The sequence below is a fragment of the Gymnoscopelus microlampas genome, assembly GCF_963454915.1.
Source record: "Gymnoscopelus microlampas genome assembly, chromosome: 11".
NCBI classification, from domain to species: Eukaryota; Metazoa; Chordata; class Actinopteri; order Myctophiformes; family Myctophidae; genus Gymnoscopelus; species Gymnoscopelus microlampas.
In genome coordinates this window covers 17,682,831-17,827,009 of record NC_139948.1, presented here as the reverse complement: position 1 = coordinate 17,827,009, position 144,179 = coordinate 17,682,831, and the positions used below count along the sequence as shown (strand labels likewise).

At 41.5% G+C, this 144,179-nt stretch overlaps 5 protein-coding genes and 1 long non-coding RNA gene across 13 annotated transcripts; 1 reads left to right on the top strand and 5 right to left on the bottom strand.

Moving 5' to 3' along the window:
- Positions 1-19,869: 19,869 nt before the first annotated feature.
- Positions 19,870-24,344, bottom strand: LOC311054636 (actin-like; the record flags this gene model as incomplete). Its single annotated transcript, XM_084070642.1, has 8 exons — positions 19,870-20,013; positions 21,374-21,555; positions 21,777-21,956; positions 22,292-22,432; positions 22,611-22,695; positions 23,144-23,254; positions 23,833-23,958; positions 24,222-24,344. The coding sequence occupies 8 exons, from the start codon at positions 24,342-24,344 to the stop codon at positions 19,870-19,872; spliced, it is 1,092 nt and encodes a 363-aa protein (XP_083926768.1).
- Positions 24,345-40,473: 16,129 nt separating this feature from the next.
- LOC311056204 (rho GTPase-activating protein 11A-like) lies at positions 40,474-45,559 on the bottom strand. The gene is made up of 8 exons (XM_084072653.1): positions 45,487-45,559; positions 45,233-45,338; positions 44,916-44,977; positions 44,723-44,819; positions 43,923-44,179; positions 43,405-43,568; positions 42,775-42,878; positions 40,474-40,977 (listed from the first exon to the last, which is right to left on the bottom strand). Exons 1-7 carry the CDS (start codon positions 45,522-45,524, stop codon positions 42,790-42,792), a joined length of 813 nt encoding a protein of 270 aa, XP_083928779.1. The 5' UTR covers positions 45,525-45,559; the 3' UTR covers positions 40,474-40,977; positions 42,775-42,789.
- Positions 45,560-68,764: 23,205 nt separating this feature from the next.
- On the top strand, positions 68,765-83,147 carry LOC311055232 (caspase-2-like). The gene is made up of 11 exons (XM_084071355.1): positions 68,765-68,887; positions 76,075-76,360; positions 77,224-77,280; positions 78,451-78,495; positions 78,696-78,953; positions 79,160-79,194; positions 79,399-79,507; positions 79,736-79,779; positions 80,015-80,120; positions 80,351-80,921; positions 81,749-83,147. The coding sequence occupies exons 2-11, from the start codon at positions 76,093-76,095 to the stop codon at positions 81,945-81,947; spliced, it is 1,692 nt and encodes a 563-aa protein (XP_083927481.1). The 5' UTR covers positions 68,765-68,887; positions 76,075-76,092; the 3' UTR covers positions 81,948-83,147.
- A 771-nt stretch (positions 83,148-83,918) lies between these two features.
- ccp110 (centriolar coiled-coil protein 110) lies at positions 83,919-97,345 on the bottom strand. Of its 2 annotated transcripts, none has more exons than XM_084071902.1 (14): positions 97,217-97,345; positions 96,059-96,233; positions 93,166-93,294; positions 90,139-91,336; positions 89,757-89,881; positions 89,349-89,502; positions 88,341-88,450; positions 88,092-88,208; positions 87,334-87,435; positions 87,021-87,137; positions 86,652-86,725; positions 85,114-85,179; positions 84,908-84,967; positions 83,919-84,772 (listed from the first exon to the last, which is right to left on the bottom strand). In XM_084071902.1, exons 2-14 carry the CDS (start codon positions 96,197-96,199, stop codon positions 84,697-84,699), a joined length of 2,469 nt encoding a protein of 822 aa, XP_083928028.1. In that variant the 5' UTR covers positions 96,200-96,233; positions 97,217-97,345; the 3' UTR covers positions 83,919-84,696. The 2 variants fall into 2 exon arrangements, with proteins under 2 accessions (XP_083928028.1, XP_083928029.1); XM_084071903.1 differs by having other exon boundaries at positions 89,757-89,878.
- A 1,256-nt stretch (positions 97,346-98,601) lies between these two features.
- On the bottom strand, positions 98,602-100,256 carry LOC311055615. Its single transcript, XR_014601807.1, has 5 exons — positions 100,084-100,256; positions 99,928-99,963; positions 99,487-99,645; positions 99,266-99,384; positions 98,602-99,173 (listed from the first exon to the last, which is right to left on the bottom strand). It is a non-coding gene; the product is annotated as an uncharacterized lncRNA (long non-coding RNA).
- Positions 100,257-102,704: 2,448 nt separating this feature from the next.
- Positions 102,705-140,593, bottom strand: sun1b (Sad1 and UNC84 domain containing 1b). 7 transcript variants are annotated; one of them, XM_084072549.1, is made up of 24 exons: positions 137,935-138,156; positions 135,217-135,314; positions 121,694-121,912; positions 120,307-120,545; positions 119,369-119,395; positions 118,431-118,736; positions 118,080-118,214; positions 117,016-117,144; positions 116,475-116,558; positions 115,448-115,564; positions 115,213-115,332; positions 114,964-115,057; positions 113,816-113,874; positions 112,600-112,796; positions 110,991-111,269; positions 110,366-110,458; positions 108,599-108,690; positions 108,085-108,229; positions 107,288-107,626; positions 107,079-107,163; positions 106,482-106,597; positions 105,938-106,105; positions 105,733-105,825; positions 102,705-105,054 (listed from the first exon to the last, which is right to left on the bottom strand). In XM_084072549.1, the coding sequence occupies exons 2-24, from the start codon at positions 135,297-135,299 to the stop codon at positions 104,938-104,940; spliced, it is 3,336 nt and encodes a 1,111-aa protein (XP_083928675.1). In that variant the 5' UTR covers positions 135,300-135,314; positions 137,935-138,156; the 3' UTR covers positions 102,705-104,937. The 7 variants fall into 7 exon arrangements, with proteins under 7 accessions (XP_083928675.1, XP_083928676.1, XP_083928673.1 ...); XM_084072550.1 differs by having other exon boundaries at positions 135,217-135,311; XM_084072547.1 differs by lacking the exon at positions 137,935-138,156 and adding an exon at positions 135,802-136,272 and having other exon boundaries at positions 135,217-135,311.
- Between the last annotated feature and the right edge of the window lie 3,586 nt (positions 140,594-144,179).

The following is a 144,179-nucleotide window of genomic DNA, read 5'->3' as shown; positions in this document are numbered from 1 at the left end:
ATCACGTTTGAGCAGCAGGGGCGAAATTATCACGGGGGAAACAGATTCCTTTTTAATGCTTCGTCTCGTCACATCCTGATGAAGACCGAAACAAGTTGGTGGCAGCATAGTCCAATGAATATTTCTAGGGCGAGAGGGAAGTTTGTGGTCGTCACATCTTTTATTCCATGCTGCAACTTGTGAACAGAAAGCCCAAAATTAGAAATGAGTGCTTCCTTTTCCTCTCTTTCTGATGATCAATGCCCAGACTTCTGGGACTATATAGGTTTCACCACTTAAACCCCATATGGTTGACTGGAGTCCCTCAGGGCTCTATACTAGTCTTTTCTGTTTTCTGTCGTTGTGGGGAAACCTCGCAACCTCACAACACGTCGCAGCGCGGCGCGTTGTGAGCTTGTCGATCTGCTATTTTCTGCGAAAGCCTTCCCCTCAATAAGGATGATGGGGTTCAAGTGGTTACGTAAGTAACTTTTCTTGTACAACACTTTTAAAAACACAGTTTCTGTCGCAGGACAGAAAAGTGAGATATTGTATAAAAGTACACATAAAGATAGGCTAAAAATGAGCATGTAAACAAACAAACATTACATCAAAGCCAAACATGCAGAGAAAGTGTACACGGCCAACATACCAACCAACAGCATTTATATAAAAAAAACTATTGGTGCGGTTTGAAGCAGTCGGCTGCTTCAGCAGATCTGACTGATTGCGGGAGAGGACACCAGAGTGAAGGGGCTAAAATGCCGAAAGCATGGATAAAGGTTTTAAGACGGATAAAATACTTTTTTCAGATGATATGTGGTCTTGCAGAAGTGTACACAGGTGTGTGGGGGTTGGGGTTGATTAGTGGCAGTGCTATGAATCCATGCCCATCCATCTCCATCTCTTTCTCATTCTTCTGTCCCTCTATGGCAGCCCTGCCATTTCCCTGATGGGCTCGGGTCCATCCCACCGAACAAACACACCATGTCCTGGAAAAGTTGTACGTCGGTGGGCATGTCGGAAGAAAACTATCCTGGGACTTGAGGCTAATCTATACATGGTCGAATGACATGTCATATGATACACAATGTCGATGCAATGCAATGCTTCTTTGCTGGCAAGACTGAGCCGCCGAAGTCAAGGGGAAAGGGAGCGTGGACACAGGGAGAGAGTAAGAGTACAAAATAATATGGAGGTAATATTATTAAAGTTTGAGGCTGGTTGAGTATAACACAAAGTGACTTCCATCATAATATAGTGCACATACCCGGAACACTCCCTATATCCTCTGGGGTTTCCTGTCAGAGTGTTCTTGAAGAGCTTCAAACCAGTAAAACTGAGAATGGAAAAATAATTCCTGCTGGCCTGAATGACTCCCATTCAGCCAGTCGGGAGATACCGCTGGTTAAGTGCCGCTTTGTGTATTGCTGCTGGAAATCACATTGCCGATTAGGTGATTTCCAGCACAATGTCCACCATGGCCTGGCAGGCAAGGCAGGCATGTAGGAAGATAAACCAGCAACACAACAACAAGGAGAGAGGAAATCGTTGCTGTCGGGTGAAAACCTTGCAAAACCATAACTTTTTTAGGAAATGGAAAGAATAAAATAATCAGTGCTTCAATGGATCAAATGTAGTTATTATTTAGTCAGAAGCTTGTTACTACTTTTGATTGATGTCAAAAGTAGTGAAAATAGCTGATCCTTTGCATTGTGAGCTTGTAGATCACTATTTACGCTACTTTTGCACAACACACTTGTACAAGACGTAGAAACATACATTTATGAATTATGGAGATGTTGAGGTTTCCGCCCGACAGCAACAGAAAATATTGTGATTGACCTATCCTTTTCGTGAGATTGAGCAGCAACCAGCAAGCATTGGGAGGGTGAGGATGTTGCATGTTGTTATGGTAACAGCTGATGTGGTTTCAGATACATTTGCCCCCAACTTTCACTCATCGATAGCCTACTCCAGGGCTGTCACATTTCATCTTCCGGTTGTCTCTCTCTCCCCTGACTCCGAAGTAAAGGGCAGCATAGCAGCTGAATTTGTGGGAGCCAAACCAAGGCGCAGCTAGAAGGGGAAAGAGGCACACCACCTACAGCTACTGTTAACATTAACAACACTGCAGAAATCAAGAAAGACCTAGGCAGGAGGGAGTGGAGGGCAGCAATAAAGGAGTCCTAAGTTGGTGCTGGCTTTCCTGCACTCTTACAACGCATGGCATCGTAGAAGCTGAATCAGTCACGGAACCAGGAGGACAGTCCCACTGAAGGCAACTATCCAGCCAGTCAGACAGACGTACCAGGTATCTTCATCTCTGCTAAGGACTGATTTAGTTGAGTGTGGGTGTCGCACAACGGAAATAGCCAGTCTACAAGCTCACAATGTGTCGCAGGGTGACATGTTGTGAGCTTGTCGATCTGCTCTTTTCAGTGCACGACACTGGCTTTTCATGTATTTGGCAATGCCTATGCTCTCTCTGTATCAATTCCATCCTTGCAAATATGGCAATTTTTCTGTCAGAACACACAATACAGATATGCTGGTGACATCAATAATGTGTGTGTGTGTGTGTGTGTGTGTGTGTGTGTGTGTGTGTGTGTGTGTGTGTGTGTGTGTGTGTGTGTGTGTGTGTGTGTGTGTGTGTGTGTGTGTGTGTGTGTGTGTGTGTGTGTGTGTGTGTGTGTGTGTGTGTGTGTGTGGCTATTACAGGACGGGAACAGGGTCAGTGTTTATCCTCATCGTGAGTCAACTTCCCCCACAGACGCTGTAATGGGTGCAACACACTTCCTGACTTCCACAATTGTACTGCAATGAACTGACACTGGGGTCCAAGGAATGGCGCATTCTCTGTCAAAGATTATGTCATTAGTCCAAAGACAACTTCAGTCCAGTGGCCGGGCTTCGACACCCACCCAGACACACACAGATGTGCGCACTGATGTGCTCACAAATAAATGCAGAGACAGACAGCAGTAGCAACAGTAGCAGCACAGACCAATTTTTGCACGAACAATACTTTAACACTGAGTATCTGGCGCCATCTGAAGGCCATAAAAAGATAAGTCAGGCACTATACTGAGTTGTAATAACAGTGGGCTTAAACCTACTCTCAACCAGTCTAAATCTGTAACGGAACTTATCACAGTCTTGAGTGAAATAAATGGACTCCTAGTTGGACACAGTCCACTGACTGTTGTCTGTGGCCGCACCAACAGTAGGCTAATTGAAGAAATGAATACACACACGCACATCTCACTCACACACACGTCACGCATGCACGCACAGACGCACACACACGGAAGGACCAGTTTCTTCGGCCGTCAATATTGTGTGAGTCACCCCATTCAGCATGGGTCTCCCTGCCCTTTGCACCAGTCCCTCCCTGTGTATAGTGAACAGCCTTGCAGCAAGCTTAAACTTTCCTAAAACATTTACACTGGCAATTGGAAAATTTTAAATGAACCCAAACACAGGTTTGCATTTAGAACAGGGTTGTCTCTGACAGGGTTGTCTTTTGTGTATTATATCCAAATGGCAAAGTTCCATGTGCCTGCATTTATGTTTTCTTACTATGAATAGGTTTGGATTCATTTTCAGTGGGGATGGAGCGACATGAGAGCGGGAGGAGAAAAGGTCAGTGGATTAATGGAGTCCTTAAATATTTTGATTTGAAAATATATTTCGGCCTGAAATGTTGCTTTTAACTACTTACGTCTTATTTTATACTTTATTTTTTTTAAATAGCAAAGGCGTGACATCGCAACAGAGGAGGAAAACTTTATAAGGCTGTTGCTTAGCTCTGGGAAGCTTTTCATGGTGAGCAGGGGGCCAGACTGCCCATAGCTCCTGGCTAATATGACCCAAGGGGAGGCTCTCGCTCGACTCCTACAAATGCTCAGGGAAGCTTTACCCTGGCGTACCTGATAAAATTTACAAAAATAACCGATCTACAAGCTCATTTCCGCTGTGCAACGACGAAATATACAGTAAAATTGGGCTAGGGCCAGATATAAAACACAAGAGACACAAGAACAAGAGTCCGATTGTTATTAATTATCACTAGTTCATGTAAAATAAGACTCACAAGAACAAGAGTCACATTGGTCCTTTGACCACAGACCGGGCAGGACGCCTGGTGGTGGAGCGATCATTGTACAGCTTCTTGGCTACCGGTACGAAGGGCTGACCCAGGCCATAGGTCGTGGAAGGATGAATATGCGTACACCTCTGGTACTCAGCTACCTTTCCTTCTGTAGGGGGTGGGTGAAGTGATGCTGTTGTTGCCTGCATTGTACAATCACATTCACTCATTTAGCCCCAATCCCCAAGACCTCTCAAGTTCAAGTTGATTCCCAACCCACCACAGCACCTTGACCACCCTCCTGTGTCAATAATCAATTTCACCCTTTTGACAGATGATGGACCACCTGACCTGTTCCAGGACTGGCCCTGTAACCAGAGCCTTAAACATTCGGCCATCAGCGCCCCCAACTAACCCTCTTTAAAGGGGGTGAAAAGAGGAGCAGTGTGCGTACTGTAGTCTCATTCTGGTACACAGCCTCTCCACCACAAAGACTCCTGCAGTTTGCAGTCCAAAGCTAAACTGTTCCCGATAGCAATGGGCCCCAGAGACAAGGTAAGCCCACCGGTATGTGGACACACCCTGGTGCCTTTCAACCACTGTCCCAGCTATGGGAAAATAGTATATGCAGATCCATGGGGCACAGCCTTGAATGGCAACCCATCTAGGAGAACTTTACGCTGACCCCCCCCCCCCAGGAGAGTTGTTGCGGTCACCCAGAGGACTCGTATTCTGTCTTGTGATTTTGCACACTACCCAGGTGGCCTCGGCATGAGGAAGAAGGCACCCTTAAAAAGTAAAATGATATCTATTGGATATATTGGACTCAGTTCTGACCCACTGACTTATTATCTAAAGATAAAGAGTCAGGGTGACACGAGGAGATGGGGATTTCTGAAAAGAGATGATGACTTTCAAGACTACACAGGTCTGATCTTGTTGAATCCACCAGCACTCACAACATAGAATGGAATCCATTGCATAAATCTAGTTTTTCTCTCACTTAACCTCCCTCTCTCTCTCAGAGTCAGGCAAGCAAGCAGACACACACATAAAATGTGTTAGGTTTGCATGTCATGTGTTCTAAAACGTCTCTCAAATTAAATAAAAAAGCGCAATCAATTGTGTTCTTTTCCATGGCTGGTGGTAGGGAACCCTATCCTCCCCAACTGCACCTGTTCCTCCCACCCTGCTTCCCGTCACACTCTCATGAGCACAGCTACAAATTAAAATTCCTCCTGGACAGATTTAGGGAAATCAAACACCAAGCGCCGGCACAAAAAAGGGGAAAATAGGAGGAGGAATTGGAGGCATGGAAGATGGGCCTTGCAGGATTAGACCCTTGCTTATTGGATGGTTGTAGATCACTGGTGTCAGCATGCATCTAGGAACAACTGAAGCACAGGAAGAGGAGGGTGCGAGGCCTCGTTTCTGCTACTATGAAAACAACGTTTTCTCCTGCAAGCCTCCACTGGCAGTAAATCGTGACGGAAGTGTGAGAAAGAATAAAAGGAAGATAAATCACAGGCATTTAATGCAATGTAGGATTAGAACTCATGCCCTGTCAAATACAACTATCTATTGTCGGAAACCTGGCTATAAATGTAATCCAGCGGAAATTCACATTTCCTTTTTCAGTGTGTGTGGGGCGAGATGGTGCTTGAGAGCCGGTGAGAAAATGTAGCAGGCGTACAGGGGTGCGTTAACAAGCTGTTCCAGAAGGCTTACAATTGAATGGCATGGTGGTGCAGAGCCACACACGTAGCCATGCTGGTAGGTGGAGATCACAGGTGTCAAAAGAGGAGATGGTAGTCATCTCAGCCGTGCTGGGTGGCATATAAATACTTTATTGTATGTCCATGTAGCTAGCCGGAAATAGCTAATAAAAAACAACCGTTATTTTAGACAACAACAGGGTTGAATGATGACCATAGAGGTGCCTGAATAATCAGTTTCATAGTCACATAGGAGGGACCTAAATGCATATCAGCAGTGGTGGAAAAAGTACTCAAATGCTTTACTTAAGTAAAAGTACCATACTGCAATATAGAAATACTCTGTTACAAGTAAAAGTCCATAATTCAAAATGTACTTGAGTAAAAGTACAAAAGCATTGGCATACAAAATTACTTAAAGTACCAAAAGTAAAAATGTTTGAAAATAGCAGATCCACAAGTTCACGTGTCGCGATGCGACGCGTTGTGAGCTTGTAGATCGGCTATTTTCAAATAGCCTGGGTACAAAATAGGGCTAAAGTGGTTAATGTATGTTTCATAATATAATAATTTATATCTGAAAAGTAACTAGTAGCTTAAGTTTTCATATAATTGTAGTGGAGTAAAAGTACAATATTTGGATCCGAAGTGTAGTGGAGTAGAAGTAAAAGTACTGGAAATTGGAAATGCTCAAGTAAAGTACAAAATTGTACTTTAGCACAGTACTTAAGTAAATGTACTTAGTTACTTTCCACCACTGCATATCAGAAATCAGTACTCTACTAATGGAAATGGTGAAAAGTTATCCGATTCCTCCATGTGTTCCCTCTGTGTGGCTCCTTTTCTGAGAAAGGATATTCTAGGCACTTAAATACTGTATATCACAACTGTGGCTGTCATCCTACGGAAAAGCAGGTAATGTATTTATGGTGAGGTATGTGTTTACAGTATGGTGAAGTACTGTATGTGTTTATGGTGAGGCAGGGGCAGCCAGTGGGTACCAGGATGTGGAATGTGGGCTGAGGGAGGGAAAGAGGGATTGATGTGGGGATGGAGAAGAGGGATGGAATGAATGAAGGCGTAAGAGAGAGGGAAAAGGGACTTTGTTCATTTCTTAGAATCCTGCGGAGTACGGGAGAGCCACTGTTTGTGTGTGCTAAAGTGTGTGTGCATTTTACTTGCCTTCACACGCTTTTCCAACAAGACAAATATGGGTTGTCAGCTGCGCGGCACTCAACTCCTGTAACCATGCCCAGTCAGATTCAACTGTATAGCAGAACATAAACAAAGGGGGTGGTTCAGTTCAGGTCAGTCAGGGTGGCAGTCTTTTGACATATCTTTAAAGGTTGTTAGTTACTGTCTGTCAGGCAGAGACCTTAAATCTCCATATTTCAACTTTTCATGTTTGTGAAACTGCCCTACTCTGTCATACAAGTGCTGCACATAAGTATTAAAAATAGCAGATCCACAAGCTCAGAACATGCACCCTCACATTCACCTCCTTAAGTGCAAGTGAGGATGAAATACTTTGATCTCACCAGCCAGTGGATCCTGTCCTCTCTTCTTTTAGTATTTTGGATTGTCCAGGCGTCCAGGGTTTGAATTCTTTGGCTCTTTGGCTAAGGGTAGGCCTACTTATACTCAAAGTAGGCTACTATGATTATTAATGTTGCATTTGGACTTTCATCCTGACAGTGAAGCTGTGGCTTAACTTAGTTGGTGAGGACATAATTCGTTTTTTATTCACCACAAAAACAGGCAAAGTAAAAGTAAAGTAAAGTAAGTAAAAGGTAAAGAATATTTACCTTGAGCTGCTAATTATGAAGTCTCAAACTACAGCTGCGCTAAATCCGTGAGTGTGTGTAGGCCAATGCAGATAATATCCTTCTGTCTCTGTGAGATATCTCTCTTATCATCATTTGACTTTTCATTCCATTCTCAAATAAAGTGTAAATGAAAAGACTACTCGCTGACTGCACACTCAAATCTGTGCAAAAATCTTAAAATACATTGGCTTTCCATCGAAAACCTTCAAGGGATGAACAGGTTGCAAGTGGTTCAATCGCACAGTATGAGTGGTGGGCTGAAAGAACATCCCTTAATTAGCCTTAATGCAGAACACCTTTGTCAATCAATTGAAACTGTGTGACTAAACATCAAGGGAGTTGTAATCTCTCAAGAACAGAAAAGACAGCAGAGGGCGCTGTTTTTCCCTCTTTTTTTTGACGATGGTTTACCAGATTGAAAGATTTACCTTTTCTTTGTTGTTGTCTTTGTTGTTTTATTCAACCTTCCTATATTCTCCAACCTTCCTAGCTGCTTCAGCAAACAGTATGGATTAAATTATCTTAATTGTCATTGATTGATTGATTGAAACCATTATTGCATTGAGGTTTACCCTCATTTGCAGGACTGGCACTGCAAAGATTTATTATATTTTTTCCACACACTTGTTATGTTATGTTATGTTGTTACACTTTATTAATCGTATGGGGCAATGTGCCCTAGCTGCCTTTGACACATCCTAACTACTTAGAAGTCAAGTTAATAGAACAGTGCAGCACCCATGGACCGACTCCAGATGTTATGCCTATCTTGGTCAAGTGCAATGGAAGGAGTATGTCTATGTAACATGTTTGTCTCTTCAACTACCCTCATCTTCATTGGACATTGCATAGAATCTGTGGCAAGTTGAGAGTGCTTTGACCTACTTGCACCGCACTGAGCTGCATCCATTTTGCCGGCTGCATTTACAGCTGCAACACCTTTTACACTGAAAGCAGCCATGGCACATACTGTGTATCCTTACTTGATAACTCTTTTTAGATGTTATCTGAAATGTATTCTTATCACATTGTATCCTAACAGTTATTTCTGACCATGCCCCAATAACAATTAAGACAGGTTACACTCTCATTATCGTCCATTTGAATACATTATTAATTGCCTTTTTCTCATGAGACCTCTTGGTTAGCTTTGCTCAAATGAAGTAAACAAGAACAATGATTTCAAAATAGATGTTAAAAACCTGTCAGTACATTAAATGTAGACAAATCAACATGCACACTCTTATATTATCCCAGTACAAATAATGGTCATGAATGAGCAACAGAAAGGGTGAGTTTGTTTTCCTAAATACCTGTTAAAAGCAGTATCCTTTGAATGCAATAGGCTCTATGCACAGCAGCCATGTTGGGAATGAATTGGGCCCCTTCCTTCCTTCCTTCACAGGTGTCACCAATAATACTAATTAAGGCTCTGTTCCATTTAGTGTGGCATAGTGGTTGTCTTATTTTAAAAGGCCCCCATAACTCTGAGAGTGTACAAATGGAACCAAATGGACCCTCACGGGTCCATTTGGTTCCATTTGTACACTCTCAGAGTTACACACCCACCATAAGGGGCCATTTGGGAACCAAAATGGAGTGTTTCTAGTGAGCCAACATGCACAATATCAGCACCCTGACCAGAATGGAACAGAGCCTTCATTAGCATCATTGGTAACACCTGTGAAGGAAGTAAGAAGAGGCCCAATTTCTTTCCAATATGGCTGCTGTGCATAGAGCCTATTGACCCTCACAGAGTTGGTGCAGGATCAATCCTAGCATAGCACAAGCACTAAACATACGCACTATACAAAAAAAAAAAAAAAAAAAAACAGTTGTGTTGCTTTCAATAGTTTTCTGTTGAAGCTGCACAGTGGCACCAACTTATATGTTCTTATTTACACATTTCACATTGCCTCTTTATTGTGGAAGTATCTCTCTTCCTGTGCAACCCTCTAGTGGCACCCTAAATGTTTCTTAAAAGTCTATTAATTCTCCCATTAATAAGGTCAAGCAGACCATAGAGGTTACCTCCTGTTTTTCTTTTTTTCCTCCTGGATTTTCTGCTGATCTTGACTTAAACTGTTAACAGGAAAACCCCCTCTACCACTCAGTTTTATCGTCTGACTACATTTAGAACGGAGCATTTGGGAAATGAGGTAAACTGAGGTAGGCTAAACAAGGGGTAAATAGTAGTGCTGTTGTGCTGCAGTGACCAGCGTTCGGTCACGCATGGGGCCGGGTTAAGGGTTTGTCTTTCTCAAAGCATCGTCTGTCTCTCTACATGTATCATGGTGAGACCAGGTCCTGAAAGCACTATGACTCATCTGACTGAAGCACTGGTCTCTTTCTTGGTGTCCCACAGGGGTTGGGTCTAGTAGTCATCACTGGGCACTGTGGGCAGGGTCATGGAAAGGTCTGGTCAGCTGGGCATGGGGTCAAATCTAGGTGAACGCAGGCTGCCTGGCCTGAAAGGTGTGCAGTACTGCAGGTTACACTACATCCTGACTGTGCTTTAGTTATGGCTGCTTTTCTATCCACAGTAGGGTCTCCAACTTATATTGTGGAATAATGTGTATGCATTTCCTTGGATTTCCTCAGCTCACAACTCTGCAAATGAGAAAATGCAGCATACATACTGTATATACGCGCGCACACACACACACACACACACACACACACACACACACACACACACACACACACACACACACACACACACCTATGTGCTCTTCTAACCTTTAGGCCAGCGCTGCCCCAATTAACTATGCATGGTTAAAAAAGGGGGAAAAGGGCATTGATCAGATAAAATAGCTACAGATATAGCAACTGAGAGATAAATACCATCTAATCTATAGATACAGTGTCAGAAAGACAGGCGAGACATTTTCATCCCTCTAGCCTTCATCAAAAGCTAAAAGCCATAATGTGAAGTATGGTGTTATAGCACCACCATGAGGCTGATTTAACATTTTTTAAATATTGTTTATTGAGTTCCTTGGCCTACTGACAGTGCTACTCCTGATCCTGAATCCATACATGTCTCATATGTTCAGATCAGATAATCCAATGAAAAGTTATAACAGTTTTTGCTTGGGGTGGTGGGGGGTTGGCAACTGCCAACACCCCCTAGGATATTTTTTGATCTGAGTGCTTGACACTTGGACCAAAATTGTTCTATAGACCCTTCATTTCAAATTAGAAATGAAACTTTCATATGAACTTGAAATGAAAACAAAAATTACACATAATTAAAACATATTAAAACAGTTAATTGTTGGGAGTTCCTCTCTCTCTTTTTTTTTTTTTTTACTTTCTTTTTATTCTTTTTTAGAGCAAGGTAGGTCATGTGGGGCATCACATTACATTAAATGAGTAAATTTCTGGTATAGTTAACACTCTTATGTTGTGGGCTATTCAGTCCAGATGAGATGAGAGGGATCTCTAGTTGAAGTAACTTTAGTCTTTTTGTTGAGAGATCTGTTTGTTTGTCTTTACTGTTAAAGTCCATGGTAGTTTGCCAGTAGATATTCCAATGTTTCACTCCTGATTTTTGGGGCAGAAAAAAAAAATAATTAAAAAAAAGAAAACATCCTCTGTAAATAACATGTCCTCATATGCTAAATAACAATTAATGATCAACCACATAAAATATTAGTGGAAACAATGGCCAGAATAAGATACAAAACATGTAAAAACATCCTTCACAATTCCACTGCAAAAGAGGGCTCTTCTCAATGTTCCTCAATCTGGCCAACTTACATAATATATTTAAGTACAAAAACGTAAGTGCATATTATTCAGAATGACATCAAAATGTAGGTAAGCTTCTTAGCTAACACTGTATAGCAACAAACTCACTGGATGGGCGTTTTTAACTCAGATATCTTACAGATTGTTCAGACAGTCATTAAACAGTGCTCACCTTTCCAACAGAAAGAAAACATAAACAAACATGGCGCCATCAGCTGCCTAGTCAACTGAACTACGGTGTCCAGTGAGGGACAAAAAGGTGATGCTTGGTGACACCACAGGTGAGGAAGCTTGGCAACAGCGACACCTGCTGACATAAAAAGGCTACTGCCTTACATACACAGAACTAAAAAGCAAGAAATAAAATGTACCAAAAAAAAGTATATAACATAAAAATATATAAATCAAGCAAGGTATCTCCACGCATAGTACAGATTCACATACTCGTACATACATACATACAGGGGAGTTCCTCTCTCAATGTAAATTCATTTGACCTTGTGTCCACACCAGACTTCAGCACATCACAGTACAGTGGGCTGCCCAAATACTAAAGCTCATAACAGAGAGCACATTGTGTTCTTGTAGCAACAAAACAGACAGATGCATACGTTCACATTCACTGTGAAATGGCCTGATCTGCTTTAAAGCACAGCATGTTTCTACCACCATCAGAGACTGTGTTACGCCCCGGCCTAGGGGAACCGAGACATAACATATGGTGTGGAAGACCGCCCTTCCCAACTCCCAAGAACCGCCGTCCAAACAGTTTGCTTTTTCGATCTTTTCTTTTTATTCTCCAAAAGGGTTTACAAACTCTATTCAGGGGCGGAGGAATGTACAACAAAACAAAACTAGAACACAAACTTCTTACCTACCCACGACAGAAAGCAAAATACAAAAATACTAACCTCCCTATCAGAAAACAAAGCTCAAACGAAATCATAATAATAATTCCCCCCCCCCTTCGTAGCTGAGAACACTAGATCACAAGATGATGACAGTAATCGGCCAAGGCCGAGTTAGGATCGAGCTGTAAGCATCTAGATCTATGGTGTAGATCAAGTGTTTGCAGAGATCAAGGATTACATATCTGTTCGGCTTCACAATGCACAAAATGGCTACTACAGAACACAGAAGGACGGACGGGTTGGAAGTTGAGAAGGAACGGGTTCGCTGTCGCCGGCCCGCTGACAGCCTTTTAAAGTTGAAGCCGCCCCCTGGCCACCAATCAGGAACGGATGCGTCTGCTGCTGGCACGCCCTTCTCCTACAATCATCCAATCACACCCGACACTCTCCCCACACACACACACACACACCGACACAGGAGAGAAACCTAACCTACACTCAGCCTCCTAATACCCTTCATAATCATAACACCCCCCTTCCCAAAAATCAAACATTTTCCCCCAAAAAAATGTTTGATCTCAGGATAGCCTCCTAATGAGCCCTAGACAGAGCATCGGCCATAATATTTTCACTTCCTTTCTTGTGTTGAATATCTATATAGAAATCTTGTAACAACAAGGACCACCGCATAAGGCGTTGGTTGTTGTTGCGCATCTGAGATAAAAATGTTAACGGGTTGTGATCTGTATACACTGCAATAGGTAGTGGGCTAGAACCTACGTAAACCTCAAAATGTTGTAACGCAAGCAGCATTGCGAGGGCCTCTTTCTCAATAGTGCTATAATTCACTTGATGACGCAGGAATTTTTTTGAAAAATAACAGACTGGATGATCAATACCATTATCGTCTTCTTGCACCAGCACTGCCCCTGCTCCCCGGTCACTCGCATCAACCTCAAGTTTGAATGATCGTGAAAAATCTGGTGCTGCAAGGACAGGCGCGCTGCACAGAAGAGCCTTAGCACCCTCAAATGCTATCTGACAAGAAGGTGACCAGTTAAACGGAACCTTAGGACTAACCATGCTTGTCAACGGCGTTACTACCTCCGCAAAATTTCTGCAGAATCCGCGGTAATACCCGGCCATTCCCAAATACCGGCGAAGTTCGCGTTTACTTTTGGGTACTGGAAAATCCAGAATCGCCTGCACTTTTGATGCAATCGTGCGCACATGCCCCTGACCCACCTCCTTGCCCAAATAGGTAACGGTAGCCTTTCCAAATTCACATTTTGCCAAATTAACTGTCAAATTAGCTTCACGCAGTCGGCCGAAAATTTCATACAGGGTTTGGATATGTTCCTCCCAAGTGGACGAGTATGCCACCACGTCATCCAAATACGCATCGCAGTTTTTAATACCAGCTAATGTTTTGTTCATTAGCCTTTGAAACGTTGCTGGAGCGTTTCTTAATCCAAACGGCATAACGGTATATTGCAAAAAATTATCGGGAGTGACAAAAGCGGAGATCTCTGACGCACGGGGTGTTAACGGTACTTGCCAGTAACCCTTCAAAAGGTCAAGTTTCGTAACATATTGTGCAGATCCTACTCGATCAACGCAATCCTCCATACGAGGCAGTGGAAAAGAATCTGGTTTTGTTACGGCATTTACTTTTCTGTAATCAGTGCAAAAGCGAGTGGTCTGATCAGGTTTGGGCACCAACAAACAGGGCGAACTCCACGAACTAGCACTAGGGACCGCATAACCATGTTCCAAAAGATATTCCACCTCCTGTTGCATTAAGGCCCTTTTTGTCGGATTAACTCTGTAGGCATGCTGTTTTATTGGGTTCCGCTCCCCCACGTCAACATCGTGTTGGAGTACATTAGTTTGAGTGGGGTGATCCCCGAATAGTTCCAAATGACTATAAATTAGCTCACTAATATCATTACGAGCCACCTCTGGTAAAGTAGACAACTGAGCATCTACATTTTTCAAAATCTCAGAATTCTTTAGTCTGGCGCATGGCACCGGCGCACTGCCTGTATGCAGTCCGTCCTCTTCAGGACTATATGGAACAGGCACCACATTAACACTCATCACCGGCATCACCACAGGTGGGCACGGGACATTATCCCCATCCCGATCTATGTACCTTTTTAACATGTTAATGTGACACAAACGAGATTTCTTTCTTCTATCGGGAGTGCTAACCACATAGTTGGTATCACTCACTTTACGTTGCACTAAATAAGGTCCGCAGAATTTTGCTTGCATACAGGAGCCCGGCATAGGCAACAACACGAGCACCTGCTCGCCTGTTTGGAAGGTTCTGGTTATTGCATTACTGTCATATTTTACTTTCATTTTTTCTTGAGCCCCTTCAAGGTTCTCACGAGCCTTTTCACAGGCATCATGCAACCGCTCTTTAAATGCACTAACATAGTCCAGAATGTTATGACTGGGACTAGGTTTGTCAGTACACCATTTCTCTTGCAACAGTCGCAAGGGACCCCGCACTGTGTGGCCAAAAACCAACTCGGCTGGGCTAAATCCCAAGGACTCCTGAGTAGTCTCCCTCACTGCAAACAATAATAAAGGTAATCCCTCATCCCATTCTCGTTTGTGTTCCAAACAATATTTACGCATCATTGATTTTAGGGTCTGGTGGAACCGTTCCAGCGCACCCTGTGACTCTGGATGATAAGCACTGGATACATTATGTGTGACAGACAACTCTACCATCACCTGAGCAAACACCTTAGACATGAAATTAGACCCACGGTCACTTTGGATGCGCTTGGGTAGGCCAAACGTGGAAAAAAACTTTACCAACGCTTTTATTATGGCCCGTGCATTGATTTTACGCATTGGGATAGCTTCAGGGAAACGAGTTGCGGCACACATAATGGTAAAAATAAATTCATGACCAGATTTCGTTTTTGGTAATGGTCCAACACAATCTATAATTACATGTTCAAACGGTTCTCCAATCACTGGAATGGGTTGTAGTGGAGCCGGGGGAATAATCTGATTGGGTTTGCCTACAACCTGACATGTGTGACATGACCGACAAAACTGAACTACGTCGGTTTTTAACCCAGGCCAAAAAAAATAACGGAGAATTCGATTATGGGTTTTTCTGATTCCTAAATGTCCAGAGAAAACATGATCATGAGCTAAACTCAGAACCTGACTACGGAATGGCTTAGGCACAACTATTTGATACACAGAATCAAAATCGTTTTTTGACCATCTACGAACAAGTACACCATCATCTAACAAGTATATTGCAGAGTGTGGGATTTCTTTTGATGCCCCAACACTAGATAAACATGTACTCAAGGTATCATCAGACTGTTGCGCTTGAATGAATTGTGGTTTATCCACTGACAAACTTAACTCAGCATCACTAGGCAACAAATTGACAATTGCGCCTGAGTGCTGAGTGGGTGATACATCATCTAACAAACCCATAAATGTGTTGGTGAGATCCACCGCCTCACCATTTCTTCGAGACTGCGCGCGCGTAATTGCGCACACAGGGAACACCGTTGACGAATCACACACCATTGGGGTAGGAGTGCATGGAACCTTCAAAAGGGTTCCAACGACCTCGAGGGGCGGAAAAACTTTTTCGCCAGCCAAATCATTTCCTAAAATTAGTGTTACTCCAGGCACGGGTAATTCGGCTCGCACCCCCACTTTAACGGGACCGGAAAAAAGAGCGCAATTTAGGTACATATGGTGCATGGGGATACGAAAAACACTCATTTCTATCCCCCAGACCAACGCGTCAAAACCACTGTAAGACTCATCAGAAAAAGGCAAAACACTGCCCAAAACGACAGATTGTTTTGCCCCCGTGTCGCGCAAAATACTGATAGGAATTTCATCATCCTTCCTGCCAGAGAGAGAGACAAACCCAGTGGACACAAAAGGTTCAAAATCTTTATCCACTACCGGCTCACCCTCAGGTAAAGCTATAGGTTGGGTATGGATTAAAGTAATCGTGGCTGGCACTCTGTTATCCTGTCTTGTCTCTCTCCTTCTAGGACACATGGCAATGAGGTGACCAAATTCATGACAGTAATAACACTCACGCGTCTCCCCCGGAGACTGATTAGTGTTAGCGCGCCACGGGTTGTTTGGTGGCCGTGTTCTATTTTCCGATGGCTGTCTGAAAGAATTATTTCCGCGGGGTGCAGATGAAAAAAACACCCCTTTGTGTGTTAAGACAAATTCATCAGCCAAAACCGCCGCGTCCGATACCGAACTGACTTTTTGTTCATTCAAATACACAACAATATTATCGGGTGTACGGTTTTTGAACTCTTCCAACAAAAATAATTGTCGCAATTCCTCCTGATTTTTCACTTTACTCGCCTGACACCACTTGTCAAACAATACCTCCTTCTCACGCGCAAACTCGACGTATGTCTGACTGGCAGTTTTCTCCCTATTCCTAAATTTTTGTCTATATGCTTCTGGAACCAATTCGTAGGCCCGTAACACAGTAGCTTTCACCACTTCATATTTTAAACCCTCTTCCATTGGTAAACTAGCATATACCTCCTGCGCCCTCCCCACCAATTTGCATTGTAATAATAATGCCCACATCTCTTTTGGCCAGTTTAAAGCAGTCGCTATGCGTTCAAACGCATTAAAATAAGAGTCTACCTCACTCTCTCTAAAGGGTGGTACTAGTGCAATGTGCTTGTTAATCTCGAATTTAGGCTTACTAGTAGAAGTGGATTGCTGGGATTGTGCATCACTGGTAACAACGGGTGGTGACCGTTCCACTTCCAACGCTTTCAACCGTAATTTCATCACCTCTATCTCTAGTTCTCTGCTGCGATTCTCTGTCTCTTTGATGCGCAACGTCAACAAGAGATCATCCCGTGATGTTTCAGGTGTTACCTGTATCATTTCACTGGGTGCATTTTGGTGCTCCGGTGACGCAATGTTGGGTGAAACAGAGGCAGGCGGTATGACATTACGCGGCGCCTCCGCTCCAGCGTATATCTCCCTATCCGTCTCTTTGGCCCCCCCAGTCCCAGTAAATACACCTCCCTCCTCCAACTTCTCACTTAGTAGTTGTTTCAGTTCATCTTTGTTAGCATTAATAGGCACCTCCACACCAAAGAATTTTACCAACAACAACAAATTGTCCTTTGTGCACCGTTCTAATTTCTCTCGTGAGGGACCCTTCTTAAACTCCTTTATAACTTCTTCGTCCATTCTAACCTTATCACAACTGCCAATCAGAAATACGAAAGTACAAAAAAAGAAAAAACGCACTTACCCAACAAAAGAAAATAGACGAGCCCCCATATATGTTACGCCCCGGCCTAGGGGAACCGAGACATAACATATGGTGTGGAAGACCGCCCTTCCCAACTCCCAAGAACCGCCGTCCAAACAGTTTGCTTTTTCGATCTTTTCTTTTTATTCTCCAAAAGGGTTTACAAACTCTATTCAGGGGCGGAGGAATGTACAACAAAACAAAACTAGAACACAAACTTCTTACCTACCCACGACAGAAAGCAAAATACAAAAATACTAACCTCCCTATCAGAAAACAAAGCTCAAACGAAATCATAATAATAATTCCCCCCCCCCTTCGTAGCTGAGAACACTAGATCACAAGATGATGACAGTAATCGGCCAAGGCCGAGTTAGGATCGAGCTGTAAGCATCTAGATCTATGGTGTAGATCAAGTGTTTGCAGAGATCAAGGATTACATATCTGTTCGGCTTCACAATGCACAAAATGGCTACTACAGAACACAGAAGGACGGACGGGTTGGAAGTTGAGAAGGAACGGGTTCGCTGTCGCCGGCCCGCTGACAGCCTTTTAAAGTTGAAGCCGCCCCCTGGCCACCAATCAGGAACGGATGCGTCTGCTGCTGGCACGCCCTTCTCCTACAATCATCCAATCACACCCGACACTCTCCCCACACACACACACACACACCGACACAGGAGAGAAACCTAACCTACACTCAGCCTCCTAATACCCTTCATAATCATAACAACTGTTTGTTTATTGCATACTTTCACTTTCAGTTGTGTGGGGATTGTTTCTGGGAAAGGGCCTGATCGATCTGAAGTATGAGGATTGCTCATCTGGATACCATGAAGACCCAACATCCTAAGAATATATTTGGCCTCAATCCCCCCAGCTCTCCAGCTACTCTGAAGCCTCACATTGCTGAAGCCTCCTTGCAAAAAAACAAACAAAACTGTTGAAACAGATGTATAATAGCACTTCCGAAGTGAATTGGCAAAGAGAGGAAGGTTCATCAGGGTGACTGACAGGGAATTGAAGTAGGACTGCTCAACTGCTCTGTAGCTCCTTAGACGAGTATTTGTTTGGGTCAATGTGTTGTAGCTTCCTCTCCCTCTCACTTTAAACCCTATTGCCCTCTTGGTTACCTTATCTTATCAGATTAAAGAAGTTCCTAGGTTCCTAATTAAAACCTACGTATAGGTGCCAACACAGCAAAACACGTTGTGCAAAAAATTAAATAAATAAATAAATGAAGCATTAAGTGAGTCCTGTCCATCGTCATTGTTGGAGTGTAGTTATTTATTTACATTCAAATGTTAGGCTACACAATACGTATATGGGAACACAGTGCTGTGGAGATGAAAGAATAAAGGAACATTTTTAGTGATTGCTGCATTGACGCAGAAGTTTTGTTCAGAGTGAGCACGTGGCGAAGCAGTGGGAGGATAAGGGCCTTACCAACTCCAATTTTGCAGTAGCAGTAGCTGGATAATCTGGACACAAGTAAAACGAAATGTGCAAAGTGGTTGTATTTATCCAAACAATAATGTAAATGTGTGCAGGATAAAAAAAATGAATAAATGAAAGAAAAGAGAGGATTATCTGCACCCCAATTTTGATGCTCCCAAAGTGTGATTTATTCGTACAACTCTTCCACCTGTGTGGAGGATAGGAGAGGGGAGGGGCGGGATTAAGGGACTATGACGTCAAAGTCAAGGGGCCAATCCCAGCACTTTTTTAGGCTAATAATTCAGAAAACCCCAGACCACAGAATGTTCAAAGTTCATTTTTTGGGTGTAATTGAGGTCATAAACCCCCCCCCCCCCCCAAAAAAAAAGAAAAACTAAGACCTTTAAAACACTATTTAAAACTTACAGTAAAACATCACGTGGAAATGAGAGGTGTACCTGTACCACATAGATGGATAGTAAAATACATGTGAATCAAGTTATACAATTTGGCAGTTGTATCTTCTGGGTTACAAAATAAAGTCCAATAAAAACGTCCATAGAAACAAGAGGTGCAACATGTATGTTACCCTCAGTGGCCATGCTGCTGGCATATTTAGAGTATGCAGTTCAGAATCAATTATTCCTCCTGTTATGTCTCCTCATTTATGTCCAAGAGACATCTGTGATATCTTGAATATGTTCATGCTCTTAGTAGCCTACATATTAAAGCATGACAGGGATGCTGCATGCTCCATGTGTCACAGCCCCATAATGGATACTAATGACCTGTGTGTTGCATACATAAAACCAGATGGGATTCATGGAATTCTCAAATCTTCATTATCTTCGGATATTTACTTTACGTTGGAAGGTAAGCTGTAAATGGGATGGGTGGAGAGCTTGTCTCTCTAGAAGCACACACGGTGGACAATAGAGGAACCAGACTCAAAATACTCCTTCCTGCTGATCCACATCTCCTTGAAGGTGGAGAGAGAAGCCAGGATGGAACCACCGATCCACACAGAGTCTTTCCTCTCAGGAGGATTAATGATCTGGAGTAGGGAGAGGAAGACATTTGAACAATACTTCCAGAAGGAATTAACCGGATGAACACAGAGAAACAAAGAATAATGCATTGTACATTAAGTAACATGTAAATGTGTAAATGTGTTAGTTACCTCTGGTGGAAGCATAAAAGCGCTACTCTAGGTAATATTATTTTGTTGTAGTCAAGTCCTGTGTGTGTGTGTGTGGGGGGGGGGGGGGGGGGGGGGGGGGGTCAAGCTTCTTTCTCAGGGACACTTCAACACTTCGACTGTGTCTATGGGGGCGACCTAGGGACCTTGATTACCAGACGGCGTCTCTACCCACTAAGCTACGGCCACCACTTTAGCTTAAGTAGGTTAAAAAGCTTATGTTTTCAATCCACTCAAAGCTACAGACATGTATATTGCAAATTAATAGACCTAAAGAGACATGCAAGCAAGTATGTGCATGTATGCAAGTGTGTAGTCTTGCATATTATAGAATGGGTTAGTACTGTTTTTACTGTCGTATTTATTGTCTACTGTGCACATTCTTTGTAATCTTGGTATTCTGCTGTGACACCCTGAATTTAATAAAGTTCTATCAATGTTTTTTTTTTAATTTTGCATTGGTTTAGTAATACAACTAGAACCAGGAGACCTGGTACTGCCAGACCCCTAGTGGTTGAAATCTGAATGGCCGGGCTTCGCATGACGTGTGTCCCTTCTATGTCCCTTCTATGACGAAAGGGGGACAGACTTTTTTGGCTGGGGCCGGGGGACAAAGTGACATACCATGTATGGAGAAAACAGATACAAAGCCTCATGTAAGCCCGACCCCTTGGGTCTGGCAAAAAAAATACTGAACATACCTGAATAATTCAATGTTGGCCAATAATTGCATGGTTGGTAAATCATGGACATAATAATTATTTTTGGCTTGAGTTTTCGAATGAATCTGTACCATATAATCCATTAAAACAGAATATCATAAGTTGACAAAAATTATTGAGTTATATTTAGCATATCATGTTAGATTACCCATCTCCAGCAAGTCCCTGCAAGTTGATTATCATATCGTACTGTACTGAAATATTGAGACTGTTTCCTTGAAAATCCAGAAAACTGGTACTGTGTGTTTTGGAAAACTGTTGGCAATAACGCAAACACAAAAACGCGAATAAACAGCTGACAGTTGGGGAAAGCGAAAAACGGGCTTCGCTGTTCCGTGCACATGGTAATGGTCAATGGCTGTGTGCAAATGCAGATCAATTGCTCCAGCCACTGAGGAGAACCGGGCAGAAGAGATTTTGGCCTCATCACCCTCACACCACCACCCTCACAGAGCTTTGTAGAATTATAGTAGGATGGCTGTCTGTCCATGTACCTTGGCCTTCATGGCGGGAGGAGCAAGAACAGTCATCTCCCTCTGCATGCGGTCAGCAAAGCCTCGGAACATGGTGGTGCCTCCGGACAGCACTATGTTGTTGTACAGAGTCTCACGGATATCCACGTCACACTTCATAATGCTGTTGTAGGTGGTTTCATGGATTCCCGCAGACATCATACCTGAGTAGGAGAGACGTTTGTCCTCCACGTGGGGGCTCCTCACTGGCAGGTGAGTCAGTAAGATACAACAGCAGTGACAACACAGAAATGTGTGGAAAATGGCTGCAGATGTAGAGGTTGTTACATTGTTATTTAATTCTTGTGAATAAGTGAATAAATGAACTACATTCCTGTCATTACTACCCAGATTCATACTGTACTATCATCGGCACTATACAAACCGTTGAGAAAGGGCTGGAAGAGGATCTCAGGGCAGCGGAACCTCTCGTTGCCAATGGTGATCTCCTGACCATCAGGCAGCTGGTAATTCTGCTTCAGTGAGGAAGAGGAGGCAGCAATCTCCTGTTCAAAGTCCAGTGCCACGTAACACAGTTCCTCCTTCATTCTGCACACATTCTCCACTGTACAAGAAGGAGGGGTTTTAGAAATATTTAGATTCTCGCAATCTACAATGAGGCAAGGCAAGTTTACTTTTATAGCCCATTTCAACAATGTTAGGGTTAAAAAAAACGTCTTCACACCTGATAGGGCTTAGTGACAGGTGTGTTGGTGGAGCAGCCGCAACATGTAAGGAGAAAGATAAACAACCACACACTGTCTTCACTTGCTCAACAAAGAAACACTTTTATTAAATGACTTGGCACGTTTCGGTCAAAGACCACCTTCAGGCATCTAGCGAGTAGAGGAAGGACTTTGCCGAAATGTTGCAAGTAATTTGCTTCAGAATGGTACATACATGTAGTGGGGAGTTCCTGCATCATATAATCTGTGACCTTCTTGCCTGCCAGTTCTATTCGAAGGATGGCATGAGGCAGAGCATAGCCCTCGTAGATGGGCACCGTGTGGCTCACACCATCACCAGAGTCCACCACAATACCTGGAGAAACAAGAAGTTCAATTAGTCACTGGGGCAATACAGATGCAGCAACCTATGGCACTGTCTATGACACAGGTCCAATACAAGTAAAATCCTCAGTATACACATATAACCAAATGGACATTTACAGGTCCATTTGGTTATATTTGTACACTTTCAGAAGTAAACTAACACTTACCAGTGGTCCGACAAGAGGCGTAGAGAGACAAAACTGCCTGGATGGCCACATACATGGCAGGGGAGTTGAAGTTCTCAAACATGATCTAGATGATGAAAAACGTACATTTTGATACACCTACATCTCTGACATGCAATGCTATGGAGGGCTGTGTGTATGCAGTATTTAATTCAGTTGATTTCCACAATGAGGACGTCTTCAGAGGGAGTTGAACCAATTAGTGAAATTCCCTGGTATCGTGGTTGGTTGGACTGAAAACACTTGCCCCTTACTCTTATTGTTTTACATTAAGACACATGGACAGTAATCTACAGCAGCCTACACATACTGTACAGTAAATAGAACCCAGGTCCCAGACTATAACAATGGACCCTTATATCCATTGTTGTGATCTCAGAGTTAAACTGAGACTTTGGATTTTGCAGTGTACTGTACATTGAGTGAGGAGGAATGAGTAGGGGTCAAGTTTCTAGCTCAAGGACATGTCAATAATAATTCAACAACCCTAACCCTAAGAGAGTGTTTGCCTCCACCTGTGTCATTTTCTCCCTGTTGGCCTTAGGGTTGAGAGGAGCATCAGTCAGCATAAGTGGATGATCTTCAGGGTCCACATGAAGCTCGTTATCGAAGGTGTGGTGCCAGATCTACACAGCAGAAAGAGGTTTCACACATTTCAAATCACATAACACACCACAACTTAAATGGCCGGCTGCTGCTTTAAAACATGTGATTTCATGGTACTGTAACTGATTGCACTTTTAATTGTAAGAGAGAGAGAGAGAGAGAGAGAGAGAGAGAGAGAGAGAGAGAGAGAGAGAGAGAGAGAGAGATGAGACACGTGTACAGGATATGTTGTACTTTCTTATGTCAATCAAGCGGCTAAGAATGCCATATTTGTGCTTCCAAAACATTTACATAAAAGTAAAATATACAGCTACAGCTAAAGTATTTATTGTTTCCGGTAATATCTTTGAATAAGAAATCCAAAAGACATGAGCTGATGTTTTGTTGCATGATGACTGAGCTGCCGATGACCTTCGGCCTGGTGCAGACAAATAATAATGAAAAAAACTTTTTATATCCATTTGGCAAGAAGAAAAATGACCCTCTAAGTAAAGCTTGTGCATAGTGTTGGAGGTATAGTCTGGCATTTGGGGCTCAGTGACCAGTGATTGGTTGTACTGGGTAGCCAGCACATGTGAAAGTATTCCTGTGTTCCTACCTCCTCCATGTCATCCCAGTTGGTTATGATGCCATTTTTGATGGGGTTAGTGAGGGTGAGGATCCCTCTCTTCGACTGGGCCTCATATCCTACATAACTGTCCTTCTGTTCGATCCCTACCACTCCCTGAGAAAAGAAACAAGATACATAAACACCACAACTCTAAATGCATAAATACATTATTCAAACGCAATTCACCTAGTGTCCTTGTCAGATCTGGAAAAATGGGTGTATGGTATAGAAAACCAGGTGTGTGTGTGTATGTGTGTGTGTGTGTGTGTGTGTGTGTGTGTGTGTGTGTGTGTGTGTGTGTGTGTGTGTGTGTGTGTGTGTGTGTGTGTGCGTGCGTGCGTGCGTGCGTGCGTGCGTGCGTGTGTTTGGTTATTAACCTGATATCTGGACCTTCCAACGATGGAGGGGAAGTACGCACGAGGTGCATCGTCCCCAGCAAACCCTGCTTTGCACATCCCAGAGCCATTGTCAACTACAAGTGCAGCAACATCGTCATCCATGGTTGATCTAAGGATAGGTTCTTCTATTCCACCTAAGGGATACATATACATGACACTCTTTTACGTATTATTGTAGATCAGTCATTTTCTTTTCTTTTTAGCCTATAATGCCCAAAAGTGGGATGTCAGGGTTAAAGTGGTTAGCTATACTTTCGAAAACCTGGAAACTGGGAAGTGGGAAGTTATCCACTGTATACTGGCAGGTGGCAGTCCTGAGACAGGCATTAAATGTGGCATGGTCCAAGTATATTCCATGTTTGGGATTTCAATAATTGGGTCTTATCAGTACAGACAGTGCTTCCATCTTACATTGCAGGAGCAAAATGGCCATACTTGAGGAAAGGAAGAGATTAAGTTCTACCTGCTAAACTATTTTTTTGTGTGTCAACTTTAATAGTTGTGGTTTCCATTAAGGTGAACAGGTAGGCCTACTAGCTATGTTGATGAGAAAGTCTAAGGTATGCCGAATGGAACAATGTAAATGACTTGAGAGTCAAAACAGATAATTATGTAAAGTACACGATGAGTGATTAATGAAGGGCATGACAGGATCTAAAGGAATGCAGTCACAATAGTTTGATGCAAAGGTGCCTAACTTTGTTTCTCAGAGTTGAGGTTTTCCCCTTTTCTGCAGTTTACATTGCTTACATTTGGTTCCATTTGTACACTCATTTGAATTAAATGAACACTAAGACTTTTACTGTGTATGAAGTACTTACAGACTAAATGAAAACCACACCTGGGCTCAAACTGATAATGAGACACAATCTTTGAACAACTTCTGTTGTTTATTAAAGCAGTTAAGCTCCAAACAAAGTGCAAGGCCATATGAGGCCAACATGTGCCAGTGCATTTCAATGCAATCCAAAAATATGCACATTAGCATAACAAGTTTGTCACAGTCAGTCACAATTTTACAAATAGCACTACAAAATTAACCTGTGTGACAGTAATGAGTTTAACAAAAATAATTTGTTAACTTATATATTATAGGCTAAAACATTCTGTATGGCTGGATATTTAGTGCATCATTATAAATCTGGTGTCCTATAACCACACCTGGGTCAGGCTTGACTCATGTAAATAATCCACAAGTTTTTATGAAGTGCTTCAGTTCAACTACAATAATTCTGGAAAAAGGCTCCCTCAGCAACACATGGTTTCTGACAGAATTTGGGAACCAAATAATTTAGGCTATAACAAAATGACATTTCAAATAGCCTATTAATATTGTTCAAAACAGTATACTGTATTTGACATTATATCCATTTGACCATTATATCAACGGACCAAAAACAACACAATCACAGAATGAAAATAAACAAAGTCTAGACACTCAAGCCCACAGTACCACCAAGGCTCGTGAAAATACTACTTTTGGAAAATAGTAACTGTAATATTTATTACTCAAAACGTGAAACTTTGGCGAGGGTAATACTTTATTATATTACTAGTTATTGGAAAAAGGTAATAATATATACTTTTTTCGTTAAGTTACTTTAGTTACTTTCCAACACTGATCACATACCGTTGACTTTAATTGTTTCATTGTCTGACACACCTCATACACTCCATTAATCTATTGTCTTAAAAAATAAAATACACAGCCCAGGACCTCCTCCATCTTAAAAGTTAGCTCACCTCTGATCAAAGTTAGGTGCCTTTGTATTAAACTATTTTGACACTGCATTAAATTAGAATCCTGGCATGCCCTATCATTAATCATAGGGCATGCCATGTCATTCATGTACATTACATATCTTTTTTGTCTGTAAGTAACATGTCATTATTACGTCTAATAAACCAAATCAAATCAAGTGTAGCTTGTAGTGTGTGTCTTTTGTTACATTTGCATACCTTGGATGTTCTCATCAACAGAGTATACCTGATACCTTGCCAAACCGAAGGAATGGTTTAGCTGGTAGAACTTGATCTCCTTCTGTCCTCAAGTAACACTGTCTTTTGAAAAGCCAGCAATCTCTATATTAGCCATATGATGTATAATACGAACCCACTCACCTTTGCAGCTAAGTGGCCCTTTTGTGATGGAAGCACTGTCTGTACCGATGAGACTCAATTATTATTGATATATATTATTATCCAAAATAATTAGGATTTTACTTTTTGGTCGTTAAGTGGCTCAGTAGTTAATGCAGACATACTATTGTTTTAAAATGTGCAGCACATTGGAATAGACAGGAGTCATCACCATGCCAGCTTGTGATGGACATTTTCATGAATATTTTATTTTTGCCACAGACAAAACAAGTGATCAATAATTTTACCAGAAATACATAATGAACTCCTAATATGCCATAGTGTCTATGCCAATGTGCTACACATTTTAAAACATTAGTATGTCTGCATTAACTACTGAGCCACAAATAAATATATATACATATATATTTTTTATAGAGATTGCTGGCTTTTCAGAGGACAGTGTTACCTGAGGTCAGGAGGAGATCATTCGATAGTTGTGGTTTCCATTACGGTTACATCTTGAGGAGTCAAAACCATCATACTGTATGCGACTATACATGTACGTACATGATGAGTGATTAGATAGGGCAGGACAGGATTTAAAGGAATGCAGTGTCACAACTAGGTTCATGAAAGGACTCCCAACTTTGATCAGAGGTGAGGAAACTTCTAAGCTGGAGGTCTGATGGTGATTGTGGACCCAGGCTCAAGGGTTTCCACAAATTATGATTATGGAGTGTTATTATAGTTATACATTGTTATTTTTGGACACTTTGAAACATTTTAAACGGTGAAAACCTTTTTCAACAAGCTTTACTTGTTGAAAAAGGTTCTGACCTCCTTTGCTTTTGTAGCAAATAGATCCTTCTGAACAGATATGTTTTTGATCTTTTTTTGTTGATGACCCCTGGGCCCTATGACACATTTGGAGTCCATTAGTATACATTTAGGGCTAGGCCACTGTGATTTTGGTAAGATGATCATTATCTTTTACATTTTGGACAAAATAGCCACTTTTACATCGAGGTGCCCAGATGTCCTTAGTGCCCACCTATCCTGTATCCAATGCAGGAGGCAGAGGAAAGGGTAATGGCAGTAATGACATGGGCCAAGTTATTGTGGAACATCTTGACTTTGAGCACCTACTTTTTTTACTATATATTTATTTCCATTGAGCACCTGGTTGATCTCTATTTCTCAATATATATATAGCATATTTTACTTTAAAAAAAATTGCAACATATTATATTAAGCTAGTATTAACCATCGCATTAATTTTCATCACAATATAAGTTGACAGGAGGTCAAAGTAAAATCTTAGTCCTAAAAAGACAAAAGAATTTTAGTTCTGTCAGGACAACACATAAATAGATAAAGACTACTCATAAAGGATAAGATATACTTATTGAATATAAAATTAGCAATATATTTATTATGGTTTGGCGATGAATTGGATCTGCTTTTAGGTACTCTGATAAAGCGCATTTCCCAACCAGGGACTCAGAATCCCCTGTACATAAACAGCAGATCCAAAACAACAGGTGGTAGCATGGGGTGGTGGAGGGTGAGCAGCAATTTTAGCAACAGCAATGAACAGCAGCGCAGCAGCAGCAACAGTGTGTGTGCAGCAAAACAACAGAATGAGAAGTGCAACCTTCCAGCTTAAATAGAGCGGTCTGAGGATGAAATGAGTGTGAGTGGATGAGTATGTGGAGCTGACGTGGTCCAATGGTAGGCCACCAACACTGCACTGTGTTCCCGGACAGAACTTGCTCTGTGCATGTCTGTGACAGTCGCGACGCTCATTTCTGGGAAAATAGCAGAATGTCATGTCGAACTAGAAAAAGGCGCTGCTCGGAGCACAGCTGCCCGCCAGGCCAGGTTGACTATCTGCACAACATTTGAACTAGCCTGCACATTTTGGAAGGCAGTCATATCCAATTGGAATAGAATTGGCTGAAAATTGGAGTGATACATCTTGATCACACGACTCAAGAGATAATCTGTACCGATTTGTGTGATGCATGTTTTGCTGGAAATGTAGTTTGGCACAAATGGCCAGGGCCAATCAAAATATTTTGATTGGACTTCCTAGGTTACAGGTCAAAGGTAAAGTTCATTTAAGAATACATTTTCCAACTGTGGTACAGTGGTTACAAGGACATCAGCATACACAATTTAGAGTTCTCTAAATGAAATACACACAACTCACTTTAGATATTCTGAATTCCTTACAAGGCCTAATCCACTGAGTCAAAAACATATTGAGCTCTGATATTAATCCTTTAAAGCAAAAAAGAAATACTTACTTTTGCCAGGTGCTGAAGGTAAGATCAATCTTCCTTGTTTGTGCTCTGGACCAAACCTGATGAAACAATCTTAAATGTCCCAAAGGCTTCACTCTGTTTGTTGCACAAATGTATACCCTGCATCTTCTTTTGTGCATACGTCATCATATATCCAGCCCAGTGTCATGCAGCCAACTTGTCTCTCTTGTCTCGTCTTGTCTCTGTGACAGGGAGTTGCATGCTACTGGGGAGTGGGGCCGCTGCCTGGCCCCACTTCTTTTAATTCAACTTAGCCGACCCAAGTCAGTCATCTATGTTAGTGACTAAGCACACCCCCAATGTAAATAATGTGCCAAAACACAAAGCCAAAACATTGTTGATATTATATTTTGTTGCCTTGCTCTAAATAAATTATATATTTTTTCACTTAAGTTTTCTTTTCTTTGCAAGTCTGCATTTCACACCTTTTTGGCAAGCAGTACTTCTTTGGAAATCCTTTTTTGTTCATTGTTGATACTATATTTTACATTTTTATAACTCACAATGGCTTCTTTCCTCCATGTACATAAAAACATTTAATTATAGAGCTAACACCACAGTCCATGTGTAAGCTGATACACATGGACTAGGTTACAGGTCAAAGGTAAAGTTCATTTAAGAATACATTTTCCAACATACTGTAACTACACACTAGGTTCGAGCGACTGGCACTGTCATATGGCACTGTGTGTGTGTGTGTGTGTGTGTGTGTGTGTGCGCCAGCGTGCGTGCGTGCGTGCGTGCGTACGTGCGTGCGCGCGTGCCAAAAGTAACTTGTTACTTATTACTTTACCTTTTCTTTTTCACGCCCCCCAGTATTTTGCCCTTCAACTTAGTTGTTTGTTTCCCTTTTCTGCAGCCGACATTGTAAAATCCTCATTGTTGATTTAACTCAGAAAAGTGTACTGTACACATGACATGATGGGTCCATTTGGTTTCATTTGTACACTCATTTGAATTAAATGAATATTAAGACTTTTACTGTGTATGAATTCATGACTTACAGACTAAATGAAAACCACATGGGCTCAAACTGATAATGAGAACAACTTCTGTTCTTTAATAAAGCAGTTAAGCTCCAAACAAAGTGCTAGGCCATATGAGGCCAACATGTGCCAGTGCATTTCAATGCAATCCAAAAATATGTAACAAGTTTGTCACAGTTACAGTAGTCACAATTTCACAAATAGCCTTACAATATTAACCTGAGTGACAGTAATGGGTTTAACAAAAATAATATGTTAATTTATATATTGTAGGCTAAAACATTCTGTATGGCTGGATATTTAGTGTATCATTATAAATCTGGTGTCCTATAACTTGCCAAACAAAACCTGGGTCAGGCTTGACACATGTAAATAATCCATACTGTAACAAGCCTACAAGATGTGTAGTTTTTATAAAGTTCTTCAGTTCAACTACCATAATTCTGGAAAAAGGCTCCCTCAGCAACACATGGTTTCTGACACAATGTGGGTACCAAAAAATGTAACAAAATGACATTTCAAATAGCCTATTAATATTTTTCAGTATACTGTATTTGAAATTTATATCCATCTGATAATTTTATCAATGGACCAAAACAACACACAATCACGGAATGAAAATAAACAAAGTCTAGACACTCAAACCCACAGTACCACCAAGGCTCGTGAAAATAGTAACTAGTTAATGATAATAATATTACTTTAAGTAATAAGTTACTTTAGTTACTTTCCAACACTCAAGAGTCAAGTGTCAAATCTGCAATAACGTTCAGTGGTGGAGAAAATTCATAAAATAATTGAATTGTAGGTTAAATGCGAATGCTAGGGGGTGGAACTTGCATCACTTGGGACCCAAAAGATGCCACTGCAAAGCACTGTAGTACTATTTTCAGTTTCCTTTTCTTTCTTTCTTTTCATGTGACGTGTCAGAAGAGGCCCAAAATGCGGGTTACCCGGCTGGTAGATGTTACAAAGAAGTAGAGAAGAGGAGAAGAGACATCACATCGCGGACCCAGAGTTTCCATCAGCATTTATTTCAGAGCAACAGCATCGCAACAACAGCAGAGAGCCAGGGCAGAGCCCTGATCTCCCAGCCTAACGGCCTGACGTCGTGTGAGACTGTCCTAGTCCTGAGTTACATTACATTCACCTTTTTATGCACACTTACAAACGGGTGGGTTGGGGGAGAATCCCCCAACAGCTGTTGTCCAAGTTCTTTGATCACTTTAGACTTCGTGTCTCCAAGATAACAAAAGGCAATGTAAATTAGACTTCACAGCTATCTGAGGCCCTTCATTACCTATGCGAACACCAGTCTGTGTCACTCATGATTCCGCTTACTTAGCTAGGTTACATTTATATCAGATGTTTTACTTGCATACCGTTCATAAAATATAGCAAATAAGGGCTAATATACGACACATCCCCCCACGAAAGACTTATAACGTCTTTCGCAAAAAGTATATTGAATAAAACAGTATGAAAGAAAAACATCAAAAATAACATTCTCACTTACGACCCCCCAAGACCATGGCTGGAACTCAAGCAGAGCAAAAAGAAATTCAGTAAGATTCAACTTCAAACAACAAATCAGACAGAACAACTTAGATACAGGCATCATAGTTACACAATAAAATCATACAGTGATTTACATTCAATTTCAAAATAAAATAGACAAACTGTTTCACAAAATCAAGAAAGAATATCAGTATCTAGAAACAATATCGGCTTACATCTGTTGCCTATGTCATGGGTCACATGACGCTGGACTGATTTCAGAAGGCAAAATACTGAACCTATTTAAAAATATAACAAGCTTAAAATATAAAACACTCAGAAAATCTTATTCAGAGAAAATACATAGGATGCTCTCTTTCGCATCAACCTATATTTCCCCTTCCCAATCAGTGTGTAGGTCCTCCCTGTTAACCTTAAACTCTGGAATAAAATGTTACACAGCAACCAAACTTTGGATGCTGACAGTCTACAGTTGAATCATACATTTCACCAAACGATAAAACTTCTCTTCCGACCGATGTCCCCTCGCGCCAAGCACCAGTTATACAACATTCAAGCTTTTCACTAAGCTAACATTGTCACATGATCACTTCAACGGAGATGCCCACATACGATACCTAGAAGGAGTGTACCTTTAATGAAATAATAACTCAGAAAATAAACTCACATTAGATACCAGTGACCAGAAAGTGTCACAACAAATCCTCTTTACACTGTTCACTCACGGCAACAAAAATAGACGCTCCGCGGTTTAATTCACTTTTACCACTTTTAAATATAACCTCTCGTCCTGTATTGTCAGTGTTCCCATCCGAAAATGCCGCTTTCGTAGTCTCTTTCTAAATGTCCATGCACCTCAGCAGAAAAAAGCTGAGCGCTGTTCCCAGATGGTATCTTGTCTTCCAGCCAAAAAGATAGCCTCTCCATTCTCACCTCTCCTCCCCCCACGGAGGACTTCTCCACAGCAAGTCCTCCGCAACGCCGTCCGCCACGCACCGACAGCCACCATGGAAAGAGTAGAGAAGAGTAGAGAAGTGTAGCCATCTAAGATGTGGTCCCGAGGCCGTCGCAGCCAGTCATCACAGCAGCCGCTGCGAGGTCACACCTTTTAGACACAGTAGAAACCCAGGTCGCGCCGACGTCTCCATGGCTTGCTCCGCCGCGTTCCCCTCGTCCTCGCCGTAGGAAGACTCCCGTGGATCCAAACCAAACGTCCTCCACACAGCCAGGCCCGCCCCCGCGGCCACCTCAAAACACACAGGTTCTTTAATCGATGCACACGCCGAAAAGCATGCACAACAATGGAGCTGGCTCGCCAAATGACGTGTCAGAAGAGGCCCAAAATGCGGGTTACCCGGCTGGTAGATGTTACAAAGAAGTAGAGAAGAGGAGAAGAGACATCACATCGCGGACCCAGAGTTTCCATCAGCATTTATTTCAGAGCAACAGCATCGCAACAACAGCAGAGAGCCAGGGCAGAGCCCTGATCTCCCAGCCTAACGGCCTGACGTCGTGTGAGACTGTCCTAGTCCTGAGTTACATTACATTCACCTTTTTATGCACACTTACAAACGGGTGGGTTGGGGGAGAATCCCCCAACAGCTGTTGTCCAAGTTCTTTGATCACTTTAGACTTCGTGTCTCCAAGATAACAAAAGGCAATGTAAATTAGACTTCACAGCTATCTGAGGCCCTTCATTACCTATGCGAACACCAGTCTGTGTCACTCATGATTCCGCTTACTTAGCTAGGTTACATTTATATCAGATGTTTTACTTGCATACCGTTCATAAAATATAGCAAATAAGGGCTAATATACGACACATGTTTTCCCTATTTTTTGGGACACTTTCATGCTTACAGTAAAGCTGTGGCCAAACTTATCTTTCAAGGTTTTAGTGTATTATACTTGGAGGGTATAGTCTTCTTCATTGCGCACACATGATTCACATTTTGCCTTCTGCTCGATTTAATTTTAAAATGTGGTGGCAGTGAGACCTCTGCAACACTGGTGCAGATCTTGGTTTTATTTACACAATAACAGGCAATGCAATATTTACCTTGAGCTGAAATTATCAAGTGTCTCAGTTAGTGGCAGTTGGGGCAAACCATAGAGGGGCAAACGCAGTCCCCACAACATCATTTACGATTCTGTGCCTATCGGAACATAACTCGGACGGCGCTTAGTCGACTAGGAGACCATCGGCCGGTCAGCGCGGGCACTCGCGCCTGGAGGCGCTCGGGCGCGCCTCCATGGCCTCAAGGTCTCCTGAGTCGGCGCGCCTCCGTCATGGTCCAAAACTATACTTTATCGGCGAAAAAAAGTAGTCCGCGGTTGTTTGAAAAAGTAATGTCCCAAGCGGAAGTCAAAGCCAGACTCCCAGTGGTAGTGGATAGGGAGTCCAATGATTATCGAAGTGCGCCACTGAAGCCGGTATGTATGTATATCCATGTTGTCGTCGCCGCCGTCCTCGCATCGCAGCCCCGCCCGAGCCTAAAAACAAGCGCTCCACTTCCAATCTCCCTGGAATGCCAATCTCCCTCTGACATATATATTGCAGCGGTAGTGCAAACCGTGCGGCAGTTACGGAGCGACAAACTTTTGTTGCGTGAAATAAATATGAATAAGTATGGCGGATCTCAATAAGTGTTTTGCCATTACATGGCAGGCACACTTAATTACCAGTTATCAAGCAAAAATAGATTAAGTTTTAATAATCAAGTAAAATCTAGTAGAACCTATGGAACCTAGTAATTGAGTCAATGTTACTGGTTATAAATAGAGTCCGATCAGGCCGATACTAATCACCGATCCAATCATGTGGGAGGGCATTTCTATTGTATTTTTTTTTATTATTATTATTTTTTATTTTATTTATTTATGCATGTAGTATTTTTATCATTTATTTTGTAGCAATAAAAGACAATATGTCTCAAAACACTGGCTTACAGTTGAATTATTGGCCACTAAAGAAATATGAATCAAAGAAATTAAGACAAATACTGACAATGCCTCTGAACATTGGCTTGCAGTTATTGCACATAGCCAAAATGCAATAATAATATCAGGCTTGTCGTTCAGGATGGGAAATGAAGTTGTCCTGTTGGGGAGAAGTGGAACTTAGAAGTCACTTTAAGTTCAACTTAAACTTGTTTTCAGCACTGTGCCTTGTATTCCACGGACGGCCTTGAAATCTGCGGTAATTTCTAAGGTCAGCTGTCCAGGGTCTATTGGTCATTCCTCGTACCAAGTTGGGCGGCCATAGTTATATGGTTAGGTTAGAGAGCCCGCTTGGGAAGCCTAAGGTCCGAAGTGTCCCTGAGCAAGACACTTAACCCCTAACTGCTCCTCTGTCGGCTGAAAACTGAAGTTCCCCCCGGGATGAAGAAAGGTCAAAAACTAAAATGTATGGAATGCCCTTCCACAGGTTTTGAGAGCTGGGATGAAAAAAGGTCAGCCTCTGTGGAAATGTTTAAGAACCACTTCTCTTTAAAACATTACTCTTTAAACAAGCATTTGTGGAATGTCTTAGATTTTTTGTTTTTGTTGTTTTTAAGCTGGGTGAGGCAGAAACCTGAAGTTCCCCCACGGAACAAAAAAGGTCATGGAATGCCCCTCCACAGGTCTTGAGAGATGCAGCCTCTGTGGACATTTTTAAGTTCCACTTGTGGAATGTCTTAGATTTTTGTGTGTGTGTTTTTGTTGTTTTAAATCATTTGAATGTTTCATGCTGTGTTTTTATTTATTTTGTATGTAAAGCACTTTGTGAGTTCTCTCTGTGAGAAGTGCTATATACAAATACAATGTACATACATACTTACTTACTTACTTACTTACTTACTTACTTACTTCACCACACCACACATTCATAAGAATTGTTGAACATGTTTCACCAGGCAGGTGATGTCATTTGTTAATGAGGTAATCAAATGTGGCATTGCACTGGCTATAGAGTACAGAAGTCCTGACGTCACTCGTTCATCCCCTGGTTCGTAAAGTAATTTCTCTATGGAGAATAACATTGGGTCATCTTAGAATCGTCTCATATAAGAATTGTGGTCCAAAAATAAACAAACTGTCTCTGCGATATTGTCAGGGAGGAGGTTCTGTATCGTTTATGATAGTCAGTCACTTATATTTCATACAGTCTGTTTCTGGCGAAAATGTAACTAATTCGGCGGAAGTAACATTATCGTTTTCTCACCGTCAGTTGATGCTTCATATCCATAAGAGTCAAACCGCCGGGGTCATTTGTTTATTTTTGGAACACAGTTCTTATTTGACGATATTAAAGAGGCCTATGGGAATTCAGAACGGGGGTGGAAAACCGCAAACCAGGTAGGATATGTAAATTACGTCAGACTTCGGTGCTTTATGACGACATTAGAGACTATGGATGATGATGGTGCTGTTGTTCCCCAAATGGAAGGAACGTTTTAAGCCTAGCCTGCTCTTAAACTTAGGATGTCTGCCTCCTGGACCAAACCTTGAAGATGGTTCCACAGGAGAGGAGCCTAATAGTTGAAAGTTCTCTCTAGGTCGAGATTCTAGGAGCCACAAAGTAAGACATCATAGCCTACTGGGAATGCAAAGACACACACACGCAAGCACGCACGCACATGCAACGCCCAGGATTCGAACCCAGGTCTCCCACGTGGAAAGCCAACATCTTTACCGCTAAGCCAAAGGGATATCCCTATCGCTCGGGGGAGATATTAGAGCTTCAGGGCATCAGGCTGAGGTTGTGAACCACTGTTCACACACACACACACACACACACACACACACACACACACACACACACACACACACACACACACACACACACACACACACACACACACACACACACACACACACACACACACACACACACACACACACACACACACACACACACACACACACACACACACACACACACACACACACACACACACACACAGTCGGCAAGAAAGCTTTCAACAAGTATTTAGTTAGTTCCTTGAGTCCAAATTGTATGGAATATGTGTTTGTTTGTTTGTTTGTTTGTTTGTATGTTGTATACTTCCAGAGATTTGCTATATTTCGCTTTTTGGGTGTAGCATAGTGTTCAAAATGAACCCTGTGGACATTATTTCAGTCTGGTACATGGCAGAATCTTGAAATATACACTATACACAATTAAGAAAATGCAGTTGGTAAGAACTATTTAGTAAAAACAGAAATATATATGTGATATAAACATTTTCAGATCAGTTTTTTTTGTGGTGTTTTTGCCCTGTAGCCTAATAAGATTCAAGATGTGCTTGAATCTTAATAATAACCACTTTATTCCTTGTTATTGTATGGAATTTATTTTATTTTGTTTGTCTCTGGTTGTTTCCTTCAAAAGTTATGCTCTTTTCTATTTCTCTATTTTCAGGTTTGGGTTCAGGATATGTGTAATAAAAGGTTAAAAAGTATCCCCATGGGACATCATTTCAGCCTGAAATACACACTTCAAGGATGAAGAAAAAACAGCTAGGTGGCGGGAAAAAATCCACCCTTTGCTTTCAATTCTAGACTAACAAATGTGACAAAATACAGTAAAATCCCAAAATGATGAGAGTCTTAATATCCAGCAAGCAATATAGAAATTCATTACTGGAAACAAATTCAAAGTTTATATTAGGCTATCATTCAATTAAGAGAGAAGCTGTAACCTTACCCCTCCGACGGACAAGAAGTAATAATCCTTTGGCAAAAAACACACATGTTCTGTTCCTTTTTACCAGGTTGCTAAACCTGGTCTATGTGTAGAGGTCCAACAAGTCATCATTTTCTCGTCACTTTTTCCTCATTGGCTGGCCTGGTTGGTGGGCCAGCCAATGAGGGCTCAATGTCCTCTCAGAATATCTAATGTTGCCATGTTTTGTGAGAGAAATAAGCAACCAGGTCTAGGAAAACAAGCCCAAAAGAAGCATCTATAGGCCACATGAGCACTTTAAACTATCTACAAGCTCACAACGTGTCGCGATGCCACGCGTTGTGAGCATTGTGAGCTAGATCTGCTACTTTCAAAAACTCTTGCAATACATTGTGGAATGTTTGGAATATTTTTTGATATTTACAAGCAACTTCACAGAAGTCACTTATAATAAGTGGACATGGCAACCCCAATAGAAAGAAGCTTTGGGGATGAACTATAGAGACACACGGCCGGAAGCGGAAGGCCTACAAATTCACGGCCACTTTTGACACAGCACCACTACTCGAGGTCCGGTAGAACGATGAACTGCAGCTCTCAATGCAATCTCTATGAGAGGCATTGTCAAATACCGTCATTTCACTGGTTAACTACTGAAGCTGTAGCGATTTTTTTGGTGTTCTAATAAACTGTCCCATTTGTTTAATTTGTCCTTTTTAATGTCCCATATCTGCCATCTCGATATACTACCCACAATATACTATAATATACTCCATCAGAATGCAAAACCGCTAGCATCGGAAATCTAGATTTTAAGTGATCGCATGGTACATACGTCACAGACGCATCCCTTGAGGTTTTCAATACCCAGAAAACTGGCGAAAGTGTCCGTTTTCAAGATGTTTTGGTCATTATCTCTGGAAAAGAAAGTCCAATCTGCTTAGTTCAAAGCTTGTTGGATGCGTGACTTTGAGGACATTAAGCACGCATTGACACCGTTTTGGGTTATTTGTTTTTTTTAGGGGAGGCGAGATACTGTCCTACAGTGTGGGTACGCGACTGGTCGGTGCTCGGCGCTCGTAAAGACAGTGATGTCACTGAAATGCGACAACTTGTCTGTCTGCCGTCTCGCCTCTGCTGTGTTAACATTGTGGGTAACTCGTTAAAGTGGCAAATTAAATGTGAAACCCATCAACTATTAAGAAAACAAGAAGATATGTTGACAAAGACACTCCATACATCTGGAAACATATTTTTATTTAAATCAATATCGTCTCCAGTTAATGTAGGAATATTTTAAAAGTAGGATAATTCTCATATCCTCTCATAGGGATTGCATTGTCTGTCATGTTCTTTCTCAGTTATTTTCCACTAGTTGGCAAGCATGCTTTCTGCAGCTGTTAAGGTCCTTACACACCGGGGCGATTTTTTTCATGCGAATAATACCTTTTTTCTTTAAAACCTTATAAAGTCAATGCAAGCTTCCACATCAGTTTCGCGAAGCGAAAAAAGCGTCTTTTAATTATTCGGAACGAGTCCAAATTTTGCGTATATTCGCATATTCGCCGGTGTGTAACCGCCTTAAAGCTCCTTACACACCGGGGGCTTCCAAGCTTCCATGGAGCGAAAAAGCGAAAAAGCGAAGCGAAAAAGCGTCTTTTAATTATTCGGAACAAGTCCGAATTTTGCGTATATTCTTTGGTCTGGCGGAGCGCTCTAGCTTTCAGATGCTGGTCGCCGACACTCACCGTCTGTCTGCCGGCCGACTCCACAACTCGAACTCACGGCTTGAGGCCTTCTCCTGGAAGTCCCGGCAGCGACTTGCTTTTTTGTTGAAAGTTACTTAACAACCAACTAGGCTGCAGTCAGAAACTGAAAACCAGGTTTACAATCATCAACATAATTTCGAACGACACTCTCATTAAAGACAAGCTGGATATGGCTAATCGCTTTAGAAAACTGCCCTCTCACTCTGGGCTTTATGGTGTAAAGCATTCTACCAAAATCTAGGTGTACGCAAGGATGATTTTAAATTCACCATGGTGACAACTGATGTACCCTCTGTACAAAAAAGGAAGCAAATTAGACCCTGGCAACATGAACATGCTTTTATTGCATGCAGTTTAGCTTTCTAGAATTCAGGGATTCCTGAATTCTATGGAGGAAACCAAATCATTTGATCAGTCCTACTCAAGGGCCCAGCATCCGCCTTTGAAATTGAGTCTATTTAAGAAGTGTCAGTTCACATGAATGGCCTGTAGTTTTGCTGTTTTACCCCTGCTGGTGTAAGAAGAAATAACTCAATGCAAGTGGGTGGGTTTTTCCCAAACTTTAGACTTGATTTTATTACCTTAATAAACATTGTCATAAATACTACATGCTTCCAGTCGCTAGTTTAAAGTCATCTTCACCATGATATGTGTTTTGGTAAATTATGGTCTCATTTATTTTAAAATTGATGATAAAGTAGGGTATGCTCTAGGAGGGGCGGGATGATTTGATTGACAAGCTACACAACCAATAGCATTCATTCCCCGCCCCCGCTCTTGATTGACAAGATACCAAACCAATGGCATTCATTTCCGGTTGCATAGGATATGACACGATATGACGCGATATAGAAATATGGCGTATTTTAAATAGCTGAAAAATAGGCTTCATTTATACTGTCTGTAGAGTCTATGGGCGTAACCTTAGCGCTAGGTATACTCTTGGTTGCTTGTTTTTACAGGAAATGCACTTAAGACCTCTGGTGATTAGTAGTTTCGTTCCCTACCTATGTTGAATGCACTTATTGTAAGTCGCTTTGGATAAAAGCGTCTGCTAAATGACTGTAATGTAATGTAATGTAATGTAATGTAACGCTGTCAATTATTTTTAAAGTCTATGGTCCTACTTCAATTCCCTGTCAGTCACCCCGATGAACCTTCCTCTCCTCGCTAATTCACTTCAGAAGTGCTATTATAGCTCTTTCAACAGTTTATTTAGCAAAGAGGTGCAATGTTCCTCACTAGAGGCTTCAGCGTAGCTGGAGAGCTGGGGGGATTGAAGCTTTAAAGCAGGTGTGTGTGTGTGTGTGCGTGTGTGCGTGCGTGCGTGCGTGCGTGTGTCAGTGTCTACTACAGGGTTCAGCATCAAATTTCTTGTGCACACCTTCAGTAGGCCAAGGAACTCAATAAACTAATATTTCTGGTGACAACTTTACGTTATGTATTTTGGTAAAAGATGTTCAAATGTCACACCTTTATCAACAACTGTCATAGCTTACACAAAAGCCTTACTTTGTGTTATTTTCAGAATGTGATATTCTCGCAAGTCATACACATCCATATAGATAGATGATTATTCGTATAGCATATTTCACACACACCATTCAAATTGCTTTACACGAAACATTAAGCATTAAAACACGATTAAGAATGAGTTTCTTCTAAATCATTTACTTTAAATCCATCAATCTTACAGACAACCATCCCACACAAGACATCTGTGACATGGATCCACAAAAGTGTAAATATAAATATGGCCACGTACATTTTTCTAATTTACAAGACTATAATGTATTTTTGTGGGTATGACTTTACACAACACAAAATAAAATAATATATACAGTATGTGTGGGTAGTAGCCTAAATACATCTGTCAATTTAGTTTCCTAAATACATCTGTCAATTTAGCACTTCTGAAGTGAAGTGAAAAAAAGATGATGGAAGAGACATCAGTGATATCTTGACTTATCAACTTAATAAAAACATGCTTATTCTATTTAGGTCCTTCAACTAAACCACCTATTAAAGCATGATGACATGCAGGGTTGCCATGTTCACTCCTTGCATCACACTCACAGCCCCGAAATGGATACTAATTACCAGTTAATGTATGCTGTACAAAGAAAAAGAAAACCAAATGGATATTCCATGTGGGTTCACAGAATATACAGTATATATTTGTATGCTTGCTTTTCCCTTGGTTGGTAAGCAGTGAATGGAATGGGTGGAGAGTTTGTATCTCTAGAAACACACGCGGTGGACGATAGAGGGACCAGACTCGTCATACTCCTGCCTGCTGATCCACATCTGCTGGAAGGTGGAGAGAGAAGCCAAGACGGAACCACCGATCCACACAGAGTATTTCCTCTCAGGAGGAGCAATGATCTGCAGAGTAGGGAGAGTTCATAAGATTAATGCTTGTTACTGTATTCTTGAAACAAATAATTATTATTTACTTTTGTTTGCCGTTTGTGATCAATAAGGAGACACAATTTGTGTTTGAAAGTTCCAATTGGATAAGGAGCTGCAGTCCCAAAAGAGGTTTTGCATTAGATAATAATAATAATATTCTTTATTTGTATAGCGCTTTTTAAAAACAAGTTTACAAAGTGCTTCGCAACACAACCCACAACAGACAGTGTGGGGAAAGCAAAACAAAAAACAGAAAACAAGACACAGACAGTTCATTTAACAAATACAACAGCAAAAACGCAGAAAACAACAATAGAGGCCATACAATGGAGTCCTCAGATGGGTATAGTGCTCTAGTTAAACGCCATTCTAAAAAAGTGGGTCTTTAGACGAGTTTTAAAAATGGCCAATGAGGTAGCTTAACTGGTAGTCTAACTTCCAGAGGAAGATTATTCCATAAAAGTGGAGCCCTAACAGAAAATGCTCTACCCCCTTCTGTGACCATATTAGATGTTTTTACATCAAGCAACAGTTGGTCTGATGATCTAAGGTTGCGGGAAGGGATGTAAGGGGGCAAAAGGTCTGAGATATAGGCAGGTGCAAGGCTGTTTCGTGATTTAAAAACAAACAATAATATTTTAAAATCAATTCTTAAAACCACAGGTAGCCAGTGTAGTGAGGCCAGAAGTATTAGATGTATTATTACAGTATAGTTTGTTGTTGTTGTACTGTATTTATTGTCATATTTATCTGTCTGTGAACATTCGACTTTGTAATCTTCTTATTCTGCTGTGACACATTGAATTTCCCCTTTGGGGGATAAATAAAGTCTTCTCAATCAGTTAAAAATGTTGTATACTTATACCTGAATAATTTATTTAATGTTGGCGAAACATAATATAATTGTGCAGTTACTAAATTATGGATGTTTGGCTTGAAAACACAACAATAACAACTTTTTCAAAGAATAGCTGCACTGTTATTTTGAGCATGTTGGATTGCCTATGTCAAGCAAGTCCTGTTTGCAATAATGTCAAGTATACAGTGATTTGTAGAGAATGGCCCTAAACATTAACCTGACACCGTCAAATGGAAGTAGCTTGCGACCATAGACTGTAAAAAAGAATGGACAAAGCCACTCCCCTGCTTTCTACAGAACGAAAATGAAGCCGATAGTTCAGAAACGTGCATTCCTCCATCGTTAATATATACAGTTGGCCACGCCGGAACTCAAACGCTATTGGTTGAGACCAGACACGTGACCAGCGAACCGGAAAACAACCCCCAAAAATGCTATTGGTTGGGTAGCTTGTCAATCAAGAGTAGGGCGGGGAATGAATGCTATTGGTTGTGTAGGTTGTCAATCAAATCATCCCGCCCCTCCTGGAGCATAGCCTACTTTATCGTCAATTTTAGAATAAATGGGACTATAATGTAGCAAAACGCATACCATGATGATTGAAAGGAGACTTTAAACTAGCGACTGGAAGCATATAGAATTTATGACAATTTGTATTACGGTAAGAAAATCTAGTCTAAAGTTTGTCAAAAACCCATTCACTTGAGTTCAAATAAATTCTTTCTGACACTGCAGGTCGGCGCAGGGTAAAACAGTGCCTCACTCTGGCCATTCATAAGCTTCCGTGTTGGCCTCATCGTAAATATCCAAGCCTTGCCCCTTGCTTGCGACACAACTTTGTTTCACAGTATTGAATTGATGACTCAATACCGCCCTCATCTGGCTAGTCAGGTTAACTAAACATTCCATACCACCAGTATGGTTCCTTATGGGTCTGTCTTGAGGAGGCGACAGAGCGCTGGCTTCACTGCCAGCATGGCTGGGACGTTCTCCGTGAGGAACTGTGGTAACACACCTATCACACAAACAAGTACAAAAAGTCATTGATTTGTTGATCGACAGATATTAACCGATCAAAATTTTAGTAATCAAATGAGTTAGTGATGTATCATGTAAACATTTGTAAGATGTATGGCAACTTTACCAAATGCTTATATTTCTTGTAAATTATAAAATAAAAAATATTTTTTGTGGGTCAACATATTCTAGTTTATTTTAAACAAATAACAGGTGATTAACATTAAATTACAACCATGGCCAATAAGCTGTCCTTGCCCTAATAGCATATACGTTCAATAATATTCAGCAGAAATAGCATCTAACTGTGAGCTTGTAGATCGGCTATTTTTAGTGACGAGATTTGATGTAGACTCTAGACTAGACTTTTTCTCCTCTACACTGTGTAGAGGGAAAAAAGAAGGGGGTCCAAGTACAGATCCCTGGGGGACCCCGGTCAAGGAAGTATATAGGGTGTGATAAAGTGTTTGTTGTCTAAATGAATGGCATAGATTAGAAATGAACTGTGATGTCTAGAGTCGTACCAAAGTCCTGAGCGTTCTCTATGAAGCAGCAGATGACTGCTCTCTGCAACTCGAGGAGTTTCTCTAAGCTGGCGTTCAACTTGTCAGTTCCCTTTCCAGAGTTAAGGAGGTTAGGAGTGAAGACCACAGACAGGCTTTTGCTGTCCATCTTATTCTCTGCTCTCCTAGGGCATTTTACAGATTACACAATTACAGAGTACAAGGGCAATGTTAATATACACAAGTCCTGTAAGACTGAGTCCGGTTCCATTTAAATTCATCTTTATTTGATCAAGTTTTGTCTGTCTGCCCTCCTTCAAGATCAGAAAACTGTCTGTTCTTGAAGGTCAGACGGATGAAACATTATCAAATAAAGATTAAAATGCATATTATGGAGCTGGGATGTGTGGATATATTTTTAATTTATAGTTTAATATTCTTTTTTCTTCATCAATTTGTTTTAATATATGATTAAGCCTTGTAAAATACTTAATTAATTAAAAAAGCTGGTGAACACGCTTTGATCAGTCTAATATTACCTCTGGGACACTTTGTGGAGGAATTCAAAAAGATAGCGCAGTACGCAGCGGTTTCTGTGAGGCAGAACGCGGGACAGCAGCAATGTGGCGGCGGTGCGGTCCAACTCATTGTTCAGCTGCTGGGCTTTCAGAAATGCTTCATGCAGCTCTGTGGGCAGGACAGGTTTTGGTAGCTCCCTGAAGAACTGCTTCACCAGTCCGGCCACGTCACAGGGATCAGCCGTAGACACACACTGCTCACCTGCATCCAGCTTGGCCTGAAGAAACAATGAAACATTGTGTTAGACTTCATTTATACACTGTGCAATTCATCGAAAATATATGGAAACCAGTAACAGACTTAATCTGGCTTGTGTAGGTTAATCAATTAATCAAGAAGCAGAGTTTTTATCATTCTTTTTTATATCAAAGAATCGACATGAAACTGATTTTTTTTATTATCGACTAAATAGATTTGTCTTATTAACCACTCAAACCCTGTATTACACACTACAGTATGTCGTTGTACAATGGTAGAATGCAAAAATTGTGAAAATAGCAGAGCTGGTAGATCTGCAAATGTCACTGTTTAAGAAAGTTTGAAATAATCATGATTTTGATTTAAAGTCATATCACCCAGTCCTGATTGGATAGCATGTCATTTAGACCTCTCCCTTGGTCAAGGTTGCCAAATGAAAGCAAGGTCAACTAGAGCCATGAAAAAGATGCACACACATCCATGTGATGCTCAGGTGCAGAACAAGCAGCAATACAAAAAGAATATCTACTAATACTAATACTAAAATGAACTAGAGCATCACCCTGAGTGCTTTTACACGAACAATGGATCCTGACTTCCTGAACAGGCCCTCTGTGTCTATGTGAAGCAGCAGCATCTCACAGGCATCAACCAGAAACCTGAGAAAGCACACACATGAAATTGAATTAGCAAAAAATGAACAGAAACATTAACTGACATTATTTGTGGCTTTTAAACAAGCTTTCTCCATTTACCTAGGTACGTCCCCAGTATCAAACTGTGGTAGGCTTTCCAGCTGTGCTCCAAAAACCTTCACCTGAGGAAAAATACATTAAACAGTACTTAAGATTTCATAAGACAAATGGTCAAAATATGCTCAATCAAGTTGATTGAATGTGCCTTTTAAGACTCAAGCACAAATATGTGATCTTTAACTTGGGATGGGATGAGTGAGTGTGCTCTCAAGATTCAATAGGTTTTATTCGTCACATGCTCATACAAGACTGAGAACATGACACATTCAAGTAATTGACAATGCATGTTAGTAAGGTTTGTTTATCCACAGACTCACCCTGTTGGTAGATGGTGACTTTGACGTTTGTTTGGTTTTGTTGTACCTCTTGTTTATCGTAATGCCGTACGTGGCTCTGAGCTGCTCCACATCCATCAACCGCTGCCTGTTGATATTCATGCATATAGATGACCATATATTATTTGTACATATCTGTCAAAAGCAGTGGTTGTCAAACATTTTAATTTCAAGGAGCCCACTTTGAGAACCACTGGTCAAAAGGATAAAACAGAAAAGCCGGAGGGCTTATTTACCTGTCATTCACGTCTATCACATCCTTCCTCAGGCCCATGGAGCCCTCAGAACACAGGTCAGCAGAACTGAAACACAGCATGGCCCTAGAAAGAGAGAGCAGCATGGCCCTAGAAAGAGAGAGCAGCATGAGAGAGAGAGAGAGCACAATTAACATGTAGTTGAAACAAGATGACAAAAACACAGTGTGTGTGCGTGTGTGTGTGCGTGTGCGTGTGCGTGTGTGTGTGTGTGTGTGTGTTGAACTCCTCTCCTCCACGGCCGTTGACGCACAAACCCTCTTTATATCAGTGCGTCGGTGTCGCAAGCCGAAATACAGATCTACAATCTAACAGCAAGCTAACGTTGTTAGATCTGTTGTTTTGATGACATGATGCAACATGGTGATTAAAGACAACCGCCTTCCATCACATTCACATGAAAACAACTCGCTAGCCAATAATTTAAAATAGCCACAATGACATTGTTACACACTAGTGGAAAGTACTTGTACTCAAGTACCGTACTTAAGTACAATGTTAAGGTACTTTTACTTTAGTGGACTTCTAATGTTCTTTTACTTCTACTCCACTACTAGCCTGGTAAAGCCCCTCCCTCCGGAAAATCTCATTTCCATTTCATTTCTGGAAGGAGTCTAGCATGAGGGCTTATTTGGCTTTTTTTAGTCGTCCACCAAGTGGACGAGCCTATCAGTGTTCTTAGCCTGGTAAAGCCCCTCCTCGCTCATCGTTCTGTGATTGACAGCTAAAGTTGGCCAATCAGGTGGCGAGTTCGAGTGAACCCGAATGGATCCGAGTGCAGCCAATCAAAATGAAACGGCAGCCATTGTTTTCTGTGCGCTGTTTTGGTTTCTATTTGAAAATAAAAATTCAGAGAACCGGCAGGGGCGGGCAGTGACACACATGTATCCGAATAAGGCAACCTATGGGCATGGCCCTTTCAAAAGTCCTGTTGCGTCACATTGGTCTGGTGGTGGTAAAAATGAAGTGCTTATTGGCTGAAGGGGTTGTCAGTCAACGGTATTAATCCCGCCCAACTCCAGCCCACAGACAGAAACACATACAGGTTCTCATGCCAGACTCCTTTCTGAAATCAAATGGAAATGAGATTTTCCGGAGGGAGGGCCTTTACCAGGCTACTCCACTACATCTCAGAGTCAAATATTGTACTTTTACTCCACTACAATTATTTGAAAACTTTAGTTTAAACTTTGGCTATTTGAAAATAGCCGATCTACAAGCTCGTTAGTGAGCTTGTAGATCTGCTATTTTCAAAAGATTTTTATACATTTTAGACATATGATAACGGGACATTATGCATAATGAGTACTTATACTTTTGGTACTGTAAGTACATTTTGATGCCAATAATGTTGTACTTTTAATCAAGTACATTTTGATTACTGGACTTTTACTTGTAACAGAGTTTGTCTGCATTGCAGTATTGCTACTTTTACTTAAGTAAAACATTTTAGTACTTTTCCCACCACTGTTGTTACTTCTAACTGTAATGTTCACCCTACTATCAGATATTGTAACAAATTAGCCTAATATGAACCAAACTGTGGATCAACCTGTGGAATTACACCAATAAACACAACAAAAATTATGCAAAATGTGTTTTGTTGATCGCTTCTAAAGTAATAATACATCAACTAATTTCACGTTACAATCAATATTGTAATCAAAAAGCATCAAAACATACCTTAGTCAGTCAGTGCGTTGAAGAAAAATGGATGATTTAAAAATCAACAAGACTCAACAAGACTCTCTCTCTCAAATTCCAACAATTAAACCTTTTGAAATTGAAGCGTGTTCATATGAATCGTCTGTCTCTCTGTAAAAAACAAAAACACAGCTGTGTGGAATGAAGAGTATGAGCATGTCAGCAACGATGTTAGGCCTACTAAAATAATTGAAATGAAGAAAACTCCTGTCTGCATTATTTATACCTGGTACATAAGAGTGGGTGAAATTATTTTTTGCAGGCTTCTCACAAATTGCAGTTACATTAGCCTAAATAATAGTGCATTGGATTTTAAAGACATAATCAATCTAATCATAATAATATTTGTTTTTAGACTAAAGTGTATTCTAATGGTGCAGGGTTAAAACAAATCTAGTGATATACAGTAAGATGTGTGTAGATGTGTTTTAATGTACACATATTCTTATAATGTCACTGTCCATGGTGCTGAATCACTGTGTTGTCGTGTCCAAATATTGCAGAGGCCTAAGGCCTCACAAGGTAAGCACACACACTGTGAGCTTGTAGATCTGCTATTTTCAGCGAAAATATACTTGGTGTGGAGGGGAAATAGGAGGGAGCCTAGTAGATCCCTGGGGGACTTGAGGTGGTTACCATTTCAATACGCATAGATAATTGTTAGAATAATTAAAATAAACCAAAGATTTATGCATTCAAGTTGAATATCCAGCTAGAGTAATCAATTGCTTCACTTTAAACACTTTTGCCAAACATTTCACTTTTTCAGTATTGTATTCATAATTTGGTGTCTCTGATGTGGCTACTAACAGAGAACAAGCTACATTTGACAACCCACTTTTTTTCTGGACTGGATACTTCAAAAAAGAAAAGGAAAATGGCAAGATCAGAGTAAATGGCATGAGCCCTAGTCAACAAACGACTGGGTAAATTGTGGATAATACAGTATGTAGCATATACTGTACATGTACGGTATGTGTGTGTGTATATATATATTATTGGGCAAGGTTAGAGGAGCGCCCTCGTTGCCGCAAGGTTGCCGGTTCGAATCCCCAGACCGGCAGGGAAAATCTGGGTGGGGAAGTGAATGTTCACCACTTCCCCAACACCGCTGAAGTGCCCTTGAGCAAGGCACTGAACCCCAACTGCTCCAGTGGAGCTGCTTAGTGGCCAACAGCATAAGACTGTGGTTGTACTAGTCAGCTCCCAGGTTTTAATGTGTCTGTTTGTCTGTGTGTTTCTATGTGCAGGGCGTTGCTGAAAATGAGCACTTGTGCTCAGCTACTACCCTGGGTAAATAAAGAACAAAAAAAACACACAAAAAAAATATATATATACTGTATACATACATACATACATACATACATACATACGTGCATACGTGCATACATGCATACGTGCATGCGTGCATGCGTGCATGCATACATACATACATACATACATACATACATATATATATATATATACATACATACATGAAATTGTATTTTACTTACGTTTTGTCTTTTGCCAGTTTCTGAAGGTGAAGCAAGTCAAACCTGAAGAGGCAATCTCAAATGTCTTTAACTCAATTTCTACATTACCTAGGCTGCACAGGTTTATATACCCTGCCAACCTCAAGGGAAGGTTGGCAGGTACTGAACCACACCTCCAACAAAAAAAACATGTCAAAATACAGAAGCCTTTGATAGATTGTTGGGCTTTATACATTTTGTACATGTTATACCACTGAATCACAATGGCTTCTTTCCTACATAAAAGAAGAAGAGACATCAAGTAAGACTGACAACGGTTCTATCTGATAGAACATCTGTTAACTCCAAAGGTCTTTACGGTACAGTACCTGTTATAGGACTATTTTGTTGCATCTATTGCATCCTCCTGACCTGGGCTGGAGAGCTCATAATTCCGACATCCCATTATTCCGACCATTAGGTTAGTGTGAGGTTAGGGTTAGGGTTAGGGATGGGGTTAGTTATAATGGGGCCCAGGGCCGGTGCGCCCATTAGGCAGAGTAGGCAGTTGCCTGGGGCACCACTAGGAGGGGGGGCAAAAAAAATATATATATATATATATGCATGAAATTGGGTGGGCGGCAGGAAAAATATTGCCTAGGGCGTCAAATTGCCCAGGACAGGCCCTGACGGGGCCAGTCCGACCAACGGCACGGGCCGTCGGAATAATGACATGGCACCGGCTGGAGATTCACCAACTCTGAACAAGTAATCTGGTAAAACACGCAGGCTCGCGCACGCACACACACACACATATATATACCATTTTAAGTATTTGTACTCAATTTATTGACTGTCTTTTAAGTACTTTTACTCAAAAGTGTGTGTGTGTGTGTGTGTGTGTGTGTGTGTGTGTGTGTGTGTGTGTGTGTGTGTGTGTGTGTGTGTGTGTGTGTGTGTGTGTGTCACCTGCACTGTCACCACTCTCACAATTTGGATGCTGAATACAAATATCTGCACTCTCAGTGTCAACTGATGTTACCATTTCAATCATCTCCTGAACTGTGATCCTTTTTGAGAATTAGCCATTTCTCATACACAGCACTTCTTCATCTGTGACAATGGCCAACTGCAACTGATAACTTAGGAAAAAACAGGAGAGTATGCTTTCAAAAAGGATTACCGTAAAAAGAAGTAACACTGGATTATTTGCACAGGAGAGACAAGGTGGTACAGCATCAAAAAATATTCTCTACTGGTAATACAAAATGTTCCCCATTAAGCTTTCATTAAGCCCACCCCACAATATAATATCAACATGAACAGGGGGGAAGGCTCATCTTGGTGGCAAGGTTGTCTGTGCAAAGGCATCATAAACTGTAGCCACAACTTTCATGGGTAAGAAAGAGTAGGCCAGGGAGCAAGGACATCTTATATCAGCAGTTACAGAACTGTCCCTTCTGAGCAAATACATCATACTTTATGCAATTATCCAAAATGATACAATACAATAATCATAATCTAATACACTAATGATTATAAATTATCTATCAGTTCCCTCAGCTGCCATATACACGCCTCCGTTAAAAACCTTGGTGTCATTTTTGACTCAGCATTTAAAATGGACAAACAGACTACTGGCTGAGATCAAACCATACCTCTCCCATAATGACCTTGAGAGGGTGATACATGCATTAATTTCCTCCAGATTGGATTATTGCAATTCATTAGATGTCGGTATCGATCTATCGCTTCTTAGGCGTTTACAGTTGATCCAGAATGCCACTGCCCGTCTCCTTACTGGCTTACTGGGACAAAAAAGCGGGACCACATTACACCAGCTTTGGCCTCTCTCCACTGGCTCCCTGTCCGCTTCCGCATTGATTTTAAAGGAGACACACCATGAATTTCACTTTTTTTTATTTTTTTGGTATTTTTTGGGCTCCCCAGTGTCTCTTGTACTCCAAAAAATATGTTTTTTTAACATTCAGTCATTCATTCTCATTTCAGAGATTTTCAGAATGGGCGTGTCTGAACAGGCCATCTCAGAATGGCATGTTTGCTTACATCACGAACCATTCTGCCCATGTATTTTGACAGACAGAATTGCTCAGTAGCACCCCTCTGCCCAACAGGACGTTTTGGTATTGCAGCTGAAAGTGCTTTATAAGCCTGAGAGAATTGACTTGGGATGAGTATATCCGAGTGTTGATTTAGGCTCAAACCTTTTGAAAATGGTTTGAGGGATATCCACCATATGATATTAAATATCATTTTTTTTTTTTTATTCATGGTGTGTCCCCTTTAAGATTTTAATGTTTGTTTTTAAAATCAAAAATGGTTTGGCTCCCCCGTCCCTCGCAGCGTTTCCGACCACTCCCCATCCAGAGCCCTGAGATCGGCTGACCAGCTGCTGCTGGAAGTGCCAACTGCACCCACTAAAGTTACCAGGGGTGACCGGGCCTTTGCCGTGGCTGCCCCCAGGCTCTGGAATGACTTACCTTTACGCATCAAAGCAGCCCAGTCATTAGCTATTTTTAAATCTTTACTAAAGACTCATTTTTTCTCCTTGGCATTCAGTAACAACTAAAGCAGCCTTACCTCCCTCTATTGGTGCTAATGTTTGTTTGTCTGTGCCTATTCATCGTTTACTATTGTCGGCTTGCATTGCATTGTTTGCTTCCTGTTTTATTTTTGTCTGTTTTTGTTTTGTTTTTGCCTTTTGTTTTTTTGCTTTGTTTTGCTTTTTACCTGTACAGCACTTTGGTTGAACTGGTCATGTTAAATGTGCTATATAAATAAACCTTGATTTGATTTGATTTGATCAATCCCTCATCTTGTTATCAGTTTGGATAGGGTCAAAGGGTGTCAAGTACGCAGTCAACTAAGCAAGGCTTCTTTACAGGTTTACCTTGAAGCGTCATCAAGTCATCGACCCTGAGACTCTATTCAGAAAAGACAACAAGGGGCAAGTCAAAATATGCAGACTTTATCTCCTAAGGAGTAAACAAAGTATATAGAGGTGAAGGAGATGGGGAAGGGGGAGAGAACATAGGGAGCACAAGATAGACACAAATTCAATATGCAATACCATTTTTTTTTCCTATTTCGATTTACTAAAGGACTGTATATGGACTGTATTATGGAATGGTAGAATGTTGATCTCGAAGTGGGTATAGCTCTGACCAATCTGGGTCAGAGATAGGCTCCGTCAAAAGAATGTCCCTTTCTCTAGAGAACAGGCGGTGCACAAACTGTTTGACCAGGGGGATGAGACAGCATTGTAAGGCTAAGAGACACAATACCAGAGGGATCAAAATGGGAAGTATCACTCCTGCAGTCCATGTGAGCCACCCCAGGCCAGGTTTCTGAGATACGAGGCGAAGTCATCAGCAGGGAGAGGCTCACGGACTGCATCTTGCATCCTTCCTATGGCAGAAGAGACATTATCATAATTATTCTGAATATAAAAACAACAATCTGGCCCAATTACTTTACATACGCCTCCTGCCTTCGCTTCCAGTGTATCTAGCTGAAATTGTTCCGAATTAAGGGCCGCCAGACTGGCGGTCGTTTCGTTGGTCAACGTGAGGAGCTCAACAGCAAGCTTGTTGATTTTCTGGAAAGCAGCTACCACTCCACCAAAGGGGAAAAGGCCCCATCCTACCGTCTCAGCACAATTCTGTTCTGGAGGACAGCCTCCCTAATCTTGATATGTAAACGGATTGGCCAGAATGTACCCTAAGTACTTGTTCCCAGATCTCTTCGATCGGTGGGTGTAGTCTACTCGAGGCCCGTGAGGCCGCTCCCCTGTCTCTGCAGCATACATCGTCACTGCAGGTTGTATTATGGCTGGAGATTAGCGAAGGCATGTTTACCACAGACCCAAAACAGGCCGGGCGTTGATGTCAATTTGGAAAATGGACAGGGGAATTTGTAACTAGTGGCGTTTTTCCAAGCAATAAGACAGGTTGAAGACAGGTTTCCGAAATGAGGGGGCCTACTGTATTACTTAGACCCCGAAACATATTTTGTCCATAGGGAATTGGTTGCAGCGGATCTTCCCCTGCTAGAATAAAGGATAAAACCAGTCCACCTCCTCCCATGACAACTGACGTTGGCCAAAAGGGCAGCCACCGAACAAAAAAGGTGTGCCACAGCATTGTTTCACTTTAAGGCGAAACACTGATAGGGGTGCCAGGGAGGGATTTATTATACTATCAGTCCGGCTATGATGTGTTATTGGGGTCCAAATCAAAACATTGATTTGATGGATTCCAAATTTAAGAAATAGAGAGAGAGAGAGAGAGAGAGAGAGAGAGAGAGAGAGAGAGAGAGAGAGGGAGGGGGGGAGAGAGAGAGAGAGAGAGGGAGGGGGGGAGAGAGAGAGAGAGAGAGAGTGAAATGAAAGTAAATTGTTTGCTACACTGCAATGAGTTGAACCACTGCCAAGTTTATGTTTACACTCATGAATGCGTGCCAGAGCACATGAATGCTTTCTTTATGTCTTTCTTAGAATAGAAAGCAAAAGAGTGTATGCGGGAGAGTAAAAGGACATGCAGGTTGACCAAGGTCTCTTCCTTTTGAACGGAGAAAGTATCACTTTCAATTCATCATTCAAGTAAAAGCTGTAACACTGCCAAGTTTAAGTTGACACACTCATACCTTTACAGATTACCGGTAATGTATGCCAGCGAAAATAAATCCAGTTTCCGTGTTTGTATGCTGGCCTTAGGCAAATTAATATAGAAACCGAAAATAAGAGGTGCTCCAATCTCATTATTTGTATGGTGGACTTAGCCAAACTATATAAAATAAAATTAATAAATACTCCTCGTTTCACTATTTTTATCACTATTTTGACCATCCTGTGAGAGGGAGATTAGCGAAGGCATGTTTACCACAGACCCAAAACAGGCCGGGCGTTGATGTCAATTTGGAAAATGGACAGGGGAATTTGTAACTAGTGGCGTTTTTCCAAGTAATAAGACAGGTTGAAGATGTCATATTCCTAACAATAATGTTAATGTCACACTGAGAATAACCAACATGGTGTCCCTCAATCCCACAAATGCACGTCTCAGCTTTCTTAACAGGAACTAGTAAGGTTTCATAGTGAGTCACAGTTTTACCGGTGTCCATGCAGAAAATGTTATGAGGAGGAAACAGAGAAAAGTCATCATTAGAATGAGCAAGAGATATCTGTAGTAACATTAGCATGGCATGTGACAGGGAACAATTAGAATCAGAACTTCCTCCCTGTCTGACGCAGTACGTCTGAATTGCTTAAGAGAGAGTATCCTTTCTATCTCTCGTTTGGCTGCTTTGGGCCCTTTCTTTTTTTCATACTTTATACAATTATCCAAAATGATACAATACAATAATCATAATCTAATACACTATTGATTATAAATGATCTATCAGCAACAAACCAGTATGGGAATAAAAATACAGCTCCAGCTGCATTTCAAAGGCAGAATATGTTTGTAAGTCTGATTTATTCTCTCCCTGTGTATGTGTATACTGTATGTGTCTATTTGTAAGTTAATGTACTGTATGCGAACCATAACAAGGCTTAAATCAAGCCTCTTAATCTTCAGTAGCCCCCACCCTCTTATTTTAACACACTGAACCACAGATGAAAGCCAGATCGGGAGCTGACAACATTGTTTTCTCATCTGTCCGTGTATCCCTCTGTGCGCAGCTAATCTCGGACACCCCTGAACTGATCTACGTCAGACTTTGCATCCCTGGGGGCACGGTGGCGCAGTCGGTAGCGCTGTCGCCTCACAGCTAGAAGGTCCTGGGTTCGATTCCCGCCAGGGACGCTGTGGGCGCTGGGGGCGTGTTCTCTCCTCCACGTCATCGGCGCCCATACCCTAGGTGGGGTTGGTGAAAGGGCCTACTCTGTGTGGAGTTTGCATGTTCTCCCCGTGTCTCCTAGGGTAGTTAATACCCTCACAAAAACATGTAGTAATCCTGGTCACTATACTGCCTCCCCCTGGTCAGCCGGGGCGCCTGATGGAGGGGAAGGGAACTGGTTGGAATAACGTGTTCCTTCCACGCGCTATGTCCAACCAGGGAATCTCCCCCCTGTCAGGTGATAAGAAGCGGCCTGCTTGCTCCTCATGCATTGAAGGAGGCATGAGCTTCAGCTTGGGCTCTCCCTAGGCTGGCAGAGGGTAGGTAGTGCCCAGGATTACATAGGCAATTGGCACTGGGTGAAAAAATGTGGGTTACAAAATCGTGGGATAAAAATTATAAAAGAAAAAAAAAAAGACTTTGCATCCCTAAAATTTGTCTAACAACTCATGGCCCATGGGGTCGACACAAGAGCTAATGATGTCACTGTTTGTGGCACAAATGGCACAAAAAATGATCTCAAGAGTGATGTGACAAAGAGCATCAAACAGTTTTTTGATATTCCATACTTTTGGCTCGTAACTGGTTTCCGAAATGAGTGGGCCTACTGTATTACTTAAATGGTAAATGGTGCATTTATATAGCGCTTCTATCCGAAGCGCTTTACATTGATTGTGCCATTAAGCCATTCACACACACATTCATACACCAATGACGGAGGAAACCATGCAAGGCACCAACCTGCTCATCGGGAGCAATTAGGGGTTCAGCGTCTTGCTCAAGGACACTTCGACACTAACTCTAAGGGAGCGCCCCAGCCCGGGATCGAACTGGGAACCTTGCGGTTTTCCAGTTTACTCTACCCGGCCACTCTACCCCTGAGCCACTGCCGCCCCTTTCTTTCTGTCTTTCTTAGAATAGAAAGCAAAAGAGTGTATGCGGGAGAGTAAAAGGACATGCAGGTTGACCAAGGTCTCTTCCTTTTGAACAGAGAAAGTATCACTTTCAACTCATCATTCAAGTAAAAGCTGTAACACTGCCAAGTTGCTTGTTTTTACGGGAAATGCACTTAAGACTTCTGGTGATTAGCAGTTTCGTTCCCTCCCTATGTTGAATGCACTTATTGTAAGTGCATTCTTTGGATAAAAGCGTCTGCTAAATGACTGTAATGTAATGTAATGTTGACACACTCATACCTTTACAGATTAATGAATGCCAGTGCAAAGAAATCCAGTTTCCGTGTTTGTATGCTGGCCTTAGGCAAATTAATATAGAAACCGAAAATAAGAGGTGCTCTAATCTCATTATTTGTATGGTGGACTTAGCCAAACTATATAAAATAAAATAAATAAATACTCCTCGTTTCACTATTTGTATGCTGGATTTAGCCAAACAAAAATGTATCATACCATAATAAAAAGTGAAATTTCATGTTAAAGGCCCTTTAAATGGGCTCTACGTGAAAAGAAAAAAGAAGACTAAATGTAATATGTTTAACAGCTAAAATGCAGGAAGCAGTTCACCCAACGTCAATCAAAAAATATTAATAATAATACAAATGCAGATCATTAATGGCACTCATTATGAGTCCTGAGAGAGAAAGGGAGAGAGAGAGAGAGAGAGAGAGAGAGAGAGAGAGAGAGAGAGAGAGAGAGAGAGAGAGAGAGAGAGAGAGAGAGAGATGGAAACGGAATAGATTGAAGAGAGAGAGAGAGAGAGCAAGAGAGCCATGGAAACGGAATAGATTAAAGAGAGAGAGAGAGATGGAAACCGAATGGATTGATTGGACATCTCAACCTATTGCCCTTAACATGAATCGAAATCTCAACCTTTGGACTGACAGGCTGCAACACTACCTATAGTGCTATAGCTTTGTCCAGGCTGATGTTGTCTGTTGAAGATAATAAACTCTTGCCTTCTGTCATGAACCAAGCCCCTGTTTCACTAACACTAAGATCACTCGTTCACAAACCATTTATCAATAGAGAAATTGTATATCTACTCGGAACCGAAACCAGTGAAAGCAGCCGATCTACAAGCTCAGAAACACGTTGCTATCTGAAAAGTTTTGAGATTGTTGATCGGCTATTTTCAGAATGAAGTATGTCACACATTGAAAAAACATACTCTCAAATAAGCATTTCAGGTTATCTTTAACGATTTAACAAACGAGAGAGAGAGAGAGAGAGAGAGAGAGAGAGAGAGAGAGAGAGAGAGAGAGAGAAAGGGGGGGGAGAGGGAGAGGGAGAGAGTAAAATGAAAGTAAATTGTTTGCTACACTGCAATGAGTTGAACCACTGCCAAGTTTAAGTTTAGACAGTCATGAATGCGTGCCAGAGCACATGAATAGAAACCGAAAGAATGTATGCTGGATTTAGGCAAACTAATTTTGAAACCAACATTATGAATCCTCCAATTTCATCATTTGTATTAGAAATAATTTGTAAAGAAATAAGCATTCTTTTCATTATTTGTATGCTTGATTTAGCCAAACTAATATAAATAGAAAACAAAATGAATGAATGATCCTCATTTCACTATTTGCATGATGGATTTAGGCAGTAATATATAAAGAAACCGAAATTAAGTAGTGCTCCAACTTTCACTATTTGTATGCTTAGACAAACTAAAATAAACCAAAATGAAGTCTGTATGCTGGATTTTAAGGCAAACAATAGAAACAATGTGGACCTGCGGCTGCGGACCACTCAATACCTTTTCCGTAAGTTAATGCCAAAGGAATTGCGCCCTGCAGAAAATGTCGACTCAACACAAATGTTCAGTAATCTATTTGAAAATTGCACATGGTCAGTTTCCACATGGTCCACATTCTGTTGTCGTCAACATGGTACAAGTCTGGATGTCTCTCTCCATCTCTCTCTCCCTGTTTCCTGTCTGTCTCTACTGAAAACTATAAATAAAGGCAAAAAACATGGTACAATAAAGGGAAAGGGTAGGCTCTGTGTTAGCATGTGGAGCCGAGGTTCCTGTACAAGTGCCAAAATTGTCTCAAAGCTTTTCATGTCAAGGACCCCAACATCAATATGTATTAAGGCAAAGACTTTCATCAGAAAACAGTTTGGGCAAGGTCACCCATAAAAGATTTGTGTTGTTAAAATGTTTAAAAATTATTCCAATCTTTCACATTTTGTTCAATTTTTTTCTAGAGGCTCAAGCTCAACTACAAAAAGGGCAATGGTGTCTGAATCACACCCATATTTTATAAACATCACAACAAAAAACTGGTTTCATAATTTTGCTGTCAAAACAAATCTGACACTTGTATTATACAAAATAAGTCATTCATCCTGATCCCTTCATTAATGAATTACAGACTACTGTGTATCAACACAAGTAAAACAACAATTTCACCAGGTTTTTCACCTTTTAAATTATGTTTAAATTAATATTTTTTAACACATGAGTGGTTACTTTTTGTCACAGGTGAGCATCAAACCAGTGACTTTAGGATATTTTTCTTCATGTTGAAGCATAACTTTTACAGTACTCTCATTGTTTTCCTTTTTACACAGATACGCAAACAAAGATGTAGCTGTGCATACACAAACATAAAAAAGAAGCAAACAACTTCATACACATAATGTATAGTATGTGTATACATGAATTGAGACAATGTATGAAGGTAGCATCAAGTGACCTATGTAAGATTTAACACAGTGTGTTGCCTCAAATTTCCATGGTAAACGAGAGACCATACTGTAGTTCCTAAACCTGCTACCTACGGTACATACTGTAGGAGGTATTCATGACAAAGACACAGCCAAAATAAGAATTTAAACTTTACCTAAGACTTAATGCAAGATAGCTGTCACTCACCCATTCTACTCATCTACTCAAGGGAGGCAGAGCAAAAATATCAGGCTCCTCAACTGTGGAACCTTCTTCCAGGTTTGGTCCATGAGGCAGACGCCCTCTCTATGTGTAAGACCACTAGACTAAAACATTTGCTTTTTGATCAAGCTTATTACAGTTAGGGCTGCTATAGCCATAGGAATTCCCCTCTCCTGGGGGAATTTATAGGCACCTCTCTCCTCTCCCCTCCCTCCCTCCCTCCCTCCCCACCTCCTCCTCCCTCTCCCTTGCCACACCACGCACGCACGCTCACACACACACACACACACACACACACACACACACACACACACACACACACACACACACACACACACACACACACACACACACACACACACACACAAAATGTCGAAATATTGGACCTGCTACACAAATATGAATGCCATAACCACTGTGCGATGCGATGCAGACTAGCCGACACCAACTCAGGACTCCTAAATCGCTGCCCTCCACATCTCCACATACCCTCCTGTCTAGCATCAAGGTCTTGAGCTGTTTTGTTAGTGTTGTTAGTGGCGCAGTCGCGCTGCAGTGTGTCTACATAGGTGGTGCAGCTCTCAAAACAATTGGAAAACTGCAAAAAGGCAAAGTTATAACTGTTTTGCGGTTTTCAAATATCGTTTGAGACATAATCAAATGTTCCATGGTCATGATTCACCAGGAGCCTGGATATCTTGGTTCCACGCTTAAAATAATGAATATAATTATTTTCGGAAATCTATATGGAAACTAGAAAAAGCGCTCCTCGGAGCACAGGTCTCCGCCAGGTCAGGTACTGTACGTTATTGTGGCCTCCTGGTGGTGCTATAATAGGCCAATGTGAAAAGGGTGCCATTTATTCTTAGGTCGTTCACGGCAATCGGACACTGCATTCATGATTTGTTGATCACATGACTATAGAGATACTTTGTACCGATTTGCATGACGTTTGGATAAAATCTGTAGGAGTAATGTAAAAAAAAATGTTTTGCACAAATCGACCTCCTGGTGGCGCTATAACAGGCCCATGTGAAATATTTGGGGCAGAGGTTCTGCTGTGGCATCGAGGGAGTGTGTGTGTGCAGTTTCACAGCGGCCGGGCCAACGGTGGTGGAGATTAGCTGTTAACAGACAGAAGGATGGACACACACACACACACACGGACGGACGGACGGAGGGTAAAACATACTCTCTCGCCATGCCTTTCGGCCTGGCGGAGACAAAAATGTATGGGCTTTCTACCTTTGAAACCACAAAATGGCCATCACTGCTATGCTCTAGCGGTCTAGCCTAGCTTCTTGGGTTGGCTCCCACAGTGTCAGTTTGCTCGCTGCCAGTTCTGTGTGCCTGAAGCAGTGCCCTGCCAGCCTCATCCTTCCCTCTCTGACCTTGTCCGTGACCTGTGGGAGGCCTCCGTAAAGGTCCACGTTATTGATTGCCCATGTGATATCAAGTGCCATTCATATGGCACTTGATATCACACATTCATATCACACATTCATTCTTGTGTAGACACCATCCAGAGCCTTTTCCTACTGTGTTGTGAGGGTTCATGTCTCAGCCCCATACAGGCTGTATGGGGCTGAGACATACCTGCCTGTTCAGTACTGACTCCATTGTAGCCACAAACAGGCGACTCTTGAGGTCATCTCCCATGTCAGATTTATAGACTTCTCCTTATCCCGTGGCATTCCAAGCATGACCACTGTACCAGCCAGTTGTAGGCCAATATATGTTGTTCCTTTGTGCATGTGACATAACCTACATAATCAATAGGATGATAACTTATCATCCTAACTTAGTTTCTATAAGGTGTCATGTCATACTCTGACCTGTCAGTAGCGCTGTTGTTCTTTCACAGCCAAGAGCAGAGACATCTGCAGGGCATGCACTTCGTCCAGTCTCCTCATACGCACGCACATGCACATGCATATGCACGCACACACACACTCGCACATGCCCACGCGCACACACACACTCACACGCACACACGATCATGTATAATTATGATTAGATTTATTATGAATGAATGTTTTACAGTGTGTCCGGACAATTACTTGACCCATCCCACATGGGATTATCATACCAGCAACTCATACCACATACAGCACATACATCCATATATATACCTGTACATAGAATACATAACGTTGATAAAAAATGAACCCTTCTCCTCCTATCCCACGCTTTACAAAGATGTTCTGAAAATGAAAAAAATATGATGAAAAAGAAATTCAATTAAAGCACCATTCTCATAATCTATCAGGTATAGATCAGGGGTGTGGACTTTTTTGAACAATGTTTCTCTCAGATCATTATACAAAGGACAAAATAAAATAAAATGGATTTCATTCTCCACCTCATTCAAATCACAGTATTCACATATTCCATCCTCCTCAACTACGCTCCTATATCTTCCTGTTTTTCGATATGTAATGGCAGAATGCCACATCTTATCTGCGCACAAAGTGACCTCTGACTTTTAGCCAAATTATACAAAACATATTTTTCACATTTATAAAAAAAATGTAAAAAGACAATACAGTATGTCCATAATTTTGGCTTTTGCCAAATTTCTACTAACCAACTTTGTATGCATTTTGCACGGATTCTGTTTTTAAACTTCACATACACAGTTGTTCTTTGGAAATAATCATCTTACAAACCACATTCCCGCAATACATCAAAGATTTCAGAGACCCATTCCACTTCACCAGACAGATCCCAATAAAAGATGTGACTAGCCACCCTGTTTCAACGTTTTGGTTTTGCCTATAAGGCCTCCCAATGCCCTGCCGGCAGAATCTGCTAGGGCAGATACGCCGTGAAAGAAATCACATATTTTCATCTAGACGCAAATCAAGGCACTTGTACTTATCTGTAAACTCCAGTTGTTTGTCACCAACACAAAACGTGAAACTATTTCTTTCTGTACCTGGATTTCTAAAATGCATTACTTGTGTTTTCTTTTGATTAATACACATTGTCCACTTCTTGCACCATTCATTAACAAAATCAACATTTTTTGTAAATATTCTTCACTTACTGAAAGTAAAATAATATCGTCCGCATAATCTACAAATACATGACCACATGGTACCCCTTTCCCCAGTTGTTCTACCTCTCTGGCCAAATCATTAATGAAAACAGCAAATAAAGTTGGTGACAAAACATCCCCTTGTTTAACACCAGAGGGAGTAGGAAACCATTCTGTGAAATAATCATTCACTTTCACACAGGCAACAGGTTGCCTGTATAGAGAGGAAATAGCTTGATAGAACTTTCCATTTACCCCAATTTGATGAAGCTTATACTTAAGGAGGTTGCGATCAATGCACATGATCCAAACATGCTCTTCCCTTCCTAAAAACATTTTGTTCTTCTTCCAATAAATTATTTCGTTCTAAGAAATCAACTAATCTATTATTTAGAACAGAAGAATACCGTTTATATACAGTGCTCAGTAGACTAATAACTTGATCATTTAATGCGATCTTAGGGTCATCCTTTGATGATTTTGAAATTGGGGTTATGATTGATTTAAACCAAGTAGATGGTATAATACCCTGATCAAAACACAAGTTCAACAAATACAATTATAAATCAAACAAATTGGGAGCTTTCAACACTTCGTATTGTAATTCATCTACACCAAAACCCTATTTAACCTTAGCAGACTCTATTGCCTTTAGCACTTCTTCTCTACTCAGACCTCTATTTAAAGTATCATCACTATTTGAATGTAAGCATTTCTCTGTCAAACAAGATATGTGGTGTTGAACATCTGGAAATGTATTAGAACGTAATTTATGTTGAACAGCTCACTTTAGGATATAGGCTTTAAATTATGTTATCTTGATTTGCCTAAAGAAAGAATATGATATTGACTGGTTGAAATGACTGCTGAGGTGCACTCGAAGGCTTGCCGCAGGCAGAGGCCTGCATTTCCTTTATGTGCATTTCCTGTATGTGAGCTGCACTCGCGGCGTATGTGACATACAGCTTGCAACTATGGCTGATCAGTGAGGTCAAAGAGTACCCAAGATCTGATAGTTTTAACCAAATGTTACATGCATTTGGATTTTCTGATTAATGATTTAATTTAATCATATATAATTGCTGATAATATGCAGTATAATTGCATTTTCTGAATTATGCTCAGGTATAAGACACATTTTAGGGGACATTTAACCCCTCAGTATGCCCATATATGGCAAGGCTGATAATGTTGTGCAAGGAGCAAAGTAAGCGTTTTTTGTGTGTGTGGGTAGCTGGTGGACAAGTCACACATACACCCACATACAGACACACTGACTTCTGAGAATCACCTATAGCGTCTGACTTCTAAGAATAGGCATGCATGCCTATGTGCACGCAAATACACACACACACTGACTTTCTTAACTTTCGAAAAGTCACCTATGTGCACACCTACGTGCACACACATACACACACTGATGTCTGGAGAGCTTCCTTTAGACCGTACTACCGTGTAAAGGGGCACTCAGGAGAGGCTGAGGGAGACTTGGGAGGTTTTGGACGGCTGTTGGGGGCCCTTTGGGCCCCTTGGGCTCTTAGGTTTTTGGGGCTTCTTCTCTTGCACCTTGCTCAGATGTTAAGCAGTCTTGGCTCCACATGGAGGAAGGTAAAAAATTACTTAAATTACGATGGTAAAATATTACTTTTAACAATTAATTAAATCAAAAAGGGTACATTTCTCTATTTTGAGATTAAACCTATTTAGTGCTACTTTAAGAACCTTTTTGGAATTACCAAATTTAGACTAGGCTGTATTTCAGGCTGAATGAGATCTAAATGGAACCTCCTCTTTTTAATCTATTATAAATTAGTTTAGGACAAGCCTAAATTAAGGCATTTGTAATCTGACCAGACAGACATGAAACATTACTAGATTAATTTCTATTGATATTTTGTATTGTTAAATACACATCTGTAATCCCACTATGAACTGAGCAAATAAAGGGAAGCTTTTAATCTTCCCAAAAGCCTCATTTTCTGAGTTAGTGTTATAAAGATAATTAGACTAGGGGTTTCTTCTGAAGGACACCACCAAGCCCTCGGTGAGTATGAGAATTCCACACTACGGCAACATACATACATTCAATTCACATCCCATACAGGTAGAGATTTGTAATTGAAGCTAAGGTTGATGCCAACGTTTGATGCAATGCTGGGCGGAGTGATGTATTGAGCAAATGTTTTTGGAGCACAATGTTTTGTATGCAATGAATTGTGAACATTTAGTTGTTTTGCAAGGACTGTATGCGATGATGATGTGCTGCGAGTTGGCATGGTGGCGTGAAGAGTGAGATGGTTTGCATGTGTTGGCTCATTATTCCCCATGTGTGACTGGACTCAAGAGAGAGTGAAGTTCTGGGTGGCAGGCCATGGGGAGGTAGTGGGTTGGTATAACGCATGAGCTTCAATGCATTTCTCTAGTCAGAGGAGTAGGATAGGTTGTTTCAGTAGAGCCACTTGAATCGAGTGAGTGAAGCTCATCAAGTGGAGTCTCTTGATTGAGTGAGTGAAGTTCATCAAGTTGACGTTTCTGTTGAAGCTGGCCAGTAAGTTTAGGGGGCCCCTCTGCCCCCTGCCTTTCTTATAACACAGTTATCCTCAGATCCATAGTTGTCTTAAGTCGGGGACTGGATATTGTGGAATTTTAGTGAAAAGTTTGGAGTTTCAAATAAACTAAACTAAAAATCCTCGGCTTCTTTTTCCCTTTGCTGCTGTCCTTTAATCTTTTGATCCTCTTCTCTCCTCCTCTCTCCATCTCTCCTCTTTCTCTCGTCTTGTCTTTTCTCCTCTCGTATTACTTATAAAAGCAATATTTACACATGTTATGTCTGTAGTATTCACCTCCATTGAACAACGTTTGGCCATTAACAACATTTTGAAAATAATCTGTGAAGGAGTTGCATGGAAAAAGTTGTTTGGCACACTTGTGGCATCTCAGGAAGTTGCCATGGTTGCCTGCACTTTCTGATGGAGCATTCCCCATTTTTGCAGAATTCTTCAGCAGCTGAAAAGTAAAATTAAAAATAAAATACACATTGTAACAGCTTTATGGTACAACAACAAACACAGGACAGGAACTGCTGCTACTGTTTTAATTGTTGCGCACAAAAACATAACGCAATATTTTGTATGTTTATGTTGTATATGCAGGAAGACTTCCTGCATGCCGGCCATGTCTCCACAGTTGAGTCTCCCTGACTTGTCTTACATCAGTGATCCTCAACCTGTTGGCCGGGGCCCACTGGTGGGCCTGAAACTAATTGGAAAAACATTTATTTATATAATATATAATATCATATTAATAATATATGATAATATAACATTAATTACAATGTTGTTATATTAACCGCTTAAAGGTAGGTTAAGTGATTTTCTTTGGTTAAAATAAGTGTTAAATAGCTCTATATTCTGATAGTACTCATTGCTATAGAGTGTTTGTTCTCTCCAGCTCTTTATAAAACAGAAAATGCATTTTCGTTTCAGTTTCAGTTTCATTTCCAATTTTATCAAATCAGGATAGAGAACTCAATCAGGATATAGATTAAACAATTGAAATTGGAAGTGATGACACTAAGAAATGAGGAGGCAAAATTGGAACTGGAACACTACAAAAATGAAGCTTAAAAATGGGTACTTTCTCCTGATTGGCTGAGATTTTGACACCTACCGGAAAATGTATTTTCTGTTTACTAAAGAGCTGGAGAGACGTGGAGACTCCTGTTACTGAACAAACACTCTATAGCAATGATTACTATCAGAATATAGTGCTTTAACCTTTTAACAAAATACTTTTTGTTTTAACCCAAAAATATCACTTACCCTACCTTTAACTATTAACCACCGCATCTGGCATCCGCAAATGGCAACAAACCACTCTGTTCCCATTGAAAAGCATTGGCAGAATCCACCCTCAGGTAAAATTCCAGTTCGGTGTGATCGCACCCTTAATTGAAAAATCCTTCAACAGCTCCCCCGGCATTTGGAACAGGTCATTAATCAATTCAGCTGAAAAAGTACATGCAGAGAGAAAGATAATCGAGACATTTAAAAGCATAAAATGTCCACTTTAAAGATGTAATCAAATAACGCACTCAGTAATTCCAATTAGTTTAACAAGGGTTGGCAGGTTGCCAAGACCATTGATATTCACTTGGGTGGAGTTAAAGCAACTTGTCCAAAGTTCAAACGTGCCTACATTCAGCTGTTGAAAGTTTAGTGTCATCCAATACTCAAGGTAGTTCATGATGCTGACTGGTTAGACAGGACTGTTTTGTTTTTTGTTTTTTAGAGGGAGATGAAACAATAATTCCTGCTATGCCCTTCGTTATCTAATCACTCATCAAGTACCTAACCTGTTTGACTCTCAGGTTTCTATTTCTTTTTCTAAGGTTCCACTGGCACACCTTTCTGACATCCTGTCCTCAAATACTCTAGTCTGCAAAGCTAGCAATCTGCAAAATAACCATATATAATGATATAACTAGAATGATGTGCTCAGTAGGGCAAAATTCTCCATCAGGATGCAATAGCGATGTATGCACTTCAATTTCTACCTATACTGGCATGAGTAGTAGCACAGATTTTATTAAAATATTACGGAGGTCCTTGTCCTGCTGCCAGCGACACACTGATCCAGCTAGTTATGGAAGCTTAGCTGTGCACACACAAATGCACGCACGCACACACACACACACACACACACACACACACACAGTGTTGGGGAAGCTACTTTGAAAGCGTGCAAGCAGAAATATGCCTCTCAACCAAGTTTATTTCAAAAAGATTGACAATTTCTTTAGTAAACATCTGTGTTCCTAAAGTAAAGAAAGACTAGAGACTTACACAAAAAAGAGGATCTGTTGAAGATACTGTTACATGACATTTGATCGTCAACCTTAACACACAGACAGTCCAGTCTTCTTTAAACATAAAACTGTAATGACACTTATTGTTTGCACTTATTATATAGTATAAAAAAATAAGACTGGTCTCTTGTATACATGTTGTATAATGATAGCTACACCTATACACATTAACTAAACAATGTTACATTCTCTTTGAAAGATTCCAGATACCTGGAATGTTGCATATTTTCTTTTCTTTTTATATGTCAGCCTTTTTATAACAATCAACGCTGTCTCAATAATTGGGCCTATACTTTTTAGATGCCAGGGTAGAATCTCAGTGGAAAAACAACAAAAACATGGCATGTCATCTGTTGAGAAGGAGCACCAAGGCAAAGGAGAGCAGAACTGGACAAGTAAAGCAAATTTTCGTCAGTTGAGAGAAAGTGTTTCAAAGTGTCCAATAATAACAATAACAACTAAATTATGGTAACACTCAACAAGCATAATCCATGGAAACCCTTGATCCACAGTCTCACCATCAGACTTCCTCCTCACCTCTGATCAAAGTTAGGCAACTTTGAATCAAACTATTGTGACACTGCATTCCTTTAGATCCTGCCATGCCCTTCATGAATCACTCATCACGTACATAATTATCTGCTTTGACTCTTAAGCATTTTTCTATTGTTCCATCGGCATTCTCTCTCATCAACATAGACCTGTTCACCTTAATGGAAACCACAGCAATTGAAGCTACGTTGATAAACAAAAAACTAGTTTAGCTAGTAGAACTTCCTGTCTCCTTCTGTCCTCAAGTCACACTGTCCTCTGAAAAGCCATCTGTTTATATTCTGTAATAACCATATGAAGTATAACACACTACCATTCAACTTTGCAGCTAAGTGGCCCTTTTGCTCCTGCAATGTAAGATGGAAGCACTGTCTGTACTGATAAGACCCAAACATGGAATATACTTGGACCATGCCACATGCCACACATACAGTGGCTAACTTCCCAGTCTCCAGGTTTTCTAAAGTATATCTAACCACTTTATCCCTGACATCCCAATTTTGGGCATGCCAATATAGGCTAAAAAGAAAAGAGAATCGCTGATCCACAAGCTCACAACATGCCGTGATATGTTGTGAGCTTGTAGATCGCCTTTCCCCAAAAAATAATTTAGATTTATTTGTATTCTTTTTTTGGTTGTGGCTCATTTTAAGATTTGTTACCCTGTGGAATACAGTAGACACTATGGCACATCAAGAGTCCATTAGTACTTTTAGTATACATTTGGGGCTAGGCCTATGTGTTTCTGGTAATATTATTGATCACTTGTGCATGTCCGTGGCAAAAACAAGATATTGATGGAAATGTCCATCAAAAACTGGCATGGTGATGACCCCTGAGCTTGAGTAGTTAAGCTACAAAAAATGACCAAAAATGTAATTGAACTACTTGACACGGTACACAAATATGAATGTAGCTCAACTCCCAGCAAGCTACAGCAAAAATGTAGTTACGCTACGTAACTCAGCTACATGTAGCTTAATGCTCCCCAACACTTCCAAGTGATTGTATGGCCATCAAAATCACTGCAGCCTCTCTGCCTCTGTTTAATTATGTCTCATGTCCAGAACACACCTGTGATATCTTGACAAACCAACTAATATTCACATTCTCAGTTGTCTATTAGGCCTATAAAAGCATCTCCCCTTTTCTTTATCTCTCCAAAAGCTTAGCAAGTGGGCACATCATTATGTTTCACTTATGTGCTCGCTAGTACTGCTGCCCAAAAATATCTGATCTCCAAGCAAAAAGACTGGCTGGCTGGGATGGTGGACGTCCCCAAATATCCGTTCAGCCTTGGCCACGCATCGCCTCTTTTCACCCTATAGCATTTGGTAGAGGGATAATCAATTCATAATTGATACACCAAATTAACATAGACACTTATATTATAAAGAACTTTGAATTATAACAATCACTTGAGAATTGGCCGAGCTATAGCTTCATTAAACTGCCAAACAAATCTTTTTCACTTAAGATGTGATCCTGAGATGTCTTAGCGCTATGCGGTGCATCTTAGTAAGTTAACTTAATTAACATATAAATACTCCCAGGCGCTAAATGCAGGTGAGTCTTCTTAAGTCGTAAGTGTTTGTGTTCAGTCCGGGTGGCAACATAGGGTTTCTGCATAAGATGATGGCGTTATTACTTAATTACAGACTAACACCTGGAAATAAGACGTGCCCTTAGTGCACATTTATTTTTTCTTTCAGAGAAATTCTGACTGTTCGATAGAGAGCAATACGTGTCGTGCATGCACAGTCACACACACACAGACCCGGGGTATAACGCTTACACTTTGACGAAGTGGGGTTGTTTGATGAACATTGAACATTTTGTCATAGTAAGGCAGACAACAGAATGCTTTCAGTTTCAGGTGTGTCAGTTGTTGTGTGTGTGTGTGCGTGTGTGTGTGTTTCCTGTATAGGAAATGGGGTGTAGCCTAGTTGGAAATCAAATATGAAACGCACATTTAAGATTGCTTCAGAAGGCTTGGTCAAGAGCACACACAAGGAAGAATTATTTTATCTTCAGTAACTGGCAAAAGACAACGTAAGTATTTTTTACTTTGATGGATTAATTTATAAGCTCAATACTGTTTAGTCTCTTCACATTATCATTGTAATGGTTCAAATGGTTGCTCAGAGAATATGCTCCCATGCATTATGTTATGTTATTTGCCCTGTCATGTATTGTTCTTAGTGAAGGCATTGGATGACTAGGTTCTCTATGATTTATGAGCTGGCTCTGATCCTTATTAGTTATGTAGATCACTTATCTCATCCAGTAAAGCTTTTATAAGTTCCATACAAACTAATACAGTAGCACCCCAATTTCATTATAGAGAGGGACAGTAAGAAAGCTGAGAAAGAGACAGTGTAGGAAAGACAATGGGAAAGCTGAGAGAGAGACAGTCTGTCTTTTAAATTGGCACCGAAATTAACAGCGAAAGTCAAAGCTCCAGCTGAAAAATCAACCCACCTCAAACTTTAACCTGCAGAAACCTTGTATCTCCATATTTTCTATTTTGCAAATTAATGCCCTACTTCATCATACAATAATGTCGCACAAAAGTAGTGAAAATAGAGCACAATTTTGATGATGCATTGTGTCTTCATAATTCGGTAATGAGCCAAACTGCAAGGGCAACGAAAGAATGGCTCGTAACTCAGTCTTGATGCTAGACGCAACTCCCCATATAGGCGCCCATTTCCGCCTCACAAGATCTTCCGCCATTTCGCGATTTTTACTATTCCTACTGATTTTGGCCAAAAAAGCCAATCGGTTAGGGTTAGGGTCTGTGAACACAGCATTCGATTGTTGTGAAATTTTGCACGCCCACTCCACCTCAAATATTTCGGTGGTGCTATAACCGCCTTCATGTTTTGGCCTATAACTCTTGAACAGTTTTTTCCCATGGATTTCCATTTTCCATTGGATCATGACCAAAGCTCACACAAATTGTTACACATCACCTCTGGAGTTATGTGATGAGGATGTATAAGTCAGATTTTTCAGATTCCATTCCAATTGGCTATGACTGCCTTCCAAAGTTTGCGGGCCTTGGGTAGGTAACCGTGCTTGACACTAACAGAGACCTGCACTCAGAGGAGCCCACTTTTCTAGTTGTATTGTGAAACGTTGTTGTGAAAATCCTGTCCGTCCGTCTGTCTGTCCGTCCGCATCACCGGAATGTTTAGAGATTTGAATATTTGTGTGTTGTAGGATGATGCTTTGAGATTTAAAGAGGGAAAGTCAGAGTATAATGCAGATAAGGCAGTGTGAAGTAGTGCCAAATTGGGTCGAGCGATTAGTACATGAAGTGAAGGGCGTGCAAAATGTGCCGAATTTTCACTTTTTTTGTGTTAACAATTGTGAAAAACTGTAATGGAAAGAAGCCCTGAGGGCTTATCTGGGTCATCCTTTTAGCATTCTTTTGTATAAATCTGTGCCATTGTGTCTTGTTTAAAATGGATGTCTCACTTTAAAACACTTCTTGGGTCATTCTGTCTACTCTGCCTGTTGTGTGCACCTCAGGCAGCTTTTAAGTAGTTTGATTCAATATTTAGATGTTTGATATTACAGTTTTTCACAATTGTTAACACACAAAAAGCGAAAATTCAGCACAATTTTCACAACCTTAACTTCATGTACTAATCGCTCCACCCAATTTGGCACTACTTCACACTCCCTTATCTGCATTAGACTCTGACTTTCCTTCTTTACACTCTGATTGTTGTCCAAACACTACACGTTGTTGCACACACTTCTCACGTAAAATCTCAAAGCATCAACCTACAACACACAAATAGTCAAATCTCTAATCCGATTTTTTCAAAACAAACGATTCTCGATTAGTAAAATATATTTTTTTCCAATTCAAAATCGAAAAATGTCATTATACAAAAATCGTGATAATCGATTGCAGCCCTAGTCACTGTTGAGGTCTGTCAGGGCTTCATGCGCCACTCGAGGCGTTTCTTCCAACGCTGCTTGGACAGGGAGAACATTGCCAATGATGTGGATGGCCCTCTGGCCAGACATGAACCGGAGGCATGATGCCTAAATCATGTAGAGAAATAAAACTCTTTTGGCTGCATATTTGTGTTTTGTTTTATGTTTGACTATGAAAAAAGTAGGCCTACACTGAGTCATTTTACAAAAGGAGAAATGGCTCATTCTCCAGAGTCATTGTCATTCATATGGTGTGTTCCATTTATATGATTGTGTTTTCAATTTTGCCCTGCAGTGTGCTGTAAATGTTTGGTAGTGTGCAGCACATGCTTAATTGTGTGTACTCAATGAATGGTATGTGTGTGTCATTTGAAAATATGGCTGTGTGTACCAAATGAAAACACGAGTTCCATTTTGTGAACAGTTAAAAAATGTGATGGCAAAGAGTCATCTTGCAAAGGGAGAGTAGGGTTTAGCATTTTGTGTGTGAGGTTTGCAGTTTTGTGTGTGCAATTTTGACATTAACTGCGTTGGACTCATTGAAAACACAGCCTGCTCTGTGTGTGTGTGTGTGTGTGTGTGTGTGTGTGTGTGTGTGTGTGTGTGTGTGTGTGTGTGTGTGTGTGTGTGTGTGTGTGTGACCAGCACCTGCAACGGATTACAATCAAATTAATATCAAATATCTAAATATTGTATCCACAAGCACACAAAAGTAGAAGAGTAAAAATTACCCCAGAAGTGTTTTAAAGTGAAACACCTCTTTAAGTCTATGGAGCACCATATTTCGGGGGGACTTCCGTCCTATAACTCGGCCCTGGAACCACTCACCATCTTGGTTCTCAAATCCCAGAGTTCAAGAGAACCAGACCTGTGTGTCAGTACCAGTTCTGTGGCTTTAACTCATTCTGGGGGTGAGTTATACAAGGCAGAAATCCCCATGATAGTCTATTTATGGAATTACTCTATTGACTTCAATATATTTTTGTTCATCAGGGACCAAATGTATACTTTTCCCAGGATTTTTACATTGGATCATCTAAATCTGTATTTTAAATGTCCTAAGGATGCCAAAAATACAGATAAGTAGAAAATAAGGGGGATGCATATTGACCCGTTTGAGTACTATACCGTTTTCTGTAATGGTGGCCTCTAATTTGCATATTTAGGAGTAAGCTTACCACTAATTACATTAAGAAATATACAAAATACCTTACACACATTGTCTGACGCTCAGAACATAGATATAGACACTTTATTTGTCAGTTTTGCTTTCTTTTATAGAGTTATTGAAGAAATAGTAAAACATTGGCAGCAAATTAGAAGGTTAATGTAACAGAGAGAGGTCCTCTGTTACGTGTTTTTGATATAACCCTTATTTATTGAATGATGTTTGCACGGCACATTGTCACTTTTTGTATTTTGCACAGTCCACCTTAGTGCAATATGGAGAGTGCAATGTGTGTAGTGAGGTTTTATTGTTGAGGTTGATTGAATGCTCAACAGTACCTGGTGTGTTTCCAGCATGATTGGGCTGGACCATGTCAGGATAGCAGAGGGGGGTTATGTTATGATGTGATGTGTGTTTGCAATTGCTCATATTTATGTTGTAGTAAAGTGTGAAGGATCCTTGTTTGTAGGTCATAGAGTTGTAATATATTATGTGGGTTAAATGTGTATGGTATTAATGTAGCCCTATGTATGTTTTATATGTATAATACACCCCTTGGATTGGAGCAGTACAGGCTCATTGGCTGCAGCTGGTATAAAAACTGCCAGTTGTCAGAGAGAGGAGAAGGGTGGAAAGCTAGACACCACCATGTCAATGTGGTAACAAAGGTTGAATGTCATCTGTATTGGTTTGGCGAATAAATACACTTGTCTGGTTGAACTCCATTCCATGCCTCTGTACTAATTCCAACCGCAAAGTCAGGCATCCAAACAAAAAAATGTGCCTAAGTAACATGTTTTTCAGATTCAGCACCCTTGAATTATGTAAAAAAGTGTGTGTGTGTGTGTGTGTGTGTGTGTGTGTGTGTGTGTGTGTGTGTGTGTGTGTGTGTGTGTGTGTGTGTGTGTGTCTCTCATAGAGTTCTGTCTGTGTCTGTCTCTCGCTCTCTCTCTGGTGGTTGATATCTGCCATCTAGTGGACATTTATGGAACACCCTCAACATTTTCTGTATAGAAAATCATATGATCACATGATCAAACTAGACTATAGTTCTATATTCCCATAATAAACATTGCTATAGTGTTTGTTCAGGGGTCTCCCCATCTCTCCAGACTCCTGCTCTGTAGTAAACAACAGAAAATATTGTCAGGTAATAATTTCATCCAATCAGGAGAGAGAACTCATACTGGATACAGAATGAATAAGTGAAATTGGAAGTGATGAAACAAAAACATAAAGAGTAATTGAAGTTGAAAATTACTGGATGAATGGTGACCCACCTGAAAACGAACAAACACTATAGAAAGGATTACTGTCAGAATATATAGCTTTAACTTTTTAACAAACGTAATACAGGTTTTATCCAAAAACTATCAGTGCTTCTCAAACTGCGGGTCGGGACTCCCAGGGGGTCCCCAAATGATATTTGGGAGGTCCCCAGATGATTTGCTTAAAGGTGTAGTGAAATGAAAAATATGTTTTTCACACTTTTAGAGCATATCCGTGGTCATCATATGGGCATACCTAACAATAGATGCCAAAAAAAATGAAAAAAAAAGATTTTTGTGATTTTTTACATCTAAAGTCCCTAAAAAGCCAATCTTAATTACTTCCTGTAAACGAAAACGTGCTGCGTGATGACATAATACAGCCTTCACGAATATAAATGAATCTTGATTACATGCACCTGTTTGATTCCCATAGCTGCACGTTCTTCAAACACAGCTGATTTTAATTACAGAGATACTCCGTTTTGAATCTCATTGAAGATGAGTGTATTACTCATTTTAAACTTCATCTGCACACTAAAATATGTATCTGAAAACATTATAGGTTCGAAATAAGCCAGGTAGTAGCAAACGTGCTTCACTGGCCGTCTCTCTCTCACTTGTAAACAAACACTAGCCGTGTGCCAGCACGGCTGAAGTGATTGAGATCCAACGTCCCATAGCCTGAAGGGATGGGACCTTCTGATTGGTTTTAGAGTCGTTGAGCCAACGTTTCGGGCTGAACCTTCAAAATAAAATGACCGAAAATGTCACTTCAGTGCGTCTTTAATGAGCTACATTGTTTTCTCCCTCAACAGTAAACAAACCAACATACAGTATAAGTGTATACAGGGTATTTGCACATTTCTAAAGTAACAATTGAGGGCCTTTGTAGCCCTTTCATACAATAGTGACCTTTGTAACACCTCTTAAATTTACAAATAAAATAAAAACTAAGACCAACGTCAAAGGTAATCAACAAACTATACTATAAAAATTGTCAAACATTGGCCAAATTGTCAAATATTACCAAGAAAGAGGCAAAAAAAGGGAAAATAGACGATCTACAAGGCGTTGTGTATTTTCACAATATTTATCCGTTGAACCGAGTCAAACTAAATTGAATGCCTCAACTCCTACAATTCCAGTCAGGGTGGGGGTCTCCTGCTAAAATATGATTATTTTGGGGGGTCTGGCCTGAAAAGTTTGAGTTATGAATTATTGTATGTAGGCCTACTGTCCTATAATGTAGCTTTATAGAGTTAACAATGTCTAAATGATGGCTTTCGTTTAACTAAATTAAATTAATCCAAATAGTTTTTAGTACAATGTGTAGCGGTTTACTCTTTAAATTCACATTTGCTTGGGGTGCCAGCCGGCTTTTCAACCGACAAATTGTTTAGAGTGAATACCTTACAGCGAACCAACCACAATGATACATATTATATCAGTCAGGCAACCTGCATTGTACAACATGAACCCTTACATTACACACCACAACGTCACAAAGAGGAAAAGACCCAATTCAACACTCAATTTCAATACCATTCACATTAAAGAAAATAACACGCAGTGCAGTCCTTGTTTAAACTCAAAAAGTACCTTGTAGGATTTTATTCAACTCAGTTCAGTTCAGTTCCACTTCCACGCACAAAAATACCCACAGTTAAAGGACGACTTCACCACTTTTCAACCTATCTTCATGTAATAGGTCCTCACTAATGCTCATGATAAAATGATACAATTTTTTTCTACTTGGTCTCTGTCTCATAGGAGGGCTGTGGACAGTCCAGAAACCCGTCTACCAGTGACATCATCGTTAGGCAGGATTTTTTCCCCCCAAAAGATTACAATTTTTTAATTCAGATTTTTATTAAGGCGAGAACAATGGGATCTATTATTGCATTGCAACTTTCCAGGAATACAAAGCCTGCAGTTTCTATTGGCTTGGATTCCCCATCGATGATGTCACTGGTAGACGGGTTTCTGAACTGTCTACAGCCCTCTTCTGAGACGCAAACTGATTAGGAAAAAAATGTACCATTTTATCATGAGCATTAGTGTGGACCTATTATATGAAGATATGTTGAAAAGTGGTGAAGTCGTCCTTTAATAGCTCAGTTAATCCAAAAAAATCCAAAAATAAATGATGCTTAGAAAACAGTTTCACGCCCAAAATAAACAAAAATAACCCCCTTCCAAACTCCTCCCGACCTCCGCGCTCCGCCTGTTAATAGGCTCCAAAGAACACTTTAGCTCCAGCAACCAGGCTCCCCTTTACCTTTGGTACCGTGGCGTGGAATCCCGGATTAATGGCCGGTCCTGATCCGCCGTTGTTGTCGCCTCGCCGACGTCCACTTTGTTTGTTTGTCTCGTTTGTTGTTGGTTTCGTTTTCGCGGATCCAACGAAGGTCCTCCCGACGCGGACTGTACTCGCGACGCACGGACGCTAAAAAACACTTTAGCATAGGCCAACACAAAGCCGAATGGACACAGCCTCTTAAATTGTGAGACACAGACGCTACACAAACAAACACAGACAGTGACGGAGCCAGCGAGGTGAGTTCCTGGTTTGCGCTTCAAAGGGAGCGGGGTGGAGAGCGTGCGGAGACAGAAGGGAGGTGATAGGCTGACCAGTTTTGCGAATGGGGAGTGGAACTAGTGAATGAACGTGACGTGAAAATAAAATCAGGGGGCGGACCGCCACAAATGGAATATGGAAATGTAGATTGTTGTGTATTCCCTGATGTGCATAATAACTTCAACTAAAGCTTGTTTTCAGTCTCTTCACACCCAAAGCAGTATAATAGAATGAAGCTGATTGACATGTTCACATCCTCTGTTTGTAGGCCTACCAGGAATAAACCATGGAAATGCAGAAACTGTTGGCAACTCTGCAGGAGCTGAGAAGTACAGAGTTAGATTCGTTCAAGTGGTATCTGCAAATGGCTGACAGCTTTGTAGGCGACTTGATTCCAGTAACAGCTGCCGCCTTGGAGGATGCTACTACTAGGGAGAAAATTGTCACTCTGATTATGGCCGAATACCCGAATGATGCTCAGGAGATTGTGATGAATGTTTTGAGGAAGATCAAGAGGAATGATCTAGTGAAGAAGTTTGCAATTACACCCAAAGGTAGATGAAGAGAGGATATATGTTTACAGGTTATCAGGGCCGGACTGGTACAATACAATTCAGAACCACACCCACCCAGACCACCCAAACTACCCACACATTGCATGCATGCATGCACACACACACACACACACACACACGCACACACGCACACACGCACACACACACACACACACACACACACACACACACACACACACACACACACACACACACACACACACACACACACACACACACACACACACATGCACTCACACACGTGCACTCACACACGCACGCACATCTGCATGCATGCATGTGCCTGCATGCAATGGTCCAATTTGGCTGAATTGCTTAATTTCCTGTAAAAAAAAAAGTATAAATCACACATACTGTAGGCCTAATAGTAAGTAAGTCAATTGTATTCATAGAGCACCTTTCACCTTTCACAGACAGTAATATACATACATTACTGTTAAATAACATAACAGTAATTTAAATAAAACACAAAAGCTTATCTATAATTAAAAGACAAATGAATAAAACAATCATCATTAAATCAACCGACCAATATGAGACAAAGCAAATCACAAAAGACAGAACACAACGCAAAGAGCTGCAATCACAAAATAACTACCTGTATGTAAAAAGCCTGACTAAACAGGTGAGTCTTTACCAGTCAACAGTCAACAGATGAATGGATGAATGAAGTTGAACATTTAAACATTTAAATCAGATTGTCTGATTCTTCAATGATATTATCTTTTCATCAGTAATCTATTGTTTGACAAAGCTTTTGTCTTTTAATGGTGCTTGTCTTCTTCATGAAACATGAAACATACTGTTACCATATCAAGTGATTATTGTTTTTCTCTCAAAAGCCCCAGGTCAAAAGCCTCAGCCTCAGGTGGAAAGACCTCAGAGTACCCAGGCAACAGGTAATTAACTTTATGTATTATACTTAACTTCACATGTATACTTGACCCTGAAATCAAACCAAGAACTACAGAATAATGCAAATTCATGTTTGATGTTCTTATTTTTCTCAGTCAACAGTGCCATTAAACTTTAACAAGTGTAGTGCACCTTTACCTTAAGATTATCAGACTTTCAGATTCTTCCCTGATACAATTTTCTGAAGCAGTATTGTGTCTACTGTTGTCATTCGAGGCTGCTTGCCTTCTTCACATCATGAACATGACATTAATTTCCGTAACAGCTATCAAGTCACTTCATTGCCCCTTCTTGTTGAAGATAATATAAGTATGTTTACTTACCATACTGGATGAAAAGAGTTTAAATTGAATGAAATTCAAAAGGAGCTCATATCTTGATTTGATTGGCTCAGCAGCAGATTTGAACTGGAAACATATAAGAAGGTCTTGCCAAGCCAATCAAACATGAGAAACTAACACGGAACAAGAAACTGTATGCCACCTTCCGGAAAAGGGAACTACATTTATGCACACCAATATGAATAATGATGAATAGCTGCAAGTTTAAAATAACGTCCCAATAATGTATATAAACTATTGACATGGTCTTAACAAATGTATTTACTAATCTTCAAATCATGTTATTCACTTCTTAAGGGCTCTTGTATTTCCTTTTTCTAGTACGGATGTTAGAAAAGTAGATTGAGTTTGCAGCATGGCTTTGGCTTGTACTGAAAATTGTTAATCACCTGTTTGTGAGCACTCTATTAGCCATGTATAAGGCATAGTTAAATCCTTTAGCAGCTATTAACGAACATTTAACAAGACATTCATAACTCATTAACTTTGAGTTTGTGACAGATAGCAGATAGTTATTCTGAAGTGTTAACATGTAATAAGCGGTACACTGAATACAACAGATTATTGAAATGTCCAGAAAGCAAATTAATGGTTAATGTCCTTTTTTACTTTCTCAGTCATCTGCGCCATTAAATGTTAGCAAGTGCAGTGCACCTCTACTTTACATGAAGAAGACAAATAAACTGAAATGGGCGGATTTTCAGATTCTTCCCTGAGATGATCTAATTTACTGAAACAGTACTACAGCAGTCTGCTTGCCTTCTTCATGAACATGAAACTAAGTCCTGCTTTGTGATGATCATTTTCTTTCAGATGCCTCAGGTGTGCAAAAACCTCTGATTTACCAGGCAACAGCAGGTAATAACTTTACCTATCTCTGACCTGAGTTGACCCTGAAATCAAACCAAGAACAGAATAATGAAATGGACAAGGAGAAAGTCAAAGTCAATAATTTTCTTTCTCAGTAATCGGTGCCATTGAAATTGAACAAGTGCCGTACATCTGTACTATTCTGATAGCAGAAATCAAGTAACATAATAGTCTGACTTATTTTACAGATGAAAAAGCTGAGTTTGTGAAGAAGCACAAGAATGACCTAATTCAGCGTGTTGAACAGGTTCTGCCAATAGCAGGAGATCTTCGTGACAAGAGCATTCTCACATGGCAAAACTATGGCAACCTCAGGAGCGAAAAAAACAGTTATGATCAAATGATAATGCTGTTTGATGACTTTATATTGCGAAAAGGAACAGCCGCAATGTCAGCATTCTATGATGTTCTTCAAACCTATGAACCGTTTCTTGTCAAGGATCTGGGTAAGAGCCAACAACTGCAAAACCTATATATATATATATATATATATATATATATATATATATATATATATATATATATATATATATATATATATATATATATATATATATATATATATATACACACATATCTTTCTTTTATAAAAATGCCATGAAGACATTTCATCTTTTGGAAAGTAATTTTGTTTATCGCCCTGTTCACCCAGGCCCTGTCCAAAGCAACAGACGGGAGGAGGTCAAAGTAAGTAGTGAAACATTCACATAAAAGATTACTATAAAAATGACTATAAAAACTCCCTTTGCAAACAGAGAGTAATTATAACTGGCTATAGTTTCCATTAGTGCTCATAGTAATACATGCACTGTGGTCTGTTTAGTCCTGGAGCAGACATTGTAGTGTACCATTGTGTATTCGTGCCTGAAAATCTGTCTCTGCTGTTTTTAGGATGACCAGTACAAGTTGACCAGCAAAACTACAGGTCTCAGTGCGACCAGGAACAATGAGATCTCTGAGAAACCTGAATATAATCGACCTGGAACGAGCAAGGAAGCTGGTATGAATTTGGTGGTCTAGTATAATAATAACAAATGAGAGAGTACAGGTATTGCTTGTCTGGATGCCATAAAAGCCCAACATCCTTGGAAGATCCATGAAGCACTCTACTCTAGTCCATACCATTCTAGTTTTTAAAACAAAGTTTACATGTAAACCTTTTATAAAAATGAACATCAGACGTTTTATCTTTTGAAATCTAATTTAGTTTATCGCCCTTTTCTCCCAGATGGCCCTGTCCAAAGCAAAAAAACGGTGGAGATAGAAGTAGAAGTAAGTACAAGTAGTGAAACATTCACCTTTTCTTTTGTTGAAACGTACTGTTACGTTTCAACAAAAGAAAAGGTGAATGTTACATAAAAACTCCCCTTGCATACAGAGAGTAGTTAACTTAGTAGTTAACTGCTCATAGTAATACATGCACTGTGGTGTTTAGTCCTGGAGCAGACATTGTATTGTACCATTGTGTATTTGTACAAAACTCAAAATATGTTTCTGCTATTTTTAGGATGACCACTACAAGTTGACCAGCAAACCAGGTCTCTGTGTGATCATAAACAATGAAAACTTTAAGGATCCCAAGGCTAAACGACATGGATCAAAGAAGGATGCTGGTATGATTGTCTGGATACTATGACACTTACCCTCATACTGTTTGCAACGTTGGTTATCTATAACTTGAAGATCACTCTGGCTGCACTTGTTACTCTCAACAAGCGTATCAACTTGACATCTATGTAAAGTTTAAACATGAAAAGTAAACACCATGCTCTAAATGCTGGTGTGTTTTTTTGGTGGTTGAAGCATAACAAAACAAGAGTTTGTTCGTTTTCCTCCCCTGCAGTTAATTTGGCAGAGACATTCAGCTGGCTGGGCTTCAGGGTGTTGATGTGTAAAGACCAAACCATGAGCCAAATGCAGGTGACGCTGGAACACTTCTCTTCTTTGAAAGACCCCACTGAGAAGGACCTCACTGAGCTACAGAAGTCCAAAGTAAAGGAATGGTCGATGGACGAAGGGGAGTTCACCAACCTTACCGTTGAGGATCCTCCACAACACAGAGATGCCTTTGTTTGCTGCATTATGAGTCACGGAGACAAGGGTGCTGTTTTCGGTACTGATGGGAAGCCCCTCCTCATTAATGACATTACTACAACTTTCAATGGAAAGGCCTGCCCTGTCCTTCTGAACAAGCCCAAAGTGTTCTTCATCCAGGCCTGCCAGGGTGAGGGGATTCAGAGTGGGATCGCCGCAGACAGCTCTCCAGAAATTCAGGAAGCCCCAAAGACTCCTGCGGATGCAGATTTCCTAGTCTTCATGGCCACCACGGAAAATAATAAAGCATTCAGATCCCGCATAGATGGGAGCTGGTTCATACAGTCTGTGTGCAAACAGCTAGGAGAAGGCAGTCAAAGGTAACTCAAAATAAGACTTTTAACAATATGAAAAAAGCATTAATATAAGATGATATAATGCTAATGCAAAAATAACTTAATAACAAAAATGAATGCTTGAGAAAAAATTGAATAATAATAAACACGTAAAGGCAAACACTAAGAACCAAAACAACCCAAATGGTTAAGAACTCCAACAGGCTAAACCTTTATCACAAAAGGCCCTGCAGCTCTCCCTCAGGGATGTTGTGTTTCTGCCCAAGTTTAACTGTCAAGTTGTCACTGCAGCCTCCTTTAAATAGGGAGTGGATCCTACCACAGGACACTGAACCAATTAGCAAAAATACTTCCCTAGATTCCCCACTGCATACGAGTAACCTAAACATTACTACATATGTTTTACAATTAAACACGTACAACTTGGGGGAAAACTCAATGACAATTTAAATTCGGTCTAGGCCACACCGACTGAAAAGAAAAGGAAAAAAAACCTGTGGTCCCTACAAGTTGGAATAAAGGATGGATATAGGGCCTAAACTATTTCTACAAGCTAAACTACGCCGTATCAAGGGTTTTAGGCCGCAAAATTAAAATGCCCTTGATCGCGGGGCATTATTTTGGTGTGATGCACAGGGTGTGTGTGTGTGTGTAGGGCATGGGCTGCCCGGTGACAAATACTAAGTCAAACTCGGTCCAAAATATGTTTTAGACCTGACCACCTAACTGCCACCTTTGCTGCATGTAGGCCTACTACAGTGCATTGTTTAATTGACTGCAATTCAATCATGTGACTGGTGTAGTAGCAGTGGTGACTTGTTGGAGTGTTCTGAATGTTGTGTTTGTTACAGGGGCAAAGACCTCTTGGCCATTCTCACTGCTGTCAACAGGGAAATGGCTGACAAGGAGGTATCGTTGGATGAGATCGATGCCAAATCTACATTGGGAAAAGAGTTGGAGAAGGCTGGCCAGAAGGAGATAAAGCAGATGTCTGTGGGTACAAAAAACACCCTGAGGAAATTGTTGGTGTTCTCACCGATTTCCGAATGATTCCACAACACCAGCGGCGCAAATCTGGGTTGAGGCTAGAGGTGGTCGCCCGTGCGCGTGCGCCAAAATCGTGCAGTTTTTTTTTATTTTCATATCTAGCTAATTTGACACTGTGTTATCTTAATTCTTCATTATTAATTACTTGCGATGCATATGTTGGTATATTTAATGTTGGTATGTTGGTATAGTATATTTAATCATTTTAACATAATAACTTCACCGATTTATTTTTATTATATTATTTTTAAATACAGAGCATACTAAAAATGGACATGGGGGGGTCCAGTGCCATCTATTAGAGAGTTACGCCAACTCCGTTCACTTCTTCAGGCCAGGTCTTCTACATACACATACATTGGCGAATAGTTACAAATCCCTAAACCGGAAGTTCATGGAATGCATTGAAGTTGACGGCTCCTTGTCACTATTTCTAGCTACATGAACCACGTGACCGACGCTGTTTCTGACCCCTCATTGGCGCAACTCTCTCTGGGGGGGTCCAATCTGAAGCTAGGGGGAGACACAAATACCCCCCCCCCCCTAATGAATGTCCTAGGTAAAATCTAATTATGCTCTTGACAGGCATTTTTATATCTCAGGCCTAAAAGATAAATTGAATTCAATATCAGTCAATATTATGTACCAATCAAGTAACTGTATAATTAATCTCTTTTAGAGTCTGTCTTATGTAACTATGAGTGGGTACATTTTAACCAGTTGAACCCTAGAGTCCCTATTCTGGGCATAGTCGAACGTTTGGTGAAAATAGCAGATTTACAAGCTTACAACGCGTTGCAATGCAATGCCCTGTGAGCTTGTAGATCGGCTATTTTCAGCTAAGAGATTTGTTGTAGAGGGAAAGAAGGAACATGTAGATCTTACCCAATGGAAATGTACCTAAAAATCAGAGGTTGTTAAACAAGTAATACAATCTATGTCAGGGGGAAATTAATCTTTGGGGAGTGTAATCTGTATGATTTTATTGGTGGAACCAGAGTGTATGAATACATTTGGTCAAACCTAGATTGTTAGGGTGGAGACTGGACAGATAGTATAAAAATAAATAGAGGAATGGGCATTACTGACTGCATGATTAACTGCTCTGGTTTCCACCAAATTTATGTTTATGGTTCACTATTATTGTTTTAATGTTTCTTTTTTTCTTAACTGCTTGCAATAAACTATGAAATTCTAATTATTGACTATTGTCAGAATTTGTCACTATATTCTTTTCATCATGGAGGAAGCAGGGAGAGGTTTCAAATGGGGCTACATTCCTAAAAGCTAACGATGGATCTCCAAGCTCACAATGCATCACAACGTGTGAATTAATGCCCTGATGCTTCATGACACTTATTATATAGGCCTACAATAATAAACAGGACTTTAGATATTACAATAACTTCTGCAGAGTTGGAGTTTGAGTAGAACTGCGGAGCCCTTTTCCATGTGTTATCTGAAAAACAGTCCATGGCTGGTGTGCCTACGATCTTTTGTGATTCTGCGTGCTTTGCTGAAACAGCGTTCATCGTATGTCTTGGATAGAGGGTAGGTTGTTTCCGTTGATGCGTTCTGCTGTCCGCACGACCCTTTGCATTGCCTTACAATTGGGGTCAGTATAGTTCCCAAGCTTGAATACCAGGCAGTGATTCAGCCCGTCAGGATGCTCTCATGGTAACCCTGTAGAAGGCCCACCGGACTTTGGGACCAATGCTGAACTTCTTCAGTCGCCTGAGAAAGTAGAGGCGTTGCTGTAACTTTTCACCACCCATGCAGGGTATTCACTGCAGCACCTTATACGCCGATGGGGGATAGAAGCATTAATGATTGTACTCAACATATAACAAGTTACTGTACATTGCAGTTAGCTCAGTTCTCAAATAATAATCATTCAACATTGTGTACAAATATTCTCATTTTATTTGGCATTGATCTAAGCGAAGCAAACAAAACTGAACAAAAAAAACACTGAAATGTTTGAATATACTGTAAATACTAGGTTGATAAAAAAAAATCAGCACCATCAAAGAGGTGTAGATTCCAGAGTTCTTCAGCATAAAACATTTGAAATGTGTATCCATGGCTTGTGAATGTGTCCATGGCAACTACCATTTGTGATGGCCAGCACAAGACCGATATTTATGAACACAATAAAAGCGAAGGCAAGAACTAGATATTGACAACACAACTGGCCAAATGTGCCAGATTATGACACAAGATAGCAGGGATATTCATTTCTCTTAGGCACACGTTTTCAAATGGCATCCCTTTATCAACAACAGTCTTATACAGTAGCTTACATAAAGGTATCTTACTTTTCCCCCCCTCTTTCCTATTAATAATTTACTTTAAATCCATCAATCTTAGAGGTAACTATCAACACAAGGCTGCTTAAGGAAAACCGAGGGCACACTTAAAGGACAACTTCACCTTTTCCACAAGCCATTTAAAACCTAGGCTTGTGGAGCTTTTCCAGCACTGAGAGACAGAATTTATTGGGAAGTGTTATTTAGTGTTTACTTCTCACATGTCCTCCTCACAATATAGAATGATAGGATTTAGTTGAAAAGTCAGCGAACTTGCCCTTTAAATTATTTTAACAAATCACTGCAAGATGGCAAGGTGTGGTATCAATAAATAAGGTAGCGTGTGGTACTGCATACAATCATTACAACTTTATAAAGTAAATTAGCAGCGTTGGTACACATTTTATTAAAATTCACATGTCAGGGAATGTAGGAGTCTCCTGTTAGCCCAGAGAGTGTTGCTTCTTCAGGCTGTCTGACCGCCTCACTCTATCCTCAGGGGTCTTTCTGTACCAGCTCCTGACGGAGAAACACCACAGTTTAAGAAGATATGCACCCGAAAACATTGTTTAAACTAACACCTTACAAGGTAAAGATGAGATATTAGAATTAAACATGTCAGAGCCAGTGATCTGTAAAGAGGGATTTACTGACCCCTGGCGGTTTAGCTGGCCTGAGGAGGGAGAGTTCTGACCTTGGCTTGGTTTCAAAATCCTAGAAAAGGAGAGCGAGAGAGAGGGAATGGGCATCAGTGACATTTAGATGACAGAGGGAGAAGAAGAAACATCAAGTAAGACTTGAATGGTTCTGTTTGATAGAACATCTGTGACTAACAACCTCCAGAGGTCTATGTATGGTACCTGTTGGTAGTGGGACTCTTTGATTTCTGTTGTATCTTCCTGACCTGGGCTGGAGATTCACCAACTCTGAGCAAATAGTGTGAAAAAACACGGCTGGTTACAACCACTGTGTAATCACTTATATAGAAGGACCACACTCCACAAAAACATTTTTATTTATTACTTATTTTGAAACCATTTCACAAAGACGGACAAAATGTTTCAATAGTGTTGAAGTGTATACATGTGACTCAGGTATATATAGAGTTTTATTCAGGTGGACAAACATTCAGGAATCAATTACCGTTTGTTCACATCTAGCAATAATTGTGGATTTACTGGTGATGTGTCTTCTCATTTTATACAAAAGACATCACTTCACTGGTGGAACGGCACTTTATGGAGTTTGAACATAAAACAGGACATTTTAAATCTATTTGAAGAATCAAGAAAATACAAACCAATTGTAGAGGAGGACATGTGGAAAGCCCTGTTCATGAGATAATGTCTGAATATACTGTATGCAGTATACACCCTGAAACAGTGCACCCTAGTGGCATGAATGAAGAGTACAACCCAGTGGTTCTTCCACATTTCACTGTATCTAACCATCGCAAATGTTTCTATTTGTCCCAATGAATGCACTGCTTTATGAACAGTGTCTTGCCCGATGTTTGCAGTACACTGTACCGCAAACATCGGGCAAGAAACTGTTCATAGAGTACAGGCATTGGGGCTTCATGAACTGTTTATATACATATATAGTTTATGTACAATAGCCATGCTTTAATGTATAACTTTTGATCCACGATTAACCTTTGTATGTTTAACAATGTACGTATCATATCAATTATTGTAAATAAATGTATCCCCAACAAATGGTAATTGATCCACATTGCGGTCAACGTGAATGAAAACTCTGAATTAGTAACCACTGACTCAGGTGCCCAGGATTGGAATAAGGTTCCTAGTAGCATTAAACAGGACACAAATCCAGTCAGTTTTATAACTGAAACACTGGCTTTTAGATCATTTACCCCTGTAAGGTTGTGTCGGCAAGGTTGTATGTAGTGTAGATTTTCTATTTATTGATGTACATGTATATATACATGAGTCATATACATTTCAACACTGGTGAAGGCCAGAGGGATAAAACCAGTTTGCCTGTCTTTGTGACATGTTTCAAAATAAAACTATTAAGAAAGTATCCTCGTTTTGCTGAGTGCGGTCCTTCTATCCTTATAACTGTATGTAATAATAAGGACCATGCACCACAAGAAACCTGAACACAGTGGAACACCTATTCAAGTTAGTTATAATCACTGTAATATCATCAAGATAAGTACCAAAGGTAGGAGGAGCTATACAGGTGATACAGACGCCCCTGGCAACTGCAAGTGACCATACACACACGGTGGCCAATTTGTTCTTATGTCACAATGGCCATTGTGCCAATGGGGTGGTGTTTCCCACCTCTGAATAAGAGCAAAATGGCTGCTGTGCGAATATAGTCAGGTGACATTCAAGCTATATGAAATGTTTAGCACTGCTCATCTCACCTCTTTTTTCTGTCCAATGACCTCTGAGTAGCAGCAGACAGTGTCACCTTCTCCTTGGGGCATTTGGCTTTCTCCTGTGGATGAAACAAACAATCAAAAATAGTGTGATTTCCAATGATGAAACTGACTTTTTTTACCCAACATGCCAGAGTAAGGGTATAGTTGATACCTGTAGGCTATTTTGTATTGGTTTAAATTAACCACTTAAACCTTATATACTTAGTTAACCGCGGTCACCCAAGACTCTATACTAGTGGTTCTCAAACTTTGTAATTTCAAGGACCCCCACAGCTCTGGGTGTTCAAATGGAGCCTATTTGTCCCAGAATAGGGACGCTAGGGTTCATGTGGTTAACAGCAAGCAGGTTACCATCTCTCGTAGCCTCCTCTCTGCACAGAGCTCCCTGTCTTGCTGCAGCAGTGCTAGTCGCTCCTCCAGGGGCATCTCAAAGAAAATGTCATGGACGTCATAAAGGGCTGCACGTAACTGAGGGACAAAAAAGAAACACCTCTTGCTCTGGTCTTTTAGTCACGCTAAATATTACAACTATGGAAAGCATGTAGCGATAATCGTTCGTAGGGCTCTACATGGTGTGTGTGTGTGTGTGTGTGTGTGTGTGTGTGTGTGTGTGTGTGTGTGTGTGTGTGTGTGTGTGTGTGTGTGTGTGTGTGTGTGTGTGTACCTGGGCTCTAACTCTTTCCTGTAGGGAGAGGTCCTGTGATGAGACTTTGTGTCTCCTCTGTGGATGTTCAGTCTTGAATGAGTGGATGAACTCCTGTGTGTCCTGAGCAGACAAACATATACTGTACATTAACATAGCCGTTTCAACGGGTTACTTGACCCACCATCATTACAATTAGACGGTGAGTAATAGCAGTACATACTTTGTGAGCTTCTCTGAGAAAGATCTTGGTTTAGTAATGACTCAGACCTGAATTTCCACAGCCACATTAAAACAATTACAAACCCAGTCAGCCTCCTGCCACATACATTAAGACAATTACAAACCAAGTCAGCCTACTACTTAGGAATATATCAAGGATTAAAGTACTGTCTCAGCAGGAAAACCCCATCCATGCATTTATCTTGATTCTTCAGCAGACTTTACTGTAATGGTGTCTTTACAGGTCTCCCTAAAAATATTCTATCAGGCAGCTGCAGTTGATTCGGAACACTGTCACACAGTCTTCAGTAAGGCCAAGAAAGTATCATATCACTCCATTTCTTAGATCTTTACACTGGATCCCTGTCTGTCAAATAATTGATTTCAAGATACTATGGTTGGTTTATAAAGATGGATGGTTTACGGACAAAATACATTTCTGATCTTCTGCTACGTTATGAACCATCTTGACCTCTCAGATCGTCTGGGACAGGTCTGCTTTGGATGTGCACGCTGGTGAGTTTGTGTGTGCATGATGTGTATATGTGTACACTCACCAGCACAGTCTGGCGGAGGTGTTTGACTTTCTCTGTCTTGAGCAGTCTGCGGGTGAGGAAGCCACGGGTGATGGCACCTAGTCGACATAGCGCCCTCTGCTGTTCAGCAGTAAGGACCTGGTGAGTGCAAGAAAATAGTAAATGTAAATAGAAAATGTTACGAGGGACAATGTATCCAATTGGGGATAAAGAAAGAGCGGAGGGATGTGGGCTGAAGCTCATGTATGGAACTGTCAAAATCTCCCCCACCTGGCTGAGCCTCGCCCGGGGCTTGCTAGCCCCCCAAGTGGGTCCCCACAGGTAGACAGGAGGCTGGAGAGAGGGGGAGGGAACAGTGGGGCTGAGAGGAGAATGGAAACCTGAAGAGAATAATAAAAGAGACTATGAGCTTTCACAAACTATGTTGGAAGTGTATACAAAATAGTGGGCATCTTTACTGGGGTTTGTACAGTAAATGTCATCTATCACTGTTTTTGAACACAAATAAAATGATTTATGCAAACATGCAACAACTAAACCATAGCTTTTTGTCAATGCTGTTGTACTAATAATATAAAGGCTCTGTCTCATTTGGAAGGATACGTTCTATCACCCTGGTCCCTTGTTAGGAACATTCCTTATCTAGTTCCCATTTTGTCAGAAAGGTTACATTAATTTAGACACGGTAGGAAGTCAAGAGTCAAGGGACCAGTGGTGTAAAGTAACTAAGTACATTTACTTTACTGGAGTATTTCCAATTGTCTATAATTTTACTTCTACTCCACTACATCTCAGAGGCAAATATTGTACTTTTACTCCACTACAATGATTTGAAAACTTTAGTTACAAGTTACTTTGCAGATATACATTTTTACATTATAAAACATACATTAACCACTTTAGCCTTATTTTATACCTTGGCTATTTGAAAAAAGCCGATCTACAAGCTCGTTGTGACCTTGTAGATCTGCTATTTTCAAACATTTTAGTACTTTAAGTACATTTTGATACCAATACTTTTGTACTTTTACTCAAGTAAATTTAGAATTCCGGACTTTTACTTGTAACAGAGTACTTCTACATTGCAGTATTGACTTTACTTTTACTTAGGCAAAACATTTGAGTACTTTTTCCACCACTGAATGCAAGTGCGGTGCCTATGCTTTCCATGGTAAATCAAGAGGCCATGGTTCCTAAAAGTGCTTTCTTGCCTTGGAGGAAGCATCCCTGCAAACGAGAAACAGGCAGACAAAATAATAGCTATATAACTGTACCTACCCATACTATGACCTGGTGACCGCTCAGCCGGGGTGTGGGCAGGACTTAAAGCAGGATAGTCACTCACAGACCTACGATCCCGTCCACCTGCATCCCCACTCAGAGGTCGGTCACACCCCTTCTCCATCAGCCTTCTCTCTTTCTCTTCCATGTCCTAAAACACACATGTATACACCATATGTCAAAGTCTCTCTTCTTGGGTCGGCTACAACAATGTGTGAATGCCTTGACCACTGTACCATCCATTTTCAGGCCAATAAATAGTGCTCTTTTGTGCATGTGACATAACTTGTATAGGAAAAGGACTTAAAACAAACACTGCAGTGTTTAAGAAATACTATCCTTTGTTTCTTCAACTGTTCTATGTAGTATGTTTTGAGACAATAAGGTGTAATATCACATCCTGACCTGTCGGAGGCGGTGTTGTTCCTTCTCCTGCTCGGCCAAGAGCAGAGACATCTGCAGGGCATGCTCTTCCTCCAGTCTCCTCTGCATGTCTTCCAGCGCCTGAACTCGCTGCTGGGTCTCCACTGCTGATGATGATGAGGCACACACTTACATGAACGCACACACACACACACACACACACACACACACACACACACACACACACACACACACACACACACACACACACACACACACACACACACACACACACACACACACACACACACACACACACACACACACACACACACACACACACACACACACACACACACACACACAGTTAGACTTTAGTTCATCCAAAGGAAACGTTTAAGAAAAGCTGATTTTAAGCAGTCACCTGACTGGTGCTCAGTGGGATTTCTGAGGGCGGCTGGAGTGATCCTGCCATTGTTTGGCCCTTGAGGGCCATTAGTCTCCATCTTGGCTTGGACCTGATACAGATCAGTGGTCACATGGGGCCTCAGCAGGGAGGGGGAGGGATTCTCCACCTCATATGACTGGTTCAGGGGCGCTACTGGAGACCAACGGCTGGGGGGCAAGCGCGCAACTCCGGCCATGAAGCGCGGGACCCTCTCCTGGCTGCGGTCTACGTGGTCGACTCCAAAGGGGGGATTGGAGGGATGCCGCTGACTGTCAAGGGTATGACAGCGCCGACGGAACCCTGGAGCCATATGATCACAGGGTCCCACGGGACTGGGTCCTGAAGCACTGAGGGGGCTGCAGATCTCACCAAGCGGACTGGAAGCGCAGTGGCTGGATCGACGACTGCTACTTCTGCTGCCAACTCCGCCTCCTCCGCTCCCCACCACCAGGCCCCAGTGATCAGTCGGCCTCAGTCCCGCTGACAACGCCTCTCCCCAGGCCGCCATGCCGGCACTTTCTCCCGACCTTCCTGGACTTCTGGGGATGAGGTCTGCCGGGTCAATGGGGAAGGAAATGTGGATGTTACCCGCAGAGACCGGGCGGGGTCGGCGTCTGCGTTCACGAGGACTGAGGCTTGGTTCTGGACTGGGAAGGCGGGCGTAAGACTCCGGTAGACAAGGCGAGAGGCTTCCAGACTGGTGGGTCTTGGTCTGAGGTGGGCCGACGGGGCTGTGACGCAGGCTGAATCCAAACTCTACGCCGGTGTCTCCCAGGGGACTACGGGTGTCATTCTCCTTGTCAGAGAGGCTCTCAGGCGGTGGTGTATGGCTGACCTTGTTGACGACCTTCGGCCCTTTTCGGCTCTGCTCTCGCTCCACATATTCTCTGGATCTTTTCAGAAGGCTGTCGAGACTCATGTCCTCCTCCTCTTCTTCACTCTTCTCATCATTCTCCTTCACTTCCTCCTCTCCTCGGTAGCCGTTGGTGAAAGAGGGGGACTCAGAATGTGGGTTGGTGGCGTGGTCACTTGTTTGATGGTCAAACCCAGGGTCCCTCGGCAGCCCAGGTGTGTCAGTGACCAAAGTGTAGCCATTCACTATCTCAGCTTTAGGAGAGGGACAATATGGAGGGGTTGGCTGTTTGTCACTCTCCTTATTTGGCACTCTCTGCACCTGTTTAATGACAGTTAAGTAATAATTAGGTTTGTCCGATATTGGCTTTTTTACCGATAACCGATATACCGATATTGTCCAACTCTTAATTACCGATACCGATATCAACCGATACCGATATATGCGGGGATTATTGTGATTAGGGTAAGCTCAAATTTCATATCACACACACCATATACAGTAAGAACTCCTGTAACTTATTTATAAAGCAAAAAAAATATATATATATATATATTTTTTTTTTTCAAAAACCGATACCGATATTTTCCCGATATCAATTTTTATGCTAATATCGGCCGATAATATCGGGAGGCCGATAATATCGGACATCCCTAGTAATAATGAATTAGTCAATCAAATTTGAGTACTTCCTTCTGCCTGATCTGACACCAAATGTAATCAAATGATTGTAAATGCAATCAAATAATTCACTAATTTGGCCAGCTAGACGCATCTTCCCCATTACTACCAAAATGGGCTTATTTGTGATTTTTGAGTGGTGCCAACCACTCCTATATCTGACTTTGTCTGTGTGTCCGGGTGTATGTATGTCCAATAAACAAACATTGATGACAACATCAATACGGGGCTCATCAAAGGCACCACTCTCTTCACACAGGGTGTGATTTATATACAGTATATATATATATATATATATATATATATATTTCTCACTTAAGTATCAACCAGTAAAAAGCCTTAAATATTTCAGCTGAAAGAAATTAGTGTGGAATCTGAGCTTAACTTTTCTCAATTATGATACTATATACTATATACAAGATGCTTTGTGTGTGGTGCAAACATGTCAAAGACAAAAAAGACAAACATCCTATTACAAGGCAAGTGATTTCAAAACCTGAACATATTTTCTTGTGGATAATATTTCAACACACTTTGAGGTGACAAGGCTGGGCCGCCGTCAGGTAAGAATAGCAGCATACTAGACTAGAGGAAGGGTTGAGACAGATATCGGTACTCAACACTGAAGTGCCACAAGAGATTACAAGTTAGACTGTCATTCAACTTTTGAGCTATATCTGGGACCTGACACACAGACCTAATTAATAGAGAAAGCCACACTGAAAGCCACGCCCCTCAGTGGGGAAAACAATACGGTGTAGCAAAACAGCAAAAACAGACTACATACAGTAGATGGAACGCAACTGTATTTAATGATTATGTCTAAGGATTATTTAAATTGTCTCTTCTCTCAATAGAGAGCCCAGTACATAGAAAAACTAAACATTGTTAACTTGAAACAGTGTCCTTCTTCATTACCTGTATTTTTTACCAAGTAAATAGGCTTATTCAGCGTACAGTACCAGCGTGCAAACCAAACATGTAACTTGAGATCAATAATGATAAGATCTAATGGCCTGAATTCACTTTTTTTCCTTCCTCATTGGCTCTGTCTTTTTGCTCAGGAGAACATACTACTAACATACTATGCATTTTCCAGTAACTGCTAATTTGTTTGTTATTGTTTCTCATTATGTATGTATTTTATATGTTGTTATCAGGGCGTCCTTGAAAAAGAGAGCTTGCTCTCCATGGGCTCCCCTGAATAAATAAAGGAAAAAGAAAGAAAGGAAAGAAAGAATATAACACCATGAAGCACAATCAGTTGTTTCCCCCGATGGTGGAGACAGATATCATTATATTGAGATAGATATATATATATCTGTATATGAGATCACTTTAAGTTTAAAGCAACTTTGAATACTTAGAAAAGCGTTATATAAATATAGGTATAATAATAATAATAATTATTATTAACTGGTCCTCCCATTGAACCATGTCCATGACTTGGGTTTGAATCCTCTACTAACCTGAGTTTGGTCAAGAATGTCCTGGACCCTGGCCAACAGACTGTTCCTCTGCTGGCTCTGTCTCAGCATCTCTAGCTGGACAGCCCTCTGTCTGTAGTCGCACATCTCCCTGCGCTGGTCCACGTTCAACTGGAAACAAAAGAAACACACACACACACAAAAAAAACATTAGGTGACTTTGTAACACATCTTACCTCAGGTTTCATCAACATAGTTTTGTTCATTTCTGGTATGAGGAGAGGTTTTGCCTTTCTTTCATACAGACACCCTTAAACCTCACAACTGGCCTCTGTGAGAGCCTGTCACTCATCCAGCTCATTCATCTGGCTGTTCCTGTAAACTCATTTAGTCAGCAGTCAGAAGCAGAGGATCCTCCTGACTGACATGAATCAGCCTGGTTGTTCCTCAGCAGTTATCCTCTCTCTTGCAGATCTAAGCTCACATGCTTCAGAGCACTTTACAGTACATCAGTTTTTTCAAGATGCAACCTTAAATCAAATTAACCACTTTCAACCTGACGTCCCTATTATGGGCATGTGATTTGTTTTTTTCGTGATATTCAGGAGCAACATAATTTCACCATATCCACCTGTTTCCTAGGCTTTTCACTGTGTTCCACTTCCTGTCTTTTGATCCAATGAAACCGGTCAGATGACTAATGATATCCAATGAAATTTGACAGGAAGTGGAAAACACACAGCCAAGAAACAGGTGAATACATGCAGCTTTAACTTCAATGGGTCCGTTTGGAAGGAATGTATCTCTCTAGTGATGGTTAAGGTGATTTTAGAAAAGGAAAATAAGTTGCCAGTTGTTCAATACTCTGTTTTACTCATCATGCAAAGTGTGTGCAAGGACTAACCAAGAAATTGTTAAATCAGTCATTATGGTATCAGATGGAATAGACTGCTTTTCTTCAAGATTAGGTTCAAATGTGAACCTTGGTAGTTTTTGCTTTCTGTCAAGCAGTAAGGTTGCATTATAGAGTACCGAAGTCCTGATGTCACTCATTCATCCCCTGGGTCGCGGAAGTAATTTCTCTATGGATAATAACATTGGGTCATCTTAGAATCGTCTCATATAAGAATTGTGGTCCAAAAATAAACAAACTGTCCCGGTGATATTGTCAGGGAGGTGGCTCTGTAACGTTTATGATAGTCAGTCACTCATATTTGATACAGTCTGTTTCTGGCGAAAATATTACTCATTTGGCGGCGGTAACATTAGTGTTTTCTCACCGTCACTGCTTCATATTCATACGAGTCAAACCGCCGGGATCATTTGTTTGTTTTTGGAACACAGTTCTTATTTGACACGATATTAAACACGTCTATGGGAATTCAGAATGGGGAGGGGGAACACGCAACCCCGGTAGGATGTGTAAATTATGTCAGACTTCGATGCTCTATTGCATCCCTTGCAGTGTGACTATTGCACATGCATACGTCACAATGTTGAAACAAGTCTGGTGCAACTTCCGGTTTTATAACCTACCAGGTAAACTGTATTCGCCTGATATATCAAATGCAACTAGTTCCTGTTTGGACAGATATAATGACAAGACAATGTCAGTTAACAGGTTCTGGGTACTACTAGGGGATACCTGTGGAACAGCCCAAAAACTGGATTTGGGAACCAATGATCTAAATCACGACTGTTGTAAAGGGAATCAAAGAAATCTTATGTTATATCCACTTACTCAACTTGCAACCTCCTAAAACAAACTGATTCGGCTACTCTTCGGACTGGGGCCCATGACCCAACAACAAAAAAAAGGGATTGGTCCTCAAAATTTTAAATGCAAATTTGCCCAATATCCCCCTATACCCGCATATCTGAGTAAATACCTCCAAAAAGTTAGCGACACCCACACAAAATTAGAGGGAGCGTTAACAACGATGGTACATAAAACATAAAACAAACATGGGCAAATTCTCCTTCTACAGCACTGCCACCCCAGGTTTGGAATAGTCTAACCCCATCCCTCAAAAAGTGCAGTTCGCTGGGCTCATTTAAAGGTAGGGTAAGTGATTTTCTTTGGTTAAAATAAGTGTTAAATATCTCTATATTGTGATAGTACTCATTGCTATAGAGTGTTTGTTCAGTAAAAGGAGTCTCCTTGTCTCTCCAGCTCTTTATTAAACAGAAAATGCATTTTTGTTTCAGTTTCATTTCCAATTTTATCCAATCAGGATAGAGAACTCAATCAGGATATAGATTAAACAAGTGAAATTGGAAGTGATGACACTAAGAAATGAGCAGGTAAAACTGGAACTGGAACACTATAAAAATGAAGCTTAAAAATGGGTACTTTCTCCTGATTGGCTGAGATTTTGACACCTACCAGAAAATGTATTTTCTGTTTATTAAAGAGCTGGAGAGACAGGGAGACTCATGTTACTGAACAAACACTCTATAGCAATGATTACTATCACAATATAGTGCTTTAACCTTTTAACAAAATACTTTTTGTTTTAACCCAAAAATATCACTTACCCTACCTTTAAAACAACCCTGAAAATTCACCTTTCAGGAGGCCGAAAAAGGAGGTAGTACTATTTCCCCGTTAGACAGACGAACCCCCCCCCACCCCTTTCTTGTACAAATAGTATTATTATAATTTTTTTCACCCTGCTTTTCTTATTTTTGGTTTGTACATAGTGTTATCTTTTTCTGTTTTTTTTTGTATTGATATTTGAACTGTGGTGCCATATATGACTACGAATTGAATACCAAGGACCTCATTGGAAACAAGACCGCAAGGACTTTTTTGAACTGACCTTTTAGACAAAGTATTTTAAATGTAACTGTGCTGTTTCAAATGTTTTGCCTAATAAAATATTCAATCAATCAATCAATGCAGGCAGGTATCTCTATTTTTTCAGTTCCTTACCAGAGGTGAAAGCACAGCCCTTCCATGGAAACGGATGACAGAGAGAGCTTTCAAGGGACAGCATGACACCATCTTCTTGGATTTCTCCTCCTCCTGCAGTATGGTAAGATTTCGTATACAGAAGTCCTCATAGCTGTCCATCGCTGAGTGTCCACTGTCCACACCTCCACACTCTGTTTAGGAATAGGAAACACACGTCATGTAGCCTCGTCATGCGAATGTGATGTTCACTGGAGATACATTTATATGGCGCTGGAATGTGAACACACTTGAATGCAAAGCTACGGCTGTGTGTTGTGGCGTGGGAGCCATGAGGATGATGTGGGTTACTAGACAACCCTATCTGTGATTGTTAAACTATGAGCAACTGGAATAGCAAGATAAGCACAACAAAAGAGGGTCTGTCTGCCCAAAACAACAGAATCACACACATTCCAGCCATTCTATTCTGTGAGGCGAGGCTCTGTGTTTACTCCCATTTCCAGACTAATGGCAGGCAATGAGGAATCATGTATCTAATCAATAAGTGTAGCTATTTCTGAAGTGCTTGTCAGCAATGGGATATCATCCATACCCTTTCAACGAGACCATGGGGGTTCTAAACGGATGCATAATACAATATAAGCTACATTTAAGGACACCATTATTTCCCTATGTATTATTGTGCACAAAATGTAGGCTAATAAATCTCGAGAAATACAATATACAGATGGATAGCTGAATCTCACCATATACAGTAATAGCCTAATATAATAGCAGTAATAATAGATCTGCTTGCTTCAGAGATGTCATATTTGATCTTTCCTCCCCAACATATTAATGTTGATGGATTTCAAGGCAAGTTCTCATTTTAAGAGGTTTATGTAGCCTAATTAGCCTGCAGTAGGTGCAATCACAGCCTATGTAGGCTACACAAGCAACGATAGTAGCCAGATATTGGCTACCCTGTTATAGTAATAGACATCAAGATCATTGATAGCTTCGATTTTAAAGGTAGTCATTTGACAAACATTTCAAGGCCACGCTGGGAGCAATATTTGCATATAAAATGCCACCCTTATTGCTGCAGATGTGCCCGAGCAGTCGACAGAATGACAGTTCGTGTTTGCGAGAGGGTCCTTGCCCATTATTTCTCATCACAGCCTTTTTGTCTTATCTCGGTTTCACCGGCGTCGCATCAGCAAATGGAAAAAAGGCAAAGCGCTTACGTCTCTCCTTTTCTTCAGATGAACATCTACTCTTTTTATCAACGTTGGTCGCTACATTTACAGAGGATTTATGTTTTCTGTCTCCTTTCCATCGAGCTGGGTGGGTTCCTTCCCATCATCATCTGTCTGCCACTCTTCCGGGCCACAACAGCGCCTCCTAGCAACCAACAGCACATGCGCTCCGTTCCATTTCAGTCCTAAGACCCTCTCCATGTTACCTTTACAGGAGCTTCGCGTCCAACTTGATTCCATACATCAACAAGAATTGACTTGACGCTCAATTTATTATTATTATTATCAGTTTTGACAGACTACTGACTCACAGTGTCCAAAACAAAACGTAAGGAAACTATGAAGCTACTAAAGTGTAAACTAGCTCTCGTCCATAGCGTTAGCGTTAGAAGGAGTTCTCCTTAACGCTATGGTACTTTCGAGCCGTCGGCCGCAAACCCCCGGTAGCGCAGGCTGCGCATTCTCACGTCTCTAGTAAAAATAAAAAATACACTTTTGCTACTCAACAAAACAAAGACGGTTTAAGATGTTGAAAGCCTGCTTTCCTTAGTGGGAACACTCCAATCCCCCCACCTCACGTCTAAAATACACTTTAGACCAAAATGTAACATAATCCACCGGATGGGGGGAAAACATTATGTACTCCACTGCGCCCCCTACAGATCCGGTCAATGGAATTTTTCTATTGACAAGATGTTTTCCATCCAGTGTATTATTTTACATTTTGGTCAAAACGTGTATTTTAGACGTGAGGTGGGGGTCTCTGAGTGTTCCCACTAAGGAAAGTAGGTTTTCAACATCTTAAAACCGTCTTTGTTTTGGTGAGTAGCGAAAGTGAGAGAGAGGCTGCACTGCCTGAGCTACCGCGGGTGTGTGGGCAACCGATCACAGTGACATCGCGTGAAGAAGGAGAACTCCTTCTAACGCTATGGGCCAGATCTATCGGGCTCATGACCAACCTGGTGAGAAAGAAATGGAACTGAGCCTGCCACCACTGTAGATTACCTCACTACTAAAATAATTGCAATCATTAACGTTGACAATGGCGTTTAGTTTGATCAAAGACCAGACATTTCATTGTGGCGATTGTAAAAGCAGTTCCAAATTATATTCACACAGGACAGGAGGACCACAATGGAAACAAGCCCCAAGGGCTTTCTGTGTTATCCTTTTAACAATCATTGTAAAATCGTACCTATTTGCAAACTGTTAATAAAGAATTCAATCAATGAATCACCTTTTTTCAAGACCTTCATTTAAACAGTTAAATAGCATGATTACAATTTTCCAAAATTGACAGGGGGTATTTTAGTTTTTCAGAGCTCATTGTTTATTCATTTGAACAGCAAAGATGTATCCACAACAACACGCTATATATATTTTAGTAGCAAACAATATCATAAATGACCAATGGAATTCAAGCAGCTGCCAACTTCTTGAATATTTCATTTTGTGGAGTGACTCATGCACACAAAGTCATCTGACTCAGAGTGTGTGTGTGTGTGTGTGTGTGTGTGTGTGTGTGTGAGTGTGTGTGTGTGTGTGTGTGTGTGTGTTGGGGGGTTCCCTTGCCACTGCCCCTGTCACCCAGTGTTTATCCCTGTGTGAAGTGTAAAATAATGCTGAATAAACAATACCACGCTCCACATAACACATTCCCCATACATACAGACAATAACTAAATAACACGTCAACAGAACACCCCAAGGCAGACTGGGACGTTCCACTCCTGTACATGTACTGGGACGTACACCCTATAACGTAATATTTTACAACTCATCCTTTTTTGAGGATATGGGTGAATTTGGACGTGTAGGTTTGGCAACTCGCACATTTGCCTCATTGTGCCGGAGTAATGTTTCAATATCGCTTTCCTTGAAAGTGGCTCTGGAATTCTGTAATAAAAAATGAAATGAAGTTTCAATCTAATCACAAATGGATATGAATGGTTTAATAAGTTCAAAATGGTTAACTGCATCCATCCTACCTCGAAAGAGAGGCGTTTCACGCCTATACATGCTGTGGACTGCTCATAACATAGGACCACGTCCAGATGTGCTGGCTCTTTATTCAACAAAGCTGCACGGAATTGCTCATAGTGAGCATCTGAATAGAGAACCAGAAAAAGTATTAGACATCTTTTTTAAACACACACACATCTGTGTAGTGAATGTACAAGACTCCATTGACCACTGGCTGATATTTTACCTAGCAGGTGCTTGCAGGAGGATATCATTTTGTTGTTGTCTGTAGACTGACCACCATGCTTGTAGAACAGAGGTCTCTCACATACACTCCCACTGATGAGTCTTTCAACTTCTTGCTGTCTGCTTTCAACTGGGGCTTCCTTCAGTATGTTTTCAATTTCTAGAAAGCAGCATATCAGTGCTTATCAGTTTTTCTGGTTTTCAATGTCTTAGAAATAAAAGAAATGCCAGATCAAATGAGCTTTAGGCCTAAATGTAAAGTGTTGATCATGTGTTTCATGACATTAGGGCACTTTAGTCACTCTGTTTTGTGATCATATGGAAACTAAACATATGGAAACTATATCCAGTCGTCAATAACTCAATGTGCAACACTTGTACATTTCTAAATGTTGTTCAGCAATCCACAGACAACTCACGATAGATAGGCTATCCATCCTACCTTGTGCTGTTGCAAGACAGCTTTCACAATAGGTGTCTGTAAAAAGAGACACAATTAAGTTAAAGTTAACTTGATGAAAATGTATACTATAGCGTACAAAAATCATTGTGACCGACTACTGTTGAGACTATTAAAACAAGTGTAGCCTATACTTACAGTGGTCGTTGTCTCGAGATTGTGCCGCAAGCAGCTGAAATGAACATATTGTGAAAAATAAGATTTTCATATTCAGAACTACCAGGAACTGATTTAAACAAAGTACCGTATGTTTGTCTAAATGCATAAAGGAGTAAGGTAGGGTGTGAGGAGTAGAATGACACCTTCACTGGGCCCAGTCATATTTCCTTTCAGACATTGAAGTCACATGATCTCAGGCACAATAGCATGACATCACTGGCATTTTCCATCCTGTTTTGCAGGTTTTCACTGACAATTTCAAGACAATCCACTAGCCCTATTATTGTATAGCACAACTTCCCAAAATGTTTCACATACCATGAGCACTAAATACACATATTGACAAGGAATGTGAACTGCTAAACCTATTTCGAATGAACCAAGAGGCCTATACAATAATAACCAAGCCAACAAATGCCCAGAATTGGTAGAACAACTTTTAAATTGCATGGAACTGGTGTTGTGCTCATCAGTTTCCAGTGTAGCATCCTGGGATGTTGGTTGGCTATGTTCATCATGGACAGTGATGCCAGTGACAGGGCCTAGGTGCAGTGTTGTCCCAAGAGGGGGAGAACGGATACAGCTGCTCCTTAAACTGGAAGGAACTATTGTGCGACCAGACAGGAGCTGTTGCCAATGGTTCAGGCTGTCAAGCACTTCCTTCCGTATCTATATGGACACAGATTCCTGCTCCGGACCGATTATTCCTGACCTGGATCCTCAATTTTAAAGAACCCAAAGGACAGCTGGCCCAGTGGCTTGAAAAGTTGCAGGGGTGTGATGTTGAGATGTACCACGGAGCAGGCCATCTCCATGGCAATGCCGACGGGCTATCCCAATGACCCTGTGAGGACCGAAGGGATCACACCAGTAGCCTACCGCTGATAGCTGTTCTAGTGACAGATGGGAACAACAACAGCCCTGCTGCCCACGAATCCATAGACCAGGACAGTGATGTGGTCCAGCTGGGTCCGGTGATGTTGGGTCAAAGCCTGTCAATGCTCTGAGTGGTCTGCAGTGTCACCTTTAGACAAAGAAGGTGTACTATCCTATTCAGGGTGACTGTAGCTTAGTGCAGTGTTTATCAACCTTTTTGGTGCCAAGGCACACCTGGCATAGCCAAAATATCCCAGGGCACACCTAGAATTTAGCGGCTGGCCCTGGGTGCATCTCTTCTTTGCTGGTGGAGCTCTCATCATCTTGTAGTAATAATACTGAGTGCCAAAGCATGTACCCTGTGCCCCTTTTATACAGTACCAGGTAGGACAACATATTTGCATTCCTATGGGTGATGGTCGCTACACTGAATGGCCGTATCGATTGACGGACAATCACCGCTATTGTTCTCGAGGGGCTGGGTTCACACTTTCTTCAAACGTCGCGGCACACCTCAGCAGTACTCGCGGCCCAAAATTGGGCCCTTTGCCAGGGTTGATAAACACTGGCTTAGTGGGTAGACAGGCCATTTGGTAATCAGAACCAGTTCGCCCCAGTTCACCCCCAGCCCGCCCAGCTATGTTATGTCCACAAGTGAGACAACTGTATGGTGCCAAAAGACCCTACCTGTAACCTGATGTTCACACAACCTGCCGCAACAGTACGCCATGCATTCTTGGTCCTTCCTCTGTCAATATTTCATAGTCGCTATGGACTATTTCAGGAAGTGGCCGTAGGCATGCACAGTTCCAGACCAGAGCACGGCAGCAAAAATGATGTATAGTGTGAGATGTTCTGCTGGTTTGATGCACCAGAAGCACCAGAAGATCCTCACAACAACTCACAGAGTCCTTGAGCAAGCAACATGAGGAACAACAGTTTAATTTCACTATTATCTCACCCACAAGAAGTTAGCCCAATAAGACAGTAGGATTACCGGTATGTACTAAATCTAATCTAAATCTTCTCATATGGTTGTCCATCCTGGCACAACATATTTTCAAATGGGGGTCTGCAGCCTAATACGTATCAATTAGGGGGTCCTTGATATGAAAATGCTTCCAACTGTTTCAAGTTGCAGTAATCAGTGATCGAATGTTACTCTTGACATGCATGCAACTGTTTTAGAACTGGTTTAAACTATGCTAAAAAGACAATTGGAAGCAAGTGCACTTTAAAAACAAGCCCAAAAAACCGCAACCACACATTTTTACAAGCAACTTCACACACAGGAAAAACAACCCCAAAACCGTTCTTAATAAGCAGACCTGGCAACACTGAAGACGACAACCTTTTTTAGAACGCTGACAACGTGGTGACGTCATGGCGTTCGCCGTTTACGAGGGAAGCAGAGCCTGCAAACTCCATTCTGAGGATTCACCACTAGATGGCAGCAGAGTGGCGAACATGTCTCCTCTGCACTCTACTAGAATCCAGAAAGTCCCTTGTCAGTTCAGTGGCTGAATTGCAATAATGCCAAATTTCATCCAAGTTAACCACTAATTCGACCAAAATGGAATGCTTAGTTTATAAATCAAGTGTTGCCACTTTTATAGCTAGTAGCATATAAGACACTTTTTTGAATCTCTGCCACAGATGTTATTCCAACAATAAAGGCTTCAAATAAAAGGGCAGAAGAGTTTTATGAAAATATGACATTCATCGTAAGTTCTCAAAATTAAATTCTTTATTGGAATAATTTCCAAAGCAGTTAAGCTATCTCATGACAGCAAAACAAAAATAACAATTTATCTAAAGACAAAATAAAATACAAATTACTGTCCAAAGATGGTTCCAAAACGCACTGAATAGCATTTGACAAAATATACATTGCACAAAGTCCTATCTTGTGGTAACTAATTGCCCTATTAATAAATACAACCATGATCAAAATATTTTTACATTCCATTTTCGACTTCTTGGTCTCCGCAAACACAATCGGTAACTAGACCTCTTTACTTTTAATACCACAAATTATTTAGACTTGTGCAACAAACCTCTTTAGTTATTACAGTGCATCCTTTGATGTTCTCACCCCGCCCCCCAAAACAAAAATACAATAACAAAACAAAACCAATACGCATACAATGAGTAATAATATAAATCATAGTTAACGGTGGTAGTAATATAATAAAACAATAACAAATGACGGGGTGCACCCTTTTTGTAAAGCAACACTGATAGAAGCAAATATCAAAAAGGACCAACTATCAACAATGAAATATACAGATTACATTCCTTCAGGGTGTGTGTGAACAGAGGGAGTCCTAGTGACGAGGACGTTTACGACTGCAGAGAAAAAGGGACAAAAGCCACCCCACACCGTTTCAGAACGATGTCGAACAATCTAAAAATGACTACAGGGCTGGCTGTAGACTTTGACCTTTCACTGATTAGATCCAGACCTATAGCCGAATTCAGTGATTCTCAACGTTTTCATTTCAAGGACCACCAGTTTGACATGCATTAGGCCACGGACCCCAATTTGATACTATTCTTGGGACCCCCAATCTACACTGTAAACTCCTCAGTGTTAATTTAACTCTGAGAGTGTACAATGGGAACCAAATGTCCATTTGGTGGCCTAATGTGAACAAGAGCTGATCTTGTCGGCAAGCGAAGGCGCCGTGCTATGGTGCATACATTGAGCTCAGGCTTTCACATGTCAAACTGGCTCATGCAGGAAAGAGTTTACACATCCGTTGTGTATAAAAGAAAGGTACAAAAGTCTCTGGCTAAATGTAATCTTAGGAGTCCATTTATATATAACCATTCACAAACGTTTGTCTATGTTGCTAAATGTATATATACTGGACTTGTTAACACTCTAGCCAGGTGCGCTTAGTGTCAGTGGTTTTAGTGTAGCTTAGCAGTGTTGCTAAAATGAGAGCGGCTTCCATCAAGTCCCCCCACACCGGAAAACACATTCAAAGCCTGTCCATATGCAATGTGTTCCGTTCCAGAACAGCGTAGGTGGGCAGTGGGTGGATGCGTGATGCCTTGTGTGCTATGAGACATGATGGTTTAGAATCCAGGGAACGGTAGCAATCCTTAGGCTTGCTTTTATGCTTTGTTGCGTGTAGTGTCACACACTGACAATAGCAGATCTACAAGCTCACGACTCATTGCGCTGTGTTGTGTTGTGAGCTTGTAAATCAGGCTTTTAGTTGTTGCAGTGTGTTTTCTGGTCCTGCAGACTGCCCAAACAGCAGCAGCAGTGTTTTCTGGTCCTGCAGACTGCCCAAACAGCAGCAGCACTCAAGTAACTTTGGGAAATTCGACAAACACAAGGGAAGCTGTTGCCTGGACAACACCTTCACAGGCAAGATCATGTACTGTGGCTTTGATCCTGAAAGTCTGATAGACTCTCAACAGGAGTCTAAATTAAATACACGTGATTAAAAACGCAAACCATGATCAGACAGAAAATATGAGTAAATGAGAGAGATGAGTCGGTTGTCCACTCAAGCCAATGTTCCAAACTCACATCCAAGTGGTATAGGTGCCAAGAGGGGTTAAGGATTTGTCCGCTGCACCCCCTAGGGGCCTGATGCCCCGCCGGAAGAGCAATTCAGTGCAAGAGGCGGTTTAAGGAGAGGGACTGGGGCTTTTTTTTAAGCTTCCTCCATCATCGACATAATCCTCCTCTGCGATCCCTGACGTTCCGAAACAGTCTGTTCCACATTCCACTCGGTACCATGTACAAAAAAACAAAACTAAAAAACACTCATGATTCTCTCTGGCCACATTCCATTTAAAAAAACCTCCATTTCCTTTTCATGTCCAAGTCTTTCGTGTCACGACGTCCCCGCATTTTGCCCAGTCCCCTTCCATTAGTCCAGAGCTATGTACAGATAGTGTGATATGTACTGTATGAGTGTTATAGTAGGAGCTGGTTCACTGAGGCCGTGGTTCTCCATGGACTCGGAAACGATAGAGGCAGGTGTACTCTGGATGACCCCAATTAGACAGCACCCGCACCTCGATGATCTGGAACGCCCTGTCATTTTTCTCCTGAGGAAGAGAGGACACACTCAGTGCTGCATGCCGGCAGAAACAAACAGGGGCTGCGCTTCAAATTTCAAACTACTTAGCGAAACGTATGATCAGTCAGCAAACAACAAACACGTTTGAAGCATAGGGCTCTGCAATTAACTGAAAATATATCGAAACCGACATTTCGAACCAATAACCAATATAACTCATGTAGGTTAATCGAATAATTGAGAAGCAGGGTTTTCTTTATATGATTTTCTTTAGACTGTCTTCCGTGTATATATCAATTTCTTATGAACCTCAAGTTTAATTACACTTACAATGGTGGTGTACAAAAATAGTGAAAATGATCTACAAGCTCAACGCATCGTGACGTGTCGGGAGCTTGTAGATGTGCCATTTTCCCTTTTTTTTAAATAATCATTCATTAATAGTAACCGAGGCAAAAGTTTGAAATAATTGAGATTTTGATTTGAAGTCATATCACCCCAGCCCTATTGGAACAGAGTAAATCCCATATGTCTGCTCTCCTGCAATGGACCCATTTCACAACAAACATTTTGATGGGAAACACAGTGTTTCTTTTAGGTTCAGTGTCAGCTAACTTTAGCAAAACATACTAGCCACAAAAGTTACTGGTGGATTCATGTTTGCTTAAAGAGTAGCTGGTTAAGTGTTACAATTTGACAGATTTACCATCACAGGGAAGGACTGCAGTGAATCCCCGTCGTCCTGGTAGATATATTGACCCAACAGCTTCCCTTCCTCTTGGTACTCGTCGTCTAGACCCTGTGCACGTAAAAAAAAATATAAAGTATATCACTACTAGAGCCTCACAGATGCTCAGTACTGGCTAAGACAATACACATGGGCTTTAATTATGTGCTGGAATGTCTCTTACAAAGACGGTGAAGTTGCGCGGGGCGCTGGTGATGTTTCCGGTTGGTGACAGCGTCTTGGGAATATGCTCCAGGCAGAAAGCGGTGGGGCGGATCCTCAAGGACAGCCTGATCACCAGGTAGCCCTGGGAGCCTTTGAATGCCCAACAGTTACCTGGATACACGTCAGGCTGGCGGGGTGAGGGAGGAAATATGAGTGAGCTTTGACACAGGGGTGTGGATTTATGAAAGTCACAGGTTTTCAAATTCCATAGGCAATTGCACACTCAACAAAATCTGAGACTTTTTTTTGTGTGGAGGGAGTTTGTGTTGACAAACTCCCTCCACACATCTCAGCCAATCACAGCGATTGGAGGTGGGGTTTTGAGGTCAGCTGGATTTGGAAACGTTTATACGCTAGCTCACTGTTGAAAAGTCAGTGTTTGGTGTTTAAAGGACTAAAAATACTAAGTTAATGTGAGGTATTTCTCCCTCTTGGGTATCTCTGACGGGTGTGCAGTTCCCAGGTTGTTTTCCGGGATTACGTGGGATACCCGTGAGCCTCACCTGGATGACAACACGTGGTGACTGGGAGAAGTACCACAGGGGAAGCCCAAACAGACTCATCAAAGCTGTCTTGGTTTCATAGGTCTCTGAGCAGCGAGTGCTCAGGATGCTGCCACCTGGGAAAACAACAAACGGTACAGCACAGAGATTAAAGACAGGGAACATCAACACTGGCACTCTAGACAGTAAAAAAATATTTTAAACCAAATCAACAAATCCTCAGAGTTAAATGAAGCCAGAGTGTACCAAATGAACCTGTAAGGGTCCATAACTCTTTTAGAGTTATGAATTCTACTATGTACTGTATCTGTAACAACATTAAACAATCTCAATCTCTTTCATATTTACATTTTATGAAGCATACTGGTCACGTGAGTCATCACGCTGGTGAACAACAGGATTAACGATAGAACCTGACCTTTGATCTCTACACACTTTGACATCACCTGACATAGCTAATGCCTATATGGTCCATTACTCTAAAGAAAATTAGCATACGCAAGCCGGTTTATGTACTGCTCGGCTATCTAATTTCTTGCATTAAGAGTTTTGTGGCTTGTGGATGAAAACTCTTTTGAAGAGAGACATTCTTCTTACCTCCAGACTCAAGGGCATAGTCTACCAGGCCTGTCCTGTCCTGGGAGTAGAGTTTCAAAGCGTTCTGGACAATCACTTGCACTTGCTAAGGGAGAGAGAGAGGGGTCACATTAGGAGCTTGAAGACATTTCACACGATTTATAGATTGTTTATGATTGCCGTGGAACTTCACAATGATCGCCAACAGCAGATAAGGCGTGGCCCAGTACCTCTTCAGATAGTCCCTCGGCGGTGGCCGTGTGCTGGACGCTCTTGGAGACCGTTTGGGTGATTGTGTCGGCATGGGCATGTGCCTGGGCCAGAGTCTGAACCTTGCTCATCTCCAGCTGCAGGGACACGTTCCTCAGAATGCTCAGCTCCAGGGATGTCAGCGAGGCCTGCAGGTCCGCTCCACTCACGTAACGCTGGGACAGCCAGAGGACCAGGGCCTCCGGCAGCTCTCCCTGCTCCTCTCCAGCCTGCCCACTGCCAAAGAACAGAGCCTGCAACTCCTTACGCACCTGGGAGGACACCTGGGAGGACACCTGGGCTGATACTTGGGCTGATATCTGTGAAGAGATGCACAAGTTAGAAAGATGGATGAATGTATACAGTATATATGCTGGGTTGTCTTTTATAGTCTCCCAAACTGCTTAAAAGAGTAAACCTCATACGTACCAAGGTGATCTGTCTTCCTCATCACCTTGGTACGTATCTATATTTAGAATATTTCTTATTATTCCGTAACCGTTTTGTCCAAAAGGTTCCATGAATTGAGAAAACCTAGAAAGGTAGCATCATGTGACTAACAAAACATTTGACAGAGCTGTGCACCTGGTTTCCATAGTAGTAACTCCTCTCATGCACCAGATGAACTGACTGACTTCAAAACATGTTGTTAGTAATTCATAGAACCCGACTAGGATGCATCAGATGCTTCCAACTCTATTGATGTCCATGCGGCCAAATTTCCTAAAAATGTTTCCCAAATAGGAAGCTTCCCTGCAGGAGCACGTGTGTTACTTACCGTCTCATGGAGTGTGTCCAGCTGCTCACACTTGCCCTTGCATCCCATAACGCCCTGGAGGTCCTGTCTAATCCTGCCCAGTTCCAGTTCAAGCCTCTGTACCTCTGCTAGCAAAGCATCATGGTCTTCCTGCTTCACGCCCACACTATGGGGAAAGAGAATGTTATTTGCAGACCACATTTACTCCTTGAAGTCAGCTTTCAAGATCAAGACCTCCTGTCCCTGTGTGCAGTTTGTGAACGAATCCACACAGATCACAATGCTTTGATGATTTTGAGGGGCACACATGCATACATACAGTACAAACCCTATTTAGATGGATTGGCCTCTCTGGCTACGTGTAAACACATTGAATAAAACATATTTGAAAACTTTCTAAATGTATATCCCCAAAGAAGACATACATTTTAAAGTTTGAATGAAGCTTCTATCTAGGTGAAAGTATGACGGAGCAAGAGCAAGCTAAAGTTTTGAGGAGAATAAAGTTATGAAGCCACTAATTAAAGCCTTGTACCTGACAGGAGCTGGAGCTGGGGTTGGAATGGCTGCCTCGTTTTCTTTCTTTTCTTTCTCCTGTTCGTACTGTTGCTGCTTCAGTCGCATCTCCTGAAACACATGACCACGAATGTTACTGACACAGCGATCAGCAGCGTGTTATGTTTCGGCACGTCAACACAAACATGAACTGCAGTCCCATTTGTGTGACCACAACTTTTTAACAGCAACGTCTTAGAGCGGCGGTATGCATAGTTAAAAGTGGTTAGATTACAGTGGTTAGAAATATGGTTAGATAAAAAAGAAATATGGAATCATCCTCCATCAAGGGCCTTTTACTTTCGAGAACCTGCGTGCTTCATGTGAAATGTACAATGTGTGCACTTGATTTATGACCTGGGAAATAATTACCCTGTCATTCATAGGTATAGGTGTGTATGCCCTAGGCCTAGAGCAGAGATTTTCAAATGTTTTTATACCAGGACCCCCATTGGGGAATTCTTTTGTGGGGCCCCCAAACTTGATTTATAGTGCAATTTCAAAGTTGAAATAAAGCATATTTTAAAATAAAACATACGTTGCTAGCCCTGAATAGGAATATTTATCAGAAAATACATTTGTGTCTTATCAACATAAAGTGTTTATGTACACATTTGTAAATGGAAGCATACAGTATAGCCTACGAGTACTGTATATCTGTTGCCAAGTAGGGATGTTCCCAGCGGTTAGTTTCATTGACGTGTACACGACATGTCTAAAAACGTTTATTCGAATAACAGTATTCATTAATGAAGTTAGTACATTAGTACAAGTACATTTGGATCGATAAGGCCAAATCTCATTTGAAAAAAAATATTAAGAGTATATGAAAGCCATTTAAAATGTTTATACTATTGGAATCTTACACACCTGCTCCCAAATAATTAATTACATCATTCCAATGCACAGGCAAAAATAGGTCATATCAATTAGGCTGTCACTCCAGCGCAAGTCAGAGCCGGTCTGAACGAAGCTGACCAGCTCCCCATAAAGTTTAAACCATAGCATTATATATACAGTAGAATGGATCTTCAGCCAAACAATTGTGATTGAAAACGTAGGCCTATGCTTTCTTCATGTCCACTCCTCACCTCAAAGTAAACGCTGGATTGTTTCTTTAAAATCGACTGGATCACAGGCATAGACGGAGAGCGACAAAGAGAAACAGTGAATGTAGGCTATATTTGTACAATTGGATTATTAGCGGATAATAACTGGCGCAAGGAATTAATAATCAGACTTTGAAAATTACAAATTAGAGAGAGTTTGAATGACAGAATCATGTGTAATCATATGTCCTGCGCAGCGCACACGTTACAAAGCATTTGAACCGTCCGACCAGCGCATTCCCAGTGGGGGCGCTCGTTGTCTCCCGTGGATGCCCGAGCCCTGTGTGATCAGCGCCTGCTTATTTTGCTTGTTAAAAGCATGATTTTATTAAGACATGACAGCAATATGGAAAAAACGTAAATATCTCAATTAAAAATATATTTAATAGAACAACCGAATATTATTTTGAAAACGGTTGGTAGGGGCAGCCCTGTTTAACTTAATCAAAAGACTAAAATAAACAAAACGCATTTACAGGCTTTGCCAAAATCAACCCCACCATCACTTTCCCTCGACCGCACTCGAGGTCCTGACCCATAGTTTGAAAACCTCTGCCCTAGAGCATGTACTGTCTCAGTTACTGATGCACACTATTTTGTGTTTTCTTGGCAGTAAAACAATGACACTGATGATGTACCTCAGCCTTGGCAGCCAGAAGTGTGAGCAGCCCTTCAATTTCTGTCAGTTGCAGCTTCTGGCTCTGTTGCTCCAGCCTCTGCTCCTCGTCGCTCTGCACACCACCACAAATAGACGCGAGAAAAGAGAAGGAGAGAAGTGGGCTGAGGTTAGAGTTGGCTGGTATGAATGAAAGGTGTCATTTGACTTACAAATTTACTTTTCTAGCACAGGTTTAAAGAGCGGCAGAGAAAAGGAGAGGATTTTGTCAATTTCTACCCTTATACAGTCAAAAGATACTTAAGGGATAATTTACAGTGAGACACGCTTATTTTCCAATAATTAAATATTACCATTAACCCACACAACTATTTACAAGCAATAACTGAAATAGTAAAACATTTTTCATTAGCTTGCAATCTTTTGCTTCCATAGCCACGTAAACGGAAGCAGAGAAGCGTTTAGCTCTCAAGAAATAACACACCTCAGAAAGCTGTGATTCACCAATCAGAATCGAGCATTCAACAACGCTGTGTAATAAAAAGAAAATTGCAACACTCTCGATGTCTTGAAAATGTCCTGTTGGTTCGAGTCCAGCTGCATGTAAAAACAAAAAAAAGCTCTAAAAATAAACGTAGAGCTTGTACCTGAGCCCTGCGTGTGTCTTCCTGTTGCAGCTCTCCTCTCAGCACGATGAGTCTTTGCTCCAACAACGAGGAGACCCAGAGTCCCAGACTCTCCCTGTCGGTCTGGGTGTGGAGATGCTCCTTCAGGCCGCTGTAGAGGCTCAGCGTTTCCCCGTAGCGTTGCTCCTGCTTCTGGTCGCCCTCCTGGATCTGGCCCCACAGCAGAGCCAGCTGCCGCTCCACCTGCTCCAGACGCTCCAAGTCCAGGCTGGAGACCACCACCACGGGAGGAAGGAGAGGCTGCGTGGAGGGGAAGAGAGAAGGGACATCATGGGACAGATTGGCTATGATATTCTATTCATTGTTAATACAGGGCGCAAGACGAAGACGACTGAATTGAGGGACACCCTTGTGGCTCATTCAGTTAATGCCATTGACCAAATAACTACAACGTGCTGGGTTAAATTCCTGTGAACATTCCTCCTCTTTGCCCCCCCCCCCCTTCCCGTCCTATCAAACAAATGCCATAATATGCATATTTAAAGAGAAATTTCACTACAAAACGATATTAACATTATTTATAGTCAGGGGATATTAGCAGAATATTTTCCAATCTTGGAATAAATTCCTTACCAAATAAAATCTTCACCAATGTGTTTGCAAAGGTGTCTAGTAACACATCACAACTTTATTGAAATTCAGTATCCCTAGGAGAATTTTTGACAGCTCCTTAAAGTTGGAGTACCCACCATAACCTTGGTTAAAAAAAAATCCCCCAAAAAAATCAAAATTTAATTCTGTTTTAAGTAGCATGCGAGGTGTCAAACTAGGGTGTTTTTATGATTCTGAATCCATTGCAATCATTTGTTTTGCACCAAAACCACTCCTTGGGCTAAAAACGGCCCAATCTCAATGGGCTTTTTACACAAAAAGTATACATGGCTATGGCCGTTTTTAGCCCAAGGAGTGGTTTTGGTGCAAAACAAATGATTGCAATGGATTCAGAATTCACATGCTACTTAAAACAGAATTACATTTGGATTTTTTTGGGGGATTTTTTTTTAACCAAGGTTATGGTGGGTACTCCAACTTTAAGGAGCTGTCAAAAATTCTCCTAGGGATACTGAATTTCAATAAAGTTGTGATGTGTTACTAGACACCTTTGCAAACACATTGGTGAAGATTTTTTTTTGGTAAGGAATTTATTCCAAGACTTTTTTAATATCCCCTGACTATTACCAAATGGAGCTACGTACAGTATCTACTGTACATACAGTAGAAGCAGTGTCAGAGTGAATTTGGACACGCATACCCTACCCGCATGCCCTACCCATATCCAATTCTGAAGAGCTATTTTACTACCTAGATGCCTACAAACCAAACTAAGGGGAAACCAACTGATTTCAGTGTCGATTATTGTCTTTTGATCAGACAGACACCTGCACTTTTGTTCCCTAGTTGAAGTCCTTTGTAAAGCAGGAAGGACTGATGATACTTACAGAGCCGTGAGCTCATTTTACACAAATACATGAGAGACTCAGAGTGGCATTTCCCAAAATGTAATACCAAAACTACTGACACACAAACAACATGTACATGAGGGCTCTGTCTGAATGATGCTCTCTCTTACCGGTGCCTGTGAGACTGGGGTTGCTGGGGTCTGCGCCAGTGGAGTCTCTGGTGTGGGGACAGAGGCAGGTACTGGAGCCGAGGCTGGGATCAGGTCAGGCAGGAGGGTGAGAGGATTCACAGGCTTCCACTCAGTCAGGTTTATGGCTGGGAGGTAGGCCAGGAGGACAGCAGTGGACGGACCCCACCACCATAGAGCTGAGGACAGAGACGTTTGGAGTTAAGGTATGGAATTACGCAGTGCAGGAACACATCAAGTAAGGGAAAACAAAGTTTCCACTAGAAAGACTTGCTACTGGCCGATGTGACCAGGAATATTTCAGTTTTTCAGATAAATTGGGAAAATTCTAAAGCTGTATTTTTGCATTGCTGCTAACTGTCTGTCCTATAGCACCATAGCCACCCATAAGGGATGCACTAAGGAAGAAAACAAGCTTATATCCAAAACTTTCTAGATTTGCCAACTAGTGGCACATCCAATAACATTTTCAACTGAAAAATGTCAATATGATTATATTTTTATTCAATATATATAATAAATATATAAAGCACAATATTTTATTCTCTACGGTTCTTGGTGACCTAATTCTGCTGCCAACTTGAAGTTAAATGTATTAAAACGTCTGACAGGCTGGCCATGAAGAGTATGCAGGATATCTAGGCCAGTATCTCCCACTGAAGTCATGGATGAGGAGGACGTAGGAGACACGTAACCACAGATCACCGTCATAATATTTTGCTAGGTATTGGTATACATGTTGGTACGAGTTTTGAAAATTCTATTGAATGTCAGAAAATGTACTTTGGGTAAATGTTCCTTACTGGAAATTGTTGCACAATTTGCACAACTCTGGTTGTGCAACAGTATGCAAGGATAGGGCCGATACACAGTGATGGGTAGTTCTTTCACTAGGAACCCAGAGAGGGTGACCTGATTCTGGTGCTGGATTCGAAGCATGCTCTAGGGACGTGTGCTGGTTTGCACTCCCAGCGTCTTATTGCTGACAGATCTGTACATCTGTGTGTGTGTGTGTGTGTGTGTGTGTGTGTGTGTGTGTGTGTGTGTGTGTGTGTGTGTGTGTGTGTGTGTGTGTGTGTGTGTGTGTGTGTGTGTGTGTGTGTGTGTGTGTGTGTGTGTGTGTGTGTGTGTAGGCTAAGTGGGTTACACCTGCACTACAGTGGCAGAATGCTATACGTCTGAGCTCTAACAAACTCACCCAGGAGTAGCAAGAGAGGCAGGAGGAACAGCAGAAGTTTCCAAAGTTTGGGGAGACATCTGGAACACAGATCCACATACACACAGGTCAGACAATCGTACACAGTGGCGCCAGACATGTGATGTTGATATAAACATCACAAATCCAAACTCTCACAACGCCTCAGAGGGAAACTGACACAGCAGCTTTTCCTCCCCCCACTGAGAACACTGCATTATTAAATCAAGATGAAATTTTGAAAAGGTTCAAATAAATAATTCAGCCATTTGCCGTCGCCTGGAACGCATGTCTTATGTGACTCGACTGTGAAATCTGTGGCTGTTTAGTCAATTTGTTGATCTACGCAAAAACCTTTTGATTACATGAGATACCCATTGAGATGCATTTGTTCTGTCCCATTCTAAACACAGCTCGCCTTCTGATCCTAAAATACCCAGAATTCACTGCAAAGGCTTGGATCTTGAGCAGCACTCAAGTCCATCCGTGTGACTGTGTCACCACCGTGCAGACAATTTGTGGTGCTTATTGATTTGCTGCAGCAATACAGAATGTACATGTAATTAACACCATGGTATTGATCACTACTCCTAACAATATAGACATGGTGATACTGTTGGAAAAATATAACACCACACTGGTAGGTTTTAATGAGTACATATGAGCCAAGTCTGCAGTCTGTGCAATAACTAATAAATGGCCTAAGTCATCAATGCAATCACTTCAAGTAACGTCACACGTCACAAGCCGTTTAACGCCACAGCTGGTAAAACCCAGCAACTCAACTCTTCAGACTCAACCCTACCCCCTAGCACTCTTCACTTCCTTGAAATCACTATTTTTGCCTTTTAGAAAGATGATAATTATGGTATCCAGATGTATTTTGGCTACTTGTTCAAATATTCCAAGTATTTAGATACGCATGGTTTGATGTCTATCTGTTATCTTAGTTACTTGTACTTCTTTTCTTGGTACTCTATTTACCTGTTGTTTGTTCATGCCATTTACTCGCATTTTAAGTTGCTCTGGATAAGAGCATCTAAATGCCTACATTGTAAATTGCCAATTGTAGCAATTCAGTCCCTCTATGATGGCAGCAATAAAGTCAAACTTTACTTTTCTAAAAGTTGAGACGAGGGCCGTCTTCTTACCGCGTCAAGAAGAAGACGTTGAGCAGAGAGACAAGAGAGACCAGCTGGTACCATCCTGTTGCAAGGAACCACAGCAAACCTCTGCTTGCCTTCACTGGACAGGTAAGAGGGAAACATTTTAGAAACTAAAATAGAAACCGAGTTAACAGATACAATGTAAATCGACCCTTAAGTGTCTCTCAGTTATAGTATTAACACTTGGGTTTTTTCTGTGCATCATGTTTTAAGGGATGTGTCAGTAGAACTAACCTGGAGCTGCCAGGAGCATCCACAGCATTGACAGCAGCCTCTGAACCACTGTCCCAGCCCCCGAACCAAGTGCTTTGCCTGCTCTCACCACACAGTAGCCTGGCTGGAGGAGGCAATAACCTGCAGGACAACATGGGGAATATATACCTTTAGAACAATTAGAAGTCGGTTGATTAACCCCCATCCATTTAGTATGATATATCTATGTCTAGTGGGACAATGGTAAGTGGTTAACCTGTGTAAGCCAGGAGGCTCCACAGCGCTCCCACCAGGCGCTGAGACCTAGAGGACTTTTTAGTGTGGACGAGGACCGCGTGAGTCTCAGAATACTGCCGACCTTTACAGTCATCACCTGTGTCAGTCCAATGAAAGGATGGAAGCAAACAGACAGAACACACAAAATGAATCAAATCATAAATTTACATGGATAGCAACTAAAAACATCAGCAGATCCAATGAAATCGACGAAAACATAAATAACACAAATCATGGAAAAATATGGCAAACGGAAACAGACAAAAGCAACGTAGCAGTGGCATTAACATAATGTGATAGAATACAGTGCAATAGTCCTGTGTGATGCAGTGTACAGCTCTCTGCATGATGCAATGCTCCGTCAGTACGTGCCCATGTCATTCCAAAGTGTGTGTGTGTATATTATATTGTCAATAGGAATGTAAAAGGTCCCACCACAATAAGTGTGCTGGGAACTTGTAGCTTGGTCTGTCATATCTATTTGTCCATATTCAACTAATACCAAGTAGATCAGTTTATGCAGTCAAATTTGTGAAATAAATTATTATTTTTTGATTCGTTATTATTAATTATCATTATCATTATTATTAATTCAATGATATAGCATTTTTACATATTGAAATGGATTAATTATATACAAATAATACAGAGGAATTGAATTAAATTGGATTTCATGAATTATGATTTTGTTGAATCATTTCTGCGTTGGGAGGTCCGAAATGTACACACCTAATCGTCTGCTTATAACTAATGTGCAGAATGAATGTCACTACACCGTAAGCCCCATTTTTAAACTGGTCTTCAAAAAAACGGAAGGGAGCATTCGACCAGCATCTGGTTTCCAGCGGGTCACAGTGGTCAATAGAGGTTCACACAACCTCTGCCCACTCATCCTAACACAGGTCACGCATAGCATTAACTCTGTCAGTCAGGGTTACTATGAGTCTCAATGCCAAGTATAGATAGTATCTGTGTGTGTGTGTGTGTGTGTGTGTTTGTCTACTTACACAAGGAACCGTTTAAATTGAGATGTGATGAATCTGTAGTCACCAGGTCTTTCACATTCATGCTTCCACAGAAACTGGAGTGAGCTGAAACAGACGATAACACATTTAATTGCAAAAACAACAATGCAATATGATATGCCACGTGAAACCACCATCCCAGAGAGAAGAGAGAAAATAATTTGCATGTCACCAAGGTCCATTTCCTCATGAAGGAAGCATAGGAACAGAACTGCATGCAACTTTGAGTGATGATACAATCAGTACAAGACAGAAGACAGACCAATTAGAAACAGTGATAAAGTTAAGATGTAGGAAACGCTTCCAAGAGCTGTGGAACAGGAAAGAGCATGGTAATGGAGAAGAACAGGTTGACCGGAGGGCTGAGAGCAAGAAAACAGAGAGAAGGACAAACATCTTTCAACACAACATGTAAATGAGGGAGAGGAAAAGAAGTATAATAATGGCAGATAATGAAAAATTGAAGGCAATGGGGTCCAGGGGCTGCCACCCCCTGAACTTTTACCCCCTCTGAGGTGGGTACCTTTTCCTTCGTAGCCATTGGCCCTGTAGCCTATCATCCTGTGAAGTGTGGTCTGCTTAAACAGCCACAGATGGGACACGCCGGAGGTCACAGCCCGTCTCACGGACCCTGAGAATGAGGCCAGGGCACCTGGTGGCGACACACCCAAACCAACAACCACACATTGCTTGTTAGTCAAACAGCCATGATTCCTTACCGGGGTGCTGGCTAGAGAGACAGGCTGGAGGAATGGTTCAGTTAAAAAGTCAAGCGAGGGGTCTATACAGAGACCCGGGGAAGAGAACCTTAGGAGACAGGCATGCATGCATGAGTCTGATAAAAGGGAATGGGGTTAGATGGGAGATATGAATAGACCAATGGCTCAGTCACCGAGGACAAGGAGGCAGCTCAGGTGAAAACTAACAGGGGGCAGAGAAAACGACTATAGCCTGATTTACACTCCATCGTACGCCGAAAATAGCTGATCTACAAGCTCACGTTGTGAGCTTCTAGGTCAGCTATTTTCGGTGCACGACACTCTTGTACGATGGAGCATAATACATGAATGAGTATAAGACTGCAATTAGAAGGTTATTAGGTGTTAGTGTAGTCATGTTTTACACTAAGACTTCTGGAGATTCTGGAGATCTGAAGGATACATAAAAATAAACCAGCCTGGTTTGTGGCCAGCCTGTGACGTCAGTCAAGTCAGTGGGCATGGTTTCAGCCCGATCTAAGTCCTATTGACTTCCATTATAAAATGTAAATGAAATATCTGAAAAATATCTAAAATATATGCGAACAAAAATGTGTGAAGGTACTACATTTGCCTGCTGGCTGTATGCTAAAAAGAACTTTGGCACAGATCAGTTCGGCAATTTGTAAAATTAGCTCCAGACAAACAAACAGACAGACAGACAGACAGACAGACAGACAGTCACACAGATGGACAGACCCTCTTATAGATGGCTAACCTCCGACAGAGCCACGCCATACATCGAACAGAGAAGAGAGAAAACAGAGGACAGGAAATTGATGCTGGGTGGAGAGACCCCCAGTGGTATACTGTGTATATATATATATACCTTTTCCAGGGGGGCTCTTGGCCCTTGAGCCCAGCCAGAGCACACTGTTGAAGAGAAGGGTGACTAAGGACACTATGGGAGCCAGGGCTCGTCTGCTGTAGTGCACGCACGTGTGTGACATAGACACCAGGACACCTGGAGAGAAACACCGATGATGGTTACTGCCCGACCAGAACACCTCTCTACCGCTGAAGAGAAACTGGATTCCCATGCCAGAAATCAAAATCATAAAGAATACACAATGTGTGGTTCCTAAAATGACTGCTGGGCAAAGGGGCGGAAATAAATACATAGAGCCAAAGAACAGGACGACAGTCATCCATCACAGAATGCCTTTAATCAACATCTCACCTGTCTTGCTGCTCCGGCTCTTGTCTCGGGAATATATATTAGATGAGGAGGATAATGATGATGATGATGATAATGCTGCTGCCGAGGAAGAGGAGAGTTTGTAGGCGGCAGCAGCAGCATCAGCAGCCCGAGATGATGATGAGGAGGAGAATGAAGAGTGGGTGGTGAGGGCCTCCGTCCTGGGAGAGTGGATAGTGCAGTCTTTACAGATGTAGCCATTGTGAACCTCAGTGTGGGACTTGGACGCGCTGGCGCACACACCCCCGTTAGCACTCGATGACCTGTGGTCAGCGCTTGAGGTCCTCGCTGGAGAAACATACAAACACCATTAAAACCACTTAAACCCTAAAGGGTTGACCGGAGTCCCTCAGGGCTCTATACTAGTGTCTTTTCCGTTTTCGCTCCATACATTAAATATCTTGGCTGAAAATAGCCGACAAGCTCGTTGTAAGCTTTCCGATCTGCTATTTTCTGCGAAAGTTTTCCGTGGTTAACATTATTAACAACTTTTAACCTGCAATCATTATTGGGCATATTATTATAGGGAAAAAAAAGTTTAAGTAGAAAAAAGGGCTTAAAGCTGCGATCCGTAACTTTCATGTTCTACCCAAACCTGGGTCCTCCGCAGTAGCGCCAACATTTCAATACCACATGCCGTAAACCTGTAGTGGTCCTACCCGATCGCAGGTAACTAGAACCACCACAGTTGTGTTGGTTATATTGTATTAACATACTCTTTCATACAGAATGGTCAAAATAAGGTTTTGTTCATTACAGAAAGTTGTGGATTGCAGCTTTTAAGTGGTTAAAGGGTTATTCAATATTTCAAGTTAGTTATTCCAAGGAGAACAATCGGTAAATGAAAACTTATTTGAGACGTCATAATATGGATTAGAGAAGGAAAGAGAGCTAATTCTAGAAAGCTAACCATTACTGACCTGTGAGTTCAGCATCGTGACCCGACCCTGTAAAGACATAAGGCAGTAGTCAGTGATGGCCTGTTAAGAGCTCATTGACTTCACTCATAAATCAATTTGTGGGAGTCCCAGTTCTCTCTGTAGCTAATCACCGGCGCAACCATCAGAGGAGTTTCACATACATCGATTAACCTGCCTCATCATCCCATTGGTAAGCGTATACACAACTCATTAATCCCTGCTTTTAACACTGCAGGGCATGCTACTATCACGTGATGTATTGTAAACAATCAGATGGCATGCTGCCCCCACAGTATACTTTATTATTTACTCATCTTCTACAGTCATATAAACCGGTGATCTCGGCATGTGGCAAAATACTGTAAGTGGCAATTCAAATGTGGATGAAAATATTTCTAATTTGCAAAAAAAAAAACATCGTAGACTCATATGGATCAAAATCGCTGACCTCATGCAATAAAGATGCAACATTTGTTCTGACTGATGCAATAGTAGCTTCTGGAATTTTAACTTGAAGGGAGTGTAAGTGCTTTTTGTAAAAAAAAAAATTATAACACATATATATATCTATACATATATATACACATTTTATCCAATCAGGAGGGAGAACCCCACAAAGATCAATTATCAGCTTAAATTGTACAGTTCCAGTTGCAATTGTGTCTGCTCATTTGTTTTGTCTCCTGATTGGATCAAATTGGTATTGCGACCTGAAAATATATTTTCTGATTACTAACGTGCTGGAGAGACGAGAAGACCCCTGTTACTGAACAAACACGATATATAGCAACACCGTAATATAGAGCTACATCGTAATATTGAGCTATTTAACACTTATTTGAACAGAACGATATCAACTAATGTACGCCCACTTTAAAAGTATGTGCCACAGGCATATGAATGACAAAGTACATGATAGCGCAGTTAGCAGTACTAACCCCAGTATCCATCGACAGTGGTGGTGGTGGTGGTTGTGGTGGTTCGCTGTCTCATGCCGGACTGGTTCAGAGTGGAGGTGCATAGGGAGGCATCTGTGGCCGTGTCGCTCTGCTCGACGATGCTGCTGATTGGTGTGTTGGTGGCAGAGAAGGACAGGGTTTTCCTCGGCGTGATTGTCTGGCTCAGGGACAGAGACTGGCTGCTGGAACTGGACTGCTGCCTTCTGCTGCGTACCGTCCTGGGAGAGAGAGGGGAAACATGGAGGTGATGTAATTAGACCGGCAAGAGTTAATCAAACTACTTTTTAAGGAGGAGGGCAGATGGTGTGGGTGATATGAAATGTAAGCTTATCATAAGAACACGATAATCATTTAATTGTTTGTTCAACAATATTCACTGTCTTCCCTTCTATTTTCAAGGGCTGTAGAATAACTACGATCAAAAAGTACTTGACTGGACGTCGGAATATGGAATTAAAGTTGGTACTTTATATAAGGAAAAAGGTGGCATACAAATGGCACAAAAACGATCTTTTGGCTTGTTATCAGTTGGCATTCATTCATTCATTCATTCATTCATTCATTAATTCGTGCGGAAGCTAGTATTGCTCAATATTACTGAATCACAACAACAGAATCCCGGTCTTTTCTAACATCCGGTTTAGACGCAATGTATTGTGGAACATGAAGTTTTTCAAGTTAACCCTTTGTTAGGCTATAGAAATAGAAAAGTCTGAATTCAGTGTCAATCAATGTTTCTCAAATAAATCAATATCAATATTCTGTATTAAATGAAATCAATTCATTTTAACTGTTTTTAACTGTAAATAATACTGTATGAATGTATCAGCTTTTAGTTAATCATGCAAAAATGTGTATGTAACCCATTAAGTTACAACACAATAATAATCATTTAATTGGGGAAACTATTCAATTACTTGTCACTTCAGGGGGAGGGACAGTCCATTGCTAAGCATAAGGCGGCTTTCTTGTGTTTATTATTAGTCATTGTTATGCATCTTCAAATAGCATAAATGGACTGCAAAGTTTAATAGGGCTGCAAACGTTGTACTAATCGATGTAAATGATAAAAAATATTAGAATTCCCTTAGCATTGAATGGTTAATATTAGAAACAAAAGTATTTGCTCAAAAAACATGCTTCGAATATTTGATTATGTGATTTTTCTAAGAAAATAATGGATAGCTGCATCTCTAGTTGTGATGTACACGTGCGTGATGAAGACGGAGAGAAAGGGGAGGACATTTGAACAGACCCACTGGCAGACCAGACATACTCACACACACATACAACACAGACTGCTGGTGTGGTGTGAGTACATAAGTCACACTGGGTGTGTTTATGAGTAGCGCTGTGACAGTCTTACCGTGCCTCTCGTCTGCTGCTGCTGCTGCTGCTGCTGTAGCTGACACTGCTATTGCTGCTCTGCTGCTGGGACTGGGAGTAGTCGGCCAGGCCGTCGTTGCCATGGAGACCGGCACTGGTCTGTAGACGCAAGCTCCGCCGCGACATCCTGGGCGAATCGAAGACGGCCGGGATCTCGTGTTCCTTCTCGAACTCTAGGGCTGCTGTCGAGTAGCTGGAGCTGAGGGAGGAATGGGGAATGGTGGTTACACAATGAGTGTGAAGAGTCAGAGATATTGACACGAGAGAGATGACATGGGAATGAAGAGAGTGAGAGAGATGAAGGAGTGGAGCGTGAGAGAGAGGCGTGGTGAATGGAGGTTAAGTAGGTAACCTAAAACATGAGTCAGCCAACAGGGCGGGAGGTACTCATGACTGCTGTAGGGAAATCAACTTGGAGATACACGTTGGCAATTCAATACACACACACACACACACACACACACGCACACACACACACACACACACACACACACACACACACACACACACACACACACACACACACACACACACACACACACACACACACACACACACACACACACACACACACACACACACACACACACACACACACACACACACACACACACACACACACACACACACACACACACACACACACACACACACAATAGGCTTGATGTTGACCTGCATCAACATCAATGGCTGCATATCCGCTGCTTTCTCCACTGTCCACTCGAGAGAAAGCTGTGTGAACGGTAGTAACCAAAACAAGCAGGGAGGCAGCAAGGCAGAGAGAACACTAAATAGCTGTGATGCTGTCGTTCCTCGTAACTCGCCAAAGCGGCCTGACAGGAAATGACTCACGTAATACACATGAGAAAAGCGGAGAAGAATAATGGGATCTGTGTGAGAGAATGTGACAACAAGCCCCCATAGGGACAATAAACAGATTAACATAACCGCACAGTATGAAAATGTACAAGACGCTTTACCTGTTACCAGCCACTAGTGAAAAGAAATGATGAATAGTAATTAGTAAAGATTGACTTTTATACTAGAGTAGGCTAGGGAAGTTGACTCACTACAGCAACGGCAACACCCCTCTTGGCAGAGTCAGCACAAAGTCAAGAGGCCAACATTCCAACCAAGAGAAACTTGGATGAGGGCAGTTAGCTCTGCCTGTGCCTGCATTCAACCAGCCTATTCAAAATGTACCCTTTCTACATCAAGTAGGGATGTAAGAAATCAGCTTGTCAAGCCGTGCATCTCAATATCGTGAGCCGTGACCAGTACATTGTCTGCTGTTCAAAATGTAATATCTGTAATCCTTCTAATGAGCGCTGTAATTATCTATGTCCTTTAAAAGAATGAATGTATGAGTCTCGTCCCACGATAATTCACCTTTCAACTCGCTGGCAATCTACTTTTGAGACCTATATTAAAAAGGTAGGGTAAGTGATATTTGATTATTTCTTTGTTAAAATAAGTGTTAAATAGCTCCATATTCTGATAGAACGGTTGTTCAGTAACAGGAGCCTCCCTGTCTCTCCAGCTCTTTAGTAAGCAGAAAATGCATTTTCAGGTTGGGATACCTATTTTATCCAATCAGGAGACAGACCTGGCACAGGGTACAGAGTAAACAAGTGAAATTGGAACTAAGTGATTACACAAATAAATGACAAATGATGAGCAGACCAAATTGGAACTGGATCACTATAAAATTTAAGCTGTTAAATGGGTACTCTTTCCTGATTGGCTGATGAACCCACCTGAAAATTCATTTTCTGTTTATTAAAGAAGTGGAGAGACGGGGAGACCCCTGTTACTGAACAAACACCCTATAGCAATGATCAGAGTTAAACCTTTTAACAAAAACCTTTTTGTTTCAACCAATAATATCACATACCCTACCTTTAACTGTACACTAAAAGCTAAGAGTTCTGGTCAGATAGCAAAATGTATGAAACTGCATAATTTTACATAGCGGCAGAAACTAATGACACTCATAATATCAGCACTGCCATTGAAGATTAAGAGAAATAACAGTTGTTTTTGGCAAGGGTATTTCCAAGATGCTGTTTTGATTACTCCAACATTGTACTGTAGGAAAATATTACAGTCAGCCACAACTAAAAAATCACACCCTGTGTGAAGGAAGCGGTGCCTTTGGGGCGGGGCTTAACTAATTTCAGTTAGTCCCTATTGGTGGTCTGAGTCCACTTACCAAATTTGTACTTGGTAGCATGCTGCAAACTGGAATAATGCCTGTTTAAAGCCCAGCCAATGGGCAGACAGAGGGGGCGGGGCTTAAGTAATTACAGTTCGTCCCTATTGGTGGTCTAAGTCCACATACCAAATTAGGACTTGGTGGCATGCTGCAAACTGGAGTGAGGGCTGTTTATAGCCCAGCCAATAAGAATGCAGAGGGGGCGGGGTTTAATTAATTTCAGTTTGTGCCTATTGGTGGTTTTAGTACATGTACTAAATTTGTACTCCGTAGCATGCTGCGAACTGAAGTTATTGCTGGTTAAATGCCGTGCTCAAACGGACATAACATACGGACGGACATACGGACGTCAAGTGTGTGTCTGTGGGTGTGCGCGTGTTCGTGTGTGCGCATGTGTGCAGTATTGGCGTGTGTGTGTGTGTGTGTGTGTGTTGAAGTGGCGCATGTGTTTTGCCGTGTTCAAGCAAAATGACGGACATAAAATACGGACGGACACACACACGGACAGAGTCAAATGTAGAGCGGTTGGCACCGCTAAAAATATATATTAATCTAAAATAAATATAAATATTGTTTTCTCCTTCTCTGCCGCTTGCCAAAAACGTTTTTTGGTTAAAAGACTGCTATGTGGAGAAAAAATAAATGAGACTTGACTCGCTCCACAGACAGACGAGCAGAACAGGACAGACGAGCACGACAGGACATACCGGGCAGATGCAGAGTGGGTACAGTGGACGTCTTGTAGCAACATTATGAACCGTTATTACATTATGAGCCGTTATTACATTATGAGTTCTGTTTTAACAGAAGGCCACCGGTTCGACACAGCCTACCCAGTCTGTGTGTCAAAGTGCCACTGAGCAAGACTCTTAACCCCTAGCTGCTCTCCGGGAGCCATGTTAACCCGTTAAGACCTGAAGTGGATTCTACGAATGCCTTCTAAATCAGTAGTTCTCACACTTTCAAGATTTGTTCTAAAATGTTCAAAAATAGCAGATGTACAAGCTCGCAGCACAAAGTGCCGCGCTGTGAGCTTGCATAACTGCTATTTTTGAATAGCCAACGCAAGAATCTAAAATGTCACAGATGCTGTCCCGGTATTAATGCCATCCACTGCTCCTAATCGTTAAGATGGGTTCAAAGCAGAGGAAAAATATCACGTAGGAGGAGGAGCGAAGCATCTTATCACTGACTTGAGAACAGGCCGTCCACTTCCTGCTTTAAACACAGTGACACACTGGAGTGGAAGTGACCTCCCTTCCATAAACAACAACTGTTGGATCTGGTGACAGTCAAGTGCAGCTTGCTGAACAGCGAGCGTCTAAAGGCCTATACGAGAAAACAGCCTAATGGAACGCATGTGACGACAAAGCCTATTGTGCTGAATATGATTGTGTGTCGTGTAGTGTTTGGTGTGCGTGCGTGCAGTAAACACATGCGCTGTACAGTATGAAAAATATCATTTTTCTCCCAGAATGGCTGGGGAAGACTTGAGCTGAGTCGGCCTGTGATTGGCTGAAATTTAAGGGAGCGCCTGATTTGGTTCACATGATAATCGGCTTGCCAACTTATACAGCAAGCCCTGTAGTGGCCCTATGGCTCGCTCAGGCGTCCCTCACGAGCCTCAAGGCCTCACTGTAGGCACACCTGCCTTGTGATAAAAAAAAGTCATGCTTTTGTTGTAAAACATTGCACATACCCAGAATATTGAGTTAACAACAACAAGCGCTCATCTTTCCCAGCCATCCTGGGTTAGACTAGCATAGCATACAGTAAATGTTGTTCTCCGTCCCGCCACCTGGCACTAAGCCTCGAGGATTACACCTTCACACCAAAGAGCCAATTATGGGCTTTCCTTTTCCTTGTGCCTCCTACCTCATCTCCATACACAGAACCAATGCAACACACAGTCCCCTCTGTACCGTTTGACTGAATTTGACAACCACTGGCCACCATTGTTGAGGGTTAAGTTGAGCGTCACAGTCATCTGTGGTTACTGAGTGTGTCTGCGCGAGTGCGCGTGGTTTACTCAACCACCAGCTGGCATGTCTGCCAGAGCAGCTAGATGTGGAAATGGAGGACAGATTTACCAACAGGGTGGGGGGGGTTATAGGGCTACTGTCTGCCATGCCAAGGTTACTCTGACTCCCTAGAGAGCAAACAGTCTGTGCAGAGGGGTGAGATAAGAACATGTTAGCATAACCACTACTCCATTACTGTGCGTGTGTGTGCGTGTGCGTGTGCGTGTGTGTGTGTGTGTGCATACACTGCGACAGCAGTCCTTCCAGCTCTATATACTACACACAGCCATGTCTGTGTGAACTCAAATTCAATTCAATTCAGGGAAGATGTCGACGTGTGCAGCAGCACCTGAAGCGGTGGGATGCATGCTTGGGCACACACCTGAGGTAACTCATCATGTCAAATATTTGGCTTGCGTATTTAGACTATGAAGGTGGAAAACAAGAGGAAAAATATATATTAAACCTGGTATGCCCCCTCACCCACCCCCAAAGTCCTCACAAAGTAACTCTTTACACGGTCAGCAGCACTCTCCAACAGCCACTTCTTATTGACGACGCAAACAGAAGCTGTGGTGCACATGCACTGTGACATGCGGTGGACGCACGCGTCTTGTGCTGAAGCTGCTGCCGCAGCACATACTGCAGTGTTATTAATAAGCCAAGGCAGCCAGCCTCCTGTCTGCACGCGGAGCCAGTACACTCCTCTTCCACAGTTGCATCTACATGTAGCGTGTCTTGCCAGTACACAATGACGCAGCGATGCGTTGGTAATGACCCCGAGACGGCGCCTGCAGCTTCAGAGCACTAAGTGTGTGTGTGTGTGTGTGTGTGTGTGTGTGTGTGTGTGTGTGTGTGTGAGTGAGTGAGAGAAAGAACGGAAGGCAATACGAGCCTACACATCCAGCCAGGCAGTGACAGACACAACTCAACCCCCTGCTCTATATGTTGGATGTTTGACCCACTGCTCTGCAACTGAACACAGCTGGCAATATCCCATCGCCTTGAAGCACACGTGCTTATCAACCTAAACCAACCACGAAGGAGTCATGCGGCATGCCTGTAAATAATTGTATTATATACTGTATAGAGGCAGGATATTTTATTCGGTACAATGAAACAGTAATGTATACTAATTCAATAATTATAACTATAAATAAAAAAACACCAATAGAGGAATTTCTAAATGACCCTTTATTCTGCGTTAGCCTATGTTCTGTAAAATGATAGTTTTCATATCGGACAACATATACACCAACACCGGCTGACCTAGGGAAACGGTCGGGCTCTACTGTAAATGTTGTTTTGCTTTGTTTGTAAACCATTTCACTTGTTTCAAGACTATCGATCTGCGTGCCTCTTTCTCCCTGCTGCTCTCACGGCCCACGTCAGTGATATAAATAGAGACACTGCTTGAGAGAGAGAGACACACACACACACACACACATAGACCCTGGCAATCCGGTGCCTGGAGTTTATCCTTACACAACAGCTTAGCTGTCAAGTCGGCCCACAAGAAATTCTAACTAAAAAGAGCCTGACAACCCCACTGAAATAAGGACATTTGATTAAATGTTGCCTGAAATATAATCAAAGCTGTCTAAGTCAATTATTTACTCTCTTTGCATTTATTCTTTATTTTTTTATTTGCACAGACCATAACGGAATCACACATGGGAGAGATCACCTCCCTCTGATAATATTGAAATCAGACCTGAAAAAACAATGTGACAGTGGGCTTAGAATCAGCAAAACAAGTTATGAGTCAGAGTCATAGCCTAGAGAACTTAACCCCCCCCCCAATCCATGACTACTGTCTGCTCTGCAGTGCTTTGGACTGAACACACACACACACACACACACACACACACACACACAGAGAGAGATTATAGAAACCACGTGGGCTGTAAATCTCAACCCCAAACCGCAGGTGTGGTTACACAAAGCCTGAAGAAAGCGTGCCAGAAAACACAGTCACGCACGCGTAGGCACAAACACACACACTACGGTGTAGTTTCACAGCATGCATACACATACACACACACACACAGGAGGTGTGGTTTTCAATAAACCACAGAGGCAGAGCAAGAAGCCAGCAGTCACAACATGTATGCCTTCTACTGTCTCCATTATATAACCAATGGAACATTCCTAGTGTTTGATGGATGAAGGGGTCAAGCCAACCATCTTTCAGGTATCAAGATGAAAGAAAGTGGTTTGGCTGTTTTAGTGCCATCACATGATTGAAGGCAGAAAAACTCATCTTCAGTAGTTGGATCACTGACTAAAATAAAAGCGCCGGTAGGCAGGTTAAAGTTTAGGTGATGGAGAAAGAAATAGAGGGACAATCACCCATTAAATACATATAATTGAAAAAGCTGCAGACTTAAATTTTGTTTCAAAATGTTTCAGAATTCAAAACCAAAAAAAGTCCAAAAGTTGCAGAAATAACTTTTGAAATAACCACCACACTCAGTGTTTAAACAAATTGAGCATCTTGTGCCCACCCCTGCTCTATGGGGAACGCATGAAAACAGAGTGTTGTGTATTGCACAAGCACAGAAGGGCAGGCCCCACCTTCCTGTTTCCTAAAACCATTAAGTGAGCAGCGACAGTGGTCTTTCCCCGGAGACCCTAACCCTATATTTATCAGAGACCAGGGACTCTGAGGCTGGGCTCAGCACAGAGAGCACTCATATTTCCATCCGTCTATCTCTAGATGGGAACAAGCTGGCAATGTGATTATGATTGCCAACCTCATTTTCCCTCCCAAAGACTGCACTTCCCTTTTTTCTCCCCCTCTTTTTCAGTTAACGGCCTTCACTCTACAGTACACACTCTTCAGTCGGCCGTTTCACGTTTCCGTGGTTGCCATGGAGACTACTCCAAACAGCTCCCTGGGCCCCAGAGTGAGTGGTGTATAAACAGTATGTAGCTCAAGGCCTTCCCACTTCCAACAGACAAATGCATGCAGGGAATGTACAGAGAGTTGTGCAGATATCACAACTATCAGAGCCAATTGGTATCGACTACACTAAGCCCGATCGAATCCAAATCCTTTGTATATTTACCCCACTGGGCGCCACATCAGCTGTCATATAAACGATGATTATCCACAACTTGTGGCAGTGAGCTTAAACAATGGTTAAAATGTCTGCAGTGTGGAGACTTTGTAAAGGGGAAACCCAAATTAATTTGACCTGGACCTAATTTTCCAAACTTATTAAACAATAAGTATTAAATTCTAACCAAATGTTTCAGTTTAGTGCCGATCATCTTGTACTCCATATGCAAGACATAGGAAGTGAAGTCTATCATTGCATCAGCAACGGTAGCTGGCTGCAAAGCTTACACCAAAACAAACACAAGACAGCAATGCCTTGAATATTTCAATTACGGAAATGCAACGTGCCATACTTAACATGTTTTGGACTTATTTCGAGATTGAAAATGAAAGCGGTACTTCACGCACAATGGCAACCAGGCAGTCCATTCCCACGTGGGCGATGCTGAAGTTGAAATCTGTAAGCCTGTATCGTTTCAAAAGGAGAACTTTGCACTTAAAATATTGCTAAATTGAACATCAATGGTGGTCGTGGCATCAATGTGTATCAATAGAGGTTGCCAGTATAAAACCTTTAAATACTGTATAATGAATTACTGTAGGATCTCAAAGTAGAAAATGGTCACACAAAAGCCTCGTTATCATTTTAGCTCATAAAAGAGATGGATAGGTCACACACAAACACAACAGTTTTCCACTAGACCACTTGGTCCAAGAACTGACAAACTCACAACAGATGTCCCAGCAACTGTGACTGACTACTGAATACGGTGATAACAACTGTCAACCATATACTCAGAAACACCTCTAGCCTAATGGAAATGGTAGTTCTTTCTTGTCTGAAAGAACTTGACAGCCATGACTAAACCTGGGCAGACCAGACTGGTCAGGCTGAATGCTTTTTCGCTCAATTCTTCAGTTGGATTGATGCAGGCAGCTATTTGAAGCTAACAGAAGATGGTTCAAGTTTGGCTGGGATCTAATTTTCAGGCCTGGATCTTAACTCTAGTGTAATAAATTGGCATTCACATACACGTCATTATTATTGCTGCTGTCTTTAAGCTACAACTGACGAACTGTCTCTTGTCATTACTACTACCATTACAGATTACAGATCAAATCTCACATGAGGGAAAACGCTGGCTACGACCACAAGCCCCACTGACTGATCATAAAATATGGAGGGGCATAGTAACTGAACACACATGCTGCAGAGCTGCAGAAGACCAGGGTCAAAGGCAATGTGTCTCTGTACTGATGACGCAACTCAGTAATCTATGAACCATTGCTCAAGCATGGATCTAGATACTGTGAAGCAACATGCTACATGCCTACTAAGGGCAGCAGGAAAGTATGAAAAATGATCGTCATATTCATTCAAATAAATATTTCCATGTATGCATTGCTACGTATGCAGGCTGTAATCAGTATGCACTGCTGTTGTGACCTTGCAATCCTTCCCAATCAACAGAGTTTAGCATGGTGTAAATAGCCTCACTAGCTATCTTTGCTATGTCATATGCCAGGGTCATTTGAATTGGCAGAAGGAATTCATATGAATGCAAAATTGAACCCACTGAGACAATTGTTATACTCAACTATTTTTAAATGCTTAAAATACAAGAGTAAGATCATCATGATTGCATTTCAAATAGGTTCAATTATTTTAAAATGACATGTTTTCATCAATTCATATTGTTCATAGCCAGAAATGATTCAAGAAGGCCAGAGAGAATTTCATGCAGAGATAAATAAACCCAGGTTTTGGTGTTATCACAAATGAATATAGTGCAATCATGTTATGGATTACAGGTGCAACCTTAATCTAAGGTGGTGTAAAAGACTTTGGCACAATCTGTATAATTTTTAAACCATGTTGCCCCTGAAAGTATTCTTAAAGACATTATAATTAACTAGAATTGTAAAATAATCCAATAAGAGAATATTGCCTCCCTGGGGCATTTGGATATTTCAAAGACATTTGGCCTGCATCCCGGTATATTTCTAAGGTTGCTCTTACTATTTGTCAAACAGTATTAGGCTTAGATGCAAGAAGGCCTCCCTCAATGGGACCAACAGTTGAGCAATCCCTTAACGGAAATCATTGGGTCAACAATGAGCTTCAATGTCGGATGTCAGTTAACCTAATAACAAAAGAATGTTTTGTTATAAATCTGCAAAACGACAGCGGTCTCACACTGGCACAGTGATGGCATCTCTGTGGAGCCAGCCCCAGCCAATCTTGCACTCTTGCTCCATACAGGGGCTTCTAAATAGCTCTGGGTGTGGGGTGGAAATGGAACTTTGTGTGGCTAGCTTTTTATTTGCCCCTCCTCTCTCTGTCTCCCACTTTGAATGGTGCAAACTTGTCTCGAGGTCTTTTGACTTCTGACAACAGATGGGCCAACGGTTTCTGTCACCTGACCCCGTCTCTCTCACCCCTGCTCTCACATTCATGAAGTACCCCCACCCCGCGCTTACACACACACACACACACACACACACACACACACACACACACACATTTGATACACAGATAATGAAAACATCCCGCTGACATTCTCAACTAACTGTTCGCAAAATATTTAAATGCAATTATTTTTTTCCAGCTGCCAAATGAGATGAAAACTAAATGAGAGAAAAAAATAAAGCTGGTTTGTCTGGTCTCGAGGGAGCAGTTGGGCTTATGGTGACTATAAGATCATTGATCTTTCAACTAGCATGCAGAAAAGCAGAAAGTAACTAATAGTCTAATCCTGGGATCAGTACATACACTAGAGACTGACAGAAAGGTTCATTAATAGTGTCTCAGCTGACCGCATACAAAGGAACATGATTAACTTGTTCCTGCCTGTCTGTCACATAATGCGACATTCCAGCAGTGTACGGGCAACGCTTTCTTACTTTCACCGGCTGACACAAGGTCTATTTCCACTAGTTGTCCCCCCATTACAGGCTTAAGATATTTACACACCGGGGGCCTGGGGAATAAACCACCAACATCAAAACTATTATAGCTCATGCCTCATTCAAGTTGATGCCTTTATTCACAGTGAAAAATCAACCTTGTTCTTAATAAAACTTGCCGTTTTGTCGACGTGTAATATTCACATTCCGTGTGAATGTACTCTTTTTTTTTTTTGCTTAAACCGCACAAACAAAATCCAATCATGTGGATCTTGTGATATATGTGAATGGCATAGCTCCAATGTGAATCTCTGTGAGCCAGTGACAGTGATCAGTCATCTATGACATTGGTTCCCAAACCTTTTAGCTCAAGACCAAACTAGTGAAAATAGCAGATCTACAATGTGGCGCGAAAAGCACCACGTTGTTTTTTTTATTATATTTTTTTCCATTTTCTTCATGAAATACTTTTGGAAAATGTTGGAATTGTTTTTAATTGATGAAAAGTTGTGATTCTTTTTGTTCAAACTTTTTTTTATTTTTTTTTCAAATAATATATATTTTTTAAATGTAGGAAACGAAAAAAAGGGGATATTTACTCGCAACCCAAACATGGGTCCCGACCCACTGTTGGGGAAACAGTGATCAGTGGGTGCATCCACACATTCGGAAGTCCCATCCACTCCCATGTTAAGTTAAAAACCGGATGTTCCGGTCCGGTTTTTCCTATAACATGGGAGTGGACGGGACTTCCGACTTCCGTACGACAACTTGACGTACATGTGTAGATGTACCCATCGACATACAGTAGTACATATCTGACTTATTCACCCGTTTCCTAGGCTGTGTGGGCATCACTTCCTGTCGATTTCATTGGTCATCTGACCAGTTTCATTGGATTTCATTGGATCAAATTGACAGGAAGTGACGCACACACAGCCTAGGAAACAGGTGAATAACTCAACATTTTGGGCACAGTTTCACCGTTATCAGAGAGCACCACTGAATTCCATTGCAAAATGAACTAGCTAACCATTTAAAAATGTACAAAAACATGTAACAGAAAACTCACAAAATTCTGAGGCCTACTGGCAGGGTGCACAAGACATTTGGCGCTGATCAGTCCAGCGGTTTGTGAGATTAGTGGACACACAGACCGACCCTGTTGGAGATTGGCTAGACACCTGCAGAGCCAAGCTGTAAAAACGCCTCCGGTGTCTTAGACTTGCTATTAGAAAGTGGCCGTGCCAGAATCTGAATGTTAGGAACACCCCTCTCTTATTTTTTTCACACAGTAATTATATATGTCTTTACTATTCTTCATCCACAGCATGTCAACACCCTGACCCTACAGGCAAAGTCACAGTGACTGCCACTCCCACCTCCTATTAAAAGGATAAGTGCAGCTGACATTAAAAGCTAACATAAACGTAGTCTACTCTATTGTAGTCACAGAGAGACAGCAGTCTGCAGTCTGTAACTGTTCTTCTGTATGGGATCCTTCACATCTGCTGACTGAGGCTTTCTTTACAGTGGAATGCATCCTCCATTTGTGTAAGATGTGGTAGTAAATCGAGCGGGTGGCTGTTTGTTGGAACACGCCTGTGTGCCCCTTTAATGAGCAGTAGTTTACTACTATCACTTAAGTGATGGCAAGCCTCCAAAGTCCTCCCAAAAGGTCATGCAGCAAGCAACATCGCATTACCAACCCTGCATCAGACTCTGAACCACTGCTACACTGTCATTTCAAGGTAACACAAGAGGCAAGGTATTGTTTCTTCTTGGTCTAGTCACACCTCAATAAGTTGATTCACTTGTTTAGCCTGCAGCACCAAGTGTTGACAGTTCTGTAGAAGAGAGGCCAACCGCATCCCATCACATGTCACACCCTGGAGGAGTGCAAACCACACCAACGCTGAGATGGAGGGCTGAAGGGTTGGAGGACATAAATGATGCGTATAACTGCGTATATCAATGAAGCTTTACGCACAAACTTTTTTAAAGACAAGAAATATGTTTCAAATTAAAATAATGCAGCCTACATGGGATGAAGAATCAAGTCGTTTCATATGCTTAGTATGTGTATATTCATATGCTTAACATTTGTATTTTATTCTCCATAGTGCAGGTCTCCTCACCATGAAGGCCATCGTGTCCACTATACCTGGTAAAAGGCTCACCTGCACCTCAAGGCTATTTAGAATGCAAGAAAGATCCTAAGCTTCAGGGGGAAATTGTTTAGTGCTCCTTTAAGTCAACAGTATGACAAAGTCAGCACGTGAAGCACGGCTAAGCACATCTTGCTTCTACTACAACCTCAAAACGGTTATGTTACAAACAGCTTATTGGCATTCTTTGCTCTACATAATACTGCTCATTCCCCTATAACCACACAAGCACACCAACACACACTGTCACACTGAATCATGGGGACGAATAAACAAATCACAATCTTAAAGGAAGGGGTGGTAGAGCATGCACATCTTCTCTGGTTATCAGGTGCAGGGCAAACAGATGACCAGCATAGCAAAATAAGTCTGCACACTGTTGCTAGCTCCCACTGTTTATTGCAATAAACAGTGCGACTTAATTTCATTGCCAGCCTCAATCCACAACAATGTATCCACACAAATGTCATGAAGAGATTTTATTATTTTATGATGTCATTTAGCTTGTAGCAATTACCCACAACTTTTATGTGACAGGCTGATAAAACATCTGCACGATCAAAGCATTCACTCAGGTGAGGGAAACAGGTCTTTGCTGTCGATGCAAGCAGAATTCCTAAAGTTAATATCACCTCATCGGCGTTAAAAAGGTCTTGTCACGTAAGAGACCTGGAGAGAAACGCATCAAGGAGAAACTGCGCACACGCAGCAGTGAATGTCACCCAACCACTGGGGGGTAATTCATCACACTCAAAGCCTTTCATTCTGCAGCACTGTGCTAATGAGCTGAGTGATCTGACAATACTGCACTGCATTGGCTGACGGGGCTCAACAGCATGCTTGTTTCACAGGCATACCACTGACTGGGTTTAGGAAAAAGGGAGACTAATAACACATCTGGAGAGACCATTTAAAATATGGAACGCATCATTTCTGGATGAGGAGATTTCTTTGAACATGGAGAGAACTAGGATCATGCACTTGAAGAGGCCTTGAAGGTTGTTTTTCTTCTGCAGCAGCAGCAACTCGAGAACGATATTCACTCAGTTCACTCCAGGTCAGCCAACCGACAAAAATGCTATGCATATGAACTTGGAGTATTTGATGCTGGCAGCAGTGAGGTCTCACCTGAGGGAGTAGGTATATCCGGTGTTCTCTGGGGCACACTGTGGCGGCGTGTATGTGTGCAGTTGGGAGAAATCCATGGTCATTCTTGGTTTAAACTGCTAGAGTCAGGACGCAAGGGAGGAGAGGGCTCTTTAGGCCACGGCCAGGACAAACGATTACCAAAACAGTTACTCACACAGTCAGGCACCCAACAGCAAACACAAACACACTCAAAATCACATGCATGCAATGCCTTGTTCAGCCTGTTTGTCTCAGTTTGACATGTTTCATAGTTCACTTTCGTTAGTTCTATCAATGACCTCTGTTTCTATTTAAGAGTAAAGTATAGCATGTCCCTACAACATTAAACACAATGCTACGCTGCTAAACCCTCTGCTACCCTAATCAATTCAGATCTTGTTCCCTGGGCTGAGCTCCAATGCAACACAACCCGCAGTTACTGGCTGCTACTCTGTAGTACAACCAGAACAGAAGGTCCAGCCCCAGCCGTCACTAATGAGGACTGTTCGAAATTCCCTTTCCCCAGGAACACAAGACAACAATGCTACTGACTGAGGCTCTGCCTGTGGACAAGAATTGGCCAACCTCCTCCTGCTGCATCCTGGTTCAGGCTGGTTGTCGACGAAGGCTGTGAAATGTGAGTGCTAGTAGGGCTGGAATGAATCAATCGCCTCTTCTCTTTCCCTGTCTGCAACCAGAAGGCGACAGATTTGGCTGGTGGAGACGGGACTTGAAACAATGGGGATGCTCTCTTCTCCCTCATTCCACACAGCAGAGCTCGCTCCAAGTAGTCCAGTTCAATAATGACAGCGAATGCTGGCTGGAAAAGCCAGAGGTGGGGCCAATTTTATGTAATGGGAGGGAAACTCCTCGCCCACAGGGCTGGGCTTTTCAGGAGTGAAGCTGAATGCCAAGACAGAGTGAACATGTTGTTCGGATTCCCATTTCTATGAACCAATGAAAGCATTTAACCAAAATTCCAGTTTAAATAGGGTGCAGGTATAGCAGTTATATGGAGTTTCTTTCTGCCCAGCCAGAGGGATCACAAATGCGGCCAGCTAAAGAATAGAAATGCATTTGCCTCAAGTTGAGGTGATTAGAGTACATTCAACCAGTTTTACTTTCCATGCAACAAGCTTGCATGTAAAGGGTGTGTGTGTGTGTGTGTGTGTGTGTGTGTGTGTGTGTGTGTGTGTGTGTGTGTGTGTGTGTGTGTGTGTGTGTGTGTGTGTGTGTGTGTGTGTGTGTGTGTGTGGGGGGGGGGGGGGGTCCCAGCTAAATGATTAATTATTGATAGTTAGGAATCCGAACCATACAGACCGTTAGGCTTTTAACTCTGACAGTTATAGGGGTGTGTGGCCTAAGGCATACCAACCTGGGTCCTTGAAATTAAACTTTGAAAGCCACTAAAGCCCATGAATGCATTTTCCTCCCACAGCCTGAGGTGTCAGCCTGAAGGGACGTCCTGAAGATGACTACCATTCATTCAGCTTTCAAACAAACAAGCCAAACAGATGATGAAAGGCGTGTACAATAACAGATGGCTTGCCTCAAATTCCATCTCCAAAATCTGAAGAGCCCTAATATTAGCCCTAACAACAAATGTATGCTTAAATGAGGGATCAATATAAACAAATAGCCCAAAAGCCAGAAGGGTCATAATTCTGCCAGCATGTCTCTCTTTTTTTTATCACCAACTGGTTGCATTGCATTCCATCATGATGAAGTCACTGAATGAGGACATTTTACTGTCAGATACAAATATCCCTTCTGTTCTATGGACCAAGAGTTGGGACTAGAATTACATCAGATGTATGCAATGAAGCCAACACATACTAGGTCTAAAACCTTGGTGAAGACAAAGACACGTTTGCATGAAGGGATCTGTCTGTTTTTTTGCTAATTTGGACATGACTGATAACTGACATGGCATATTTAGACTCTATAAGTTGACTGACCATTTAAGACTAAATAGGGGGTTAACAGGCTGAACAATATCAGGCTCTCACACACACACACACACACACACACACACACACACACACACACACACACACACACACGGAATGATGGATACAGTGAAATATATTTAACGCACAGCACACATGCTTCTCAGTTCTACTACAGTGGCTCCTTTACGCAGAACAACCGTGTGTTCAAAACAAACTGCGGTTGGACCCTCTCTCACTGTCAAAACAAACATTCTGAGCGGTCCAATTTAACACTCAATTTCCCGCAAATATTGTAATACTGACTGTATATGCGAATGGCGGCTGTGTGACTCTGAATGACACACATAAACCCCGTTGCACTCTCACATTGCTTAATGCTAAATATAGACGACAACGCAGTCACTTATGAACGCACTGACACACAGCCGGTGCGACGACGCACTGTCTGACTCTGTCCCCATCGTTGTGCTCAAATCAAACAGGGCCATCGATCATTTTGTTGCGAATACACCAACCCATGGGCTGCTGAAAGCACTAACCAATTATAAACATCATTATTTTTCGTGCTGTGTGATGTCGCAGCAGACGGATAGAAAATCGCCTTGTGAATAGATGATCTAGGCCTGAAATTAAAAAAAAAAAGTTCAAGGTAAAGGAGCCCAGAAATCTCAAATTAAATGGCTATTTTTGTCTAACATAACATAAAATCAAAAACACAAAATAACGTATGGCCACGGGCATCATCATCATCATCGCATCCACTTGCCGGTGTAGTGATCAGTCCATGTTATTCTTTATATAGGAGCGTTAATCCACAGAAAACAGGACGCGCAACGCAATTCTCTCCCCCGCGCGCAAATCTCACGATTCTCCTCCAAACGAGAGAACAACGACAATCTCTCCCTGCTGGGACAGATATAGAAGTTTGAAATAGGCTCTTAGCCGTGCGTTATGCTCATGCACACAACAAGCAGAATTCCAAAATGGCTTCCCAAACGCAACAAAGCCGAGCCTGAAGGCATCGCTGATGATCCTCCCACTTCCAGGCCTCTCTGCTATTGTCAGTCTAGGAGGGCAAATAACTGCGTCGTATGACGGTACTGGCCGCAAAAAGAACAGATCTACAAGCTAACAATGCGTCGCGATGCGACGCGTTGTTAGCTTGTAGATCTGTTCTTTTTTGTGGCGACACCAAGGCGCACACTTCAAATCTATTTGGATGAAAACACAATTTATTGCAACCCCAAGCATTATTGCTACTGTTACTATTGCGTAATAACCCCTTAATTAGAACAATTACTGTAATTAATTAACCACTGAAGCCTGGACGAAATTACCACCACGGCCTGAACTGAGGATGGATCTTGGAATATTCACAAGAAAAACTGTTCAACATATGGCCAGTGGTGGAAAAAGTACTAACATGTTTTACTAAAGTAAAAGTATCAATAGTGCAATGTAGAAATACTCTATTACAAGTAAAAGTCCGGAATTAAAAATGTACTTGAGTAAAAGTATAGTATTGGTATCAAAATGTACATAAAAGTAGGCCTACCACAAGTAGTACTCATTATGCAGAATGTCCAATTTCACAAGTTTTCAAATAAATGTCTAAAAATCCTTTGAATACACCAGTGAAGTAAAAAGACAGACAGACAGACAGACAGACAGACAGACAGACAGACAGACAGACAGACAGACAGACAGACACACAGACAGACACACACAAAGGCATAGGCACATACAAGTAGAGTCATGCCATGCAGTCACACTTGAGCTGTCTTTAGTTGATTTGCCAAATCGCCATTGATCTACTTTACAATCAAATCCGGATCAACAGTAATCACAGTAGTAAAGCCCTATTAACGGTTTATTTGGCTATACACCATTTATGAGACTCTGAAAGACTACAAAGTATGGATCAATGAAATCCTGCCAGTTAATGTTACCAAAGAAAAGGGAAGGTGGCAAAACATGAGCATGAATAAGACCATAATAACACCATTGTTGCATAAATAGATGAACGTTGTCAGACATGAAACCAGCATTGTTTTTGTTTAAACTTAAGCAAAGGATGGTATTTACATAACTGCCAAGAGAAGATCCAACTCGGGGACGATGCGCCATCTACTGGCGGCCAAATCCTTGTACCATCTTTGACTTCGAACAAACTTTGACACCAATCACAGTCAGTGGTGGAAAAGGTACTCAATGCTTTTACGTAAGTAAAAGTATCAATACCATCATGTAGAAATACTCTGTTACAAGTAAGAGCCCAGTATTCAAAATGTACTTGGGTAAAAGTACAGAAGTATTTTATTAGCATCAAAATCTACTTCAAGTACCAAAAGTAAAATTATTCATTCTATAGGAATGTCCCATTTCAAAATGTATAAAGTACTCCACTAAAGTAAAAATACAGTAGTACAGTACAGTACTTGATTAAATGTACTTATCTACTTACTTTACACCACTGATCACACTCAATAGACTATTGGGTGGACTTTTGACATATATGGTAGGCTACATACGTTGGCCTTCCTAGGCAGCGACTGACAGCCAGAGCCATTCAAGGAACAAGGCTCTGGTGAAAGTCAAGGAAATGGAGATTCGACTTTTGAAATTAGAATAAAAAGTTATCTTTGTTCCTAATTGATGGCAACTCATTTAAAACGTAGTGTACACACACACACACACACACACACACACACCATTAAAACGTGTAGCAAACAGCTGTGGTCAGAAAACAGAAGCCTGCTCAGATAAGTGTCTAGTTTAGCTACACAACAACAAGCCCCTTTAGGAACCCTGTGACGCATTGGGAGCTTGTATAGGCTATTTTCAAATGGCCGAAATGTACACAGGGCTGAAGAGGGTAATGTGTTTTGTAATAATAATCAAAATCTACTCAAGTTTTCAAATAATTGTGGTGGAGTAAAAGTATATTTGCCTCTGAGATGTAGAGTACAAGTAAAAGTACAGAAATGTGCAAATACTCCAGTAAAGTAAACAATACTTCAAAGTAAGTAGTACTTGAGTAAATGTACTAGGCTACTTTATATCACTGGGCGCATAAAGACACAGCGCGTGCCAATGTGCCAGCAGACCAGGAAGTTTCATTCTGATTCCGATTGGGAACAAAATATCTCTGAACAAAGCTGCAAGTTATGCATTAAGACTATAGCGTTACCCTGATCAACCACACACCGCGATCGAGGCACACATGTAGCTGTGAGCATTTACATATGAATACATACAGACGTTTTAGGCGTTTCGGCTTTACCTGTCAGATCCAAACAGCGTAATGATGATGGGACCGATCGACAAATTGTCTTTATTCTGAAGATAGATTCCCGGGTTAAATCTTTGCATGGAAGTCTCTGTTTTCAAAAAAGCAGGCTTGCTGTCTCTTAACGCTCGCCTTTCCCGCACACAGAAAGCAAGCTAATATTTTCCGTTGACAGTAACGTCACGTGACATGGTACCACTCCTTATTTGGGAAAAATGTCCAAATGTGGCTTCTGTGGGAAGTTGAACGCCCTCTTCGTTCTATTTGCCAGTGGGATGAATAATGGCACCAACTTGTGGCTGGTGTACAGTATTGCACAGTCGATTGGTTTAAATGAGAGGTAACATTCGATCACTGATTACTGCAACTTGAAACAGTTGGAAGCATTTTCTTATCAAGGACCCCCTAATCTATACGTATTAGGCTGCAGACCCCCATTTGAAAATATTTTGTGCCAGGAGGGACAACCATATGATATGAGAAGAGATCTACGAGCTCATAACGCGTCGCATCGCGATGTGGTCGCTTCTTTTGGGCTTGTTTTCATAGACCTTAGTCCAGTAATTCTAGGGTTGAGGTTGGACCAAATTGTATTATTTTGTTTCTCAACTGATTTTGACTGGAAATTAGGTCTACTAGCCAGGATAAAAAATCTACCCTGATCTGCTCACTGCTAATACCCTAAATCCAAGATGGCCGCCATTGTGAGTATTTCATTCCAAAAATTGGCATATCTTCCAAACTAATAGAGCTATGAATGTAAACAAAGTGTCTAATCCTATGTTTTTGAGGTCAGGGAATTGATTAGAAGCATTTTTAATAAGACTGAGATTTTTTTGGTAACTTAACTTACATTTTATTGCCATTTACAGGTGAAATCACAAAACTAAATGCAGTAAGTAAAACATAAAGAAAAATAAAGGCACATTGAAAGGCACAGGTGTTTTCAAAGCTTGACTGTCACCTCCTGATTGCATTACACATAACTTAAATCATCTAGAAAACATCTAGAGACATGTAGAGAGATATGTAGAACCTTCACTGCATCATTGGTGCAGGTGATTTCAACACCCAGACAGTCTAATCATCTAGAAGCTCTTCACTGTTCACTTCAACATTGGTGCAGGTGATTCCCTTACACTGACCACAAGCCAGGGTGCACAGCAGTCCATTCTTGCGACAGGAACAGGTGTTCTTGTCACACTTGCCGTGGCAGTTGCATTTGACTAGCTTCAGCAAGGCTGCTGGAGCAGCATCCCTCTGCATCCTCACTGGCTTGAGATTCTCCACATGTTGGCCTTTGTGGAGCAACCATCCCCACTTGGTTGGATCAAGAATATTGCCTAGCCAGGTTTGTACCTGGTGGTACACTCGGTAACTATGGTACTTGGCTGCATCGCAAGTAGGTGGGAGAGATTCAGGAGGCAGATAGACCAACCTGGACGCCACCTTGCTACTGAACCTGGCTGCTCTTTCAAAGTCAAGGCTATTCCCAGGCTTAGAGTTGTACAGGACTTGGCCTGGCCATGCTTGTTGACATCATCGTGGCTTTGATTTGGCTTCATGAATAAGCTGGCAGGGTCCTTGAGCTGACATTTGCTCATTGCCATGACATTCCCTATGCTGTATTGTCTTGACGTCGTATCACACCCTGTGATGGCATGTAGGAAGAGCAATGATGCAGTAAGGTTAGGGGCTAGATTATCTTGTAGGATCCGGATGTTGAGGATCTTGCTGGCTGTCTGTAGGAAGATGACATGATGGCTGGGACTGAGATGGCGCAGCAGCAGGACCAGCAGGTCGGTGTCGTCCCCAACCACTGCCACTGATCTCCTCTTGGCCATGGTACATGCTGTTGACACAATGTCGTAGTCAGCATCACCAGCACTGTGGTAGAGTTCAACTCCAGCTTTCTCCAGCTCACTGCCAATGAAGTACAGGAACTTCTGCTTATTCCTGGGGTTTGAGAGGAATGCCTTCTTCTTCATGGTCAGCTGCATTTCTGGCTGGTCAACTTCTGCCCCGATGTTGTTTGACCTGGAACGTCTCTGGTGTGCTTCATCCTTTGTAGAGGGACCACTTCCATAACCATCAAATACGACAACAGCATGTCTGTAGTGGCGATGTACATACTGCACATACAAACTGGATAGATTGGCATATGTTGTCTGGTTGGGCCATGGCAGCCGTTGCAAGAGTGCACCACCATCAAGGACGTACACGACATCATCTGGACATTGACTTACTACACAGGATGGTACCTTCTTCACCAGGCCTGTCTGGAGACTGGCCTTGTCTGGCGGACGCATCAGGAGACTGTTGTCAAACAGAGCTGTGGGGTAAGCTGACAACTCGTATGTGAACAAGGTTCTTGTGTCAACAGTCCCTGTTCCTGCCACAACAAGACGCTGGAACAACTGTTTCGGGTCGATCTCCAGGCGTTCTCCTTCAATGGCAATGTAAGTTGAGGCAGCAAGTGTGGTGACCTGATCTCTCTTGCGGAACGTGTGCTCTGCTACCGATTTGCCCTGCATAGATTTCAGTATGGCATGACCAACTGACTCTGCTCTTTCTACATTCCCAGACTTGTCAGCTACGACTCCAGATGACAGACTATGCAGTTCCCTCAAATCCCGGGAGAAAGGTTTTCGTTCAGAGAAGTAGTTCAGGATCATCTGCACATCCTTGGCATCTCTGGTCATCCCTGCAGCTGCCCTGTCCTTGTGGACCACTGCTTCCTTGATGTCTTGTAGGCCGGTCACTTCTCTCATGGCCCTGTTGACTTCTCCACATGCTGGGGTGGACATCAACCATATCAGACTTGTCGACTGTTCAAACCCCCGACCTCTTGTCAGACCACCAACCGCCTTAATGTTCCTCATGAAGCTTATTCATGAAGCCAAATCAAAGCCACGATGATGTCAACAAGCATGGCCAGGCCGCTCTAGAAGTCCTGTACAACTCTAAGCCTGGGAATAGCCTTGACTTTGAAAGAGCAGCCAGGTTCAGTAGCAAGATGGTGTCCAGGTTGGTCTATCTGCCTCCTGAATCTCTCCCACCTACTTGCGATGCAGCCAAGTACCATAGTTACCGAGTGTACCACCAGCTACAAACCTGGCTAGGCAATATTCTTGATCCAACCAAGTGGGGATGGTTGCTCCACAAAGGCCAACATGTGGAGAATCTCAAGCCAGTGAGGATGCAGAGGGATGCTGCTCCAGCAGCCTTGCTGAAGCTAGTCAAATGCAACTGGCACGGCAAGTGCGACAAAAACACCTGTTCCTGTCGCAAGAATGGACTGCTGTGCACCCTGGCTTGTGGTCAGTGTAAGGGAATCACCTGCACCAATGTTGAAGTGAACAGTGAAGAGCTTCTAGATGATTAGACTGTCTGGGTGTTGAAATCACCTGCACCAATGATGCAGTGAAGGTTCTACATATCTCTACATGATGTGGTTAAATTAAGTTGCAGTAGATTATATGTATTTTGAGTTTTCTAGATGTTTTAAGTTATGTGTAATGCAATCAGGAGGTCACAGTCAAGCTTTGAAAACAACTGTGCCTTTCAATGTGCCTTTTATTTTTCTTTATGTTTTACTTACTGCATTTAGTTTTGTGATTTCACCTGTAAATGGCAATAAAATGTAACTTAAGTTACCAAAAGAAATCTCAGTCTTATTAAAAATGCTTCTAATCAATTCCCTGACCTCAAAAACATAGGAT

Coding starts and splice junctions, on each gene's coding strand:
- LOC311056204 (XM_084072653.1), bottom strand. CDS start 45,524: ATGGGCCTGAGGAAGGATGTGATAGACGTGAATGACAG. Junction 44,978..45,232: donor AGTCACCATCTACCAACAGG/GTGAGTCTGTGG, acceptor ATTTTTCCTCAG/GTGAAGGTTTTTGGAGCACA. Junction 42,879..43,404: donor AGAGAACGCTCAGGACTTTG/GTACGACTCTAG, acceptor TTTGTGTGATAG/GTGTGTTACCACAGTTCCTC.
- LOC311055232 (XM_084071355.1), top strand. CDS start 76,093: ATGGAAATGCAGAAACTGTTGGCAACTCTGCAGGAGCTGAGAAGTACA. Junction 78,496..78,695: donor GATTTACCAGGCAACAGCAG/GTAATAACTTTA, acceptor CTTATTTTACAG/ATGAAAAAGCTGAGTTTGTG. Junction 79,780..80,014: donor CGGTGGAGATAGAAGTAGAA/GTAAGTACAAGT, acceptor TGCTATTTTTAG/GATGACCACTACAAGTTGAC.
- ccp110 (XM_084071902.1), bottom strand. CDS start 96,199: ATGGACAGCTATGAGGACTTCTGTATACGAAATCTTACCATACTGCAG. Junction 89,503..89,756: donor AACAACACCGCCTCCGACAG/GTCAGGATGTGA, acceptor TGTGTGTTTTAG/GACATGGAAGAGAAAGAGAG. Junction 87,436..88,091: donor ACCTCCGCCAGACTGTGCTG/GTGAGTGTACAC, acceptor TTGTCTGCTCAG/GACACACAGGAGTTCATCCA.
- sun1b (XM_084072546.1), bottom strand. Junction 118,737..119,368: donor TCACGATGCTGAACTCACAG/GTCAGTAATGGT, acceptor ATGTTTCTCCAG/CGAGGACCTCAAGCGCTGAC. Junction 108,691..110,365: donor TTCTGGCTGCCAAGGCTGAG/GTACATCATCAG, acceptor CATGTGTTTCAG/GAGATGCGACTGAAGCAGCA.